Source organism: Gossypium hirsutum, chromosome D01 (genome assembly GCF_007990345.1).
Source record: "Gossypium hirsutum isolate 1008001.06 chromosome D01, Gossypium_hirsutum_v2.1, whole genome shotgun sequence".
Classification (NCBI taxonomy): domain Eukaryota; kingdom Viridiplantae; phylum Streptophyta; class Magnoliopsida; order Malvales; family Malvaceae; genus Gossypium; species Gossypium hirsutum.
Window position 1 is genome coordinate 13794779 of NC_053437.1, and position 141592 is coordinate 13936370.

At 33.6% G+C, this 141592-nt stretch overlaps 6 protein-coding genes, 2 long non-coding RNA genes, 1 other non-coding gene and 2 pseudogenes across 34 annotated transcripts in view; 3 read left to right on the forward strand and 8 right to left on the reverse strand.

The window, feature by feature from the left end:
- Positions 1–12441, reverse strand: part of LOC107921202 (uncharacterized) — a 13236-nt gene extending 795 nt beyond the window's left edge. The window contains exons 1-5 of one of the 4 annotated variants that reach the window (XR_005909330.1): positions 12249–12441; positions 11979–12104; positions 4957–5024; positions 1107–1326; positions 1–1015 (exon numbers count right to left, since the gene is read on the reverse strand). The exon at positions 1–1015 is cut by the window's left edge and continues 795 nt beyond it. This is a non-coding gene — a long non-coding RNA (uncharacterized lncRNA). Of the gene's footprint in view, positions 1016–1106; positions 1327–4281; positions 5025–8713; positions 9049–11978; positions 12105–12207 lie in introns of those variants that run through there. The other 3 variants (XR_005909329.1, XR_001690969.2, XR_001690970.2) reach the window with 3 other exon arrangements.
- Positions 12442–19002: 6561 nt separating this feature from the next.
- On the forward strand, positions 19003–19776 carry LOC121213857 (uncharacterized). Its single transcript, XR_005909331.1, has 2 exons — positions 19003–19122; positions 19419–19776. It is a non-coding gene; the product is annotated as an uncharacterized lncRNA (long non-coding RNA).
- A 5371-nt stretch (positions 19777–25147) lies between these two features.
- Positions 25148–29048, forward strand: LOC107922582 (golgin candidate 1). Of its 14 annotated transcripts, none has more exons than XM_041087091.1 (9): positions 25154–25368; positions 25432–25750; positions 25852–25950; positions 26234–26311; positions 26411–26479; positions 27687–27769; positions 27981–28086; positions 28483–28647; positions 28720–29048. In XM_041087091.1, exons 6-9 carry the CDS (start codon positions 27720–27722, stop codon positions 28801–28803), a joined length of 405 nt encoding a protein of 134 aa, XP_040943025.1. In that variant the 5' UTR covers positions 25154–25368; positions 25432–25750; positions 25852–25950; positions 26234–26311; positions 26411–26479; positions 27687–27719; the 3' UTR covers positions 28804–29048. The 14 variants fall into 14 exon arrangements, with proteins under 14 accessions (XP_016708170.1, XP_040943025.1, XP_040943026.1 ...); XM_041087092.1 differs by having other exon boundaries at positions 25438–25750; XM_041087087.1 differs by having other exon boundaries at positions 25464–25682.
- Positions 29049–32163: 3115 nt separating this feature from the next.
- LOC121213554 (phosphate transporter PHO1 homolog 7-like) lies at positions 32164–38517 on the reverse strand (annotated as a pseudogene).
- A 20447-nt stretch (positions 38518–58964) lies between these two features.
- LOC107921370 (serine/threonine protein phosphatase 2A 55 kDa regulatory subunit B beta isoform) lies at positions 58965–61624 on the reverse strand. Of its 8 annotated transcripts, none has more exons than XR_005909335.1 (5): positions 61295–61624; positions 60369–60454; positions 60095–60256; positions 59886–60000; positions 58965–59217 (listed from the first exon to the last, which is right to left on the reverse strand). XR_005909335.1 is itself a non-coding variant. In XM_041087097.1 (3 exons), exons 1-3 carry the CDS (start codon positions 61407–61409, stop codon positions 59209–59211), a joined length of 228 nt encoding a protein of 75 aa, XP_040943031.1. In that variant the 5' UTR covers positions 61410–61602; the 3' UTR covers positions 58965–59208. The 8 variants fall into 8 exon arrangements, 2 of the variants coding, with proteins under 2 accessions (XP_040943031.1, XP_040943030.1); XR_005909334.1 differs by having other exon boundaries at positions 60184–60256; positions 61295–61602; XR_005909332.1 differs by having other exon boundaries at positions 60184–60287; positions 61295–61602.
- A 5698-nt stretch (positions 61625–67322) lies between these two features.
- LOC107921994 (uncharacterized) lies at positions 67323–77893 on the reverse strand. 2 transcript variants are annotated; one of them, XM_016851802.2, is made up of 13 exons: positions 77719–77893; positions 77217–77502; positions 76043–77133; positions 75426–75433; positions 74493–74668; positions 74182–74242; positions 73970–74068; positions 72044–72138; positions 71794–71907; positions 71122–71189; positions 69456–69566; positions 68005–68236; positions 67323–67633 (listed from the first exon to the last, which is right to left on the reverse strand). In XM_016851802.2, exons 2-13 carry the CDS (start codon positions 77391–77393, stop codon positions 67523–67525), a joined length of 2343 nt encoding a protein of 780 aa, XP_016707291.1. In that variant the 5' UTR covers positions 77394–77502; positions 77719–77893; the 3' UTR covers positions 67323–67522. The 2 variants fall into 2 exon arrangements, with proteins under 2 accessions (XP_016707291.1, XP_016707290.1); XM_016851801.2 differs by having other exon boundaries at positions 76043–77502.
- Positions 77894–90748: 12855 nt separating this feature from the next.
- Positions 90749–91629, reverse strand: LOC107921740 (transcription factor bHLH53). The gene is made up of 2 exons (XM_041087098.1): positions 91028–91629; positions 90749–90949 (listed from the first exon to the last, which is right to left on the reverse strand). Exons 1-2 carry the CDS (start codon positions 91622–91624, stop codon positions 90764–90766), a joined length of 783 nt encoding a protein of 260 aa, XP_040943032.1. The 5' UTR covers positions 91625–91629; the 3' UTR covers positions 90749–90763.
- A 1046-nt stretch (positions 91630–92675) lies between these two features.
- TRNAR-CCG (transfer RNA arginine (anticodon CCG)) lies at positions 92676–92748 on the forward strand. Its single transcript has one exon. It is a non-coding gene; the product is annotated as a tRNA-Arg (tRNA).
- Positions 92749–93488: 740 nt separating this feature from the next.
- LOC121203301 (putative receptor protein kinase ZmPK1) lies at positions 93489–101377 on the reverse strand (annotated as a pseudogene).
- A 5646-nt stretch (positions 101378–107023) lies between these two features.
- On the reverse strand, positions 107024–109918 carry LOC107922096 (phosphoglycerate kinase, cytosolic). Of its 2 annotated transcripts, XM_016851935.2 has the most exons (6): positions 109785–109918; positions 109468–109705; positions 108399–108737; positions 107912–108229; positions 107570–107728; positions 107024–107455 (listed from the first exon to the last, which is right to left on the reverse strand). In XM_016851935.2, exons 2-6 carry the CDS (start codon positions 109660–109662, stop codon positions 107261–107263), a joined length of 1206 nt encoding a protein of 401 aa, XP_016707424.1. In that variant the 5' UTR covers positions 109663–109705; positions 109785–109918; the 3' UTR covers positions 107024–107260. The 2 variants fall into 2 exon arrangements, with proteins under 2 accessions (XP_016707424.1, XP_016707423.1); XM_016851934.2 differs by having other exon boundaries at positions 109468–109870.
- A 6864-nt stretch (positions 109919–116782) lies between these two features.
- On the reverse strand, positions 116783–120053 carry LOC107922181 (phosphoglycerate kinase, chloroplastic). Its single transcript, XM_016852075.2, has 6 exons — positions 119232–120053; positions 118802–118879; positions 118462–118722; positions 117925–118242; positions 117603–117761; positions 116783–117256 (listed from the first exon to the last, which is right to left on the reverse strand). The coding sequence occupies exons 1-6, from the start codon at positions 119670–119672 to the stop codon at positions 117047–117049; spliced, it is 1467 nt and encodes a 488-aa protein (XP_016707564.1). The 5' UTR covers positions 119673–120053; the 3' UTR covers positions 116783–117046.
- Between the last annotated feature and the right edge of the window lie 21539 nt (positions 120054–141592).

The window sequence follows — 141592 nt, forward strand, 5'->3', positions numbered from 1 at the left end:
TTTGAATCTCCAATCTCTTCCCAAATGAATCCCTAGATTTTACTCACCAAAATAGAAAGAATGTCCTTTTAAACAGGGTAAAGGGGTCGCTAGTCAACAGGGTTCATTGAGACAAGAATCTAAAGTGAAGCCAACTACTGTGAAACTCTAGTTCACACCAATTCCGATGTCGTATAAAAAGCTGTATCAAAATTTGTTTGATGCACACGTTGTCTCCTATTTTCATGTGAAACCTCTACAACATCCAAACCCCAACTGGTATGATGCGAACGTACAATGTGACTACCATGCGGGAATTACGGGGCACTCAATAGAGAATTGCACTGCCTTCAAAAAGCAAGTTGAAAGACTCATCAACATGGGTATTGTCAAGCTTGATCGCCCGTCTAATGCAGAAAGCCCGCTACCCAATCATGATTGATAATGGAGAGAATGAAGAGGTGTTGGGAAACGTTCACATGAATGACATATATGAAGACACAAATGAAAAAGGACCTTGTTAAATATTTACCCTTATAAATCTGGAGTGTTCTAAACAATTAGACTGCGGAAGAAATCCCTATAGTTTTTAAAGCTTATCTAGAGTAATGTTAAGAACATTTTTGTTATTTTTAGCCTAGAAATGATAGAAATTCCTTTGTGAAATAGGCTCATGTCTAAACGTTGTTATTTTAATGAAATACATCTTTGCAATTATTACTAAGCCAATATTTTCATTCTTTACAAACAATTCCAGATTCTTTCATTTTTTTGAATTTTCTTCTAAATTGTTATTCATTCATTCATAATCATATGGTACAAATAATTATTCATGAATTTATACATTCTTTTGTATATTCTTTGGTACTTATTATGGGTCCCTAGATATCAATTACATGAATGACGCTGCTACAGACTCAGATCTTCCTTTTGAGCGAGGCATGTGTTCAGAAGGATATCATGACTTTGAAAATGATATAGATCGTAGCTTATCTCTGTACTTGTTGATGATGGTTGAACAAGAGGATGGACGATCCTACCTCACAAGGAATCATTAGAAATTGTAAGCTTGGTGAATATTAGAATTGACCTGATTGCAAAGACGAAGCAAGACCTTGTTCAGTTACCTCTAGAGTTCAAAGATGTCTTTGTGTGGTCATACCAGGATGTACCCGGGTTAATCGCTGATAATGAAACCTGCACAACAGCACGATTTTTGCAGCAAGAACGATGCAATTCTTTACCGGGGCAATGCCTTTCTCGTTGAGTCAGCATAGCTTTGCCCATTTGAAGTCAAGTTTCCATCCCTTCAAGATGTTTTCTGTCGTAGTTGCGGCCCACAAGGCTCTATGAAAGAAATGAAGGTTTTACGCATACAAGATGAAAGTGAGAAATCTTATCTATAAAAACATTGATTCTGATCGAAAGGATTCAGATTCAATCAAAAAAATTTTAAAAAAATCAAAATCAAAAAGAAAAAAGAAAAAAGAAAAAATCAAAGTCAAATTCAAAGTCAAAAGCAAAAAAGAGAAATCAATTAAAGTCAAAATAAATATATGAAAAGGAGAAAAAGAAAAGAAAAGGAGGGGCCAAGGCGAAAACCCGCAAAGGGTGCTTTGTGACCAAATGTGGTTTTGAGTTGAAAACCCGAAAAGGGCGACTCAAATTTTAGGCAAATGGGGCATGACCGTCATCATCATCGAAGGTTTCTAACGAGCATTGCTTTATGTTTGAGATCATTAGTTACTTTGTCAAACGGGTAGAGGCTGCTTCATGCGTCAATATCATCATATGCCGGTATGGAATTACGGGGAAGAAGATATCATGATTGTTAGTATGATAGCTGAGGTCTGTGATCAATTCAAAATCAGATACCATAGTTCATCACTGCAATGAATTGCAAAAATGACTGAGACTTGCAAGGACTAGCATGAGAAATTACCATTTGCTCTTCTTGCTTGTCGAACATCTGTACTAGGGCAACATCATTCTCTTTGGTTGGAGGGATGGAGGTAATTTTACCCATTACAGAAAATCTTTTCTCTCCAGGTATTAGTTGAGCTAAGAGTTGGATGAGGCAGAATGAATCCAATCTGATCAGAAGGAAAAGGCTAAAAGATATGCAGCACAGTCAAATGTATCAAAGGCAAATGACGCAAGCCTACAACCAAAAGGTTCGTCTCAAAGAATTCTATAAGGGAAACCTAATGTTGAGAAAGATCCTTCTTACACAAAAGAATTTTAGAGGAAAATGGATGCCAAACGTCTTTTTTGGAGAAGCTCTGATCTTGAGTAGGATAGATGGTAAAACTAACCAAATCCTGTAAACTCAGATTCAGTCAAGAATTACCTCACCTGAAGGAGAAAGGACCAAGGTGAAAACCTGCAAAGGGTGTCTTGATTCCAAAAAAAAAGGTGAAAAATGAAAAAATGAAAATGAAAAAGTAAAAATGGAAAGGCTAAGGGGAAAACTCACAAAGGGCACCTTAGGCCAAAGAGAAATTGAGTTGAAAACCCGAAAGGGCGGCTCAAATATTGATTAAAATGAGGCATGAGGCGATCAGAGCAACTCGTATCTTGATCAGATTGGGGCATGTGGTAATCTTGTTATACCTGAATCAACAGGAAATGGTAAGCGACATCTTGGGGCATCGACAAAGCACTGTAGATCTCCTAAACACATGTCAAACTTAGAATGGTCTTCAGAAAGTTTGTACAGAGAAGTTCAAGCTGCGATATCCGAAGCATCCAATTCTCATATTATCTATATTAAATTTGTTGTTCTTGAAATACCTTTTTCTTTTCCAACATGTACATTCCCAATCAATTATCCTTCTTTACTATTTTTGATAATTTATTCATTTTGAACTATGCTTAAAACCAACTTTATTCTTATCCATTGTTATGACCCTTTTTGCTAGCATGTTGCATTGGAATAATGATCAATGGACTAATAAAATTTCACAAAGGAAGTTTTACATATTACTCTGAAAAGTTTCTAAATAATATAGAAGCCTGAAACAGGACTATTGTTTAGAACACACCAAATTTAAAGGTTGAAAATTTGAGAAGGAAGAGTCTAAATTTAGACTTTCTCTTTGGATTTTGTTGTCAATATGCCATAAACAAGCAAGCAATGATCACCAAGCAATAGGAAGAGGTTACCTCGGAAAAAAAAGCCTTCTTTTGCGCATAAGTCTTTGGTACGACACCCTGCGAATGGTGTAAGGGACCAAGCAGACTTAGATCTTGTATCCCTGAATTATGATAGAAAGATTGAAGAAAAGCCACATATTTCTACACTTGAATTACAGTAGGAGAATGATGGTATAAATTATGGGCCCTAATGGATTAAACTTTGAAGTTTACAGTGAGGGGCAATCTGACTAAGTGATTCTTTGAAGAAATCGGTCAAGCGAGAAGACGTTGTAGCACGTCAGTATCAAAGCCTTGATAAACTTCGAGTAATGACAACCTAAGCGGGATCATTCTCGAAAAAATAAAATTATGCATTCATGCAAACACCATTCACACGTCTAGTTAGGAGTATTTGATTCATTCTGATCATGACATCCTAATCATTAGGCATAATTAAGTTCATAAACAAATTATACAGGTCATGCTCCCTAGAGAACAGATCAATGAAATCACAAGTCATATGTCCCTGACCAGCAGTGGAATAGGTCAGAAATTGTAGATCTTATCTCCCTAAGCAATAGTGGAGTAGATCGAAGACGGCGAATCTTATCTTCCCCAGGAGTAGGGAAACAGATTTAAGCCACAAGTCCTATGTCCCTGACCAGCAGTGGAATAGGTTGGAAATTGCAGATCTTGTCTCCCTAAGCAGTAGCGGAGCAGATCGAAGACGGCGAATCTTATCTTCCCCAGGAGTAGGGAAACAGATTTAAGCCATAAGCCCTATGTCCCTGACCAGCAGTGGAATAGGTTGAAAATTGCAGATCTTATCGAAGACGACGAATCTTATCTTCAAGTGTAAGGATGCAGATTAAAGCCGATAATCCTATCTCCCTGAAGTTGTAGTGGAGCGGATTAAAGTAATAGATCTTATCTCTCTGAAGTTGCAGTAGAGTGGATCACATCAAGTCTTATCTCCCTGAGGTTGCAGTGGAGCTGACTGAGTAAGCAAGTCTTATCTCCCTGAGGTTGCAGTGGAGCAGATTGAAGTCGATAATATTATCCCCCCAACATTGCAGTTAAACAGATTAAAGTTACAGATCCTATCTCTCTGACGTTGCGGTGGAGTGGATCGAAACATTAGTTCCTATACCTCTGAAGATGCAGTAAGATGGAATGAGGTTTCTTGAAGAAAAAGAACTACCAAGGTCTAGCATGACCAGGCAAAATTGGCCCTTTTTAGTCTTTGCTCCATTCCCGTTACACAATAATGAGCAAAGAGGGGCAGCTGTAAGAGCCTATTTTTGCCCGGCCCGATTAATTTACCCAATCCCAAAACACATCAAACCACCTAACCCAACTAACTAAACCCAAACCCGTTACAAACCGAAGCCCAAAAGCAAAGAAAAAAACCTAAAACCCTAAACAATTTATGAAGCAAGCCGAGCGCCGCAACGGTAACCTCCAGTGCCGTTCTCCCACGCCACGCACGCCCCCGTGCAGCTGGCCCTCGTACGTGCTACGTCTCTGACACCGTACGTCGTACATGCACACAAGCAACAAACAAAAACCACGCAGCACAGAATAACAGCAAAAGAGGACAAAAATATTAAGAAAAATGTAGTTTTTTTATATTTTCTTTTATCATTTTTGGCTATAAAGGTCGATTTAGGAGATTGTAAAAAAAACACACTGTATCAGAAACAGAGAATATCAATAAAAAGAAAAAATTGAAAGAAAAATGTGATTGCAGTGTTCTTTCTCTGGTTTTTTTTTTTGCTTCTTTATTCATCTATTTCGTGCTCAAAAAGGAAAAAGAAGGGAGAAGAGTAAGGAACGTACCTGGTGACCGGCCTCGTGCTCGCTCCGTCGCAATCGGAGTCGTGCATGGGATTCGGAAAGCCCCTGTTCTGAGGCGATAAACAGCGCATGAGAAAAATGAGGAGTGCTTAGGTTTTGGTTTCAAAAGAGCAGATCGGGTTTAGTTTAGGGTTTTTTTATTTTTATCTTAATCATGGAAACAGCGTCGTTTTCACTGATCGGATTTGAGCATCCGAACATGTGTTTAATTTCTGTTTTAGTCCTCTTTGTTATTTTATTATGATTCTTACCCTCTTTTTCATTTTTGCTCCGCTTTAGTCCCAAATCTGTTAGATTTCACTTTATTTTTGCAATGTATTTATTTATTTTAAACTTTATATTATTTATTTTAAATCGTTATTATTTATTTTAAGTTTTTTATATATTATGTATTTTAAATTATGTTAATCAATTATTCATTTTAAATATATATATTATTTATGTTAAACTACATATTTATATTATTTATTTGGAATTGTTTTTATGCACATCATGCATTATCGTTTTAAAAAAAAAATTTGTTTGCATATTATTCATTTAAGATTCCTTCTGACATATTATTTATTTTAAACATTTTACATATTACTTTAAATTGTTTTCTATGTTATTTATTTTTAAAATTGCTTTGAAGATTATTCATTTTAACTTGTTTTACACATTATTTTAATATGTATGGAATTATTTTAATATATATATACGTGTATAAAATGTATTGTAACTGGTAATTTCTAAAATTTTATTCTACGTTTTAAAATTTTTATCATTTCGATTATGTTGATTGGTTTACTTGGGATTAAATTATTATTGCATCAATTATTCTCTTTTTGTTATTTCTAAGATCGATTATTAGTTTATTTGATTATTAATGTCGATGTATTATATATGTGGTTGCTCCAATTTGTAGAAGTAATTTGCTATTCATCATTCGCTCCGTATATTGTTATATTATTTGTAAGAATTGCATTCCATTAAAACATTATAATCGTTTTATTTCAAAACTCCTAAAAAAGGATTGGTGTTTAATAGTTCTCGAGAGAATTGTGCCCTAACTTACTGGGCTTCAACTCTCTTCGATGGATTTATATCATCAAGTTTCCATTTTATTTAAACCACACCATTATCAACATAAATTTTTTCAGGATTTCAAAATGTTGGACCCTAACTCACTGGATCCAATAATTTTGCTATTCAGAATTAAGGATTTTCTTTATAAAGGCAATATTCGATGTTTAGGAATTTCAGGAAATTAAACCCTAATTTACTAGGTCTTAATTTTTCGTTGGACCTAAATAATCAGATATCCTGCTCAAAATGCATAGGTTTTAAAAGTTATGAGATAAACTTAATTTTGATGATTGAAGTGTTACGCTCTAACTCACTGAGTATGGCAATTCATGAGTACATTTTACCTAAATTTTCTTTTCAAATGATCGTATTTTAAAATTTTTTTTTTAAAGTTTCGACACTAAGACATTAAAAAATCGATTCGGTACCAATTTTGGTCGTTACGAGGGTGTTAACCCTTCCTCGTGCGTAACCGACTCCTGGACCTATTTTCTCAAACTCGCAGACTTAAAATTTATTTTAATGATAAACCGATCACACCTTAATAAAATATCGGTGGCGACTCCATTCCCATTTTCAAAATCGATACCCATTTTTCAAATTTCAAAAAAGTGGTTTCGACAATGACAACATTAGGAAGTATATTATGACATATTAATTCAAGAAATGATTAAATCGCAAAAGTGAGAAAAATTTTATTATCCAAGAGTAAATACTCAAAATTTAAGGGGTTAAAGTATAAATATTAAAAAATTGAAGGACCAAAGGTGTAAATATTTTAAGGGTGGAATGACCTAGAAACTAAGGAAAATGGATAGATTAGGACCAAATTGAAAAAGGCGAAGAATTTTGAGGGACTAAATCATAATTTTACCAAATTAAGTGATGACTCAAGGATGGAATTTTAAAATATTATAAAGAGAAAAATGGTCAATTAAAGAGAGAGAACTCTAGAAGGTAATGATGATGTTGGTGATATTTTTATTAATTAATTAGATAAATGTTATTTATTTAATATTTTATTAAGATTTTTAGTATTATTTTATTATTAAATGATTAATATAAAAGGGAGGAAAGATGAAAAGAATTCATCATCTTTTCCATGCAACCAACGTGAGAAGAAAGAAAGAAAGAAAGCTTTGCTTTCTTTACAATTTGGTCCTCTCACCAAAAATTCACCATTTTCACTTAAAATTTAAAGAAATTTCCATAGCCACCAAGAGAGAAATTTGATAAGGAGACTATGGGGAGCTAGAATATCAAGTTAGATTCAAGAAATAAAGGCTCGAGGAGAGATAAAATCAAGTTAAAGATTGAAATCAATAGCACAAGGTAAGAACATCAAGATTTCAATATATTTTTGAGTTTGATATTATTGAAAAAGTATGAAATTGATGTTAATGTAGGGTTTTATTATATAAGGTTCTATGTTCTTGATATGTTAGTGAAGAAAAATAAGAGAAAGTGATGGGAAATACTATAGAGAAAGAGAATAAGGGTGTTATAAATTTAGTAATCAACATTTTGCACTAAAACAGTTTTTGACAGCAACAGTAGGTTAACTTTGAAAAATTACCATAAATCGTGGAAATTGAATTATAGGATGAAAAAAATATGAAATTAAAACTTATTAAGTCTAGTTTCTCATAGAAGAAATGGTGTAATCAATGGTATTATAAATTATGAGATATAACTTTTGTGAGACAATATCAGAATGAATTCGAGTTTCCCTGTTCTGACTTTGGAAAATCATTAAAAATTGTACAAAAATGATTATGAGTTATAATTCATATGTTTAGAATCCTTAATAAGTCTATTTTTAAAAAGAATAAACGAGAACATTATCCGAATCCTATACAATGAGATAATTAATTTTTAGTGAAGAAGAGTTGAAACTGTCAGACAGCAGAACATGGATGACTTTAAAGAATAAACTGTACTTATTGGATAAACCAAAAATTATGAAAATTTTATGGTAAGAATATATGAGCCTAGTTTCAGATAAAATTTACGAATTTCAATTCGAAGTCCTGTAGCTTAAGATATAATTAATTTAGTGACTATGACTCAAGTGAACAAGTTGTTATGAGTAAACAAGTAAATAGTGGCAATATATATATCAAGGATGTGAAATAGAGTGGAGGAGGAGGAAAAATAATATATGTGAATATTCAACTAATATGAGTTTAATTTAAGATAGCTAATTTACATGTTTTAGGTTCAGAGACTAAATTGAATAAAAGTAAAATTTTAAGGGTAATTTTGTAAAAATATAAAAAAAAAAACAAATTGCATGAAATGAATTGTTTTATCATTTAAATTAATAAATTGAATGAAATATTAATTTAGATCAAGATTTGGGTGGAAATTCGAGAAAAATAGAAAATTACCAAAATGTCCCTAAATTTTGATATTTCTACAATTTAACCCGGTAAGTTCGTGTAACTTGAATTATATTGTTAAATGCTTAAAATGTTTGTTATTGATGTGAATATGATTTGAATGTTCATTATATTAAAATTGATGAAACATTGATATATTTGATAAAAAGGGGAAGAAATCTCGGTTGAATGGAAGGAAAATTCAATGGATCTCTAAAAAGAAATTGACAGTAAAAAGGATCTATCCCAGATGGGTGATCCTATCTTGATATAGCCCTCCCGAAGAATATGTGTGAAAAAGATCTAGTCCGGATGGGTGATCTTGATATAGCCCTCCCGAAAAATATGTGAAAAATAGATTTAGCCCGGACGGGTAATCCAAATTAGGGTCTAAATTTAGCTTGAATTGGTAATTCAAATCCAAGCTCATTAGAGTAATTGTCATTACAGGGGATTTAGCCTGAACTGGTAATCCAGACAATACTCTATGGTTTATATTACAGGAGATTTAGCCTAAACTGGTAATCCCACTGTAAGAAATGAGGTTCGCGGGAGTGTACTCTCTTGGAAAATGTGCGCACATGAATATGAATTGACGGACCCGAATTAGTACACTAAAGTGTCCCCCCTGAAAATCCATCAAAATTTCGAGAAATTCAACGGGATAAAAATAGAAAAATGATAAGTACTTAAAATCATGAAATTAAACTTGAAATACATAGAAATGATAATTATTTGATATACTAAAATATGACATGGAAAATACATGTATGTGAAACTTGTCTGATAATTATGCATATTCAAGATTATGAACTGCTACTGGAATAAATATACATTGAAATCTAAAACAAATTATGGTACATGAAATATTGTCATAATGAATTGAATAATTTATATTTAAGAAGAAACAACAAGAAAATGATATGTATCATGACATGTAAATATGAGACTATCTTTGATACGTTGATACTAAGAAAAATTATGTGTATTAAGACGAGTAATAAATTTAAGTGAGACATGGCGAGAAAATAAGTTTGTCAATATTAAAGTACGCTAACCAATGTTGTTGCTTGAATTTTAGGCAAGTGCCAAATTACTATTGAATGATAATATGTTTAATTATAAGGTGCTTTGGAATGGTAAGTGCTTAGATGAAAATATAATTGAGCTTATGAAAGAGTGGAAAGGTTTCAGTTATGCAATTTCTTATGAAAAAATTTGTTATATGATACGCCCCGTATGAACCCTGCACCTAATTTGAAAATAAAAAAAAATTAAAATCTATATATATATATATTTAGGATTTTGCGAAAAATTTCCTATGATTCCGATTTAATCTCAGTAGGTTCCTAATAAATGTTTTTGGCTTCGAGAGCCCAATAGAGGGACGTTATGATTATTTTCAGAATATGAATAATAAATGGTTCAAAATTATTGAAAATGTTTAGTAAACTCCGGTAATGCCTCGTGCCCTATTTCGACAACGGATATGGGTAGGGGGTGTTACACTTCTTCCCATTTCGGTAAAAGCATTTCCACCAAGATTGCAATCATCGGATGCAACAAAGTCGGGTGAAAACAATTGCAAACCATGATTGTGCATATTAAATGCATCCCGCAACATACCTTCCATGTCATCTTTTCTAACAGACTGATGGTAATCACTATGAGGATAAGCCAGATTAATCGTCGAAGAGATTCTACTGGTGTGCACTCTCCATGGAAAATCCATTTTTTATACCCCCGAATAAACCCATCAACAATTAGATGTTCGTAGACAACTTTACGAAAATGCCAATTGGTGTTGCCACACTTTTTACACAGGCAAAGAATCATATTCTCTTGGCTTGCATTTTGAAATGCAAAATTTAGAAAAGTTTGTAGCCCATTTCGTAGTTCTTGAAGTCTAAAGTTGACAATAAATTACACGGGTAAGTTGTTTATTTATAAGTATAATTAAGTTATGTAAGTTATGATATGATATATATTTATGTATTATGTAAGTTATGATATGATATATATAAGTTATGTAAGTTATGATATGATATATATAAGTTATGTAAGTTATGTGAGTTATGTAAGTTATGATATGATATATATATATAAGTTATTATGTATGTATGTGAGTTATGTAAATTATGATATGATATATATAAGTTATTAAGTTAAGATCCCAAGTTTTTTTTCAATTCTTTAAAGTTAAGTAAATTATGTAAGTTATGTAAGTTTTGATATGATATATATTTATGTAAGTTATATAAATTATGCAAGTTATGTAAGTTATGATATATATTTTATAAGTTTTAAAAACATTTAAAAATATTAAATATTAAAATCAAACATTTTTAATATCAAAAAAATAGTAATTTGATTTTTATATTAAAATAAATTTAAATAATGATCAAAATTATTATATTGATAAAAAATATTTATAAGTTTTAAAAAAATTTAAAAATATTAAATATTAAAATCAAATATTAAGTTTTGATATGATATATATTTATGTAAGTTATGTAAATTATATAATATTTTAAAATAGAAACTTTAAAATATTATTTTAAGCGGATATTATTTATTTTAATTTTAAAGACAAAATCGTAAATGAATCTCTTTTTTTTTAAAAAAAAAAACTCTAATAAACCTGGAAGTTATATATAACGAAAGCTGTCATGAGTGTGAAAGGGGAAACTATAAGATTCAAAGTTGTAAATTTTAGAAACAAAAAAAAAAAAGTTAGGCAAATGTTCAATAATGATTTATGAATGAAATATTCAGATTATTAGTTTGAATTGATTGATTTAATTAGTGAAATAAGGTGATTCTAGAATTAATAATATCATTTTCATTATTATGATTGGTGGTCTGCAAATTATTCACTCTGACAATTAAATTATTTTGACAAAACTTACTATTTTCCTCTAAATCATGTATATTCATGAATCTTGATTTTGATCCCAGTGGGGGAAAATTTTCATTTTATGGCTATGAATTTGGAAGAGTTGAAGTTCATCTTCATCAAAGAGATGACAAAGCTATTACCTTGTCATATAGGAAGGTAGAGCAATTTACCGTGAAGAAATTTGTCAAAATTTAACTCAAGTTAATGGCTTAACAATTGAAGTAATGAATGATACAGAAGCAGAGACAAATGATGCAGAGGCAGAGACAAATTTCATGATTGAAGTAGAATGCTCAAGTTAGGTTTACGGGTTCAAAAATTACACTCTATCACATTCAACTATAGAACCAAAAGGGGGAAAGGGAAGAAAAACAAAAAGGCAGAAAATAAGGAATGAGAAATTGAACCAAAAGGCATAAGATATAGAAATAGAAGGAATACAATAAGAGATTCCAGCAAAAGAGAAAAACAGATTTGCAAAGAACTATTTGTTATTATAACGCAGGAATGCTCAAAGCAAATATGGAGAAAAACGTTGATTGATTAAGATATATATATATATATCTTAAACATTCAGCATTAAAAGAAAAGAAGATATTGGTGATTATGTATACAAAAATTTCGGGGGGTGGGGGGGAGAAGAAGAAAAGAGAGCTTACCGAGCTCGAAAACTTGAAGAATGGGAGGGAAACACTAATAAGGGATTTTGTTACGGAAAATCCTAATTTGTGAGATTGAAAGAGAAGCTTTTAATTTCGCACGAGCTTTAGAATCGGGGTTGTGCCCTACAGATAGCAATAGAAGCAATGAAGAAATTAAAGAGAAAGAAAAAACAAAGCAAGCATTAAAGAAAGAAAAAATCAAAGAGAAAAAGGAACAGCCATATACCCAGTCAACGGAGAAATTAGGTAAGGTGATGAGATTTTTACCAGTCAGCCCAAACGAGAAGCGATCTTGCAGCGAGCAGAAGGCCGGAAAACAACGTTGAAGGGGTGAAAGATCTAGGGATTTGCAGGAGAGGAGAAAGACGGAAGGAGAGTCGGGGGCTGAGATTTAGACTTAGAACAACAGACCACAAAAAAAAAAGATGCCATTTAAGTCAAACTGATATTGCAATATTTGCTGCGCTTATAAAAAAACGTGACTAATTGTATAACTTTTGTGGAATTAAATTCTTGTAGTGAAATGGCGTTGTTTTAAAAGATTTTAACACATACTAATGGCATTTTCTGTCTAAACACTACTAATGATTGATTTTTTTTACAATTTTATATTTAATTATTATATAATTCATATCAATTTTTGAAATTTTAATTAATATAAATTTTAAAATTTTTATATAATTTTTTAAAATTTAAACTATAATCATAATTTTAATATATTAAAATTAATATTATTTCATTTACAATTATATAAGAAATTATTTAATATATAAATTAAAAATACTAATTAATCTAAGCTCTAAATCCCTAACCCCTATCCCCTAAACCTTGAATCATAAAACATTAACTATAAATCCTAAACCCTAACCCTTAACCCCTAACACTTAACCCTTAAACCATAAACTATAAACCATAATCTCTAAATCTCTAACCCATATCCCCTAAACACTGAATCATAAAATATAAACCCCTAACACCTAAATCTTAAATCTCAACCCTTAAACCACAAACCATAATCCCTAAACCCCTAATTTTTATCCTCTAAACCCTAAATCATAAAACATAAATCTTAAACCCTTAACCCCTAACACCTAAACCTTAAACTCCAACCCATAATCCATAATCCATAATCCATAATCCCTAAACCCATAATTCATAAACATTAAATTAATAACTCTTAAGCCTTAAACCCTAAACTATATACCCTAAACCATAAACTCTAAACTATAATGATAATTAATACAATATTTTAAAATTAATACTATCTCTTTTACGATTATATAAGAAATTATTTAATATATAAATTAAAAAACAATCAGTCATGTACCCAAAAAACTTTCAAATTATTTTAAATAATAGTATTTTAATTTTTTTCAATTTTAACAAATATTTTTCTATGTTTTTCCTTTCAAATTTTTTCTACGTGTCATTATTTTTTATGAAGAATTTAAATATTAAATTAAAAAATAATTTATATTTTAATTAATATAAATAAATAGTTTGCGGCGTTTTCCAAAAAGCGCCACTAAAGCTTGACCTATAACGACGATTTTCAAAAACCCTAAACCATAGACATTAAACCTTAAATACTAACCCTTAAACCCTAAACCCTAAACCGTAAAGCTTAAAATAAAATGATTTTTTGCTGTTAGAAAGCGCTGCTAATGCCACTAAAGCTCAAAAAGAAAACGATGTCGTTTTGCTTAACTTCTTTGCGGCGTTTTCCAAAAAGCGCCGTTAATGCTTGATCTATAGCAGTGTTTATCAAAAGGCGCCGCTAATTCTCGATCTATTACGGCGTTTGTTAAAAATCGCCGCTAATGCTGCTAAAGCTCAAAAAAAGACGTCGTTTTGCTTAACTTTTTTGCGGCGTTTTTCAAAAAGCGCAACTAATGCTTAACCTATAGCGGCATTTTACAGAAAGCGCCGCTATTGCTCAATCTATTGCGGCGTTTGTTAAAAATCGCCGCTAATGCTCGATCTATTGCGATGTTTGTTAAAAATTTGTCGCTAATGCCTCCAAAGCTCAACAAAAAACGAAGTTGTTTTGCTTAACTTTTTGCGGTGTTTTCCAAAAAGCGCCGCTAATGCTTGACCTATAGTGGCGTTTTACAGAAAGCGCCGCTATTGCTCGATCTTTAGTGGCGTTTCTTAATAAGCGCCGCCAATGCCACTAAAGCTCAAAAAGAGGACGATGTCGTTTTGCTCAACTTTTTTGCGGCGTTTTCCAAAAAGCGCCACTCATGCTTGACATGTAGCGGTGTTTTACAAAAAGTGCCGCTATTGCTCAATCTTTAGCGGCGTTTTTCAAAAAGCGCCGCTAATTCTCGATTTATTGCGGTGTTTGTTAAAAAGTGCAGCTAATGCCACTAAAGCTCAAAAAGAAAACGAAATCGTTTTGCTCAACTTTTTTGCGGCGTTTTCCGAAAAGCGCCGCTAATGCTTGATCTATTGCGGCGATTTAGAGAAAGCGCTGCTATTGCTTACCTATTGTGGTGTTTGTTAAAAAGCGCCGCTAATTCTCGATTTATTGCGGCGTTTTTTTGTTCAAACGCCGCTAAAAACCTATGTTGCTGTAGTGCAAGGAAAGGCTTCCTTTTGTTCGAGATAGGCTAATTGAGTGTTACTTTTTGGGCAATGGGAATTTCTCCTCCGGGTCCCCAATTTTCCAAGTGTAGGAGGAATGTCACAAAATTTGGATCCCTAGCAACTCCATTAGATGGCATATTTGACACATATGGATTATTGGATGAGCTTGAGAAATACACAAATGCAGTAAATCGGTAATGTATATATAAAAATCTAAATATGTGTAATGACTAGTTGTGCTAAAAGTATTTTCCATATTGCAGATGGGATCTTAAGGCAATTGAGGAACTTCCAGAGTATATGAAATTTCTCTACGAAGCCATCTACAACCATGTTAGTGAAGTGGCTCGAGATGCTTTGCTAGATAACGGCATCGATATTCTACCCTACCTTAAAGAACAAGCACGACTCGGTTAAATGGCAAATCCTAATAATTTATGAAGTATATATATACATGTATCCGTCGCCCCACTTTTATGAAGTATATATACACACATATATATTAATTGTAACTTATATGAATTGATAATTTACAATAAACATTTTTCTCTTTTGTAGTGGCAGAATTATATTAGAGCATATCTTAATGAAGCTCGATGGCGTCACAATGGATACAATCCAAGTGCAGAAGAATATCTAAAGAACGCATGGATCTCCACTGGGATAGTTTTAGCCATGGTAGATGTCATTTTTGGAATGGTAGGACAATCCATAAATCAGTATTTGCCAGAATTTGTGGAGAACTGGTTTCATTCTGACTTGGTTTGTATCCCTGCTTACTTTGTTCGATTCCTTGATGACTTAGAAACTTCCAAGGTTTGTGCTATATTTTGCTCGAAACAATTGCTTCTTAGATTCTTTTAATTTCGTATTGAAAACTCTCGTACTTATTTTTTTAATTTATTATTTCATTAATACATGTCATTTTGCTATGGTGTAGATCAAACACAAGTTTTTTGGGTTTCGCTCCCCAAAAAAATTAATTAACCAAAATTCAACTATCCAAATATTGGACTTGAGTAGTTTGTAGAATTAATCAAAATTTTTTTATTTTAATTGGTTTTTGAAGTTAGCATTAAAAATTTTCAACTCAAATTCAAATTCGAAGTCAAACATATTTTATACCGAATAAAAAATACTAATCCAGCAATCTTAAACAAAACTATTTACACATCTAATTCAGCTTAACATTTAAAAGTGAAACGTAATCAAAGTTGAATACATCTTCAAATTCTAAAAAGTCAAGTTTGAGCTCAACCCCGGATTTCATTAATTATCTTCCTCATTAAATTTTAAAAACTTCGACAAAATTAGAATTTGATTGTTAATTCTTTAAACATTATAAAGTGTAATTTATGAAATTTAAACTTATTGCATATACTAAAAATGTGGCAGACCACCATGATACAAAGATATTGATTCTAGTCTCAAAATGACCGCAAAAATCACATCACAGCCTTTTCGTTAAGTTACTGATCTCTCCACTTTAAATCCATATTGTTACATAGATATGGCATGAATTTAATGTGGTGTGGTGATTATGTAGCAATTATGTTACGTTTTGGTATGGAAACAAGTTAATTGATAATTGGATAAATATGCACAAGTATAGGTGTTTTTGGTTGATGTTTTAGCCATTATGTTTTGACTTGTAAATTTGGTATTTTGAATGATTGAAATGGTTGATATGTGGATATATGTATGTTATTGATTAAATTTTCCATGATTGATGTTGTGAAGTAAATGAGTTCATATTTTTTATAGTTTTGAAATGTAAACTCCTGTAATGCTCCGTAACCCTATTTTGGCGATGGAGACGGGTTAGGGGTGTTACACGTTCGTAATTCAAAACCCCGGCAGCCTTGTGTTCTGTAGAACCCAACTCGAATTAATGGCCTCAACTGTAATGACCCAAAATTCACAGGCACCGGAAAAGTGAGTTATAGGGCCTCCGTCTTAGTAAACCGAGTTCGTAAATAATTCTTAGGAGTAATCATGAGTCGAGTGTTTAATTAGGTTTAAATTGGGTGAATTTAGCTTAGTTAATATATATTAGGAAAAAGGATTGAATTGAATAAGGTATGAAAGTCTAATTATAGATTAAAAGAAGATAAGGGGAACTAAATAGGCAATTAAGTCTATTCTAATGAACAAGGCCGCAAAGCATAAAATTTTTTTATTTTTATGATTGTTTAATTATAAAATATATTATTATTGTTATTATTTTATTATATTATAAATTAAATTGATTATATTATTATATTATGAAATAAATTAAGAAAAGAGAAGTGTAAGGTAAAAATAAAATACAAGTGTATTAATTTAAATGAGTACATTTGTATTATATATATAATTAGTAAAAAGATATTTTATTATTTATTATTAATTAGTAAAAGATTTTTATATGATAAATAAACTGAAATTATGACAAGTGGATGGTGATGATAAAATACAAATGTAAAATATATATGTGAACATTTGTAATATTTATATTTGTTATTAAATAGATATTTATTATTATAATAATTATTATTGTTATTATTATTTAATTGATATTATATTATTAGATCAATGAACAAATTAATAAGTTGACAAATATATGGTGATAGTAAAGTACAAGTGTAATAAATCATATACATACAATTGTAAAATACATTTGTCAAAACCATTTTTAAATTTCAAAAAAAAAAACAGGGATCGACTTTGAAAATAAAATGGGAGTCGCCACCGATCTTTTATTAAGGTGTAATCGGTTCACCATTAAAAATAAATTTTAGGTCTGCGAGATTTGAGAAAATAGGTCCGGGAGTCGGTTACGCACGAGGAAGGGTTAGCACCCTCGTGACGCCCAAAATTGGTACCGAATTGATTGTTTAATGTCTTAATGTCAAAATTTTGAAAAAATTTTAAAATACGACCTTTTAAAAAGAAAATTTGAATATGATAATGTACCCTTATCTTGCAGAAATAAATTGCCACACTCAGCGAGTTAGGGTGCAACAATTCGATCTTCAAAATTAGATTTGTTCCCTTTTTTAAGAAAATCATGTATTTGAAGGAGGATATTCGATTATTTAAGTCAGTCGGGAAATTCGAACCTAGTAAGTTAGGGATCAATTCTCTCGAAATTCTTAAACATCAAACATTGCCTTTTATTTTAAAATTGAGATAACAAAATGTCGTATCCAGTAAGTTAGGATCCAACATTTTGAAATCTTAAGAATTTTATTTTAATAATGTATGGTTTTACCAAAATGAATACTTGGTCATCTAAATTCATGGAGAAGATTTGAAGCCCAGTAAGTTAGGGCACAATTCCCTCGAGAACCTATGCACATCAAGTCTTTTTGGGAACTATGAAATACAACGATCGTACAATTCTTACAAACAACATAATTGAATAGCAATATACAAAATAAAAGATAAATGGCAAACTAAATTTACATTAAGGAACATCCAAGCATACAATACATCAAAATTAACAATCAATTTCCTAAAGATACTCAAGTAAAATAAAATGAAAATAATATGAAGATTTAAAAACAATTTGATAATAATGCTAAAAAAACAAAGAAAATGTTTAAATGAATCTTAGCGAAAGAATTGTAAAAGAAGAAAACTTAGAATTAATATATACATTTCGATTTATATAAGTAAATCCTAATGTAAATACTAATAGGTAGTAATAATATATAAAAGTTAGAATAAGTAAAATAAAATAACAAATTTAAAAGGAATAAGGCTTTTGAGTAAAAAACATTTTATCATTTGAAATTAATAATATTGTTATATATATACGTATGTATACTACTAAAATACTATGTATACATATGTATAAAAATATAAAGCATTATTATTAGAAATTTTGAAGTTTATTATATATATATATACACAAACGGAAACAAACAAAAAAAGTATGTATAAATTATATTAAGATAATATCTAAAAACATAAAAATATTTATAACACTAAGGAATGAATTCATGGAAGAATATTAAGAAAATATTAAGATGAACTAATAGGGATTAGATTAGAAATTAAACAGAATCAAAGGACAATATCAAAAATAGAGTGAACTGGCGGGTCAATGCGCGAAGTGCGGATGACATGGGGACCAAACAGGAAATAGTTCCCATACCCCAAAACGCAGCGTCTTTGCGGGGACCAAATCAGAATGAACACAAAAATGCATGGCCAAATCTAGATGAAATATAAAGATTTATTTGAAGGCATTACAAAAAAAGGGACTAAGTGCGCAAAAATCCCATCAGACCCAAAACGCCCGGATCCTTCCCCTGGGTCGAGTCACCGCGCGGGTCGAGGGCACTTAGACGACGCCATTTTGAAGCTATCACATTAGCTACAAACGGCGACGTTTCAAAACTCACCATTAAAACTAAAATAAACCTTAAAAAAAACCTAACATTTTCGTCAGAAATAAAAAAACCTAAAGCTTCCCCCCCGCCGCTCTACTCATCGATCCTTCAAACGGATCTCTGAACCCCTGCTCAGGCTCCGATGGCGACAGAGAGAGCAAGGATTCGACGGTGAGGTACTTTCTTTCCCCCCTTTTATGCTACTATTTATTTCTTTAATAAACGCCCAATGGAATCTCAAACGAAAAAAACTGCAAAAAAAAATAAAAAGGAAGAAGAAGAACCCAGAAATCACCTTTTGGTTTTTTTTTGTATTCTGAATGCGTGTGTGTGCTTTTTTATGTTTTTCTCTGTGTCCCCTTACAAAAGGCTCCTTATTTCTTTACATTTTTCTATTTTTCTGATTTGCTAGCGATTTCTCTTCTTTTTGCTTGCTTTCTCTGCCTTTTTCGTTTGTTTGTCCTTCTTGCAGGTATATGGAGGCCGTACGGTGACGTGGCGCGGCTCAGCGCAGCGCATGGAGGCATGGCAAGTAGCGGTGGCGCACGTACGAAGGCGCGCACGTGGGCAGAGGCTCGGCACGTGGGGACGAAGGCCTTGGTGGCTGCGGCGTTGGAAGCCGAATGCTGCTAGGGTTTCAGTCTCGGTTAGGCTAGGTGTTAGGCCATTAGGCCATTAGGTTTAGGTTAGTGGGCTAGGTGTATTGGACCTCTGTTTAGTGGTTTTTGGGTATGTAATTTTGGGTTTTCAAATTGGGTCAATGTAATGGACATTTGGACTTTGGTTTTTTTCTATTGGTTTTATTCATTTTTAGTGGGCTCGGGTCAAAATTGGGCATTACAACATATTTATTTACTTACTATTTAAGAAATAATAATAATTATTAAGTTGATATAATAATATAATAAACTAAAGTAAAATAAAAGATAAAGCAAACAAAATAAAGCATCAAAAGAAACAAAACCATTCGAAAACAGAGAAAGGAAAGAAGAAAATAAAGAAAATGGAGAAATAGGGTTTTTAAAGCTTGGGGTTTAATTTGGTAAGTCAATTTAGTCCATTTTCTTATAATTTTGATGTTTTTGGAATCCTAGAGTTGAATATTATTGAATTTAAGTTGAAATTTTGAAAATTAGTAGATTTTTTAGTAGGGTTCATGTTGAATAAATGATTGAATTAGGGGTTTATTTGATAGAATTATTGATTAGAATTGATTAAAGGATTAAATTGTAAACTAGGCTATAAGTTTTGTGTTGTAGGGACTAAATTGAAAGAAATTAAAAATTATGAAATTATGATGAAAATTTGATAGTTAAATTTAAGTTTATATGGTATTTGGATAGGAATAAGATATAAATTGTAATGCAAAAATAGATGAATTTAGTTAGGACTAAAATTGGAATTTAAGTGAAAGTTAAATAGAAAGTTAGTATTTAATGTAAATTAGTGATATATTAATGATTGTAAATTATTTTAATTTTTGTAGCTAGCAAAGAACCCGAGACATCAGCACCGAAAGGAAAGGAAAAAGTTATCAAGGAGTAATCGCGAAATTCGGGTTTGTATTACTATAATTCAAGTTATTCATTATCAAAAATTAATTTTAATTTATTTAATTTTTGGTAAGTAATATTGAGGTAAGTAACTTTATTGAATTGAATTTAGAAATTTGAATTGAATGAGAAATATGTGTTAGTATGGAATTGAATTTTGATTAATGAATGAAAAAAGAGTGAATTTGATATTGAAAGTAAATTTTGAAATGAAAGTGAGTTTGAATTGAGAATTGGAAACTCTATTAACTAGTCGGGCTGAGTCGGATATAGTTGGCATGTCATAGGATTGGAAGAGTTCAGGGATACTTCGATTACGAGTCGTTGAGACACTGGGTGTCACTATTTTACTTCAAATAAATTCGATGAGATACTGGGTATCACTTTACTTCGGTTAGACCAACGAGACACTGGGTGTCAACTTTGCTTCGAACTATCCGATGAGGCACTGGGTGCCAATCTGGTGTGTTTGGTTGGATCCGTGTGTCCGCCAAAGTCCAAGTCTGTTAATAGGGGTAATTAATTGAAAAGTTAAATCGAATGAAATGAATCAGTTGAGCCATTGAAAAGAAACGTGATTGTGGAATATAATTTGAAAATGTGAATTGAATATGAAAATGTGAATAGAAAGCATGAACTAGATATTCATGAGATAAATAATGGCTCAATGTGATAGTATTTGATATTAACTAATGAAAGCCTAATTGAATTGTAGATATTGAGAAATGAAAGTTAAATATGAATTAGTTTGGTATTTTTTTTTAAAATTAAATGATTTAATTTACTTGGTTATTATATTATAATTTGAATTATAATAATACCACTGAGATACTCAGCGTACGGTTGTTTCCATGCACAGGTTAGTAGAAATTAAGGTTCCAGCTCAGCATCCAGAGCGATCTCGACTCCAGTACAAAATTTGGTGATGTAATCTTTCTTTTGGTAAAGTGGCATGTACTTAGATGTTATATTGGTCACTTGAAAGTGTCTTATGCTTTTGGTTGAAAATGATACTAAAATGATATTTTGATACTTGGCGTAATGAAATGGAAATAGAATTATCATAACATATTTGGTATATTTGGTAACAAATTGAAATAGGATGAATGAAGTTTATTAATTTAAACAATAAAAAATGAAGTCAATTAGTAATAAAAATATTTATATGAAATTATGATTATATTATAATATGTTTGTTATTTGTTTAAGAATTTTTTGTAGATTGTCTGATATGTCCGGTAATGTCTCGTAACCCTGTTTCAGCGACGATTTAAGGTTGGGGGTGTTACATCAACCGCGTAATACGTTTAAATCCGATCACTATCTCCCTTGACGAAAATCCCAGTAGTATGACTCCACCAGGACACGCCAATTTGTTTACGGGAATCCGAATACACACGAACGACTCATCTTCCCAATTGTACGCCAAAATGACTCCAACCCAACGTGCACTTTATGTTGAAATCGAACTAACTTTAAGGGACAAATTTGTACTATCCCATATTCAAGAGAGATGATGAATACCGTTATGAAAAATTTTTAGTGCGGATTCATTTCTCACGATTCTTGATCGGAAAGAATACCAGCCTAAAACTAAGTTAGAAATTTAGTGAAGCATGAAATTAATCATGCTTGATTTTTGTATGGAAATGGTTTAAATGGAAATGGTAGAAAATAGAAAGGAAAAGGGACTTGGGAAGCAATTAAACCAAAATATTGAAATGGAAATAGAAGTTGGTAGAATGCTTGTACTTCAACTTCATGCGTGAAAAGAAATGAAAGTATTCAATGTGTGTCTTTCAAAGTCAACCATACAATTTATTTATACACAAATCATATATTAAAATTAGGCTAACCTACCTGCCCACTAATTACAAGAAATAAAATATCAGATTTTCTTTTCTAATATGGTTTTTACAAAGTCAAAAATCTGATCAGCCCTTAAATGTCTCCAAATATCCGATTCGGCCCCTCTTCTATTGCTCATGCTCCAATTTAATCTTTTTTGCTTGTCTTTGAATTAAAGCATCCAAATTTCGTTCTTGACAAAATTTAAACATAAAATCACCAATTTAGCAAGAATTATTTCAAGAATTAATTGATTTAAACACATAAAATATACAAAATAAACATACTATCACTTACTCCCAAACAACTAGAGGGACTTAGTAAAAGAGCGGCTATCTTGTTAAAAAAGGTGGTTGAAATGGTTAGTTCAACCTCACTACACCAAAACAGGCTTTTAGCGGCGTTTTTAGCGGCGTTTGGACAAAAAACGCCACTAAAAATCAAGTATTAGCGGCGCTTTTATAGAAACGCCGCTAAACGCCACTAAAAATAAGCATTAGCGGCGTTTTTCGAAAAGCGCCGCAAAAAGCCTAAGCCCAATGACACCGTTTTTTGAGTTTTTGGGGCATTTAGCGGCGTTTTAGAAAAAGCGCCGCTAATGCTAGGGCCTTTAGCGGCATTTTTGAGGAAGCGCCGCTAATGCTCGGGCCTTTAGCGGCGTTTGTGAAGAAGCGCCGCTAATGCTGGGGCCTTTAGCGGCATTTTTGAAGAAGCGCCGCTAATGCTCAGGCCTTTTAGCGGCGTTTCTGAGGAAGCGCCGCTAATTCTCGGGCCTTTAGCGACGTTTTTGACGAAGCGCCACTAATGCTCTGGCCTTTAGCGGCGTTTTTGAAAAAGCGCCGCTAATGCTCTGGTCTTTAGCAGCGTTTTTGAAGAAGCGCCGCTAATGCTCCGGTCTTTAGCGGCGTTTTTGAAAAAGCGCCGCTAATAATAATAAAATCTAAAACCATTTCAATTATCTCATTCTTTGATATATTCTCAAGTAATGTTTCAATTATATTTTTTTTTATTATAAGTTGAAAAAATTGATATTTCGTTGTATTTATTATATATGATAACAAATTTACATTTAAATGATAACAAATTATATTGTTTAATACAAAATATTTTTATTAAAGAGAAGTCCTAACTCCTAACTATTTATTATTATTTTTCAATAACAGTTTATTTAAACTACTTTACTAGAAAAATATATTAAATTATGAGTAAAATAAAATATCATAAAACTTAAATTGTTGTGTTGTAAAGAATAAAAAATAGAATAATTTTTTTAAGAATAATAAATTTTGATAGTTCGATTAGATAATTCAAATAAGGTAATATAAAACACCAAATATCGTGATAAATAATATTATATATTGATGATTTTATTACCAAAAATAATTTTATATTTAGTTAATCAAACATGAACACAACAATGACCTAATAGTACCTACTCAAGAGTAAGAACTGAAAATGAATGAAAAGGACAAATGAGGTTGTTACTTGGTCTAATACCCACTATAAATAATGAATAGGGTTTAGGGTCTAGATTAATTAATGTGTTAATTTATATATTAAATAAGGTTTAGGGGTTAGAGGTTAGGGTTGGGGTTATGGGTTTAGGGTTTAGGGTTTAGGGTCTAGGGTTTAGAGTTTTAAGGTTTAAGGTTAAGGGTTCAGGGTTTAGAATTTAAGGGTTAATGGTCGGATTAGAGTATAGTATTTGATTTAATTTTTGTTTTTTAAATTATAAATATTAAATAATAAGGATTAGTAGTTAGTGGTTAGTGGTTAATTGGGGTAATTAGGGTTATGAGTTTGGGATTAGAGGTTTAGAGTTAGAGATTTGGGGTCGAGTTAGGGTTTAAGGTTTAGGGTAATTAGTATTTTTTAATTTATATATTAAATAAGTTTTTATATAAGTGTAAAAGATATAAAAAAATTGTAAACATTATTAATTTTATATAAGTTTTTATACTAATTGAATATAAAAAATTGAGATTTGGCGGCGTTTTTAGCAAAAAACGCCGCTAATATACATTCGAATTTTTAAAAACGGTGCCGTTTCATTAGAAAAATTGAATTTTATAGTGGCGTTTAAGCCAAAAATCGCCACAAATTTATGTTCTAAATTTTCTATACGGTGCCGTTTAATTTGAGGAATAAAGATTTTATACTAGCGTTTTTCCATATGATTTTAAATATGTCAAAACGAAGCCGTTTTCGTAAAGAATGAAATATTATTGTGGCGTTTTACTGAAAGCGCCGCAAGTATAAAGAGCATTTTATCAATGCGGCGCCTTTTATGTCCTGGATTGAAATATTTTAGTGGCGTTTTGTAAGAAAACGCCGCATATACTTATTAAATTTTGCCAATGCCCAATTTAAGGTTTAGGGGTTAGGGGTTTAAGAGTTAAATGTTAGGGGTTAAGAGTTAGGAATTTAAAGTTTAGAGATTTAGGGGTCAGGTTAGGCTGTTGGGTTTAGATTAATTATTTTTTAATTTATATTTTAAATATGTTATTATATAATTATAAAAGAGATAATAATAAATTAAATATATTAAAATTATGAGTATAGTTTAAATTATTTAAGAAATATATATTAGATAGACTTTATATGTATTGGCATGTGGATTTAAAAATATATTGAAATTTTCAGCAGAGCCAAACGGCGTCATTTTATACAAAATAAAATAAATTTTTACGGCGTTTTTCTGAAAAACGCTGCCAAAAAAATTAAAATCCCGCCCACTCCCAAAAAATAATTTTTGACTACCCGCTCATTACTCCCTCTTTTTCTCATATCCATCGAGTGCCCTAAATGCCCCTAAATAAAAGTTTGTCCTTAATTCTTTTTCTCTTTCAATCTCAAAATTTGCCCCCAAATTTCCCATTTTCCCTTTCAATCAGATCTTCATGAATAAGAAGAAGAAAATTAGTACTTTCTTTCCATTGAAACTCTAGAAATGAAACAGGATTTCAAGGGAAAATGTCAAGAGAAAAACTAAGAAGAGCCGCACTTCCTCCTGTTCAAGAGGTGTTCTTATTTATTTCTATTGCTTTCAGTATATATTTCTTTGATTATTTCTGTTGATAATAGTTGTAGGAGTTTGAGTGGTGATTCTTTACAAGGTGTGGAGTTGTTGGTGCTACAGCGGAGGAGGAGAATGGAGTGACAGTTCTTGAGATGAGTGCTGGAAAGCGGAGACGAGGAAGACCGTCGAGGAATCAAGTGAGAACCACGTCGTCATCGGCGCCGCCGCCAGCGCCTCAAAGGAAGGATGAGGATGATGAAGAAGATGTTTGTTTTATATGCTTCGATGACGGCAGTCTCGTGCTTTGTGATCGACGGTGAGTTTGGAAATTTTTTAACATTCACAATGGAATGCTAAAACTTACAGAAGGTGGCACTTCTTGAGGTAAAACAAAATGATAACAGTGTTTTTTTAATGAAAGCTTGTCCTTCTGGCTGGGCTAAATATGAAGTGAAAAAGCTCTTAAAATTAACCTGATATATCAGGTTGAATGCACATCTTTAAATCAAGAATTGCAAGACATGGAAGCTCGTTTTCGTCGTGGACAAAAGAAGTCCCCAGAAGAAGCAAATCAAATGCTTCAGGTAAATATGATAAGGATGTAACTTTCTGAACTCTGTCTTGCAAATTATATTTTTTGGTCTATTTCCATCTAGCCAGTCTAGAAAATAAAATGCATCTTACCTATTTGATTTCAGTACCTCAAGTAATCTACTGGAATGTGGGTTTCTATATCATTAAGAACATTCTGAAGTTAACAGTTCAAAATGTAATTAATATCTAGTTATAGGCACAATCTGTGGCCATTAGCTGTTCCACCAACTGTAATTAATGTAAGAGGCAGTGGCTTAAAGATGGTGATGTTAGATGCAGGCATGGCAGGAGGAAGTGGAGCGTGCACGCCAAGGTCAAAGAGATGCTGAGAGCAAGCCCTCTTCATTAGAGGCAAGTATTATCATTGTACATTTATATCAAGATTATTTTGTTTTCTTTTGCTGGCTGATTTGTGGATTTATTTTCTCTGATCTATTTGTCTGGCTGCAGGCTGAAGTGCAGAAAATGAGGGTTGAAATGGCTGCCATGAAGAGGGACGCTGAGCATTATTCACGCCAGGTAACTGTTAAGATTGATTCACCTTTTAATTAGAAGTGTGGTTGTCAATTGTATTGATGATGTATAAACTGAAAGCGCTTATTATAGTAACTGTTGAACTTAGTGAAGCCTTAAATTTCATTGCTTATTTGATTTATGTAGTTGTATATCAACTATCAAGTTATATGGCACTGATTTACTGTTGTTGATATCTTATTTCTTAAATTTTCCATCTCATCTGAAACTGTGATGAAATTCAATTCATCAGTTGCTTTCCATATGCTAGTTTATAAAGTATATTTCAAACCAGGCATTATTTTATTTTCTAACCCTCATTTTTTAGCATACTTTTCTTAACATGGAAGAATAAGCTATGATTTTGACCTTGATGTTGATGGAAGTCGCATTATTTAACACCAAAACCCATATTTTACGGGTTTTTCAAAGAAGAAAATGCTGAGAATAGATGGTCTCTGCAAAAAGATGGGCTATAAGGACACCAAGTTACTGATGCTTTACGAGTATTAGATTTATCCTTTTTCATCTGTTTCTTGTGTGTTCCTAGCTTTCACTGTAAAATGGGATAGCTAAATTATATGGTTTCTGCATGCTCCAAATTCCTGAAAAAAGGTTGAGAACATTGGCAAGTAAATTTTTAGAGAAAGTTCTATGAAGTTTTTTATGGATTCTGTGGCGCAGACCCATATTTTTTATTTTGGCATATCATGTAATTGTTGTACAAGTAAAAAGTAGACTGAAGCAGTTTACTAAGAAGTTTTTAGAGAAAGTTCTATGAAGTTTTAATCTATGCTTGCTTTCCCATAGATTTCCATTCTAACTAGCTTCGATATGGATCTGCTGCTTTCAGTTTCACGTGATCTCCTCACTGTTAACTTGTAATTATCCTTTTTCCTCACTGTTGAAGTCAAGTTCGTTGTAAACCCCCACTTTTAAAAATATATATACATTTGTTTCAATTTATTCTGTTGAGTTTACTTGAAAATTTGTGGAATTATGTATTACTTGCTTTATTTTTTTAATAGCTTATACTGTTAGTGAATTAGATAGATTTACTCCCTGTTATACCTATATCTAAGTTGAAATTATATATATGCCTTTGCATTCCAAATATGAAAAATTGGAAATTAGGCATAGCCTATTGAAATTGGTGTTTTGATATGAATGTGTTATGCTTCTGTTTGTGCAAATCTGCATCGTACCATGGTAGGATATTCAACATTTGAGTTTGTGTTGAACAAATATGCAATGGAAGTGCTTTGTAGGATTATCAAAGGAATTCTCACCAATAAGGTTTGTTTTACATGATTTTTTTATGTGCAATTGTTTTTACTATCAAATTCTTGCTCATATTTTAGTTTAATAGCTTTTCATTTTTGAGATGGTTATAATGGGGGTTTTATTCTACCAATCAGTTGGTGGGTCTTTTTTTTGTCCTTTTTCATTTTCTGCTTTTTTTTCTGGTTTTGTAATGGTGAATGCAGTATGGTTGATGGTTTTGCAGGGGAAGAAGTTCTATTAATAGGTATTTACAATGGAAGAGTGGTAAGGTTTGGAGCAAGTCATTTTCAGCTGGGGATGATTCTTGTAATTCTTGTTCTGAATTGGAGGTAATTTGCAATAGCTAATTTTATTATGTTCCTTAAAATTTCCAGAATCCAAATTATTATGAGGGGAAATTGTTAATTTTACTAAGAGAGCAAGGGTTTTTATTATGAATTTATGATATATTTGATTAGGTTTGTTGAAAAGAGTTTTAGATTCTGAAATCATGTTGTTATACCAGGATGGTAAGTCCCATTAAAAGAGTTTTAAATTCTGAAATCATGTTTTTATACCAGCAAAGAAGCATCGGCATAATAATAGACTTTTAAGGGGAGACATATGAAAACATGAAACAATTGTTTACTCGTTGAGAATTTGCTAATGAATGACATGCCGTTATCATGATATACATGTTTTGATTTTCTTTTTTTTTCTTACCGGTAACAGCCAGCTTTGTGCAGGATTTATATCTCATTCTCATGCAACATGCTACCACTTGGGTGATACAGGTTAAAAAGTTGCAGCAGCAGTTGCAGAAAGAGACCGATTTGCACTTAGCTCTAGCAAGTGCTGTTGAACATTGTGGTTCACCTTCTTCTAGTTCTCCAGGCAAGCTTCCAGATAAGGTCAGTCTCCTTCTATGGGATTTCTGTTCTTTTTTTATGTTCTTTTCTCAATTTCTGAAACTTGGATTTCAGGCCCAGGAGCTTTTAGATAGCATAGCTGTTCTCGAGATTACCGTAGCAAAGTTACAGCAAGCATTACACCAGGGACCGTGTTAATTTTGTTGGCTGGAAGGTTTATGGGGAAGAGAGTTGTTTTCTTGAAGCAACTTACGTCTGGGCTCCTTTTGGTCACCGGTGGGCATTACATATTTTACTGCTATCCTTGTTTCGTCATTGATTTGCTTACTTCTTGAAAATATTGGATGTATGATATATGTTATTCAATTGCGAGCTGGATATATGAACATGTTTGTTAAAACCCTTGTTATTGATTTCTGCAGTATTACTTCCATAGTTTCTCACTTGGATTATTTTCTAGAAGCATTATGCTACTTTTTATCTTATAGATAAGATTTGATGGTAGCAAACCAATTTAACATTTAATATGCCCGAGATTGAGTGATGCTATCTTGAAATTTAATGCTTCAGAAAAGGATAAAGGTGAAAAATATTGATTCACTATAAAATTGATTTGATTAAAAGTATATTAATTTAAATAATATTTTTTATTTATCTTTAAAAGTATATTTAAAGTTTAAATTAAAAAAATAAAACATAATATAATATTTATCATAAAAATAAATATTATTTGATTAAAATAATTTTTTTTAAATGTTATGTTTTTAGTGGCGTTTTTGCAAGAAGCGTTGCTAAAGGTTTGTTCTATAGCAGCGTTTGTGGGAAAAGCGCCACTAAAGATCCTGATCTATAGCGGCGTTTGTTGGAAAAGCGCTGCTAAAGGTCATGATCTATAGCGGCGTTTGTAGCAAAAGCGTCGCTAAAAGTCATGGTCTTTAGCTGCGTTTGTAGGAAAGTGCCGCTAAAGCTCATGGTCTTTAGCGGCATTTATTGCTAAAAACGCCGCTAAAGTTAGCGATGCTGTCATTAGCGGCGTTTTTTGCGGCGCTTCGAAAAGCGCCGCAAATTGTTTTAGTGGCGCTAAAAAGCGCCGCTAAAGGCCTAAAAAAGCGCTGCTAAAAGCCTGTTTTGGTGTAGTGCCTTGGGCAATTGGTATTTGATGAAATTGTTAAGAATGCTAAGAAAGTTCATCCAAGATACATGTTAGTCGTTTCCCTCTCTCATTTTCCAAATCTTGCATAATCTTCGAATTGTTAGAGCTACAGAACAGTTCAAGAAACCAATGCCAAAATTAAAGTTTTCCCATAAATGGTTGGAAGGGAAACATGCTATCAACGACCAAGAGAAAGAAGCCACTGATTCTTATAGTGGTGGTGTAGAGAAGGAAGAAGCATCTCAGACTCAAAAAGTGCCCACTGCTTCAAGCCTCAAGGTTATTCCTACAAGCATTCGCCAAAGAATGATTGATGAACTCTCTTCCTACTTTGAGTTGAATGAGAGGCAAGTTGTCGGATTACAAGCAGAGACCAAGGTTGTCAAGAAGGTTATAGACAAGCAGAAGGCCCTGCGTGTTGATCTATTAGCTCTCCCTGATGAAGATTAGTTTGACAATTGTGTTGATCGAAAAGGGGGAGTAATGATGGTGGGTGTTGTTGTTGAAGGGGAGAGATTAAGATAAGGATGTTGCTGAAGGGGAGTAATTCTGATGATGATTTTTTATGATGATATGTTGATTTTTTAGAGGGGTTAGTTTAGATTATTGTAATCCTTAAGTCGCTACTTGTGATGCTGCTACTAATGAATTTTATTTTGATGAGTGCATGGTTATTACTATTTTTGCATTATCTTCCTTGTTTCATTGTTGATTATTGATATAAATTTCTATTGATGATTAATTTACTTAATTATTTTTTAAATTACATTTTAAAATTAAGGGCAATGTATTAAGGAGGAGTTAAAATTATTTGATGATATTGTTTCCTGTGTGTATGAGTTTTATTCAACAAATTACAAAAAAGAGATTGTTGAAAAATATGGAATGGCCGAAATGTGCTTGAGGAAGTGTACACTTCCTTACCCACTCTGGCAGATAAATTTAACGTTTCATATTTAAGTGATTGGAAATTTATTAAACTATATCTTTAGGTTGTGCTAAGATCATGAATTATATCTAGTCCATCAATGAAGATCATATTACTAAGAGAAATATATTTGGAGCATCTGATCAAGTCTATCTAATCCCTTGGATCGAGGAAGTTGGATCTAATTGGAACGTTGAATTCTTCACTACTAATAGTCGTGTTTACCTTGTTTGTTATTATTATATTATTTTTAGTTAGTTTAGCTATTGCTTACAGAGATTGTGGTAGATCGTTATTGTGTTAGCAAATCTCCAAATTTCTATGCAATTGAGAGACTTTTAAAGATTGATGTACTTAATTTGAGAGTACTTAACATGTTCAAGGGAGGAAATTATTTGTGTGAGTGTAGTTGGTTGTAAAACCTTTATTTCGTGGTTTTACAAGCTAAGTTTTCAATGGAAAATTTAATGGTGAGAGTTCTAGTCGTCAAAGGTTCAAGAGTGAGGAAATTGTCATTGGAGTCTGATAAATTTAGGTTAACTTGTTGTAAGTGTTTGAAGAAAATGGAAAATTCTCTTTGAGCCAAGCTTCCAAAAGTGTCAACTTTTTTGTCACTACTGCCAGCACTTTGCTTGTTATTTAGCAACTGCTTCAGCTCAACAAATTGAATCGAGTGAGATAAAATCCAAGTTGAGTTGAATAAATTTGTCCAAGTTAAATTTTAAAAATTAAACAAATTAAAATTAAAATCTTGTTCACAATATGAGTAAATTCCAAGCTAGATCATATAAATTTGAGGTCATGTATGGTTGAAAACTCTTTCGGCAAAAAATTCTTTCAAAGCAAAATAAGAAGGAAAAAAAAAGATAATTAGTATGATAAACTTAATTTGGTAATTTAATTGTTTAAGGCTTTAAATTTATGATTTTAGAATATTCAAAAAAGTATTATTTTAGATAATATTTTTAAAATTTTTTATAATTTAGGACTTATATATTTTTTAGAATTTCACATTATGTTTATTTTTTATAATTTTTTATAAATTATTTTTAAAATAGTTGAATTTTTGAAGTTTATTTTAAATTTCTGTAATTTTTCAATAGAAACAATTTGTAAACAAATGAGTTTTTTTTAAATGTCATTAAATCTGATTTTTAAAATATTAAAAATAAAATTCTAAGAACTTCCATTCAATCACTTTATTTTTTTAAGCAATCAACAACTGTTTGATTCAACAAAATTATACACAAATAGACAATTACGATTCAACAACACTCTTAACATACGTGATATAAAAAGAATGAAGCAATCTAATGAACTAATCCAAACTAGCAAAGAGTTTAAAAAATCTACAGTATAAAGCTAGATGAAATATACATCTATATGCTTATGATTCAATTTGGGTGCAAATGATTTCAGAACTTCCTCCACTCAACACCGAAACAATTGCATTGCTAGTTGTTTCTCTTACAATTTTTTTCCATCTTTGCTATCTGCTTCCAATATTTCGTATTTTTTGCAGCAGCCTAAACATCCCTATCTTCATCATCTTCATAGTTGAAAGGCAATGGTACTGATTTAAATGCACGGAACTTGCCAACATTGTTCAAATGTTCATTCTCCAACCTACTCATTTTCAATAGGAAATGGCTATCACAATGTTCAAAGGCTTCAAATTCTTATACAGAATCTTTATATTGGTCTGAAAACATAAATGGTTCTAATTGAATAAACACTAGGCTGATCTAAAGGTTAACCTGAAGAAATTCCAGATGCCGCGACGAATGATCTCTAGACTGGCAACAATAGCAGCTAATGTTTCTGTGTAAAGACACCTTAAAATTCAACACTTATTAGAATTGTGTGACCCAAATTCTAAGAGATTGCTTGCAAGTCAAGTTAAACAAAAATATATTTTCTTTCTAGAAGATTTAGTATTTATTAGTATAATATATTTAGCATTTATTAGTATAGTTTATTTGACTTACTAATTTAGCCTATAAATAGGCTCCTTTACAATCTTAGAATTAAGAGACACCCATTAGATTAGAACTCATAACACATTCAGAGAATTTTGTGTTTACGTTTGAGGGTTCTTTGTTTTTCGGGGTTTAGTTTTTATCTCCATCTTTTGTACTCTTCATTCTTTTGCCATTATAGTAAAATTATCTTTGCCCGTGGTTTTTTATCCTCTTTTGAGGGGTTTTTCCACGTTAAATTTGTGTGTTCATCTTCTCAATTTCTTCTACTATTTTTACTTGTTCGTTGCTTAATCGGGACGATCCTAACAAGTGGTATCAGAGCTAGTTTAACTTTCATAGATCAGCCCGGTCAGATATGGCAGCAACAAGGTTTGAAATTGAGAAGTTCGATGGTGAGACAAATTTCAATCTGTGGCAAGTTCGGATGATGGCAATTCTAGTTCAAAATGGCTTGAAAAAGGTTGTTACAGGGAAAAAGCCTGAGAATCTAAATCAAACAGAATGGGAAGAGCTTGATGAAAAGGCCTTGTCTGCAATCCAGTTGTGCCTCGCGAATACAGTATTGCAGGAGGTATTGATGGAGAAGACCTCATTCGCCTTGTGGAAAAGGTTAGAAACTCTTTATGCGACTAAGTCTCTGGCTAACCGTTTAGTGTTAAAACAACGTCTATTTACGTTTCGCATGAACGAAGGTGAGCTTCTTAAAGATCACATCAGTCAATTCATTACTCTTTTAAATGATTTAAAGAACGTTGAGGTTCATATTGACGATGAAGATCAAGCTATGCTATTATTGTGCTCTTTACCCTCTTCATACAAGTCTTTCAGGGAGACCCTGATTTATGGCAGAGACAAACTCTCGTTCGAAGATGTGAAGGGTCATTTGTTGAGTAGAGACAAACTCGACAATGAGTTTGATTTGAATAGCAAAGCAGATAGACAAGCTTCCGTTTTGGTAGCATCAAAGAAACGAGACAAAAGGTGTCGCTATTGCAAAAAGTTAGGTCACGTCAAAGCAGATTGTTATAAACTGCGAAATAAAAGAGCTGCTGAGAGTAACGAGGAAGATGTAGCTGGTGCTAATTTGGTCGATGAAGGCGGTGATGATTTCTTGTTAGTGTCAACGAGAGATAACTCCAAGCTTACGTCTGAGTGGATCCTAGATTCAGGATGTTCTTTCCACATGTGTCCCAATAGAGAATGGTTCTCCACATACAGTTCAGTTGAAGGTGGAGTTGTGCACATGGGAAACGATTCATCTAGTAAAATAATCGGTATTGGTACTGTTAATATTAGGATACACGATGGGACGATTAGGACACTCTCAGATGTCAGGTATGTACCTGATTTACGAAAGAATCTCATCTCCTTGAGTATTTTAGACTTGAAAGGATGCAGAATCAACATCGAGTCGAGCGACATTAAAGTATCTCGTGGAGCTCTCGTTTTGTTAAAAGGTAAAAGAACCGGCAGTCTTTATATTCTGGAAGGTTCTACAGTGACCGGTGAAATCGGACGTCCCTCGTCCGTTACGGAGTCAAAGTCAACTCATTTGAAGCGGAGGCAACTTGGTCATAGGAGGGAAAAAGGTATGACCGTTTCGTTGAAGAGAGGTTCTCTTTTGGATGCAGGTTTTGAAAAGTTAGGGCACTGTATTCGTGAAAATCAGACCCGGGTTAGTTTTGATTTGGCAGTGCACAAGTCGAACGCTAGAAGTCTTCCAGCTTCTAAGCATAGATTCGACTCAGTTAATTCCCTGCATAGTTCAAGATAGGCCCGTGGCGGGTTTTGGCAAAGATGGCATTGAAAGAATTTGTGTCAAGGTGGAGATTGTTAGAATTGTGTGACCCAAATTCTAAGAGATTGCTTGCAAGTCAAGTTAAACAAAAATATATTTTCTTTCTAGAAGATTTAGTATTTATTAGTATAATATATTTAGCATTTATTAGTATAGTTTATTTGACTTACTAATTTAGCCTATAAATAGGCTCCTTTACAATCTTAGAATTAAGAGACACCCATTAGATTAGAACTCATAACACATTCAGAGAATTTTGTGTTTACGTTTGAGGGTTCTTTGTTTTTCGGGTTTTCGGGGTTTAGTTTTTATCTCCATCTTTTGTACTCTTCATTCTTTTGCCATTATAGTAAAATTATCTTTACCCGTAGTTTTTTATCCTCTTTTGAGGGGTTTTTCCACGTTAAATTTGTGTGTTCATCTTCTCAATTTCTTCTACTATTTTTACTTGTTCGTTGCTTAATCGGGACGATCCTAACAACACTGTTTGCATCCATGCAAATCTCAGCAATATATTCAATGCCTGCATCCACCAATTTAATTACTTACTCAATGCTGCAAAGTCTCATTATCAATTAGAACTAGCACATGTTTTTCTTCTTATCATGGCCATACAACTTTGTAAGGGATAAGCAATTTATCTCTCAACCAACGGTTTTTAGAGCGGCGTTGAAGAAGCCCCCCGTCGATAACAAGGTCCCAATACGTACCATAGATAGCTGCTATGGCTGAACAGATCCAAGCTACAATTCTCCACCCAGTTCCTGCATGCAGGCTATAAGCAGTCCTTGTGCAAACAGCAATAATTGTCAAAAAGTACTTGAATCCGTTGTATGCTTACATTGGATCTTTCTCTTCATGTAGGCGTCTGAGGCACTGATATTACACAAGGAACTTAAGTTTTTAAGTCTCCAAGGCTGGTAAGAAGCTTAATAATTTTATCTAAGTTGGAAGAAATACCTGAAGTAAACGAGACCAATATGGAACTACTGCAACAACGAAGTAGAAAGTGTTGAAAGCATCGTTCATTTTGCAAATGTTCTGCCTATGTTTATAGTCTCCCCAACCAAATTGCAAATATAGAATCGCAGGCTTCTCAAGGCTTGCACCTAGTATAAAACAGTCAAACTACATTTTCTATAACCCTTTTTCCATCTAAAGATGGTAAGTTGTAATTGTAGAAGATTCATGCTTAGATCAGACCACACTCCTTTACCTGACTAGTTAACTGATCTGCCAAGAAGAAATCTTGGAATTTGACCTGCAACAAAGAGATATGCACCCATGAAAATGTATATTTGTTTGGTTCTTAAATTCCAGCCATTTCTTTGAGCTTTAGTGATTTGTCCTTCTAATTTACCTTGTAAAGAAGAGCACAAATACAGTGGAACAGAATTGTGAGAAAAAATAAGCGACTTGAACGGTATAGGATGTTGAATGGGAAGATTAATATAACAAGTGCAAGCTGCAGAGACAAAAAAAAGGAACATGCTGAGTTTCAAGAAAGGTTTAAAATAAGAAGATTGATCAAGGAATGTACATCAGTTTAGTTCAGTAAGTCTTACTGTGACCAAGATTAGGGGAAGCAGTTCAGTTAGTGCTTTGTAATCTCCTGTTTTAGGGTCCATTTCCATATCAAGATTTGAGATGACACTGGCCAGTGCTAAAGCTGCAAGACCGAAACTCAGGAGCAAAACTCCTCGATAACCAAGCTCGGTCCCTTGCTTGAAGTCAAATATGAAGGTGTAGTTAATTCGATACCGCCTCCAAAAGAATATGTTGGCAGCATTCATGTGCAAAACAATGAATGCAAACAAGCTGCAAGAAAAATGAAGTATCTTTTGTCAAATACATAGTAGTCCAATACATTGAATGAACAGTTATGATTATTTTCTCACAAAATAGTAAAAACTTCAGAGCAATATGAATTCAAATTCATCCAAAAACATGGAAAGAACGTTAAATCGAAGAAGGTTATGTACCAACAGTGAATTCAAGATATAAGGCATTACTAACTAGGTAGATGGTTTAAAATTTAAATCATTAGGTACCAAGGCTGACAGAATATGCATTAGACTTTGAAGTACACTAATGAAACAATTTCATGGTCTGATATAATTGTTGACGTTAATTCAGTTATTATTACCTATAAAGGGGAAACATGTTTTCCATGTACTGAGCTTTTCCTTGCTTACCGAGGATATTCAGCGCATGTATGATCAATATAAGAACAAGTATCAGAGCTGCTGTGCAACCAACAAAGAGGCCTGCAAATTCATGTTTGTTCGTTCAACACAACCAACCTCAATGAATTCTCTACTTGTAAGATCTCAAGTGAGCTTCTTTACCTGTACAAAACGATATTCTATGCCTTTCTTTCTTAGTTTTCGGCCTTAGCTTATTCATTCCTTTACAGTGGTTCAAATTCGAGAAATGCTTGATGAATTTTCCTTCAACCCTCTCCATTAGCTTGGTTACCTTCAATTCAAAACAAGTAATACAGATGAGGACTCAAAGAAGTTACCTGAACCATTTTAAGTGAAAAAATTATGTAGAAAACTGCATATTTGATTTTTTATTACTAAAAGTTCACAATTTTGTACTATATATGAGGTTGCCATTCTTGTACATTATATTTTATCAGTGAGGCACTTACTTCATCGGAACTGCCAAGATAAGAATTATCCACTATTCTCATATAATTTCTTGATGCCCTTCTTGAACTGATCTGTAACAATCATAAAAATGAAAATTGAGTTGGATATCTTGCTTTCATGTAGTCTTTGATCAATTATCTTGGTCAACAAAATGAAGCAAATGGAAAAAATATATCTTTGTACCTTAACATATTTCTTCATGATTTTAGAGAACGCCAAAATATTCATGAAGCTGTTTTCAAAGACAAAGAAACCAAAAACAAGAATAACTTTTTTGTCAGATCCAAGAGTGAATTTCATATATGAACCTAAATCTATAATGTTCAATTTAATCCAAGTTTTTTCATATATTTGGAAGATGATACTAACAGTTATGTTTGTCAGATATAAACGTGGATTACTTTAGAAAAAAAATGAAAAGTTTGAATAAGATAGACCAAAACTGTGGCGGTAATTGCCAATGGTCACCTGTATTTCTTGAGAAGCCTAAGCTTGTGGTAAAATTCAATAAACGCCTGCTTAAGTTGTTTTTTGATTCTCTTCAAGTTTTCTTTACTAAAGTTGAGCTCTGTTTGTTTAGTAGTTGGAAAATGTGTCTGAATGGCTTCATTCAACTTCACATGGTTCAGTATGTTTAATGAAGCAATGTCACTACTCATCATATGCTTGGAATTTTCTTCTTCAACTAATTGTTGAAGTTGGCTTACATGCAGAACATAAAGCAAACCAAGCTGCCCGAGCCATGCAAATTGCTGCTGAAGATCATGCTTATGTTTTGTTACTTGAAATGAATGTCTTGTTACTTAGTAAAATATGAACTAAGTTGTTAGTATACATGATGTAATTAGGCGCTAATGGATTGATAAATCAGCTTTACCAAGTGTACAAATTATGTTTATCAATTTTCTATGCAACTTAGTGGAGTTAGGTACATGTTTAGGTAATTTCTCATCTTTTGACCAGCTGAAATGCTTGGTATATGTAATGGCTTTGTGCCTTTATTCATTGTAATGAAATATTTCAAACTTTTCTTCATTTTTGGTTTCAATTAAGCAATTCTTTTGTTCACAAAACTCAAGCCGATTTTCTTATTTAATCAGCAAGATATTTAAACTTGTTGCTTAAGTTTCTGTCAAAGTTTCACATTCTGATTTCTTAGTTCCAACAATTGGTATCAAGAGCTCATTTTTTAGTGGAGCTATCATTGTTTTTCAATCCTCAAAACCATGTCTTCATCTGGTTTCTCTCCAACTCCACCACCTGTGTTCAATGGTGAAGGCTACCACATTTGGATAGTGAAAATGAATACCTACCTGCAGGCATTTGACTTGTGGCAGATTGTCAACTCGGATGTTGAACCACCACCTTTGAGAGTCAACCCCACTGTGGCTCATTTCAGTTAGCATTCTGATGATAGAGCCAAGAGATACAAAGTAATGTCATGCATCCAAAACAGTGTGTCAGAATTGATCTTCACAAGGATCATGGCTTGTGAGTCTCCAAAACAGGCTTGGGATAAGCTCAAGAAGAAGTTTCAAGGGACTGAAAGAACGAGACAACAACAACTCTTGAATTTTAGAAAGGACTTTGAAAATTTGAAGATGAAGGAAGAAGAAACAATGAAGCAATACTCAGACAGGAGTTTTGTTATGGATTGGAACAAAATTTTAGAGAGTGCTTACACAACTGTCTTAGATGAGTCTAAGTTGTGGCACAAGAGATTAGGTCATGCCTACTACAAGTCACTGGTTCAGTTGACCAAAAGGACTTGGTTAAAAACTTCACAAAATTAGTTGAGAAAGAGGATGTTTTTGAAGTGTGTCAGCTAGGAAAGCAAACTAGACAGTCATTTTCTTTGAACAAGGCCTAGAGAACCTTAGAAAAGCTGCAACTAGTCCACACTGATGTGTGTGGCCTATGAAGACACAGTCTTTGAATGGTAGCAAGTATTTCATCCTCTATATTAATGATTATTCGAGGTTTTGCTGGGTTTACTTTTTAAAGCACAAGTCAGAAGTGACCTCAGTATTTTAGAAATTCAAAGTTGTAGCAGAAACAGAATCAGGGTGCAAGCTGAAGACATTAAGGTCAGATAATGGCACAAAGTACACTTCAACAATGTTTCAGGGCTTTTGTGATGAAGCAGACATCAAGCACCAGCTCACCAACACCTACACACCTCACCGAAATGGTGTCAATGAGAGGAAGAATAGAAATTTGATTGATATGGCTCGATGGTTAATGTTTGAAAGGAATTTGCCTAAGAATTTTTCGGCTAAGGCAGTTAACACTGCAGTTTACCTTCAAAATAGGCTGCCAACCAAGTCTTTGTTTCAAAAAACTCCATTTGAAGCCTGGTTTGGTTTCAATCCATCAGTTGGTCCTCTATAAATCTTTGGCTGCATTTTCTATGCACATATTCCTGCAGTCAAGAGAGATAAGCTGGCAAAGAAGGCTTACCCTGGCATCTTAGTAGGCTACAACAATGTGAAGAAAGGCTATAGGATTTTAGATCCTACTTCCAATTGAGTTTTTATGAGTAGAGATGTAGTGTTTGATTAGAGATCGAACTGGAACTGGGATAAGAATGAGCCTGAAAGTACTGTTGAAGACATGATGATAGATCAGACTAAAGCTGATCACAATGATCCTGAAATGGACATTGACCATGAGCCAGTCAGGGGAACCAGACCTTTGAGTGAGATATAGGAGAAGGCTGAAGTGGAACCAACTTGCTTTGAAGAGACTGAAGCTCAACAAGGATGGAAGCAAGCCATGCTCGATGAAATGAGCATGATTAGCAAGAACCAGACTTGGGAGTAAGTTGCAAGGCCAATTAATAGGAAGATCATAGGAGTAAAATGGGTGTTTCGAGCCAAACATAATGCTGATGAAAGCTTGAACAAACTAAAAGCAAAGCTGGTTGTGAAGGGATTCAATCAGAAATATGGAATTGACTACCTTGAAACATTTGCACCAGTGGCAATGCTTGATACAATCAGACTGCTAATTGCATTGATTGCACAAAGGTAGTGGAAAATATATCAACTTGATGTAAAATTTGCCTTCCTCAATGGATTTTTTGATGAGGAGATCTATGTTGAACAACCTGAAGGTTTCAGAGTTCCAGGCAAAGAAGATAGTGTGTACAAGCTGAGAAAAGACTTGTATGGCTTAAAACATGCACCAAGGGTCTAGTATGACAAAATAGACAGATATCTGACAAACTTGGGGTTCGAGAGAAGTATCAGTGAGCCAACTTTGTATCACTACAGTAAAATAGACTTTTAGCGGCGTTTTTTTAGGCCTTTAGCGGCGCTTTTTAGCGCCACTAAAAGTATTAGCAGCACTTTCACAAGCGCCGCAAAAAGTGTCGTTATTTTAACGGCGTTTATGTGAAAAACGCCGCTAAAGATCATGACCTTTAGCGGCGCTTTTATCACAAACGCCGCTAAAGACCATAACCTTTTAACGGCGCTTTTGTCACAAACGCCGCTAAAGACCATGACCTTTAGCAGCGTTTTTGTCACAAATGCCACTAAAGAATATGACCTTTAGCGGCACTTTTTATCACAAACGCCGCTATAGAACAAACCTTTAATGACTCTTTTCACAGAAACGTCACTAAAAACATAACATTTAAAAAAAATTATTTTAATCAAATAATATTTATTTTTATGATAAATATTATATTATGTTTTATTTTTTAAATTTGAACTTTAAATATACTTTTAAGGATAAATAAAAAATATTATTTAAATTAAATTTTGTATGAAAATTTTAACTTTAAAACTAAATATAAAAATTAATGAATTTAGTTTTAGAATTTAAAATAATAAATTAATAACACAATTAAAATCCAAAAGTTAGAACTCAAGTTGTCATAAATATTAAAGTAAAAATAAAAATTTAGAATCAAAACTAAAATAAATAATACATATGAGAAACAGACTGACTGGTTGAACCTGCCTATGACTATACTCATTGCAATGTAATAAAAAATACAATGCATTTTCTTAATCAAGTAAATCTTGGTAATAAAAGATATAATACATTTACTTAATCAAGGAAATCTTGTAATGAACTCAAAGCAATGAGCCTTAGAGAAAAACTTTTGAGCATGGCTTCGAATTTGAACTGCAGAGTGCCTACATGCTCTTTATTATTGGTAGACCCCATTCTCTTTACATAACTACAGCAACTGTAATGGCAAAAACAAAAAAATTGAGCACAGATAGAAGGAACTCAACTTCCCTGTAAACCTACGAGTGATTAATTTTAAGAGTAAAAACAATTGAGCATGTCAACTCTGATAAGAGTGGAATGATCGGGATTAATAAATTAGAATCAAAATTTGCATTCAACCTATGGCTCATGCAAACACCTTCAAGACATGGCATCTAGGATTCAAATCCCAACATCATAACCATTTTAATATATCTAATGTTATATAAAATGGGGTACAACAAAGGATGAGAAAACTTACTCGTTATTATTAACAAGCCCCATTCTCTTTACCGTTTATGGAATTGCCATAATGAAATGATGAATCCAAGCATCCGGTAGCACATCATAACCATTTTAGTATATCTAATGTTATAAAATGGGGTACAACAAAGGATGAGAAAACTTACTCGTTATTATTGGCAGGCCCCATTCTCTTTACCGTTTATGGAATTGTCATAATGACATGATGAATCCAAGCATCCGATAGCCTTTGCTTTTTCAACATATGCTAGAAATTGTTTTCAGGCATCAGGCACATTAAGAGCCAAGTCATTAAGTGATTCTTCTACCCTTGAGAAACCCTTTGTCATCTGGTTCATGGTTTTATATATGTTAATGGTATGGTTTCAAATCTCAACATTTATAATTTAAAATGAAAAAAGACAAAAGAATTCTTGTAAGAATATAAGTTATTTCTCTAACCGACTCAATGTACAATTGACACTAATTCAGTGAGGTGAAACATTTGCTGTAGTGGTAAACCTACGATTTTATATATGCTAATGTCATGAGTTCAAATATCAACATATATAAAATAAAATAAAAATGGTTTTATTTGAAATGTAAAAAGAAAAAAACTATCTTGTATGAATGTAAAATATATAAAAGAATGAAGTAAAACCTGGGCTGCATCATGTGCCATGGGATAAATTGATGATTGAGCATGGACGGAAGAAGGCCAAGAACCAGGTCCAGATTGGCAGACTAGATCTTCAAAGCTAAAAACATGAAAAAATTGATAAAAGAAGGTAAATAAAGGAAGCTTAAATAATAATAAAAATTAATAAAAGTGAGAAAACGTAAATAATTAATTAAAATTAAAAATTATAAACCTTGAAATTTAGGTAAAATCAACGCCAATGCAATGCAAGCCATTGTTGAGTCTAATACAAGTGAAGAAACTAAGATCCTAAGAAGAGAATCCTATTTTACTAATAGCAGTAAATGCATCTGACAAGAAAACAACAAAATAAAGCCTAATATCATTGTTGTTTGCTAATACTTTCAAATTCATTATACACTATTAGTTGGAACTTGTTATATTTATTTATTTAATTTCGTTTTTTTTTATGTTCAAATTCTATTTAAACTCTATTTTTTGATGTTTCATTATAATTATTGTATCATTCTTAAAATTGTTTTATCATATTTAAATTCATATTCAAAAAATATTTTTAAGCAAATTAATTCTCATTTTAATCTATTTTTTTAACATTATTTGGATATTTAGCTTAATATTGTTTTCAAACTTTTATTAGCACAATTTTTAGAAAATAATACACCAATCCTTTCAAATTATTATTTTGAAAATATTAAGTTTATTAAACATTATTTCAAAATTTCTATTGTATACTTTATTTTCAAATTTAATACTATAATTGGTTCCATAGTTTTTAATATATCTATTAGCTACTTTATCTCTTTAAATGAAGTATTTTAGAATAACTTAAATCTTATTTTCATTACAAAATTATATGATTCTTTTGTGTATATATATATAATTTATATGCAAACATTTTTAGTATTCATATATATATACGAAAACGTGGTATTAACTTTGAACCTTTTTCTTTTACGTAGTTTTAAACATAAACATTTAGTCGTTTAAACACTTTTTGTTTTATTGGATTTATTGGTCGCATATTTATTAGTATTTAAGTTTGTATGATGTGGTTAAATTCAATGTTGGTATTTGCATAACACTTACTTAATTGTTTTTAGTTTAAACGTAGATTGTATTTCTTCTTTTACATCATATGTATTGTTATCCAATCATGTTCTTTTTGCGAGAATTGTATTCCATTAAAATATTATAATCGTTTCATTTCAAAATTCAAAAAAGGGTTTGGCGTTAAATAATTCTCGAGAGAATTGTGCCTTAACTTACTAGGCTTCAATTCTTCTCGATGAATTTATATCATCAAGTATCTATTTTTAAGACGTACATTTTTAAAATAAAATTCTTTAGATTTCAAAATGTTGGATCCTAACTTACTGGATATGACATTTTGTTATCTCATTTTTAAAATAAAGGTAATATTTGGTGTTTAGGAATTTTAAGAAAATTGAACCCTAACTTACTGGATTTTGATTTCTCGAATGATCTAAATAACCAAATATCTTTCTCAAAATGTATGAATTTTTTTTAAAATTTAGAAAGGACGAATCTAACTTCGAAGATTGAATCGTTGCACTCTAACTCACTGAGTGTGACGATTCATTTCTTTAAAGTGGGTAAGTATTATTTTCCAATTCGATTATTAATTTTCTTTTCAAATGATCGTATTCTAAATTTATTTTAAATTCTCGATACTAAGACATTAAACAATTGATTCGGTACCAATTTTGGGCGTCACGAGGGTGCTAACATTTCCCCGTGCGTAAACGACTCCCGAACTTGTTTTCTCAAATTCGTAGACCAAAATCATTTTAATGGTGAACCGATCACACCTTAATAAAAGATTGGTGGCGACTCCCATTTCCATTTTCAAAATCGATACCCATTTTCAAACTTACAAAAAAAATGGTTTCGACAACTTGGCGACTCCACTGGGGACCTTTAGAGAGTCAAGTCGTAAAATTGATTGTTTTCTGTCTTATTGTCAAAAATTGAAAATTTGATTTGAAAAATTACGATCTTTTCTTTGCACTTGCTTGCATGATTATTATAAATTGAGTTGTATATTTTGGCATCATATTGCATAAGACTGTTTAGTCTTGTCCTTTTAAGTGGGAGTGAGAAGCTACTCATTCGTGAGGTTTTCACCTCCGTGCAAGATAGTGAATCACTTTCGAGATACATCTGTACCTATGTCTTCGTGAGATTTTCATCTCCGTGCAGCCATAGGGAAATGTATTCCCCTGAACCGAACTCGGTCTATATGAGCCTATAATGGGTAAGGATCGAGGAATCTGCTGGTTTGTGTACCTTGACTCTAGAACCAAACCTCATATAGCTGACTTAAGAGACCAACCTGGTTAGAGTTATTCCAACCTCTAGCGATTACCCGGATAGGTGCTTGGTTTTCTTATACTTGCTTTGAATTGTTGTGGTGTTATACTGACTTGTTTGTGTTTTGTTGATATGTTGCATGTCATTGCATATTTCAAGAAGTGTCGATTCAAGTTCAGTTACCAAATTAGAAAATTGTCATGGCAAATGATTTTCTTGATAAAGTGGAAGACAATGCCATTGTTCGTATAAGGTCAGAGAAAGTGCAATTGGACAAGGGAGACATTCTAGCTAAGGATTATGTGTCAGAGCTTTGGGACTACACTCGTATTAGTGTGACGCAAAATAGCCTTCAGGAGTTAAGTGAGATTTGGGATCGGTGGGATGATGAAACCAAGCAATTGTTCTATTCTAATTATGGGGACTTGCCGTACTTACTTAACATCAAGGTGGATGAACGACTGTTTCACGCTCTCGCTCAATATTGAATCCTGCATATAGCTGTTTTACTTTTGGCAAGGTAGATCTGGTGCCTACGGTGGAGGAATATATGGCTTTACTACATTGTCCAAGGCTTCAGATGGATAAAGCATATTCCAAAGCCGCATATGTCCCGCATTTTGGAAGAAATTAATGAGTATTACGGGAATGAGCGAACAATGGATCACGGCCAGGATTAAACAGAAGGGCGGGTGTAAATGTATTCCATGGAGGAATTTGCAAGACTTGATCCTAGCACATCCTGATGGAAAAAAGAAGGTTGATGTGTTTGCTTTGAGTATCTAAGGATTAGTGATTTTCCCTAGGGCACTGGGGCATGTTGACGAAGCTGTTTCAGATCTTTTTGATCAGTTGGGTAAAGGGGTCACACTTGTTTCCACGATTTTGGCTGAAACGTTTAGATCTTTGAATGCGTGTAGGCGAGCTGGTGAAGGCAAATTTATAGGTTGTGCGCAACTGTTGATAGCTTGGTTCCATAGTCATTTTTGGAAGGTTGACAAAGTTTCGTATCGGGTTTTCTCTGAGCATTACTGCCCGTTAAAGGAGATAGTGGCTACCCCCAGAAGGGACGATATATCAGAAGAAAGTTGGATAGCAATTCTAATAAATATTCAAGAGGATGATATGGAATGAGAGCTCCTTGGTTGATTCCTGATGGAATTCTCTACCGTTGTGGAAGCTTTGACTGGGTTCCATTGCTTGGGATTTTGGGAGCCGTCGGATATGCACCTTTGATGGTCCTAAGGTAATACAATTCAAGACAGTTTGTACCGGCAACGTATGGTTTAGCTCAATGTGATTTCTCGTATCGAGGAGATAATTACAAGAAAAAGGTGAAGAAAATTTCTTAGGCTTGGAATCAGGTTCACAGGATGAAAAGGCTAGCCGTGGGTTCAATGACAACTCCATAGTACAGTGAGTGGCGACTTAAAAAGATTAATGATAACATCCCGGAGTTAAACCTGGAGAGTGTTCGACCAATGGAAGAGTATCTACAAGTGATCCCATCAGAGTTGGAGATTATAAAACAAGATTTTGAAAAGAGGAATTTAGAGCTTGAAAAGAAAATAGAGCGGTTGGAAGAAGAGAAGATGCATTTGAGGCTAGACGTCGATGTCCAAAAATTAGAAGCTGAAAAATTAAAGAAGGGGAAGAATAAAGTAGAGAAGGATCTCGATAGCTTAAAGACGAACTACAAGAGGTTACGAGTATCAATGAGAACTGCCGGGCTGGGAAAGACTTCAGAGCAGTGGCGACAGGAGATCCAGGAAGAAAGAAGCAAATCTGATCGGTGGGAAAGAAAGTCCCGGGAGACTCAAGTTCAGAAAGAGACCTTAGAGCGGCAGGTGTTAGAAACCCAAAACTATCAAGCGGACTTGAAAGCTAGAAGAGCGAAACTCGAGAAATCACTTGCTGCGTATAGAAGTCGTAATTCTGTAATGGAATTAAGGACAAGTCTGTGCAAGATTGAAGAATTGAAAAAGAGGATAGAAGAATTGGAGTACACATTACAAGGTTGTAGGCAACGGATCGAATTCTTGGAAGGAAACGAAGAGCGTTGGAAGGAGCAACTTTATCATTTGCAGAATCAAATTTAGAACAAGGATTACATTATGGGCAGAGCTATTGCTCAGGTTCGGGAGGTAGCTGATCATTTGCAAACAATGGCGATTCAGGCTGATGTTTTAAGTGTAAAGTATGAACTAGAATTGGATCGGGGTCAGGAGTTAGCTTCATTGTTGAAAGAAGTTAGAGCTCTGGCATTAGGGCAAAGCGATATCTGTAATCCATTTTATGTAAAGAATTTTGTTTATCAATAAAGTTTTCTAAAAAGAAATTGAATCAGAATTGACGCTCCTTTTTGTATTCATTTCATGCATCTGCAATACATGTCATCATATGCATTTAAATATTATTAAAAGGGGTTTTAATTGGTTAAAATTGTGCTTCAGTTAATCTGGAAACCGAAAAAACTCATCAACCAAACACTGTTACGGTACCCGTGCAAAATCAGAAATTATGGATCAACGATTGGAAAAGTTGGAGCGACTTAAAAAGGAAATGCAAGATCAGTTACAGATATAAATGAAGGAACAATTGGAAAAAATTCAACAGGACATGACAGAAAAGATACTGGAGTATCAAAAAGACATGATGACCGAGCTAACGCAAATATTAAAATGATTAAATAAGGGGAAGGACCCTATGATCAATGATGATGAAGAAGACAAGACTGGACCCACCTATCCTCCAGGCTTTACGCCTCCGCATGCGCAGGTTTAGACTGAGGTGCCGTCGCGTAGATCCTCTGTTTCAATAAGGCTTCAGCGTTTTCAAGCGGATACTCCAATACTGATGAACTCCCAAGCTAGATCAGGTTCTAAACCCGGTGAAAACCCAGTTAATCTTACTATCTCGGACTTCGATTACGTAGCTGAAAAGGAAAAGAAAAGTAAGAATTACCAAAACAGTTTGAGGAGAAATGGAAATAGATTGAAGAGAAGTTTAAGGCGATAGAAAACATTGAAAGTTATCGTGGAATAGATGCAAAAGATCTGAGTCTGGTTCCGGATTTGGTAGTTCCTTACAAGTTTAAGATGCCGGAATTTGAGAAATATAGTGGGATCAGTTGCCCTGAAGCCTATATTACAATGTTCTGTAGGAGAATGACTGGGTACATTAACAATGATCAACTGTTAATACATTGTTTTTAGGATAGCCTTATTGGGGCGGCGTCTAAATGGTATAATCAGTTGACCCGGGACAAAATCAACACTTAGAGGGATTTGGCAAGGCTTTTATGAGACAATACAGTCAAGTATCTGAAATAATGCCTGAAAAAATTACTTTGCAGAACTTGGAAAAGAAATCAAACGAAAGTTTTAGACAGTATGCACAGAGGTGGAGAGAGATTACAGTTCAAGTTCAGCCACCACTTTGGAAAAAGAAATGACGATGCTTTTCATCAACACATTGAAGGTGTCGTTTATCACGCACATGTTAGGAAGTACCTCAAAGAGTTTCGCGGATATAATCATGAATGGCGAAATGATTGAACATGCTATTAAAAGTGGAAAAATAGATGGTGGGGAGAATAATCGAAGGTCAGCTTCAAAGAAAAGAGAAGGTGAAGTAAACAATGTGAAGCCCCAGGGAAGATGGTCGCTAATCAACAAGGCTCAACGAAACAAGAATCGAGAATGAGGCAAAATACTAAGAAGCCCCAGTTCACTCCCATTCCAATGACATATAAAGAGCTGTATCAGAAGTTATTTAATGCACATGTTGTTGCCCCTCGTTACCTAAGTCCTCTACAACCCCCGTATCCAAAATGGTATAACACGAACGCGCAATGTGATTACCATGCACAGATTTCAAGACACTCAATAGAAAATTGTACCGCTTTCAAGAAGGTTGTAGAAGGACTTATAAAATTGGGTGTTGTCAAATTTGATGACTCACCCAGCACAGAAGGTCCATTGCCCAATCATGATGATAAGGGAGTGAATATGTTGAGCGAAGGTACGGGGGAAGAAGTCAAGACTGACATCGCTTAAGTAAGAACTCCATTGAAACGGGTTTGGAGAGAAATGGCAAAAAGAGGGTTAGTTATTTCAGATTTGGAGGAAGGGTATGAGATGGAAAATTATTGTGAATTCCACCATAAAACAGGGCACGAAATCCAAGAATGTGAAAGATTCAGGGCTTTGGTTCAAAGCATGATGGACAACAAGGAGATGAGGTTCTATGAAGATGCGGAAGAAGGGAGGAGCATATGCGCGACAGAGTCAGGAACAGGGACCTCGAAAGTAAATCATCCTGTAGTCATTATCTCACGCCCTAAGAGTAACGAGGCTAGGGCTCAGGTAACACCAAAAATTGTAATCATGAAACCGTCAAGTTTCACATATAAGGATGACAAAATGGTCCCGTGGAATTACGGATGCAATGTGACAATTCCAGGAAAAAAAGTTGAGGGCAATATGGTAAAAGAATACCAAGAAAGGGGTTCCTATACACGTAATGGGAAACGTTATGACACTCGAGCAGAATTGCCAAGAGAAATGACTCTGAAGGTGGAACAGAGGAAAAGGAAGGCGGTGGAATTTGAGCCATTGGTAAATGAACCAATAAAAAAAGAGGAAGCAAAGGAGTTTTTGAAGTTTTTAAAGCACAGAGAATACAATGTTGTGGAGCAACTGCACAAACAACCGGCCCGTATTTCTGTATTAGCTTTGCTCCTAAGTTCGGAAGCACATCGAAATGCATTGATGAAAGTACTAAACGAAACATACGTGGCCGAGGACATCTCAGTCAATAAATTGGATCGCTTGGTCAACAATATAAGTGCTAACAATTTTATCTTCTTCAATGATTATGAAATACCGTCTGGAGGTAGGGGTTCTACTAAAGCTCTACACATTACTACCTGATGTCAGGGGGACACATTACTGGGGTTTTGATCGATAATGGATCTGCATTGAACGTATTACCTTTGTCTACCCTTAATCGATTACCTATGGATAGTTTACATATGAAACCCTGCCAGAATATAGTAAGGGCATTTGATGGAACAGAAAGAAGGGTCATAAGAAGAATTGAAATACCATTAAGAATTGGCCCAATTACTTATGAGGTGGACTTTTTAGTAATGGATATTAAGCCTTCCTACAATTGTTTATTGGGGAGACCGTGGATACACTCAACAGGGGCAGTGCCTTCATCGTTACATCAGAAGGTGAAGCTAATATCAGAGGGCCGATTGGTAACAATAAGTGCTGAGGAGGATATTATCGCGATGGTAACGGGTGATGCACCTTATGTAGAGACCAATGATGAGGCAGTGGAATGTTCTTTTCGGTCATTGGATTTTTTGAACGCAACATTTATTGCTGAAGGAAACAGAATCCCGGTACCGAAAATATCCAAGACTACTGAGATGGGTCTACAGTTGATGGTAGGAAGAGAAGCTTCGCCAGGAAAAGGGCTTGGAAAGTACCTTCAAGGAAGGGTTGAAGCACCCATGCTGAAGGGAAATTTTGATCGTCTTGGCTTAGGTTACAAGTCAGATATGAAACAAAGGAGGAAAGAAGTAGAAAAAAGGCAGGAGAGAAGAAGGGCACGTTTAAGCGGAGAGGGAGTCAAGTGGAAGCCTTTGACCTTCCCTCACATATCTAAATCCTTTGTGTCAGGTGGGTTTATTTACCCTGAGTGAGGGGTGTCCAGAAGGGAAGGCATTGAAGAGATGTTGGAAAAAGTTCATATTAATGCTATAGAGACAGTTGAAAGAAGGTCTTTACTGGAGATTGACTCTTACGAACCTAGGAGTGAGCTAAACAATTGGAAGTCTTTAGAGCTTATTCAGAGTAATGTTCAAAGCATTATTGTTGTTTTTAGCCTAAGAATGATAAGAAATCCTTTGTGAAGTAGGCTTAAGTCTGAATATCTTTATCCTAATAAAATACATCTTTGCATTCATTTCGAGCAATTATTCTTTTATTCTTTCCAAGCGAGTAAATATTTTCCATTTGATTAATTGTTTTCCAAATATTTTTTTCATTTATAACCTAATCATGCTAATAATTATTCATAAATTTATACTTTGTATATTCTTTGGTGTATCCCCATGAGTGATGTTGTTTCAAACACGGAGTCTCTTTTTGAGTAAGACATGTGTTTAGAAGGATCTCATGACTTTGAAAATGACGAAGACTATGGTGTATCTCCGGACTTGTTGAGAATGGTGGAGCAAGAGGATAAATAAATCCTACCTCATAATGAATCATTAGAAATTGTGAGCCTAGAGGAAGGAAAAGAGGTGAAAATCGGAATTGATATCACCGCAAAGACAAAATATAACCTCATTGAGTTACTCCGAGAGTTCAAAGATGTTTTCGCATGGTCCTACCAGGATATGCCAAGGCTAAATACTAGCATTGTGGTGCATCGTTTACCGATAAAAGAGGATTGCAAACTAGTTCAGCAAAAGCTTAGAAGAATGAGACCTGATATTGTGTTGAAAATAAAAGAGGAGGCCAAAAAGCAGTTCGATGCTAGGTTCTTACAGGAGGTTAAGTACTCAGAATGGGTAGCAAACATCGTCCCTGTTCCCAAAAAGGATGGAAAGGTACGAATGTGCATGGATTATAGGGACCTGAATAAGGCTAGTCCAAAAGACAATTTTCCGCTGCCGCACATTGACACTTTGGTAGATAACAAAGCTGCCTACTCATTATTTTCTTTCATGGACGGCTTTTCTGGATACAATTAAATAAAGATGCATCCTGAGGACATGAGAAAAACCACATTCATTACCCTATGGGGAACATTTTGTTACAAAGTAATGCCTTTTAGATTGAAGAATCCAGGAGCAACGTATCAAAGGGCAATGGTCACCCTGTTTCATGACATGATGTACAAAGAAATTGAGATCTATGTTGATGATATGATTGCAAGATCTAGAACTGAAGAGGATCACCTCCAAGTCTTGAGGAAATTGTTCTTAAGATTAAGAAAATTTCAGCTCAAGCTCAACCCAGCAAAATGCATATTTGGAGCCAGATCAGGAAAGTTGTTAGGCTTCATAGTCAGTAGGAAGGGAATTGAGATTGACCCGGATAAAGTTAAAGCAATACGAGATCTGCCCCCTCCAAGCACACAGAAAGAGGTCCGAGGTTTCCTAGGAAGGTTGAACTACATTGCTCGGTTCATTTCACAATTGACTGAGAAATGCGATCCAGTGTTTCGCCTTCTAAAGAAACATAATCTGGGGGAATAGGATGAGGAATGTAAGAAAGCTTTCGACAAGATAAAACAATACTTGGCTAATGCTCCAATACTATCACCGCCTAGTCCAGATAGGCCATTAGTATTGTATCTAATGGTGTTTGATAGTTCCATGGGATGCGTCTTGGGCCAACATGACGAAATAAGAAAGAAAGAAAGAGCAATATACTATCTCAGCAAGAAATTCACTGATTGTGAAATGAGGTACTCGTCCATTGAAAAGTTGTGTTGTACTTTAATTTGGACAACCCGAAGACTAAAGCAATACATGTTGTATCATACGACTTGGCTGATCTCAAAGTTTGATCCTTTAAAGTACATGATGGAATCAACTCCTTTAAATAGGAGAATGGCTTGATGGCAAATTCTGCTCTCTGAATTTGACATAGTATACGTAAGTCAGAAGGCTATAAAAGGAAGTGCAATAGCTGATTTTCTAGCCAGCAGAGCCTTGGAAGACTATGAGCCTTTGAACTTTGATTTTCCAAATTAGGACTTATTGTATGTGGAAAACACTGAAGAAAACCCTCGAATAGACCACATCTGGAAGTTAAATTTTGATGGAGCTTCAAATGCTATAGGTAACGGAATTGGGGCAGTCTTGGTATCCCCAAGTGGAGATCATTATCCTGTCGCTAGCAAGTTGGACTTCGATTGCACAAATAACATGACAGAATATGAAGCATGTATTATGGGTATTCGTGCGGCCATTGAACGTAAAATCAAAGTGCTTAAAGTGTATGGAGATTCCGCATCGGTGATATACCAACTCTAAGGAGAATGGGAAACCAGAGACCCTAAGTTGATCAGTTATAAAGAACTGGTTCTTGAATTGATTGACGAGTTTGACGACATCACTTTCTGTTATCTCCCACGAGAGGAAAACCAGATGGCTGACGTACTGGCTACTCTAGCCTCGATGATTAAGGTGAACAAGTTAGAAATCATGAAACCTATTCAGATGAGCATATATGAAGTTCCGGCTCATTGCTACAGTATTGAAGAAGAGGGAAAAGATGATCACCCTTGGTATCAGAGTATACTACAATATGTGAAAAATCGAAAATACCCTGATCAAGCGACAGAAAACGACAAGAGAACGCTGAGAAGAATAGTCATTGAGTATGTCTTAGATGGGGAAGTGTTGTACAAAAGAGGGAAAGATCAAGTGTTGTTAAGATGTGTAGATGCCATGGAGGCTAGGAAGATCCTGGAGGAAGTTCATGAGGGCATTTGCGGAACCCATGCAAATGGTTTTACAATGGCCAGACAGATCATGAGATTTGGATACTATTAGTCTACTATGGAAGGAGACTGCATTAGCTATGCCAAGAAGTGTCATAAATGTCAGATTTATGGAGATAAGATACATGTACCTCCCTCACCTCTGCACGCTATGACTGCTCCGTGGCCGTTCTTCATGTGGGGCATGGATGTTATTGGACCGATATCACCAAAGGCTTCGAATGGGCATTGTTTCATTTTTGTGGTCATTGATTACTTTACCAAATGGGTGGAAGCTGCTTCATATGCAAATGTCATGAAATCGGCAGTTAGTAAATTCTTGAAAAAAGAGATCATTTGTCAATATGGAATGCCTGGAAGAATCATATCCGACAATGCGTTGAATTTGAATAATAACACAATAGCGGAGGTTTGTAGTCAGTTCAAGATCAGTCGCCATAACTCGTCCCCATCTAGCCCAAAAATGAATGGTGCAGTGGAGGCGGCCAATAAGAATATTAAGAGAATTATGGGAAAAATGATGGAAACCTACAAGGATTAGCATGAAAAGCTATCATTTGCTCTCTTAGCTTACCGAACATCTGTTAGGACCTCTACTGGGGCAACACCCTTTTCTCTAGTTTATGGGATGGAAGCTGTTTTACCCATTGAAGTGGATATTCCTTCTCTTCGGGTATTAGCCGAATTGAAATTGGATGAGGCAGAATGGGTTCAGTCTAGATATGACTAGTTGAACTTAATAGAAGGGAAAAGGTTGAGAGCCATCCAACATGGTCATATGTATCAAAAACGGATGATGCGAGCCTATAACAAAAGGTTCATCCCAGAGAATTCCACGAAGGGGATCTGGTGTTGAAGAAAATTCTCTCTATACAAAAAGACTTTAGAGGAAAATGAATGCCAAATTGGGAGGGTCCTTATGTCGTAAAGAAGGCCTTTTCTGGTGGAGCTTTGTTTCTAAGTGAGATGGATGGAAAAAACTTGTTGAATCCTGTAAACTCAGACTCAGTCAAGAAATACTTCACTTGAAGGAGGGGGATCAAAGTGAAAACCCGCAAAGGGCGCTTTGATTCCTAAAAAAAAGTTGATGATGAAAAAGTAAAAATGGAGAGGCTAAGGGGAAAACCCGTAAAGGGCACTTTAGGCCAAAGGGGATTTGAGTTGAAAACCCGAAAAGTGCGGCTTAAATATTGATCAAAATAGGGCATGAAGTGATCAGAGCAACTCGTATCTTGATCAGATCGGGGCGTGTGCCAATCTTGCTATGCCTGAATCAACAGGAAAGGATAGGTGACGTCTTAGGGCATCAACAAAGCACTGAAGATCTCCTAAACACATGTCAAACTCAGAATGGCCTTTAGAAAGTTTTTACAGAGAAGTTCAAGCCGCGATATCTGGGGGACCCAATTCTCCTAATATTTATATTGAACTTGTTGATTCTTGGAATTTTTTTTCTTCTTTCTATTCCAAGATATACATTCCCAATCAATTTCTTTATTATCCTTATTTACTATTTGTGATAATTTATTCATTTTGAGCTATGCCCAGAACCAACTTTATTCTTATCCATTGTTATGACCATTTTTGTAAGCATGTTGTATTGGAATAATGATTAATGGACTAATAGAACTTTCACAAAGGAAGTTTTGAATATTACTTTGAAAAGTTTCTAAATAATATAGGAACCTGAAACAGGACTATTGTTTAGAACACACCAAATTTAAAGGTTGGAAATTTGAGAAGGAATGGTCTAAATTTGGACTTTCTCTTTGGATTTTGTTGTCAAATGCATTGATTGAACAAAATAACAAGATGTCATGTTAATGATAAAGCTTAAATAAACGAGTAAACAATGATCATCAGGCAATGGGAAGAGGTTACCTTGGAGAAGAGAGCCCTCATTGGCGCATGAGTCTTTGGTACTACACCCTGGGAATGGTGTGAGGGACCAGAAGGATTTACATCTTGTATCCTTGAATTGTGCTAGAAAAGGATTGAGGAAAAGCCATATATTTCTACCCTTAGATTACAGTGGGAGAGTGGTGGTACAAATTTTGAGGGCCCCAATTGATTAAACTTTAAGGTTTACAGTGGGGGCAATTTGACTAAGTGGTGCTTTGAAAGAAGTCGGTCAAACGAGAATGCGTTGTAGCACGTCGATGTTAATGCCTTGATAAATTTCGAGTAATGACAACCTAAGCGGAATCATTTTCGAAAAAAATAAAACTTTGCATTCATGCAAACACTATTCACATGTCTAGTTATGAGCATTTGATTCATTTTGATCATGCCATCCTAATCATTAGGCATAATTAGGTTCATTATACAGGCCATGTTCCCCAGAGAACAGATCTGGGAAATTACAGATCTTGTTTCCCTAAGCAATAGCGGAGCAAATCGAAGACGGCAAATCTCATCTTCAAGTGTAAGGAAGCAGATTGAAGCCAGAAATCTTATCTCTCTGAGATTACAGCAGAGCAGATTGAAGCTAGTAATCCTATCTCCCTGAGATTACTGTGGAGCGGATTAAAATAAAGGATCTTATCTCTCTGAAGTTACAGTAGAATAGATCGCATCAGATTGAAGCCAGAAATCTTATCTCTTTGAGATTACAGTGAAGCAGATTGAAGCTAGTAATCCTATCTCCCTGAGATTACAGTGGAGTAGATTAAAATAAAGGATCTTATCTCTCTGAAGTTACAGTAGAGTAGATCGCATCAGATTGAAGCCAGAAATCTTATCTCTCTGAGATTACAGCGAAGCAGATTGAAGCTAGTGATCCTATCTCCCTGAGATTACAGTGGAGCGGATTAAGAGACCGATCTTATCTCTCTGAAGTTGCAGTAGAGCAGATCGCATCAAGTCTTGCCAACCGGAGATAGCAAATGGTATTCTTTTAGAAGTTACAAGCTACGAATCCTATCTCCCTGACATTGCGGTGGAGTGGATCCAGGCACCAATTCCTATACCTCTAAAGATGCAGTAGGTTGGAATGAAACTACCAAGTTCCAGCTCGACCGGACAAATTGGCCATTCTTAGTCTTTACTTCATTCATGTTACATGACAATGAGCAAAGAGGGTCAGCTGTAATAAGCCCAATTTGCCCGGGCCCAAAATCACAAACAAAATTAAACTAAATAAAAAATTATTAAAAGTTCAAAAATAGCACAGTCCATTTCTTTACAACAACAGGGCCAAATTCGAGTAGGCCCAACTAGCCTAAAATTTCAAGACACCCTAAGCCCAGACACTACAAACCCAATTTAGCCCGGATACCCCTGGCCCAAATCACCTAAGCCCTAAAGACCAAAATCAGAAAACCCTAGCCTTCAGCAGCATTGGCTCCCAGCGCCGCAGCGGCCAAGCCTTCCCCCGCGCATGCTGTGCTACCACGCGCATGTGCGTCTCCTAGCTGGCCTCCGTACATGCCACGTTCAGCCCCCGTACGATCGCACCTGCAAACAGAATGAAAACAACACAGCAAAGAGGAACCAATGGGGGGTTTTCTATTTTATTTTTTATTTCAATTGTATTCGATTATTTTCGGCTTCTTGGTCAAAAAAAGAGAATATAAGAACCGAAAGAATTATTGTACTGCTACTTACGCAAAAAAATACAAAGAAATCAAAATTCAAAAAAGAGGTGATTTTCTGGGTTTTCATTTCTTTTTACTTTGCTGGTTATTTGATTTTTTTCTTGGCTTTTCTGTTTCTAGTTTGCATGTTCATCAATCGTTGTTTAAGAGAAATATTAGAAAAAGGAGTAAGGGACATACCTGGTAGGACGGTCTTGGCCCTCTCTTCGTCGTCATCGGAATACGGGCTAGGATCGGAGATGGTTCGGATACTCAGTAAACAGAGTGGCGCAGATTTTTTTTTCTTTTCTTTCGTTTTTAGCCTAGGTTTGTTTCAGCAATGGTGATAGGTTTAGTTTAGGGTTTATTTTAGTTTAAAAGAAGGGTCATCAAAACACCGTCGTTTAGAGTCAATCCAATGACTCCGAAACAGCACCGTTCTGAATACCCGATCCAACGGTGACCCGGTCCAGGAAGGATCCGCGCTTCATAGGTCGTTTGGTTTGTTTATTCAACAAGTCCCTCTGCGTTTACTGCAATTGTAATTTGATTTCTTTAATTATTTGTAATTGGTACCATATATTTGTTTATGTGTTCATTTAGGTCCAGATTTGAACAGTACCGTTTTGTGGATGATTGAGACTATTTCGATACTTGTGTTTAATTGCCTGATTAGTCCCTTAATTCTAAAATAGATTTCAATTTAATACAAATCAAACTTTCTTTTTCAACTTCAACAAAAAAAAAATTTAAAATTAGAATCAGTTTGACTTTCATTTATTATAAAATTTAACATATGTTTTGATATTTAATTTTTAATAATATTTTAAATTCATTGTTGCCATAGTTTTAAAATTTATTAAATTATTATTTTGATTTATTATTAATACTTTCAAATTCATTATACACTATTAGTTGGAACTTGTTATATTTATTTATTTAATTTCGTTTTTTGTATGTTCAAATTCTATTTAAACTCTATTTTTTGATGTTTTATTATAATTATTGTATCATTCTTAAATTGTTTTATCATATTTAAATTCATATTCAAAAAATATTTTTAAGCAAATTAATTCTCATTTTAATCTATTTTTTTAACATTATTTGGATATTTAGCTTAATATTGTTTTCAAACTTTTATTAGCACAATTTTTAGAAAATAATACACCAATCCTTTCAAATTATTATTTTGAAAATATTAAGTTTACTAAACATTATTTCAAAATTTCTATTGTATACTTTATTTTCAAATTTAATACTATAATTGGTTCCATAGTTTTTAATATATCTATTAGCTACTTTATCTCTTTAAATGAAGTATTTTAGAATAACTTAAATCTTATTTTCATTACAAAATTATATGATTCTTTTGTATATATATATAATTTATATGCAAACATTTTTAGTATTCATATATATATATACGAAAACGTGGTATTAACTTTGAACCTTTTTCTTTTACGTAGTTTTAAACATAAACATTTAGTCGTTTAAACACTTTTTATTTTATTGAATTTATTGGTCGCATATTTATTAGTATTTAAGTTTGTATGATGTGGTTAAATTCAATGTTGGTATTTGCATAACACTTAATTGTTTTTAGTTTAAACGTAGATTGTATTTTTTCTTTTACGTCATATGTATTGTTATCCAATCATGTTCTTTTTGCGAGAATTGCATTCCATTAAAATATTATAATCGTTTCATTTCAAAATTCAAAAAAGGGTTTGGCGTTAAAATGTTAAATCCTAACTTACTGAATGTGACATTTTATTATCTCATTTTTAAAATAAAGGTAATATTTGGTGTTTAAAAATTTTAAAAAAATTAAACCCTAACTTACTAAATTTTGATTTCTCGAATGATCTAAATAACCAAATATCCTTCTCAAAATGTATGAATTTTTTTTAAAAATTTAAAAAAGACGAATCTAACTTCGAAGATTGAATCATTGCACTTTAACTCACTGAATGTGACAATTCATTTCTTTAAAGTGGGTAAGTATTATTTTCCAATTCGATTATTAATTTTCTTTTCAAATAATCGTATTCTAAATTTATTTTAAATTCTCGATACTAAGACATTAAACAATTGATTCGATACCAATTTTAGGCGTCACGAGGGTGCTAACCATTTCTCGTGCGTAAACGACTCCCGAACTTGTTTTCTCAAATTCGTAGACCAAAATCATTTTAATGGTGAACCGATCACAACTTAATTAAAGATCGGTGGCGACTCCCATTTCTATTTTTAAAATCAATACCCATTTTCAAACTTACAAAAAAAATAGTTTCGACAAATTTTATAGTGAATCGATATTTTTCACCGCGTTTATCTTTTCTGAAGCATGTGATATATTCATCATCCCATATAAAAACATAGATAAATAGTTGAAAGATCATAAAAGTTATATGAAGGGGGAAAGTATATCTTTTGCCGATGATAGAGATTGAATCAATTCATCTACTTGCCGTGCAAACATGCAAACTACATCTGCTACATTCCTGGTTATCCAATCTTCATGTAACCTGCAGAATTGGGAAAATAATTATAGTGCATTAAAACAAAAATTGATATTGACAAGTTAAATATGAATGGGAAATAACATGAATGCAAAAATTAATACTCGAGGAAATTGACAACTTAGCTATCTCAACCATGAAAATGAATTAGATATTGAATAAGAGAGATTACAGCAATGAAACCACTGAATTCTTCCAGGTGTCCAAATGAATTTTTTTTACTGAATCTTGCAAAAGCTGACAATCCAATTCTAACAGCAATTTCTGTTCTATCCTTCAAGCATGTGAGTTTTATAAGTGCCAAGTCAGGCATATTACTCATTTATAACTATCATTCAAGAGTATCAATGTGCTTTGGCTTTGCGTTTCTTTCTTGTTTCAATTTCCTAGTTTACATGTGTATGTGCCACTGGACTTGTTAAGTGAAGAATGAGAACCAAATTTTTGTTAAGTACTACTATAATAACTGTTGTATCATATCAAAGGGTTGATTGTTTATTATTCCTAATATGTATAGTAACAAATCAAAATACTAAGAAGCAATTAGCTATTTGCCCATATTGACATAAGAACATTACAATAGCTACTCATCCAATTTATGATTTGAGACCAAGGCTAAATTCTTATGCGGTCATACATCATCTTATGGGCTTACCACATATCCATGTACGTACCTTGCATGAAATAGCCTTCAAAATAAGGACATTAATGAAATCCACAACATAGAAACAGTGTTCTTCAGAGCCATATGAATGGGTATAGCATAAATGCTTGACGATGGACTAGGATCTAATACATTAATACCAACGACATATTTTTAGTGATATATAATGAACCAAAATTGATATTGTGTGAAAAAATCAAAGATAATGCACATACATACCATCTGAACACTGGAGCAACACAGTGAGTGAAACAAACAACACAGCTTCAGAAATATAAAAGAAAAGAAGGAAACAGTCAGCAACATACATCTTGAGTGTCTGTCCTTTCAAACAAAACCACCCGACCTCCTCGATCTCTGGTAGCAAGGTGATCTCCAGTTCTATTAAATTCAATAGCGGAGATGATATTAACTGAAAAAAAAAAAGCGCCATGTAATGAAGCGAGCAGAGGAATCAGAAATGCAGGACAAGCAAGTACCAAGTACATCATACCTGTAACTGTTTACTTCACACAAGCAGAATCACCAAGCAAAGAGCATCAGGGAGAATTATATCACCAAATATCAATTTAATCCCTCCTAGCATTGTGAACGATGAAAGGAAGGTGTCATAAAGAGCAAACTTAATAACAGCGCAGCTGAAAATGCTTCACACAAAGAAACTATATGTTTCCCACAGGACAAAAACGATAGTAATTCATGGACCTAGTCACTTGCATGGAAAGATTCTAAGTCGGACAATTTGATTAGTTCACTTGGACCTTTTTCCATTTTCTACAACTCCTCCGAAATGAGAGACATGATGCAATAAACGCTAGTATACTTTGACAATGACCATGTTAGTCCAGAAATCACAACCTAAAGTCAAGTGCATCAATCATGCAAGCAAACTCAGTCACTTACCACCAAAGGCTTGTTAAATACCTTTTTTTCCCTTTCTTTTTTTGTGCACCAAACTCCAAGACCCTAGTAATTAGAACAACTTATGGAAAACAACGGCCAAGCATATATGAAATAACATTATATTGATTAACTAATTCAATCATTTAGTCAATAACAACTAACCTCAGCTGAAACTCAATGAACAAAAAAAAAAACACCTCAGCAGAAACTCAAGCAATAATTATAAAACAGGAACAAATTGATAAACCACAACTTACACACCGTTGTTTCATATCACACTTTGAAACAGTTGTGAAGCTAGACCTAGATCCTAACATTATAATGCAATCCAGCCGAATGTTATATCAAATTGAAGTCACGTATTACCAATATAAACAATCGAGAAAATAAATAACAATGAGGAAAAAACGGCTAAATAATAAAACTTGTAGCTATTTGGATTAAAAAAATGAAACTCTAAAATCAATAATGAATAGCTCTAAGAGAAACCGAATCGAATAAATCCAAATATTGTACCATCATGTATTTCCTCTCCGGCAGTTCGCTCTCCGAACACCTGCGAGAATTTCCACTCCAGCGGTTGTGGCCCTCCCACTGGAGCCACGGCTGCTTCAGCGCCGCCGTTGTTCATCGTTGTCTCAAAAAAAAAAAAACTTTATCTGCTTTAGTAGTTTGGAAATATTTTGTGGTTTTTCCCCGCAAATACCGAACAGAACATAAGTCTTTTTTGACAAAGAGAAAGCACAAAAGGAATTCCAAAAACCTTATCTGCTTTAGTAGCGGAGATCCTTTTGGAGATTTCAGGCGGGAAAATTTGGGGAAAACAGTGCCATTTTTTTTTAAAGTAAAATGATTTTTGCCACATTTTGAACAAAATAATATCATTTTACTCTGCTAAAAATATTTTATTTGGCTACTAAAAATTATTAATTATGTGATTTTATAAAATATTTATTATTAATATTTTTTATAAATTGGATTTTTATAAAAAAAACTAAGTATTCTCAAAATAAATACCATATATTTTAATAAAATTTCATCATTTAACAAATATCAACTAAACCTTAAATTCTAAACCATTTAATATATATAAAGTTTATCTATTATCTCTTAAATAATTTAAATTATAATCATAATTTTAATATATTAAAATTAATATTATATCTTTTACAATTATATAAGAAATTATTTAATATATAAATTAAAAAAATAATAATTAATTTAAATCTTAAACCCCTAAACCCTGAATCATAAAACATAAACCTTAACCCCTAAACCTTAAATCCCAACTCTTAAACAATAAACCATAAACCGTAATCCCTAAACCCATAATCCATAAACTTTAAAATAGTAACTCTTAAACTTTAAACCCTACACCATATACCTTAAACCATAAACCCTAAACTATAATCATAATTAATTCAATATTTTAAAATTAATACTATCTCTTTTACAATTATATAACAACATATTTAAAATATAAATTAAAAAAACTAATTAATCAAAACCCAAAACCCTAACTCAACCCCTAAATCCTTAAACCCTAAACCCCTAACTCTTAACCCCATAATGTCTAACCCCTAAACTCCTAATGCCTAAATCTTAAATCCCAACCCTTAAATCATAATCCCTAAATCCATACTCTCTAAACCTTAAAATAGTAACTCCTAAACCGGCCTTAAATCTTAAATTAATCATATACCTTAAACCAAAAACCTAAACTATAGTGATAATTAATTCAATATTTTAAAATTAATACTATCTCTTTTACGATTATATAAGAAATTTTTTAATAAATAAATTAAAAAACAATCAGTAATCATGTACCCAAAAAACTTTAAAATTATTTTAAATAATAGTATTTTAATTTTTCCATGTGTTTTATTTCAAATTATTTCTACGTGTCATTATTTTTTTTGAAGATTTTAAATATTCAGTTAGAAATAAATTGAATATTTAAATAATTAATATAAATAAACCAATTAAGATAAAATGCTTTTCGCGGCGCTTTTTCAAATACGTCGCTAAATCTGAGCATTAACAGTGCTTTTTTAGAAATGCCGCTAAAGCCCCTAGCATTAGCGACGCTTTTACAAAAATGCCGCTAAAGCCCCTATAATTAGCGACGCTTTTTCAAAAACGCTGCTAAAGCCCCTAGCATTAGTGGCGCTCTTTCAAAAATGCCGCTAAAGCCCCTATCATTAGCGGCGCTTTTTCAAAAATGCCGCCAAAAGCCCTGAGCATTAGCGACGCTTTTTTAAAAACGCCGATAAAGCCCCGAAATGTCAGAAAACGACGCCGTTGTGCTTAGGTTTTTTGTGACGTTTTTCAGAAAAACGCCGCTAATGCTCAATCTTTAGTGTCGATTTCCATAAAGCGCCGCTAATGCTCAATTTTTACTGGTTTTTTTGTCCAAACGCCGCTAAAAGTGCCCCTAAGAGCTTGTTTTTGTGTAGTGTATGTGAAGAAGGAAAGTGATGAAACACAGCTCATTATCTCCTTGTATGTGGATGACCTGCTGGTGACAGGAGAAAACAAGGCTATGCTGACTGACTTTAAAAGAAAAATGCAAAGTACGTTTGAAATGTCATATTTGGGAGAAATGTCCTACTTTCTTGGCATGGAAGTGTCCTAGACTCAGCAATGAATTTTCTTGAGTCAAAAGGCATTTGCCTTGAAGATTCTGAACAAGTTCTCTATGCAAAATTGCAAGGCAACTAGCACTCCAGTTGCTGTTGGAGAAAAATTATCAAGCCATGGTGATTTCGAGAAGGTGTCTGAGACAACCTATAGAAGCTTAGTGGGATGCCTGTTGTATTTGATAGCCACAAGACCAGACATAATGTATGTTGTTAGTCTCCTATCCAGGTTCATGCATTGCTACAATGTAAACCATTTTCAAGCTGCAAAGAGAGTTCTAAGGTACATTAAAGGCACTCAAAGCTTTGGGATGAGATTTACCAAGGTTGATAGCATGAAACTGCTTAGTTTTTCTGATAGTGACTGGGCTGGATCAATTAACGACATGAAAAGCACCTCGGAGTATCTGTTTACCCTTGGTTTAGCCATTTTTTGTTGGAGCTAAAAAAAGTAAACTTTTGTTGCCCAATCAACAGCTAAGGCAAAGTATGTAGCAGCTGCTAGAGCTGTTAACCAAGCAATTTGGTTAAGAAAGATCATGGCTGACCTGAATTTACACCAAAAGGAAGCAACAAAGATTAAATGTGACAACCAATCTGCTGTTGCAATTGCAAAGAATTCAGTGTTTCATGGGAAGACAAAACATTTTAAGGTCAAGTTTCATTTTGTTAGGGAAATGGAACAATCTCAAAAAGTTAAACTGATTCATTGTAGTTCTGAAGATCAGCTTGTTGATATCTTGACAAAGCCTCTTTGTGTGTTAAGATTCAATGATTTGAGAGCCAAATTGGGAGTTTGCAGCATGCAAGCCAAGGAAAAGTGTTGAAGTTGGCTTACATGCAAAACATGAAGTAGACCAAGTTGCCCAAGCCATGCAAGTTGCTGCTGAAGATCATGCTTACGTTTTGTTACTTGAAATGAATGTTTTGTTACTTAGTTAAATATGAACTAAGTTGTTAGTATACAAGATGTAATTAGGTGTTGATGGATTGATAAATCAATTTTACCAAGTGTACAAGTTATGTTTATCAATTTTCTATGCAACTTAGTGGAGTTAGGTACATGTTTATGTAATTTCACATCTTTTGACCAGCTGAAATGCTTGGTATATATGTAAGGGATTTGTGCCTTTATTCATTGTAATGAAATCTTTCAAACTTCTTCATTCTTGGTTTCAATTAAGCAATTCTTTTGTTCACAAAACTCAAGCCGATTTTCTTATTTGATCAGCAAGATATTTAAGCTTGTTGCTTAAGTTTCTGTCAAAGTTTCACATTCTGATTTCTTAGTTCCAACACTAATGTAGTTCTCATTATCTTCGATCAAATCATTCGATTGCGCTTCGCCATTAAATACATTCATAGCAACCATTCCTGCACATAGTGTAAAGATTTCTTTCAATTATCCAAAAAACAAAAAAAAAATTCGAACAGATTGTGAAAATTTTTATAGCAAATTTGCTTACTAGGAGATGGATGAATATGATCAAATTTTGCAGCTACTTTATCAACTTTTATTCTAAAAGCAATGAAAGCATCCGTTTGTTTGCTCAATGTATGAGCTTCATCCATCACTTCTTTCACTTTAGACCTATAAAACTTGTCAACTTTATTCAACTCATTATCAATCCTTCTAAAGAATTGCTGCTCACATTCCTCTCCTTCTTCTGCAGCCATTAGAAAGGTTGTCTCATACTTGCCAGACCCTTTTCTTCCATTGCAAAATTCACAAGAATGGGTTGGTTTTCAGTGTCTTCACCATTGAAAGAGTTTAGACGTTGATTTTGTCTCTATATTAAACCACTAAATGCTCTATAAAGCAGGGATTTAAATAGCGGTCCGTTACCGAAATAGCGGCCGTTATATAGCGGTAGCGGCGCCGTCCGAAACCGCTACTGCCGAAACCCGCTATACCCACAATACATAATAAGTAGTGTTAAATTCACGACCGCGATACCCGCAATGACCGCAATAGCATCCGTTATGTCTGCAACCGCGATAAACGCAATGTAACCGAAAACGCGACCGCGACCGCAATTTAAATCCCTGCTATAAAGAGTTAAGGCTCGTGGAAGAGGAGGTGGAGTATCAGGTTGGGTGGTCTTTTGCTTCCAATGTTGGATTTGCTTCAAAAGGATCTTCAAACAAGCGTAATCCATGTAAGCTGCCTGCCATTCAGGCACCATTTGAGAAGCAAATTCCTTGCCAAACTTCATCTCCCGACAATGGCCACTAAAGCAGATATGGATGAGAAAGATGGAACAGATAGTAATTTGGGGTGAAGCAAAGGAAAGGCAAGGACTCAAGTATAAAAAGGAATGAGGATTACTCCTTTTGACATTCCAAGTTGATGTCTAAGTGAGGAATCAAATATAAAACAGACCTTCCAGCCTGTTTCTTTGTGACATTAGTATATGTTGATTAAGTGTCTTAATCCCCTTCTTTTCATAATATAATAATTCTATTGCCTAAATTAGGGGGGAATAAAGCAAACCCACTACCCCACCTTTAGATTTGAAATATAGTAATAGGATAGCCATCTTTAGTTGAATTCTAGCATCTGTGTGGTAGTTTAAACTAATGGTATCTGAATCAAGGATGGGTCCGTCCGTACATCCTTTTCAACCTCCTGCTGACTGACCCACAAGAAGTTATAGTTGCATTTGCTGATCCCCCAACATCATAAGAAACCCAAACCAGCATGTCAAAAGGAAAGCAAACCAATAGCTGCACGCATCACTTATCCTATTAAAAAAGTGAACAAGGCTCTAAGGGCTACATTATCCCAATTCAAATCAATGTTTTTGAAACCAAATCAGTAGACTATCGATTTTTAGTTCGATTAGTCCAGATGATTTAAAACACATAAATTATTTTAAAAAACTATAAAAATTGCTTCAACCACTCGTTCAACTACTTTTTAACCCGAATTAACAGATTTTTACCAGTTCACAAGTCACCAATTTTTTACCTTTGATTGAACCAATCTGACCGATTAGTTTAAACAATCCTGGTTCAAATATGAGAGACTTCGGCTCAAAAAATTTGAAATTAGACAAAGATAAGGCCATTAAACTATGGGTATATTACATAAAAATATGTAATAAGATATTTATGTTTGAAATTTTAACGGAAGGAAAAATTAAGGGTAGTAAAATATGTCTATACTTATCTGAATAATATATATAATTACTCAATATATAATAAAAAAATTTATAGATGAGCCTAAATAAGTGTCATTTACAAACATTGATTGGTTTAAGCAAAAATTGAAACATCAAATTTGGGCAAATATGTATGGTACCCATACCATGAGTCCAAAAAAAATCTAACTCTTAACACATCAATACCTAATTTTAATTTTTAAAATAGTTTCTTCCTAAATAATTTGTTGAAGTGGCAAATGATTTGAGTGAAAATTTAGAGAAAATGAAGTTTTAAATTAACGCCAAGCTTGTTTATAGAGAAAATCAAGTCTTAAGTTCAGTACAAAATTTGTTTATAGAGGGGAGAGGGCTAAAAATTTGACATTAATTTCAACATTAATTGGCTTAATAAAGATGCATCGATATTAATGAATTAAAATGTATTAAATTATTGATTTCAATTTTTTTTAGATAATTTATATCAGACCCATCTTAATTTCACCTTTTTTACAATCGGCTTTGACCAAGTTTCTGGTCAAACTTACGTTTCGGTATGGACCCAATTCTTTTGGAATAAAATTGATCTTTATGCAAAAAATAAAATAAATTTTTGAAAAAATTGGTGGCCAAGTCCAAAATAAAAATAAACGAAATAATTCTTTTTTCAAAAACACATGAAGCAATGGGATATAGATTCTGTCGTGCGTGCATTAGACAATCTGACATTATTTATATGCATTAATTTAGACTAATTATGGATGACAACAAATTAATATCTATTGATGGGTACCCCAAAAGAGTAACTTGGGTTTCACTAAATTGTAGTAAACACTAAAACACTAGTATGTAGTATTCAACACTTCAAAATATATTATTTCATAACACTGACTTTTTACTCCTCCATAAGAACATGACAAAGGGTCTGTGCATGTGAAGATACCAAACTCGAAAAATAACAGCTAATTTGGAGATAGAAAATGCACTCGAGCAAGTGTGTACTCTTTTCCAGCTATCCAAACCCCTGTTTGCGACCACTGCACATCTTCCCAGTCAACATTCTCCACCAATACCTGTTTCATCACAACAATCTCCGTCACTAAATTTTCATGCCTTTACTTACATTTGATGGACCAATCTGGCAGACTGAAAAGGAGAATAAACAGATTATTTATGCCTTAACACTATCTGATGTAGGAGAACTAAGAATATGTGATCTGGGAGTTGCCTAAGCTTTCAATATCCGTCATTTAAAACGTACTGATGGTCTTCCGAGCTTATTCTATCATATTATCATGTGCTTCTACTGCAAATTCGAGCATTTTATTCCTATTGGCTTTATGGTATTATCTCAAAGGATAATTTACAATGGAAGATGCTAAAACGGGAAATGCTGCAAAGAAACATGAGTTGCCAAGGAAGTAAATTCTGAAACGGGAGGTACCTCTACGTGCTCGAGTGGCAAGGGAATTCCAATTGAACGCATGACTTTCTGGGAAAGGGGCTTCTTACACCGAGACCATCTGAAAACATCTATCAGGGTGTTCTCAGAGTCGTTCTTTTCACCATTTGAGGAATGTGAGTGGTGATTTTGAGACTTCTCTGTATCTGCTTCATGTGCTTGAGACGCTACTGTAGCTTTCACCATTTTCTCTCCAGTAAAACATAGCTCATACCTTCACAGTAATTTAAAATATTTAAGAAAAAAAAAGGAAAAGAAAATGCCCATAGTTAGCACATCAACTATTATGAGTTTGTAGGCGCTCAGCTCTTCCAAATAGGTTAGAAAACTCTTAAACCAGAACAATTTAGCTATAATGATCAAATCACTGAGAAAACCAATTAATATTATAATCCATCAGTTCATTAACTCAGTTTGTCCACGGGATTTTCATAATAATGTGAGACAATTCCTGAAAGAATTGAACTGTTTTCAGAATCAATCAAACGAATAACTGATAAAGCATTTAAATTGTTTGGTTAATTTGGTTATTTTGAACTTAAATAATTTGCAAACAATCCAAGTAATAGTGTATGGTAATTGAGGAACAAAAATAAAAAATATTAGCAGATACGCAACATCAAAAATGGTTTTTGGCAAATCACTGAAAATTTTAATGCAGAATATCAAGCACTGGTAGAAATAAGGAAAGGGGACGAGAAGAGAAGCAACTAATCCAACTTGGCAAAACCACTAGTCAGCCTTTTTCATCAAAAATCAGTCGTTGAATAGTATTAGTAGTAGAAAGAACTTAAGAAACTTGTGTCTATGCCATACCAAGCAAAGGTAAAGGCAGGGCCAAGAGAAAAGAGTAAGTGGAGGTAGAACATCTTGCTCTCAACTTTGTTACCCTTCCATTCAACAGTCAGATAGCATCCAAAGCTTGTAACCTATCTGATATTTTAAGACTACTTTTTAATTGGAATGTTCTTAGGTGATATTCAATTACATTTGTAATATTTCAATATTTGAATTATCAGTTTGAATGCATAAACATCCCATCAAATATTTACAAGCTAACAGAGTGAGTGTTTATTCAATAACTGCTCAGAGAGCTTTGCTCACGAATATAAATGAGCAAAGAAAATAATCAGCCAAGCAGCACCAAGCTCAAGCTCAACTAATTGTTAGAATCCGAGTAGCTCATAACAGGCCCACAAGTGGATAAATTAACTTCATCACTAACCACGAGAGAGACTTGATATGATATTAGGTTCTTTCCATGCTTCTTGTCAATGTTATATACTAGTTAAATCAAATTAGATTTAAGAAATTAAGCTAGCAGCAATTAGAAAATGTAATTAATAAATTAAAAAGGGAAGAAGAAAAGCCAAAATAAGTAATGCAGCCGTCAATCTTGTTGCATAAACGACAGTTTATACAAATAATAATACCTGCACGAATGTGTCTCCAAGTACAGAACTTCACCCTTCTTCAAACGAGCAGATGTATAAAGGGGTTTCTTCAGACCCTTGTCAGCAACTATACTGATACTATACTTAATCCTGTGGAATTGGCAACAACATTCATGGAAGAACGAAAGTTAAGGTTCAGCATAACAAGCAATTAAACAAAAGACAATTATGACATTCCATACTCAATGTCCTTAAAACTTCAGGTTCTGTAACAGAGATAGATACAAAAAACCGGATACTGAAATCCAACAAATCAGAATGGATATACTTTTTTGCACCATTAAGAATTTCTTTTATTAATATTTCAACTGCTGAACTAGTACTAGACTTAAGTATTGAAAAAAAAAAGAAAAAGAATTAAGATTATAGTTCTGACCACCCCCTATTGCACCATCGTTTCTTTAATTCTTGATTTACTCCCACCTTCATCTTTTCTTTTCTTTTTTTCATCTCTATTCAATGTCACTTCACACCTATTTACTCAGATTTGTGTGAGAGTGCCGGATAATGGTATGTCTTGGACATAGGCATGTCCAAGTTTTTCCATGCATTGGGAGAGTCTTGGAGGGTCATATCTCTATGCTTATGTCCGCAGATGCATTGGACGCGAATACTTAAAGAAAAATAAAGAGAGAAAGCAAAATTGTTTCACTCTATATTCTCAACTCTTTCCTTCGTGTATCATATCATATGATCTTAAAATGATTACATGATACTAATGTGACAAGAACATTTTCTAGTTTGGCCCAGCTTCTAGAGTCTGTACATCAAAAAGCTCAACTAACACAAAGATGGGGTTGGATCCTACAGGAGGGAAAGAAAAAGAAGAGCCATTGAGCTTCTGTAAAAGCTAAAAATTGGCTTTCCAAGCATAAAAGCAGAAACTTGAAATCAAAATGTCTGAAAAATGCTGAACACTTTTTTGAAACTCTATTTCTAAGTACTATTGATCCATCCTTTTCAAATAGTTCTGTAAATGACTAATTAATTAAATATATCATCAAAGTGCCTATTCTTTTTACTGCAATAAATTGAGCTCCTTAACAGTTATTTATATCCAATTAAAGCCCTTAGCTGGATGAAAAATGCCATGTGGTTTAACACTTTGCATCTCTTTACCAACTAAGATAAGATGGTACATAGAACTGATGGAGTGGGATAACATAGCATTAGTAGATGTGAAAAATATTTAAAACATATATTTTATTCCTTATTTTTCTTTTTCATTAACACCATATGCCAAAAATTAAGTGTATGAAATTATTTTGTAATGTTCCCCAAAACAAAATAAAATCTAGGTGGTGTAGAACTCAACCTAGCTAACCTAACTCCCTAAATAAAAAGGCAATGTAAAATAAATTCAGAGGCTTCTAGAAGATCATAACTGAATCTGCAGATTAACTTAAAATAATTTGTCACCTCATTACCAAACATACTGAAATATAATGTTCAAATCCTACACAAGGTTTCTGGAAGAATCAGTAACTTGTACAACTACAGAAAATTAAGAATCTTAAATTTAAATCTAAAATTTCAATTCTAAAATATGATGGAATTTGTGCATTAAAAATCTCCATATATCTATAATCAAAATGCAAATTTGAAAAACTCAAAACAGGAAATCATAAATAAGTCTTGAAGGTACCAAGGCTCATTGCATAGGTTGTACTGTATAGTAACTTCCCGTACAAATCTTTGCTGTCGTAAGGCATTCTGAGAAGTGAAAAGCATTACGTGAGCTTATTTCTATTTAATAAACAGAAAAATAACATATTAGATGATACTAATAGCAATAAAAGAAAGATTTCAAGAACACAAAGTATGAAGCTTTGCATTTCTTAACTATATATGAATCATTACTCTTAACAAACTGCTGTCAGAATAATACGCAGATACCATGTAAACCAATACCAAACTTAAGAAGAAAAAGGCAACATATCCAACTTATGGGGCAAATGATTCCGCCTTTGCCTCATACTTGTAGCATACAGTTTTTTTGCAACACCCTGCATTCTGCACAATAATTTATTCCTGACTAAAAAAGACTCGCATGAATACACATGCTTGGTTCGAACTGTATGACATTGTAAATGGTCATGTTTCCAAACAGTTGTAAACCTATTTCCCAATTCTGACCAGGGTTACAAGCTATTGATGCCAAAAGATATGAGATATAATAGTCTACCAAGGCAAAAGCATTGCATGTCACATAAAGCAATACAAACAACAATTTAAAACAACAGCTCCTTTAGAAAACACAAGATGAACTAAAAGTAGAACTTCAAAAAATTAGATGAACAAAGGAGGCAGGAAATACAGAAGCTGCTGCCCTAGTAGTAATTGTCCGTTCTACAGCAACTGGAGCAAGGGTGGGCTCCACTGTTGATGAATGTGTAAGGCATGGCTCCAAATCAATGGTTCCGCCTCCTTTCTGAAATAAAATATAGCAAGAAAACACAATATTTAAGAAACAAAAGATATTATAATAATTTATTTTAAATATCAGCTTTCCACAACCTTATTAAAAACTAATGGAATAAAGGGAAAAAAGACCAGAAACTTGTAACCTTAACAATGCAGCATCGTTCAACACGATAACTACAACTGATTCCAGCTCCCCAAGCACGGGAACGAACATTGTTCCTAAGTTTAGAGGTGTAGCCTAGCAAATATCGGTCCTATAATGTCAGAATGTTGCATAAAAACATAATTCCAACAAATAATAGAAATAAATAGAGTACCTGAGATAAAGAATATCAAAGAGCTAATCAAACAAAACCACCAAAGAAACCAAAAAATAAAATCAAACCATGACAATGGTTCAGCTCAAGTCAACTTTGGTCCATCTCATTATTTTGGGTTGAGCTAATAGAAAACGTAATTATTACGTAATAAACTTCACTACTTTTTAATCAATTTTAAATGCTTATCTATCTTTAAATGTTTCCTTAACAAGCAGGGTTTTAAAATGCGGTTGTGGTTGCATTTTCGGTAGCATCGCATTTATCGTGATTGTGGATGTAACGGGGGTTATTGCAGACATTGCAGTCATCACGGTCGTGAATTTTTTTTTGTTTCGCACAATTTATTTTTATAATATAGCTATTATAAGTCTAATCATATAATCTTATTTTAAATAATTTTTAAAGCATTTTATTGCAATTTATAATTTTTATGTACAAAAATAAAGTAAAATTTGTACTCTATAAAGTATTATAGCAAACTATTAAATATTCATGGGAAATTCTAGCATGAGCTCCACTAAAAATGGCTTAGAAAAAGCTTTTACTAATATTTCTAACGATTTACCAATATTGGCTTTACCAATATTTCTAAGGATTTACCAATATCGTAAGATATTTTGGTAAAAGCTTTTCATAAGCTTTTTTCAGTGAAGCTCATGTTAGAAGTGCCCCATATTCATAACATCAAAATAAATTTATAATTTTAAGTATATATTATAATACTTCTTTAGTTATTAAAAGTTAAAATCTAATTAAAATATTTAGTTTTTAATTTTAAGAATGGTTCTAAGTTTAAGATTTTTAATTTTAAGAATAGTAAATTATGAAATATTTAACTTTCTTTTAACTTTTACTATCATAAATTAATATTAGTTTATAATAAACTAGATGCCATTTTAATTATTATTTAAATAAATAATAAAACAAAACAACTTTAGATGCTTCTCGAACAAGCTTCGTTCATTTGGACCGTTATAATTAAATTAAAGTTTAGTATATAACATTTATTATTCTCTCGTGTGAAATAATATTAATGACTTTCCTCTTTCCAAAATAAGAACAGAACAATTCAAATATAAACTATCAAACTAATTTAATTTATGAAACCCATTTCTTTCTCTACTCTTTGGCCTCTGCTTTAATTTTCGTCCCTTCTCATCTCTCTCTATCTACTGTCTTAGAGTTTAGTAAAAAAATCTGAACTTTCTGCTCTCAACTCTCTTCTCAAGAACTAACTCTTATAAAACACAACCCTCATCTATTTTTGTCTTCAACCCATTCTCACCCATACCTGACATGTTACGAAAATAAGAAAAAAAACCCTGTGCTGTGTGAACTGATGAGTGAATGTTCGTTTATTAGTTTTAAAAACTATTTCCAGTGGTTTTCACTCTCTCTTTCTCTGTAGTTTTCATTTTTCTCCTAAGGTATGGCAAGTTAGCACAAATAGCACCCTGTTTTTCCTTGCTATCCTGCTTTTTTGCAGCCACTATTGGTCAATAATAGTGTGAAATATTTTCACACCGCGATTGAAGAGATTAGTGGTGGTGGTAGGCGGCACTACCACGAAATAACGGCCACTATACCGCTATTGCGCCGCTTTTTGAAACCCAGGCATTGATGCACAAAGTAGAGCACATATGGTGCTTTATTTTTAGTGACAATGCTTAATGTTAATGGAGTTAAGCTGCTGAGGCATATGTTACGGTAATTATTGGAAAAATAAAATACAGCTGAATTTGGACTTACAATCTTGTGGTGGCAGCACACGGATAGTAGCACGTAGCTCTTGGATAGCTGGTGGAGGTGGAGAAGCAGTTGGACGGCAGTAACCAGTATGCATAAGAACTATAAAGAATCATCACAACATCAATGCAGAAAATGTGTTAAAGGATAACAGTTCTATGATCTACATGCCAACAAAAGGTTAGTACAGATTTCATGTTGCCATTACAACATACCAGCAACAAGGTCAGAGTCATCTGTGTATATATCAGTCCCCCATAGCTGGCCACCCCTGACCTGCACAGAATGCACTTATTTATTTTTTATTTTTTTCAAAAAAAAAACAGATAATGTCTTTGACAACTTTCATCCAATTTCAAGACCATCAAGTTCGCATTATAAGGATCTCTCAAGGTAAAAAAAAAAAAAAAAGCAATCAAAACAATGAGAAAATATCACGATTAATAAAAGTTTTCAGCTTTTGCAAATTGCACAAGTAAAAGATCAAAATCCTCAAAAGAAAGAAAAAATATCTCTTGGGTCTTACCTGACGATTTGTGGCAGTAACATGCTCAGCAGGGATTTGAATTTCAAGAGTAGGGCCATTTTGAGAGCTTTCACCATTTTTATCAGCTTGAGAAGCTTCATATTCTTCCCACAACTTAATCAGCTCTTGCATGCATTCACCAACTTTATAAACAACAGTAGACACTTCAGGTTTACCTGAAACACAAAAAACATTAGTAGATTACAAAGAGAATGTAACCCCCAGTGAAATGCCTAAAACCTTTCAGTTCAATCAATGACCACAAACAACCCACTTCACAGTTGCACTGAACAAGCAACATATAATAGGTAGGAAAAAGAAGAAGCGACAATAATTATTCATCACTCACAAGACCTACTTAGGTAACCATGTTATAAACAAGACAACGCTTATAACAACTGTAACACAATTCCCTCCACTCATGAGGCTCTAATACATTGGAGCTTCCGTCATCTCTAACTCACCCAACTTCCTTCTAAGCATCCATGAATCCTAAAAGTAATTATAACCTTTAGTATTTAGAAACTTGACTATAGAAATAATCATCTATCTTGATATCACTGATTTAACTATTCACTAGCCTTGTCCCTTCTAAGTTAAAGGCTTGAGTGAATTACTGTGGAACGACCTAATATACATCCTAATACAGCCTGCAAATCAAATATAGAGAAAATTTCATCAGTTCCAGTCTTCATCTACCAAATCAACGTGCAAGGTCAAGCCTAAACTACCACCATAAATGACACTTCAAACATACAAAATGTAAATGTCCACATGTTAAGCACAGGCCGAGAGAAGCTTTGCAACTAGGATAGGTTCTTTCAGATCAGTCTAACTTCACTTCACCAGATCATAATGTCCCCTTCAATCAAATATGAAAACAAAATTGCAGCTAAAATGTTGAAATCCAGAATGCACTAAACCACATCTCACCCTGAGATCTGCAATGTAAAAAAAAAACTATTATTAGAATAACAAGGGCAAAATACCAAAGTAAAACTTGTTGAAAATGAAAATGTAGCTACCAAAGCTTCAACCAATAGAACTTTTAAACTCACTTAAAAAGAACTTGTATAATAGCTAATTTATATGAATTTCACTTTGTGTAATGACTGAAAGACAGGAAATACCCTCAGAACAAAAAAAAAAATTGTAATTAGTTAGGCATCAATTACATTGCATAGAAACTGAGAAAGTACGATGCCTTAGAACAAATATCAGCAACATTATTTTTTAACAATAAGACCAATAGCATCACGAATACTTCTAAATACTTTCAAAACATCTCTGAAAATAGCCAATACAAATAGGAAACCCAATTAATTTGCAAACAATGGTAAAACCAATGCCAATCAGAAGGCTGGAACAAGGATTATATAGAAAGTGGCTGCATATTGAAGGAGTTGCAGGCAAAAGGAAAGTATTAGAGAGAGGGAATGCATATTACAAAGGCTAGAATGCATGGAGATTTTAAAGAGATAATTTCATATAACATGTAAGCTGCAGTAAGGTAAATATTAAAACAAACACTACAAAATAGGAAGACACACCCTTCGTTGTCTTGAGGTCGGGGTCTAAAAGAAGGCTCACGGCTTGCCACTTGAGGGCTGCCTCTTGGACGAAGCATCCTTTTACGCTGCTGGACTCCAGAATTAAAACCTTCCTTTTCCCTTTCCGTAGCCCCTTCACCATCTGCACACCCATCATCAGATTCTTTGTCAGAGCACTTGCTGCGCTTCTCAGGTCTGTCTCCTTCTGTGTCACCATCTCTTTCTCTTCTCCTATCTCTAGCTTCTCTATCAACATTTTTCCAGCTATCCAACTCTTTTTGTTTTTTCTGCTCAGATGCCTGATTTTCCTGCTCTTGTATTCTAACAGATCCATCTCCTAATTCCTTCTCATTGTTTAATCCTTCTTTCTCTGCTCCATTCAGTGGCTCTCTCTTGATATGATCCTTCTCCCTCTCTTTTGGCCTTTCTTTTTCCTTCAAATCCTTCCTTTCTCTTTCCCATCTCTCTGCTTCTCTCTCCTCTCTTGCAGATTCTTTTACCTCTCCGCTACTATTACCAACATGTGTGTTGTTCCTACGATCACTTCTTTCCTTATCTCTATCTCCCCAATCCCGGTGTTTCCCATCTCTTCTTTTTCTATCCTTGTCTTTAAACCTATCATCACCTTTTGAATCAAACTTGTTCTCACCAACAGCCTCGTGACCTTCAGCATAATCTCTTTCTTCAGTAGCAGGACCTTCCTTTACAACTTCAACTGTTCCTTGTGAATTAGCACGTTGGATATGCCATGGATCTATGTTTCCACCTGGGGGCTCTGAATACCTTTTTCCTCTAAGGTAATCCCTTGGATCCTTCCAACTCGAATGAATACTAGCCCCACCATAGAGATCCTTTTCCACCTTCAAATCACCCTTCGGACCACTATAATTCTCTCTATCATGTTTCAATTCTTTACTCTCATCCCCCCTACTCTCAAATCTACCATCCTTTTCACCTTTCCCACTTTGATACTCCCTCTTTGCAGCCTCAGCATAGAACTCCCTTGGTTCCACTCTCTGTTCTCGACTCTCAACCCTAACCTCTCGGTTGTCCTTGGCCTCCCGCAACTCCATCCTACTCTCAGAACAACCCTGATGAGAATCCATATGTGAATCATTCAAAGCAATAGACGAAGGCATTCTATATATGGAGTGCTGTAGAGGTGACCTTCTACCTGAATCACGAAGCTCGGTTCTAGGAATCCTAGGCATTCTAGCATCTTGCCCCATGTCATAAGGGGCAGGATGATGGTACTCAGTGGGTACAGAAGACGAAGGCATTTTAGGATAATTAGCAGTATCCTCATGAGGGTATTTGGGGGCAGAAGAAGATTGAGCACCACCTTCTTCATGAGATCTCTTTGGAGCACCACTCATATTTTCAAATCCCTTCAAAACAATCACTTAATACCTAGATGAATTAAAGCAAAGCAAAGCAAAAAAAAAAAGTTTATTGTTTTCCTGCAAAAGGAAAAGAAAGAAACCCAAATGTTATATTCAAATAAAAAACCGAAATCAGAAGGAGAGAAAAGAATGTTGTAAGAGAAAAGGCATAACGCAAAAACCTAGTAACATGTGTTTGAGTAGCAGAAGAAAATATATCAAGAAAAAGATATAGGAGTGAATAAGAAGAAGAGAAAGAAAATGGAGAAAATGTGAGGAGAAAAGAGAGCTCACCTTGGATTTTGGGAGTGAATTGATGAAAAGGTAGGGATCGAAGACGAAGATGATGTGTTGTGGTTCGGGAGGTTTTTCTATTTCAGTTTTAATAGAAAGGCAAATTGCTGAATGTTGGAATTGGATGCACCGAACCCAAACCCAAACCCAAACCCTGTCTTACAATGGGTAGGGTACATCAAATATCCAATCCACCATGTGAATAAATAAATATATTAAAATTATCTATTAAATAATATTATTTCACATTATTTTAGTTTTCTTTTGTTTTTATTTTTATTTTTTTAAAACTAAAACATCATTAATTTATAATCCGAGCCAACACGTTTATCTTGTACACCCTAACTTAAGACTCTTGGAGGACAAGAAACAAAATAAGAACTACATGCAGTAGACAAAATTACCCAGCACCTTATTTGCAATTCGACGCGTCCACTAGAAACACAAATGTTGGAATTGAAGCCCCAACAAATAATAATAGTATAAAATCAGGCCAAGACAAAACCTCGCGGATGGACATAGCCTCCGCAACTTGTGGCTCCAACGGCAGAGAAATATGTGTAAAAGTTCGAATGAAACAGCCATCCGCGTCTCGAATAAGTGCAACTAAACTAGTCAGGGGCAAAGTTAAAAAAATAATCAGGTCCAAATTAAATTATAATTTTTATAATAGTAGAAATATAATTTTACTATTTTAATAGCCCACACCTTTATAATTTTTAAATGATTGAATCAAATTTTTATCATTTTTAGAGGACAAAACATAATTTTACTTTTTTTAATAAAAATTTTAAATGACCTAAATAAAAAACTTTCCATTTTAAGATGGTTAGGCCCCTAGCAGCACCTAGCTACGACTACGCCCCTGAAACTAGTCAAGTTTGAAGACAAAAAACAAGGCGTCGACATTAAGGGCACGTTTGGTTCGCTGTATTGGATTAGAGGTGTAATAGCAAATCAACTGTTTGGTTAAATGTAATGGAATAGAGGCGTAATAGTAATCTTGTGTTTGGTTGAATGGAATAGAAGTGTAATAGTATAATGGAAAAAAACTAAAATGACTAGAATACCCTTAGTATAAATTTATTTTGGTAAATGATTATTGTTATTGTTATTTAAATTTTAATAAGATTATTATTATCAATAATAAATAATTTAATCATATTTAAACATAATTATTATTAAATATATTAAATATATTATAATTAAAATATATAACTTAATAAAATTCTTAATAATCAATATTCTTATATGAATTTACTAAAATCATAATATATGATACTATAAAATATAATTTGAAATAATTAATATTAAATATATTTTAATTAAAATATATGATTTAATAAAATTTAAAATAATTATACCTAATAAATTTTCTTATATGAATTTGTATAATTTAAAATAATTATTATTAAATATAATTTAATAATAATATATAATTTCATAAAATTCTTGATAATAAATTTTCTTCTATGAATTTATATAATTTAAAATAATTAATATTAAATATAATTTAATAATGATATATAATTTCATAAAATTCTTGATAATAAATTTTCTTATATGAATTTATATAATTTAAAATATTAATATTAAATATAATTTAATAATGATATATAATTTATACATTTAACCAGTGCCAAGCATTATGACCTTTAAGCAATGTTGAACTTGATCACCCAAATTTTCACAAATACTGCTAATTACTTAATTCAAACTGCTTCAGCTTTAGGTGTTTCAGTCAAGGAGATAGAGCAATCATGTCAACAAAATTTTCTCATTAGAAATGCATTGTACAAAATGCCGGTCAGATCATTTCAACCTTCCAGCTACCAACTAATATGTTTTCCAATTTTCTAGCCCACCCAAACTTTACAAAATGCTAGATAGCATATTAGTCACAATCATATTCACATCACTAACTATATCCGAAAATGAATGACCCTGAGAAAAATTACAAATATTACATGGATTTCATTCAATCAATGTTGATGTAGAAGCATCCTTGCCCTCTGTTGAAGTTGAGTTAATGACCTAATACAAGTGCCCTCCTCGCATGTCTTTAAGCGTGTAAGGCTGATTAGTTCCCGAATAAAAACTACAAGACTACTTTGCATTGGCAACTACCGACACAAAAGGTGCTATAACATGAAGGTAGCACACAAAAGTTCACTTTACATACCCCATAGGCTAGGGACCATAAATTGACCATGTGTGGACACCAGACACACTACTTGAGGGTGCACCTAAGGTTAGCATCAAGTCAGGGCCTAATAATTAATTGCCCAAAGCATTATGATAAGATGTCATAGTGCCCATTTGGTTTCTATCTAACTCACATAGTCAAGATGAAATATAGATATATATATAGGAGAAAACTGGTAAAATATGAGAAAAAAACACAGTGCCTCATGGGGGCTTTTACTAAATTATTTATCTAACAATTAAAGACCTAAAATGCCTAAAGTCATTTCATCATTGATTAAAGAAAAAAGATTTCTTAGATCTAGAAAGTTGGTTCTGCATAATTATTAGACACATATTGATGGGGACTTTAAACAAAGAAAATAAAGTAAAATGTGATATGGGACCAATCCACCTAACCATATTGAAATGGGAACAAAATATCTTCATCTTAAGCTGATTGATTAATGGATCATATCAGGAGTCTACATTGGCCAACAAGATATAAATCAAGTGGCCCAGGTTTCCCTACATCTCCTAATCGTCCATCCTTATCACATTTAAATCTGTGGTGTTGTCTTACACCGACATATTGCCCTATAATGATTCAACATTATGCAGCATATGGCTTATTTAATGCAACATTTATCATCAAAATCTAACCTTTTTCCATATACAAAAAGGGAATATTAATCGTATCATAAAAGATTGTTTTTGAGTCAATTCCACTAGATTTGGCTTGAGACTTTTTTTCTATTAAACCCAACACAATTTCCACAGTGAAGAACATAAACAAATACTTAAAACAAAATAGGAAAACATTAAACCTAATGCAATGCAAGTGAGAAAATGAAAAGCATACCTAGAGACCAATAAGGCATGGGAGCAGGCCTGCCGATAAAAGAGGTGTACTGATCAACAACGTCAAGGGGAGTAGGGCCAGAAAAGAAGTAAAAGTCAAAAACACCACCAATAATCTTATACGTCAATGAATTCCCTTTGTAAAACACATCCATGCCATTGCTGTTCAACAAGAGAACAGCATGTGCAAATGGCTCACCACCCACATTCCTCAAATCCATATATACCGCCTCTTGTCTGTGTCACTCCACCTTCATCTGCATGAACCTTGATCCCTTCTACTTACATCATTAAGTAAAAGGAACATTGATAATTGAGCAGACCATAATCCAAAGACTAAAACCAGCAAGATGGGTTAGTAGAAAAATTATGCAGCCAAAATCTAATGGTCACATTAAAGACATGTTTAAACCCTTCATATGACATGTGATAAAGGAAAGGGCTTTCTTACATGACCACAGGTAAGTTTGCAGGCAATTGCATGACTTGCTTCATGCAAGAATACTGTAATGAGCTTAAAAGGCAGCAACAGCACTGTTCTCCATAGCTACAACAATCAGGGGGAAACATTAGGTCAATCTATTTAAGCAAACAGAGGCAACCAGTTCAAATTCCAAAGAATGCTGTATCTTTTAACAGAAAGTCAACTGCAGTGAATCCTCCTAGAAAACTCCTAAAACCTTGGCATCCTCATCCTTATGAACAACTTATGAAAATTGTTGTAAATGCCATAGCATTTATGAGTTCCTTATGAACAGATTTACAACAAGTATTACAAAAGTAAATCACAAATGCTCCCAGAAAAGAACCCAATTTCCTTCAACGTGCAAACCAAGAAACTATTTAAACTGTTAATCTATTTCATAATTCAAATTACCATCAATTCGATGGTTTCTCCAAAACAAGAAACTTATTAAATTTTAAACTAAAACTAACAATCATGGCTTAGTCAACTAAACCGTAGATATATCATCCTTCAAACAAACATAACCAAGGAGCTCTTACCAAAATTACCCCATTGTTTTTACCGTGTTTATATTGTTTCCTTACAACAACCAAAAGCATAGCAGAGAAAAAGATGATCTTCGTTATAAACAAGAGAAAAAAAATTCAAGAAAGAAGCTTACAACAAGAATGACAACAGTGAAGACACCAATTGTAACCAGAAAGGTAACTTGGCCATTATTGCAGCAACTGTTTAGCTCCCAGTTCACCATTTTTCTGCCTTTATTTCAAAATCTAAAAAGAACCCTTTTTTTTTCCAGGGGTCTTTTGTTTGGGATTTGAGAAAGTTAGATGAAAAAACAATATATGTTCCAATATCCAAAACATTGAACTTCAAATAAATAGAAAAAAATATCTCAAAAAGTTTATAATAAAGGCTTCCTAAATTACCAAGCATCAAAAACCCAGAAATTTTCATCCTTTTCATTCACAGACCAAATAAAGAACTATGAAAACACACTAAAAGGGAAAAAAAATCTCGATAAGAAGAACACACCCACAAATGGTACGCCAGAGGATGTTAGAGGAGTAGAACACACTGGATGTTAGAGGAGAAGACGGTGAGGAGAGTGGAGAAGAAAGGTAGAAGGAAGAAACAGAACGTGGATTTTGGGTAAAACAGAAGCGTGAATCGGGAGGGTAAAACAGGGACCAAAACTGAAGCAGCGCCTAATCTGAGCTCAAAGAAGGGATTAGAAAACGGTGGATTTTGGGGATTAAATCAGTAATGTATTAGACCCGTAATAGCAATACACTGAACCAAACAAAGTATTAGAGGGGGATTAAGTGGGGCTCACCGAGTAGGGGTGTATTGGATATACCAAACATGGTGTAAATTTCAACATATCATGCGATGGCTTGGCCTACAAATGCACACTCAACATCTCTGCCGTCTCTCGAATGTGTATAGCCTCAAACACACATTTGGCATAATCCCAAACATACAATAAATTATCAACAGAGGCTACAACCTGTGCTGTTGTTAACAATTTCAACTGCCAGCAGCAGAGATTTTGGGCAAACCAGAGACACTAAAAAATGACCAACATTCTTTCGATGTAACTAGGATTGTGTGTGTATATATATTCAATATATATTTTCAAGAGCATTGAATTGTTTCATATATTAAGAAAATAAAATTATAAGTAATCTTGCATTAGAATTAGAGTTGTACACGAGTCGGGCCCTAATAAAATTTTAAGCTCGATTGATAGGCCCGACCCAACTCAGCTTGAAAAATGGGTTTAAATTTTTGCTCAAATCCGACCCGAATAAAAAATGTTAAAACTTAGGTCCGATTCGACCGTATTAATTTTTTAAAATTAATTTTTATATAAAAAATTAAAATATATAATACTTCAAAAACACTAAAAATATTAAAATAAATGTTTCCCAACAAATTGAAAATAAATTTAAAAAATTCCTTATATTTAAATAACACTAAGATAGGTGCAGTTTAACAAGCAAATGCCTCTAAAATAGTAGCAAAATTAACAATAAAACAAAAGTTATACAATATCCAAATAATAACAACAAAATAGTGGCAATATAATAGTGAAATGACAGCAAAACAGTGAAAAATAGTAGCAAAACTACATCTTTTTTTGCAATTTCGAGCCGAGTTAGGGCAAAAAAATCTTACTTAAGGCTCGGCCCATTTAGAAAATAGGCCTTTTTTTTGCCCAAACTCATTTTTTGACCTATATTTTTACCCAAATCCTTCTACTTTTCAAACGGTCAGATGACATGTCTCATGGACATATTATAAAGAGATTAAAATTGCAAAACTTTTGAATAATGTAGAATAAATTAAAATTAGTTGGGTATTATAATAATTTGTAAATATTTAAATTCCATAAACGGAATAATTAAAAGAAAAATTGAATACACAAAAAGTTACCAGCAATTATTTCTAAAATTACAAAGAACTAATATGAAAGAAAAATTAAAAGATTATAAACTATTCCCTTGCAATTCTTTGGTGCAAAACTTTGTTTAGTAAACTGATATTTTGTGTTTCAGGAAGCCGAGATATTTATAGGAGAATAAAAGTTGGTGTAATTGGAAGGGTCAAAGCTTAGAATATTTTATTTAATGTAATCAATTTAATGATATTTAATTTTAAACATTCTCAAATTAAGGCAATAATTTTATTTTGCAGTATATGTTGTTTGTAACTACATATCTTTAAATGCTAATTATTGCAATTACAATAATTTTTTTATTAGTATTCGTTGGTATATGTTGTAATTTATTTGATTAATTGTTTTTAATTGAAGTTAAATGTTTTGTTTTGCTTGGTAGCACCTTGTAATCTTAATTTGGTAAAGGAGAAAGGTTAGGGGTGTTGCAACAAATGACACTTCACATCCTCAAACGAGAGTTTATCTCTATCATAAATCAGGGTTTCATTAAAAGACTTGTATGATAAGGGTAAAGAGTACAATAATAACATAGTCTGATCTTAATCATCAATCTTAACCTCAACATTCTTTAAATCAATTAAAAGAGTAATAAATTGACTAATGTGATCTCTAAGAAACTCACATTTGTTCATGTGGAACGTAAATAGACATTGTTTCAACACTAAATGGTTAGCTAAAGACTTAGTCGCATAAAGAGTTTCTAACTTTTTACACAAGACAGATGAGGTTTTTTCCATCAATACCTTCTGCAATACCATATTCACAAGGCACAACTGGATTGCAGACAGGGCATTTTCATCAAACTTTTCCCATTCTATCTGATCTAGATTCTTAGGCTTTTTCCTGATAACGACATTTTTCAGGCCGGTCTGAACTAAAATTGTCATTATTTGAACTTACCACATATTGAAATTTGTGACACCATTGAACTTCTCAATGTCAAACATTGTTACTGCCATCTCTGAACATGCTGGTCTACGAAAATTGGACTAACTCTGATACCACTTGTTGGAGATCAACCCGATTAAGCAACAAACAAGTAAAAATAGCGGAAGAAATTGAGAAATTGATCACACAAATTTAACGTAGAAAAACCCCTCCAAAGAGGATAAAAAACCACGGAAAAAGATAATTTTACTATAATGATAAATTTGTGTGTTCAATTTCTCAATTTCTTCCGCTATTTTTTACTTGTTCGTTGCTTAATTGAGTCGATCCCCAACATTTATCATATATTTCATATTTTTATGATTAAATATTTGATGCTAATACTTTATGTATATAACATTTCTAACTAATAATAAAACAAAATAATACAACATATCAAGAATTAATAAAGTAAGACCATACAAACTTACCTAACCAAACCAGCAACAAATACGACACCGAGGACTATTTTACAATTTTTCCTTTTTTCTGTAGCTATGTTTTGATTGGTTCAATCCTTGATCTATATGATAATTAAGTTTAATTTATCAATTCAAATACTTTACAACACTCAAATACATGCATACGATTTATTAATTTCATTTTACAATTTTTTCCTAAACTTTTATATTTTATTCAACTTAGTCCATAAAACTGAAATAACTACATCTTTAAATTTTAAGCTTCATTTTTCAATACACTTTCAATTTCATCCCTGTATAGCCCTCTAAATTTAAAAATTACAAAAATTTCATGTTAATTTCAAAATATTTTCATTTTAGTTCCTAAGTTCAAAATTAACAAAATTTACTTTACAATTTAGTCCATAATCAAATCTAAGCTTATAACCAAGCTATTTAATAGCAAAAACATCAAAAACCATAAAATGGCAACATTTCAAAACTTTAACAGTTTTACGATTTAGTACCCGGACTATCTAAATTAAGCTACAACGATATCAAAAACATAAAAATTACAAAAAATAGACTAGAATAACATACCCATGCAAAGCTTGGAAGCTTGACCGAATGGTTGAAGGTTAACCATGGCTTCCTAATTCTCTTTGGCACCCACACTTGAAGAAGAAAGAAATAATAATGGTGTCCACTTTTGTTTGTTTAAATTGTAACATATAATTTAAAATTTTAATTATAATATTAACATATTTTAACTTTAAACATAGCACTAACCATCCAACTCACTTAATTTTTGGCTAAATTGTCACTTAAATCCCTTTAGATCCATTAATCGGTAAAATTGTTAATCCAAAATTCAATTTGCGTCTACAATAACTTTGTAAATATTTAATAAAAATATTTACGGACTCAATTTACAGAAACGAGGTCCCGATACTTTAATTTCAGTGGTTAAGTGGTTCAGTGGTTAAGTGTCTGGTTGTGTGCTTAAAGTCTTGTGTTCAATTCCCTTTCTTTAAAAATTTTTATTAGTATTTTGATCCCATATTTGGTTTGGAACGTTTAGGTTGTCTCTAATTTTTGTATGTTTATCAACAAGAATGAGTCTACTGGTTTAATGGTTAAGCATTCTCTTTCCCTTTGCAACTCAAGTTCAAATTTTGTTGTGCTTAAAGTGGAAATTATTTTTGCTCCTATCTTGCTTTATAATTTCGCTCCTATCTTGCTTTGCCGCCCATGCTGTTAGAAAGTGGGTTAAATTTAAATTCTTAGCAATCTGATTATAAGATAATAACTAATCAAATTATTTGGGATATACTCTAATATTATTTTTTAAAATATTGAGAATTATCCTTCAATGATCTCTTAGTGTTGTCCCTTTCTCCCCCATTCCTTCTACATTTCTGTTTTCGTCACACTTTTGATTCTGAACTTTTTTTTCTGTCATTTTTTCCTTTTTCTACTCTTATTATTCTTTTTTTTTCCGTATTTTCTTACTTAGCAAACCCCTTTCCTTTCTTATTTTTCCTTTTGTCGCCCCTTTATCTTCTGTTTTGTTGTTATTTTGACCAGTGTTGTCACCTTTTCTGGATTCATTGTTGGCCGTGCGTGATAGGGGAATTTTGGTGAAGATTGTATGGCACATACTCCTCCTACGAGTTGAGTTCAACAATTTTCTCTTTAAGGAACGCGAGTTGCTGTTGTAGTGTCGATATCCCAAAAAAAATCAGGTGTGTGTCTCTAACTCAAAAGCCTATAGATTTGTGAAAAACTGAAAGTGGCAATCAACGGCACATGGGCATGTGCCTGGCCATGTGAGCCACACGGGTTGGCCAGGTAAGGTGTGTGGGCCACACGAGCGTGTGGGCCCATTTCAAACAGTTTAGTAAGGTCGTATCAATATTGTAGTATCTGCTATGTGATTATATACAATGTTCGATAAACACTATCTGTTATATAAGTTGTATGTAATTTTCTGAAAGCATGTTGAGTCATGCAAAATCATATATTCGATTGTATGTTGTCGTGTATGAGCATGACTATATTCAATAACTTCGAGTAAATTTTTATGCATGCTGTTGATCTGGTAATTTGTATGCTCTATTGGCATGTTTCTGATATGTTATGTTCGTAAATGAGCATGATTAGTTTGAGTACATCTGAACATGCATTAAATTGTTTGCATGTGCATTGGGGTGGGTTATGAATATGATATAGAGGAAGTTTTGATAGACTATGTTTTGTGATTCTGGCAGTTTACTCGCAAAATCTGTTTTTGGCAGTTTAACTGCAATATTCATTTTTGGCAATTTTTTGCATTATATCTAGAAGCTCGACTGCATGATTTTCAGTGGTACATGACCACTAATTTGGTGTGTTTGTTGGATGGGTACTTAAAAACCCTAATTGGTGTGTTGGCTGAGTTAAGATGGTGTGTAGCGGTCGGGGGTAGAAATTATTCTGTATGACATTGCAATGCTAAGTATGCCTTGTATTCGATTTTCTGCTCTGAGATGTATGGTCCGTGCATCATTTGATTGTCTGTTATGTTTTGGGTCATGACACACGCTGGGTTTTAGCTCACTCAATTATTTTATCTTCACATGTAATCCCTAGGACTAGGATTGGGCGATGTTCGAAAACTTTGATTCAGATTCTCATAAATAAACTGGGTTTCAAAGGTTTAGATTCTCATAAACAAACTGGGTTTCAAAGGTTTATTTTGATTTTAAATCATGAACTTTTTTTTTTCACTGGTGATAATATTTGGGACTTCACTTTTGGTTTTGAGCTTTTGTAGGGCTTTGGTAAGGTAGTTCAATTAAACTGCAAGTTTTCTCTCTAATAACTAAATTGGTTGCACCTTTGTTTTCAAAATTGAGTAATTATGAATTTTTACTGTTGCAAACCAAGATAAGTTAACGATTTTTCTGTTGGATGACTAAGTTAATAAGGTAATAATTGTTAAATAACAAATGTGTGGAGAAAGGTTCGCATAACAACTGTAAAGATTTCTGAAAGTAAATAAATCGGGTTTTTATAAAATTATTTCTACAAGATCAACATTGTTTAATAAGGCAAGTTATTTTATTTTATTTGAGTTGTGTGTGGTCTATTTAACCTCCAAGATTCGGCCGAAACATCTAGGCCAAGTTTAAGGTGTAACACTAATTTTCTATATAGCTAAAAATATTAGACAAAAATTCAATATAATAATGTAATGACCTCGTAATTATTAATAAATAATATTTATTAACTCGATTATCGAAAAATAAAATTCCAAAACTACCATTATCAGTACCGCTAAAAATTGAATTGTTACAACTAATAAAATTAAGAAAAACATATATATATATTGATATTAGTGAATAGCTAGTCTCTTCAAATTACCCTAATAAGTTTATTTAATGATTTATAACTTGTTAAAGATATCAAGGCTATGTACTCATAATGGAATATGATATTAAAAAAAAAAGTGAAACAATCAATTGTTGAAATTGTTACTTACATCAGTTTAGTCTATTAGAATCCATTCTCAGCTCAAGTTTTATTAGTGTAACATATATATTAATGTTTTAACACATACCAAAATTACCTTTTTTACTCAATTTTCTTTTCCAACCAGAAAACCAAGTATCCAATCAACTTTTATCCCAAAAAATTTAAAAATAAAATAAACATTATCTTGAGGTTTAATATGTCAAATTTGAGTGGCTTGATTAAGATGAACAAAAGCAAGTTTAATGAATGTACCTTAGAAAATAAATCAAATAATTGTAAAATTAATTAATAAGATAAACAATGTAATAAAATAAATGAATGAGAGAAAGAAAAAAAAACAGCTTCTTTTTAGAATAAAAATTTATAAATAAAAATATTTAAAAGAAAAGAAAAGAAAAGAAAAGAAAGAGATGATATGCTTAAGGTCTAGAAAGAGTAGAGGTGACTCTACAAACCTAATTTTTCTTTTACAAATAATAGAGGCATTTATGTAAAATTTAAAGTTGCATTTATGTAAAAAATAAGCGTTGAATATATATTAATATAGACAATATTTTAGATCAATGTAATAGAGATATCAGATATTGATATAAAAATTTATATGCATAACAAATAAAAATATATTGATAAATTCAACAGTTAAATTATTAAATATTAATCGTATAAATAAACATGATAAAACATATTACAAGTGTTTAAACAAAATTTAATTGGATATAAAGGATAAAATAGAAAAAAAAATTTAACCTAATAAATTTATTAATTATCATTTGTCCATTAAAGCCTAATATAAAATTATTATTGTAAACACTGAAATATTTAATTGAAAGTAAAAGAAGATAATTACTATATCGAATAAAAAGAATAAAATAAAAAGACAATTTGGATCCTCATCCTATGTACTTATAGTTAATTTTACGCTATTTACTTCTATACGACTTGCTTATCGACAAATATATACTGTATTTCTTTAATACCAATTTAGATCCGCATAATTCCTTTTTGAAAATTAAGAATAAAATTTAAATCTTTTTATCCGAACACGGTGGAGGTCTACCCAAAAAGTAGGAGGGTTTGGATAAAAATATAGTTTTAAATATGGGTTTTGGTAAAAAATAAAACCTATTTTCTAAACGAGTCGAGCTTCGGATAAGCTTTTTTTGACCCAACCTCGGCTCAACTTGGCCCGAATTTACAAAAAAAAAAAACTGTTGTTGTTTCCACTGTTTTGTTGCCATCTTGTTATTATATTCCTTCTATTTTGTTGTTATTATTTGGATATTGTAAAACTCTTGTTTTACTACTATTTTAGAAGCATTTACTTGCTAAGTTGCAATTATCTTTAGTGTTATTTAAGCATAAATATTAAATACTATTTTTAATTTATTTTTAGTTGGTTGGAAAACATCTATTTTAATGTTTGATGTATTATATTTTTTAAATTTGTTTTTATATAAAAATAATAATATAAAAAATTTTAATACAAACATGCCAGACGCGAATTTCAACATTTTTATTCAAGTCGAATTTGGATAAAGTTTTAAGCCCATTTTTTTATGCCGAATCTAAAAAAATAAACCTAAAATATTCAAATTTAAATTAGGGATTAATTTTTTTAATAAAAGCTTATTCTACTAGTTTCGCGTGGGGTGTGTACTCATTCAGTACCACTGGTTGGTTGATGATCTTGGTATTTCGATGGTTTTAGTCTATAAGATTAAATAGCTAGAAATTTTTTATCTCTCGAGTTTAAGTTCATGAGTTTTTTTCGTATATATTATTTTAGTTTAAATCTAAATTTTTTCATTAATAATCCAATAAATGATTTTTTTAAGTTTATTAATTAAAATTAAAATTGTATTTGTATTTGTTTGAAAAATACAGTAAATGTTAATTTGTAAAGGTAAAAGATCTCAAGTGTGGTGCACCTTGAAAGCATATTCTGTTGCGGGTGCGCTTCTTTTACCTTAACAAATTAATCTCTACCGTCGAGTACTTGTCTCTTATCTTTTGCTTAATTTGCTGGTTGAGGAAAAGGTAATTTTCAGAACTGAAGAAGAGAGATTGCTGAATAGATTAATGGCATTTTGAAAATGAAATGAAGTACAAAATGCAATACAAACACATCCATCAAAGCATGAATATTTGATACAATATACATGTTAAAACAAAATAAACAAAAGCTCAACTACAGACACTACAGATAAAAAAACTAAAAGAGTTATTTCAGTCATTGGAAGGTAAAGATAAAAGGCGAGTGAGTTCATGAGAGAGTGGAGGTTTAAAAAGGGTTGTCAAAGAGAGAACCGCATCCTTTGCTACCAAGCACTTATCTTCCATGTAAAGCTTCTCCTGTACCTTGGGACTTGTTACCATTTCCATTTTCCCATCCCAACTCCTCTTCTCATTTTCCTGCATTTGTTTTCAACTTTAAATTAACCCCACTGCTTACCAACATTTTCATTGACTTATCAAAAGAAGAAGTATTACCGGAAAGGAGTCCATAACTTGAAGAGTTCCAACTTGGGCTTGCAAATACTTGATATATTTGAATGCAGATTGAAGCATTTCAGCAGTGTTCATCTTACTCCCCCCAGGCACAAGCTTCCCTAGCTCTTGAGTCTTTTTAGTAATCTTCCTCCTCCTCTCTCTTGCTGCAATGCTTTGCACTGACACACACTTTTCCTCGCTAATCTTGTTGCAGTTTCCCACTGTTTTCATTCCTTCCAAGTTAATCTGATGATCTTCAAGCAGTGGACATGGACTTACAGCAACCCCATCAAAGACACCAGGCATCAAGTCTGAGCAGTAATGGTCTTCAATGAGTTTATGACGTTTGGGGCATGGGTAGGAGCTCAAAGTTTCATATGGGATGACTTCAGGTGGAATGGAATATAATGGCAGTAACGAAGTGTAGTTTTGAGGGTCAAGGTAAGAAGCAGGAAAAGTATAAGGCAGCTCAAATGCATTCCAGTAGCATTCAAGACCATCTGGAGCAGCAAGCTGAGTCTCACTCTCAGCTTCAACTGTTTTTATTTCATACATTGGCACATCAGTTTGGCAGTCGAAATATGAACTCAAAACCATGGTACGTAGCCGTTGAAAATGCTGCAAAAAAGAAAAGAAAAGAAAAAGAAATTTATATTACAGGAGACCCAATGTAGCAAAAGATTACGGAAAAAAAAGGGTAAAAGAGAAGCTTAACATACCTGAAATAGAAGAAGAAAACTGTTAAAAATCAGTTTTGGTGCTGATTGACTACCTGTTGAGTTTGAGACAGGAAAGATTTTTAGAAGACCAAACTTTATACAAAAAAGAAACTAAAAAAAGGAAAAACTGAATCCGAGAAGAGAGTGGTGGGTTGCGATAAAATAGGGAAGACTGGATAAGAAACGGTTAGAGGTAGTTACATGCGGCAACCCAATTCCCGCTATCACCTCTATTGCAGGTGTCTAATATATGACTCTATGCCTTACAACTGATATCTGTTTGGATCTTAGGACGTCTATTACAACTGTCAATGTTGGATGGCAGTCAAGGATGGATCGTTTTTCGCTAACTTATGCCACAGTTTTGGTGTAAAAATTATATAAAAAGCTAATAAAATTTTAGCTAAAATTAAAACATCAATATTTTAATATTTTAGATTCAAGTATATAGTTTCTTTTTGTAAATTTATTCAGGTTGTGTTTTTTTTTGAATTTTAAATTTAAAGGTAACATAAAAATATGAAAAAATAAAAATAAAAATATCAATTATCAGAGGTATATTAATTTGTTCTGCTACCAATTAACACAAAATGGGTAAAGCAGTATAGATATTACTAAATTTGAAGGAAAAATTGATGCCTACATCTAAATAAATATTTACTTCTAAATTCAAAAGCCCAAAAAAAACATCAAATGAGTAAAGACTATAAACAGATATTTGGGGACAAAAAAGTTGAAAGTGTAGTAGTAAGGATTGGATAGTGAGGAACAGGAGGTTTTGTTAGGTAGCTGCCCAACATATGTTTCAAGATTTACTTAATTCATTATTATTCAGCTATATCAGGATACGAATTGCCAACCAATCAGGAGTGTTCATAAAGGAATAATACAATGTTTAAATATATTTTATTTAATTGCTTAACGAAAGGGATTGCGTGGCCTAATGGATAAGGCGCTCGCCTCCGGAGCGGGAGATTGTGGGTTCGAGTCCCATCGCGATCGTTTTTGCATTTATTTTACAAATTTGAAATTTAGCTATTCTATTTTCAATTCTTGAAATTTAGTCCCTCAATTATTATTATTATTATTATTGTGAATATACCTCTTAAAACAAGAAAAATATATCTTAAATCTCAACTCTCCTTTCAAACCAGTGAAGAACCCCAAAAACCATTTGTCTAAATATGTGAATTTAATTAAACCAACTTTTCTAAATAAATTGTTTACAAATATATGAATTTAAACTATTTTTTTACATATTATTTTTTTGTATGAGATTAATGTTAAGGGTATATAATTTTTGTTTGAAGTTGATAAGGGTTTGTAATTGATAAAATTTCATCACTAATTTTTGTACTGCTAAGTGCTAACTTGATATTTTCTTTATTCAATTAAAATAAATAAATCTATGATTATTGTAATTTCTAGAAGTAATCACAAATTGTCACACAAGTGAAGTCTTTTTTTTCTTTCTATTTTTTTAAAAATATTTATTCATTGACTTGCAAGTAATCAAGAAAATTTCCAACTTCAATTTATACAGTTATTCACAAAAGGCAAGACTTTGGGGTTTTTTCCTTAATAAAAAAAATTACATCATCCAATTCAATGGAAATCGTTCGATGATGTTATGCATTAGATCTCGATTTTTAAATAAAATAAAATAGAAAGCTAAATTCTTGAAATTAAAAGTTGAAGGATTAAAATTTAAATATGCTAAAAGTGCACATTTATGCAGCTACCTGATACAAAGATTTGTCGCAAAGAAAAGAAAAATAGTAAAAACATAGTGGTTACAAAGCATGAGTCAAACTTCTAGCAATTGAAAGTGCCTTAGCAGCAAAATTATTTTCACAGCACACAAGCATTTCAACTACTTGTCCCATGGTGGGTCTATCATCTTTGTCTTCTTGCACACATTTCAGGGCTATGGTTACCAAAATTAACATCTCATCAATGTCACATTTTCCGTCCAATGCAGGGTCTAACATATCTTTGCACCCCGTCCATGTCTCAGCCTCCGTTGATCTTTTCATCTGCTCTTTCACCCAGTTCACCAATGATGTCTGGTCTTCTCCCCCTTCACCATCTTCACTTGAGTGAGCTCCCATTCCAGGGTTTCTTCCTGTTACCAACACCAACACAACAATTCCGTAGCTGTAAACATCCACCTTGGAGGTGATGGGATGATTTGAAACCCACTCCGGTGCCATGTAACCTCTGGTTCCTCGTATCCTTGAGAATCCTGAGTACTTAACATCACCCTTGTTTAGAAGCCATGAAAGGCAAAATCTGACACTCTGGGTTGGTAACTGGAGTCTAAGAGGATGTTTTCACGCTTTATATCGCAATGAAGAACCCACTCTAGACATTCTTCATGCAAATAAGCTAGTCCTTTCGCTGTTCCTATAGCAATTTCGAATCTGTTTCTCCAATCAATTGATTGAAATGATAAGCTTTTTGCTAACGATCCGTGTTCCATGTACTCGTAAATCAAAAGCCGGTGCTTTCCTTCCATACATTATCCCCACATCTCTATCACATTCATTTGATGAAACCTTCCTATGGTGTCCACTTCAACTAAAAACTCAGCTTCCCCTTGGTGATTGGCATCGATGAGTCGCTTGATTGCGGCAGTTCGACCATCGGACAACTTGCCTTGGTATACAACTCCTCCTGCACCTCTCCCTATCTCTTCTGTGAAACTTTTTGTAACCTTTTTTAGCTCTGCATAAGTGAACCTTCTGATGCTTGATGTAGCTAAAAAGTAGCCTTGCACCGGACCCGAATTCTGGCGAGTTCTTATCAAGAGCCACAGCACAAAGAAAAATGCTTAATACCTCGACGATTCCGATAGCTCCTGCAGATCAAAGAGCAAGCTTCAAAGACTCACTTTCATGGCTTTTTGGATATTCTCGACCCAGTTCCTCAAATTTCGTGAAGCAGTCTAGCTTGTAATCTTGATCACTCGCCTTGTTGGAGGAGGAGAGGCTAACCTTTGGCAGTTTCAAGTACATATCGCCTTCGAAATTGTCGGAACGACTCCATTAATCAGTAACTGTGCCTTGGGATAACAGTATATGCCATCCGAACGGTGCACTTCAAAGTGTTTGAATTGAAACCCTTTGCAGTCACACATGCTCAAGCACAAGTTCTCACACATCTTTATGGTATAATTAGGGTACAAACCATAATCATAGCCATAAAGTTCAACATGACTGAGTTTCAAGAAGCCAAATTCATCAGCTTGGTTACATGGAAGATCAAATTTTGGTTCACATCCAAAGGTCCAATCTGTAGGATTCATCATCTTATATCCTGGAATGCAAGAACATTGTCTACCAAGATTAGGAACATAACTACATACACTGTTTGGTCCACAACTTCCATGAATCCGGCATGGTTGCGAGAAGGCTTGCCGTGATACAACCCAATTTTCTTCTCCTTTTCGACTATACAATCGAAGATTTCCATCAAAATCAAGCTTCAAAATTCTTTGAATCATCGAGCCGAAATCGGTTGGGAAGAAATTAATACCGTCGGCCGAACTAAAATCGCCAAACGAACTTAGAACCGCGATTCCACTAGTGTTGTACATGGATCTTCCAGCTTCCCAACTCAATAGCGAGGGGTCTGGCCAATAAACACTTGAAACCTCTGGACTTTGGTATACAAGGTTAAGGACGTTGTTAGGATCAAAATAAAGAGTAAAGAAACCTGAAGAAAAGTTGCTTTTGCTTCTAGACTGTTGTTCCAATAGGGTCGGAAGCGTGTAAATTATTGTACTAAAAAATCACACAAAGTTCAATTCCCAGGGAAGAGAGGTGGATCACAAAGATCTCTTAAATACCAAGTCTTTCCTTAGTCAGAATATTCCTTCTAACGTAATTTAATAGCACAATTAAATACTACTATTATACCCTCAAATATTGAAAGAAAAATAGGACAAAAAGAACACAAGAGTTTTAACGAGGTTCGGTAAATTATACCTACGTCCTCGGGCACTAACACCAGATGATAACTTTACTATCTCCAAAATATTACAAACAAATAGAATTCCTTAAGAATTCTCAAATGGGAGAAGAGAGAAAACTAAGAGAGAAAGATTGGTTGGGATGGTTGAAATGAGAAATGGTTAGGCCTATTTATAGTTGAAGTCCAGGGACTAACTTGCAAATGGCCTAAAAAATTAGGGACCAAAATTGCAATTATCCCTTTCAACTTTAAACAACTTGCCAACTATTTTTTTTCTTTCGGTGCCAATTGCACCTCCCACCATTTTTGACTTTTCAACCCCTTTTTAATTTAACTTATCAACAATCTCCACCTTGAAGATTTGATTAGGATAATCACATCTTCACACACTTCCTTCAACTCCCCAAATTCGATAAAACTATCTTTTGTAGTGCCTCCAAATGCGCTCTCGAGCGCCATACACCTAAAGGTGCTCAAATTCTCAGGATGTTAATCAAGTTCAAACAATGATTAAACTTGATTGTTGTTACCACCTTGGTCATCATATCTGCGGGATTATCTGTTGTCGGAATCTTCTCAAGTAGAATTTTTCCTTTTTCAAAGACTTCCCGCACAAAGTGATATCTTACGTCGATATGCTTGGTTCTTGAATGATAGACTTGATTTTTCGCTAAATGAATAGCGCTCTGACTGTCACAATATAAACTTATGTGACTTTGAACAACTCCTAAGTCTTTCAACAATCCATTAAGCCAAATAGCCTCCTTAACAGCTTCTGTAACTGCCATATATTCTGCCTCTGTAGTAGACACAGCTACTGTAGACTGTAAGGTAGACTTCCAACTCACTGGAGCTTTCGCAAGAGTAAACAGATACCCCGTAGTTGAACGACGTTTATCTAAATCACCAGCAAAGTCGGAATCAACATATCCAACTACAAACTGACCAAGTGATTCATCCTGTTCAAAAATTAAACCAACATCTACGGTTTTTCGAAGATACCGTAGAATCCATTTCACAGCTTGCCAATGTCCTTTTCCAGGATCATGCATATACCTGCTCACAACTCCAACAGCTTGTGAAATGTCAGGCCTCGTACACACCATCGCATACATCAAACTCCCAACTGCATTAGCATATGGGACTTTCGCCATATATTCTCTTTCATCTTCAGTCTTCGGAGATAATTGAGCACTAAGTTTCAAATGAGAAGCAAGTGGGGTACTTACATGTTTTGTGTTTTCATTTACACCAAAACATTGTAATACCTTTTTCAGATATTGCTTCTGATTCAAACAAAGCTTGCCTCTCTGTCTATCTCTACTTATCTCCATGCCGAGAATCTTCTTGGCCTCACCTAGATCTTTCATCTCGAACTCTTGATTCAACTGAGCCTTCAGCTTATCTATCTCATTTTGGCTCTTCGAAGCGATTAACATATCATCAACATACAAGAGTAGATAAATGAAAGATCCGTCATGTAGCTTCTGCAAATATACACAATTGTCATATTTGCTTCTTGTGTACTTCTGCCTTATCATAAAGCTATCAAATCGCTTGTACCACTGCCTCGGGGATTGCTTCAATCCATATAGCGATTTGTTAAGCTTACAAACCCAATTTCTACCACCAGCATCTGTGTATCCTTCTGGCTGAGTCATATAGATCTCCTCTTCTAACTCACCATGCAAGAAAGTCGTCTTAACATCAAGTTGAGTTTGTTCCAAATTCAACTGTGCTACCAAGGCCAACAAAATTCTAATGGAGGAATGCTTCACAACAGGGGAAAATACATCATTGTAGTCAATTCCCTCCTTCTGAGCGTAGCCTTTAGCTACCAATCTTGCCTTGTAGCGAATATCCTTCTTGCTAGGAGATCCATCTTTCTTTGCGAATACCCACTTGCATCCGATTGCCCTTTTACCTTTCGGTAATTGCGCCAACTCCCAAGTATTGTTCTTCCGGAGAGACTGTATTTCTTCATCCATGGCGCTTTTCCATTTATCACTTTCTAAGCTTTGCATTGCTTCTTGATAAGTGATAGGAATATCATCAACAACGGGAAGGGCGTAGGCCACCATATCAGTAAATCGAGCAGGTTTACGAATTTCTCTCCGTGGCCTTGCAACTGCAACTGGTTCTGGTGTACTTAGTGGTTCTTGGGTCAGAACCTCTTCAACCTCTAATTCCTCCATTGTGGCTCGAGAATTAGACTTATTAACTGGGCAAATCCCCATCTGCTCAAACTCCACCTGTTTTGGAGTACACTCCACCTGCTGTGGAGTATTGCTCATCTGAATATCTTTATCTGCTACCTTTTTCAATGTGGCAGATTCATCAAAGGTAACATCTCTGCTACAGATCATTTTCTTTGTGCTTAAGCACCAAAGACGAAATCCCTTCACTCCAGAAGTGATTCCCATAAAGAGAGCTTTCTTTGCCCTCGGATCTAACTTTGACTCCTTCACATGGTAATATGCAGTGGATCCAAACACATGTAAGGAATCATAATCTGTAGCCGGTTTTCCAGACCATACCTCCATAGGAGTTTTTCTTTCTAATGCAGATGATGGCAAACGATTAACAAGATGGCCAGCGTATGTCACAGCCTCAGCCCAAAATTGCTTGCCCAACCCAGCATTGGACAACATACATCGAACTTTCTCCAGCAATGTTCGATTCATACGCTCTGCCACTCCATTCTGTTGTGGTGTATCCCTAACTGTGAAGTGTCGAACAATACCATACTCTTGGCACACATCGAAGAACGGATCACTTTTATATTCCCCTCCATTGTCCGTCCTAAGCCGCTTGATTTTCTTGCCAGTCTGGTTTTCGATCATAGTTTTCCATTTAAGAAAAACTCCAAGCACTTCATCTTTAGTTTTCATGGTATACACCCAAACTCTTCTGGAAAAGTCATCAACAAAAGTAACAAAGTAATGTTTTCCTCCCAACGAAGGTGTTTTGGAAGGCCCCCACACATCTGAGTGAATATATTCCAAAATACCTTTTGTATTATGGATAGCAGTGCCGAATTTCACTCTCTTTTGCTTTCCCAGAACACAGTGCTCACAAAATTTTAATTTGCAAGCCTTTGCACCTTTCAACAATCCTTGCTTTGCCAGAATTTGCAAGGATTTTTCGCTGGCATGTCCCAACTTCATATGCCACAACTGCATTGAGTCCAAGTCTTTGTTACCGGAAGCTGCAGCGACTGCTCCAATAACTGTACTACCTTGGTAGTAATACAAGTTATTTTTCCTGATGCCCTTCAATATCACAAGTGCGCCAGATGTCACTTTCAAAACCCCATCTCTCATAGTAACAACTGAACCATTGGATTCCAAGGCTCCCAATGAGATGAGATTTTTCTTCAAACTGGGCACGTACCGAACATCAGTCAGAACTCTGGTTGATCCATCTTGATTCTTTAATTGGATTGAACCTATCCCAACAGTTTTACAGGCATTGTCATTGCCCATATAAACAACTCCTCCATTTAGTTCTACTAAATCAGAGAACCACTCCCGGTTAGGGGACATATGATAGGTACAACTCGAATCCAATATCCACTCATCTGAGTGGAACGACGATGATGATGCAACTAGTGATAGTTCAGAGTCACTGGTATCATGCTTTGCAACACAAGCATCTACAGCAGCTTTTCCCTTACTCTTCAGCTTTGGACAATTTTTCTTCCAGTGGCCTTTCTCATGACAAAAGGCACATTCATCTTTCTCGAGTCTGGACTTTGACTTTGATCTCCCCTTTTGAGTTTTCTTCCGAGTGTATGAACGACCTCGGACTACTAAAGCTTCTGTATCTCTGATTGAGTTTTTCTGTTTGTCCTTCTTTCTCTGTTCATAACTGTATAAGGCCGCACAGACTTCGCTCAGAGATATATCACTCTTGCCATGAAGTAGAGTAGTTTCTAGGAACTCAAACTCCTCAGGAAGTGACCCCAACAGCATCAAAGCCAAATCTTCATCTTTGAATGTCTCATCCATATTCAGCAAATCAGTGACTAACTGATTAAATTTGGTGATGTGATCATTCATGGTGGTACTTGGGACGTATGTGAAGCGAAACAGTCTTTTCTTCAAGTGGAGCTTATTTTGACTGTTTTTCTTCAAAAAATTTTCTTCAAGTGCCACCCACAACTTATTTGCAGAAGTCTCCTTTGAAAAAGCATACCTCTGCTCTCGAGAAAGGCACGATCGAATTGTGCCACATGCCAACCGATTGATCGCCTTCCAATCTTTCTCCTGTACATCATCTGGTTTCTCTTCATCAATGGCAATGTCTAGACCCTGCTGAAAAAGGTCATCTAGAACCTCACTTTGCCACATACCAAAATGGCCCGTGCCATCAAAGATCTCCACGGCCAATCTTGCATTTGCAATTGTCGGTCTTGTCCACATGGACGATGTTGAAGCTCCTACACCGACCGTTTTCTCCATAATCTTTCAATATACCTAAGGAAATCTTTTCTGATGTGGAAGATCAGTTTAAACTGCAACCACAGAGCATACTACGATTAACCTTCGGCTCTTGATACCACTTGTTGTTCCAATAGGGTCGGAAGCGTGTAAATTATTGTACTAAAAAATCACACAAAGTTCAATTCCCAGGGAAGAGAGGTGGATCACAAGGATCTCTTAAATACCAAGTCTTTCCTTAGTCAGAATATTCCTTCTAACGTAATTTAATAGCACAATTAAATACTACTATTATACCCTCAAATATTGAAAGAAAAATAGGACAAAAAGAACACAAGAGTTTTAACGAGGTTCGGTAAATTATACCTACGTCCTCGGGCACTAACACCAGATGATAACTTTACTATCTCCAAAATATTACAAACAAATAGAATTCCTTAAGAATTCTCAAATGGGAGAAGAGAGAAAACTAAGAGAGAAAGATTGGTTGGGATGGTTGAAATGAGAAATGGTTAGGCCTATTTATAGTTGAAGTCCAGGGACTAACTTGCAAATGGCCTAAAAAATTAGGGACCAAAATTGCAATTATCCCTTTCAACTTTAAACAACTTGCCAACTATTTTTTTTTCTTTCGGTGCCAATTGCACCTCCCACCATTTTTGACTTTTCAACCCCTTTTTAATTTAACTTATCAACATAGACGACACAAGCTTTGTGTTTTTGTTGAGAGGCTGAAGAGGAAGAAGGGTATCAGTACGTGAATCAAAGCTTTGCCAAATCTTACTACCATCCGAATCATGCAACACGAGATTCCCACTATCATATAGTTCTAAATACAAAGACGACGTCAGGTTCGAAACAGTATCAGCCTTCCATACAATTACATGTCCGGCATCTTTTAGAACAAGATTACCAGATCTCAAAAGGGTGAGCTTTGAGTGTTTGCTATTGACAGGGAAGTCACGGTTCGCCATCCATACAATGGTGCAATTATGAGTGGTGCAAGGAGGTTTGTTGAACCATATTGCGAAGCAATAAGCATTGTTTCCAACAGGGTGAAAACCAGCACTGAAAGTGCCATCGGCTGAAGTCAAAACATCATTTGCTTGCTCTACTGAGATCGATGAACCCTCTTTTAAACCACGAGGAAGTGAAGATACAGCGGATGAACAGCTTAAAAGCAAAGAAAAGATCAAGATATGTGGTGAGGCCATGAATGAAATTTTTGGAAGATTTGAGTTTTCAAGTTGAGCAGAAATTAGGGTAAAATGTAAATAAAACTGTAAATAGTGGAGAGTAAGGACTAAGTTCAACAGTTGCTTCCATTAATGCACGTTGCTTTCTTAAACCTAAACCCGACTTTTTTTGACATTTCGTGGTATTTAAGATTTAGGGTCAATCAACATTTGATTTTAATATAATTTTTTTTGTCACTATACTACAAACTCGTCGATTATATTATATAATTTTTTTATTAATTTGTTAATATTTATAGGGCAGTTGATTCACTTACATGGTGATTTTAACAATTCGTTGAATTTATTAAGAATTTGTAATGGTCATACATAAAAAATTTTGAACCGATCTGATATCTCTATCATATTGATTTAAAATATTGTCTATATTAATAAAAATTTAATGGTTAAAAGTTTTTTTTACATAGATGAATAGTTAGAAATTTTAATTTTATACCAAACTTGATATGCATGATCTATATGAACGAAGCATCAAATAGGACAGATAAATTATTAAAGTATTGGTATAAAAAGTTCCGGAAAGGTATAAATCAGTTAAGTTTTATATAGGCGTAAATGAATCATCATCGGTGTAAGTGAATCCTCCCATATTGATAAAGTTTAAGTACAATAAACCCTTTCTATAATAGCCACCTGCTATAACAACATTTCACTATAACAGTCAAGTTTCTAGAAGAAGCGATTTTTGATGTTTTATTTTAACCCTGTATAATAGCTTTTCACTTATAACAACACATATTATGAAGTATCCTCTTTATTAAATTAATTTAAATATAATAAAGCATAATTACATAAAAGTATAAAATAATGTTAAGTTACAAAGACATTTCTTATGAAGATTATTTTAATTGTTCAAGGATATTAATATTAAAAATATAAAACACTTCGTATATAAATAATTGATAAATATTAAAGATAGTAATTGCTTTAAAAATAACATAAAAATTAAAAATCTATTACAAATACTTAATATGTTTTAAGTAAACTCTTTAAAGCTAACTTAATTGTATTCTTCTCCATGCCTTGCTCTTAATTTCCATCTATTTGTTGATCAGTGTCTTAATTAGGTGGGATTCACATGTACCCGACCTCCTTAAAATGGCATTTAAATTTTATGCAAATTTCTTTTTCGAGCTCCACTCGATGTGAAAGATGTAAATTTTCAGTTGAAATAATCTATTTTCCGCATTTACTTCTTTACTTTTATTGTTGCCTAAAGTACTCTCCATTTTGGTAGAATCGAACCAACATCCAACGAAAAAACTTAAGTTTATTAATGTTAATTAGTATAAAAAAGAACAGTTCACGTAGTAGTAATAATATTGATGGACTATTAATAGGATATAAGTTGCGGATGGATAGATAGAAATCATGGGAATATGCTTAGTTTAATTGGTATGGATGGTGTTCCTAATGTAGGAGGATGTGGGTTTGAGTGCGCTGAAATGCAATGGATATAAATTTAATAAATAATTTTAATGGTGTTAACAACTCTTAAAAATTACATGGTCATTTTAATCAAAATAAAGATTAAATATCAAATATGAGCATAGTAGAGAAATCAAAACTACAATTTTACCATTATCTTATAATAACTAAAAAAGAGGAAAAATCATGTCATTAGCTAGTCTAAATAATTAACATTGTTAACAATTTTAGTAGCTAATGTGGATTTTTAAAAAAGTCTTATTTCAACTCATCATGCCAATTTTTTTTTGTTAGAATAATATTTTTTTTTCAAAAAGTTCTCATCAACAAATTTATCAGAGTAATCAACAATATTAAGTATTTGGACTAAACATTATAAAAAAAAATAGAGACCAAGTTATTGTAGAAATTCAAGTATAAAGATGAAATCTTAATTTTAGGCATAGTAGAGGGACCAAAAGTGATATTTGACCAATTTTCTATCAAATGCAAAAAAAAAATAGAAAGACTGAACATGTGTCAAGTAAAGGGACCAAATGTGATATTTGACCAATTTTATATAAAGTGCAAAAATAAAAAAAATAAAAATATTGAACACATGCCGAGTAAGAAGATAAAGATTAAATCTTAATTTTAGGCTTAGGCTTAGGGACAAAAAGTGATATTTGACCATTTTCTATTAAATGTAAAACAATAGCATGTGTCAAGTAGGGGAGCAAAAGTGATATTTAACCAATTTTCAATACAATGAAAAAAAAAGAAAAAAAAGAAGAAGAAAAATACCGAGTGACTCGTGAAACCCATAGAGAAGCCCATCTACTTGAAGATATACATCACTTGTTGCATTTACTTGTCTCTGTTACCCAGATTGCATAGCCATTTCTCCCCCAAAGTCCAATGCACAACCCACTTCTCTCTTAGGCTATAACCCTACTGATAACTCAATAGGGTTCATATTAATTTGTTGCCCCTCTAGCATTTCTAAGGGGGTCTTCGTAGCACTACTTCAATCTACCGAGTCAATATTTTTTCTCTTATGAACATTCTCAACTAAATGGATTGCCAACAGTACCTTCATTTCGCCCTCATGTCTTGTCTCGCCGGCACAACACATTGTTATTGTCAAGTATCCAAGATGCATATACAATCGGCAAAAGGAACCAACATAGCATTAATCTTGTCAAGGAAGTTTAAGCCAAGAACAAAGTCATAATCATTCAAGTGAATTACCTCAAAGTCTTCCCTGCCTTTCCATTAACCAATTTATAGCTCAACTCCTTGTGTTACTTACATCCACAGTTGAGACCTCTTTAGAATTAAAAATCTTGATCTTCTTAGTTGATTCACGAACCAAGACACCAAGTTTACACATCACATTTTCTGATATGAACAAGTTTGAAGCCCCCGTATTAATAAGAACACTCTTCTTTTGATCTGCGATGTTGATGTCTATATACATCAACCTTTTCTACTTGTTGTACCTCTTTGTTTTCATAGAATTGAGTATCATTAACCCAAGCTTCAGTACCTTACTCTCAATAGGCTCCCCTTATTCTTTATTGGTTGTGGATATCTTGGATCGTTCTAGATAGTCCTATATCCTATGAGGACCATAACACAAGAAACACTCCATTGGATTTTTCTCATTCTCTTGGCATCGACAAAACGCACAATCAAACCAAGTCTCACCGATTCTCTATATTGCTCATCATCCCTTCGATAGCAGATAACATGGATTATTTCGAATAGCCCTTCACAATATATGGACCTTCGCAAAGAAAACACCTCATTGGCCCATTTGGTTTTTTGTTGGGCTTCTACTTCCCATTTGCTCGTTTCCCATTACCACCATTGTCAATATTATTCTCGACTGGTCCTTCTTCATCTCTGCCACCATTGCCCTCTTCTCTGGGCTCGAAAGACTCGAACTTGTTTCTCCTTGAAATAAACTCAAATAAGGACTCCACTACAGTCATAACTTTGGAAAGTTCTTAGACCCCTCGACGTTGCAAATCTTGCTTCACCCATGGCTTTAGCCCATTAATGAAGGAGAAAAATGCCTCATTCTCACCCAAATCGGAAATTTGGAGCATGAGTTCACTAAAATCTCGCACATACTCCCTCACTTTGCGCTGTTGTGTAAGCTGACGCAACTTAACCCGAGCCTCATACTTGGCATACTCTAGGTAAAATTGTACCTTGAATTCTCTGTGGAACTCCTCCCAAGTCCTAATAGTGGTACCACCTCGCCTCTCATCTATGGACCTATGATGCCACCATAACAAAGTAGCATCAGTAAAATACATGGCAATAATATTTACCTTGGTAGCATCGTCCATGATGCCTTTAGCATAGAAGTATTACTCCATTCCCCAGAAAGAAGTTGTCTACATCCTTTGCGAACATCGTCCCATTGAACTATTTCAACTTCGAGACATCTTCGTCCCATTGAACTATTTCAACTTTGAGACATCTACTTTAGGCATAGGTGCCGCAACCAACACTCTATTTCACAAAGCAGCTTTACAGATATTGATCTCCCCATTGAGCTCCTCAATATGTTCCTTCAAAGTCGACACTATAGCATCGGGAGCATCCTCCTTTTCAATCAGCTCACCCATAGCGGTGTTAAGGACCCCTTGCATCACATCCATATTTTCACTTAGGGCCTCAACCATTTGGTCTTTAAGCTGATCGTGCCTCAATTCCAACTCTCTGGTACGCCCATCAACTTCTTTGAGGGTCTCCTTCACATCACCTATGGGACCCTCAAGTTTGGCCACCCTGCCATCTAAAGCTGACAGCATATCCTTTGACCGACTTGCTTTCTTGGCCCTCCCACTAGTCTCCATTGCCTCAACTTGCTCGTCTACTTCTTTTAACATCTCAACTGACACCTTCGAAACCTGAACTCTAATACCAATTGTCATGGGGCTAGAATTTTAGTCTAGAAAAACATGTGACCTTAGGCGGTTACTTTGCTTCAAATCTGCCTAAGTTAACCTAAAACTCAGAGTGTGAATTCTTCCAAAAATACTTTAAGGCACTGAGAAATATAACGAAAGCAATTTGAAATGAAAAGAGCAACGAGAAAACTGAAAAGCCATAGGAAAGTGATGCACACAAGATATTTGAGTAAATGCTCTCAATATATTCTTTAACTTAGAAAAATGAAGTACAATAGGATGATACAAATGAAGGGAGAGGCCTCTATTTTTAGTTGAACTCCCCCAAAACTAACGTTAAGTTACATCGACGGTCAAGATTAGAGTCTATCTATAATTGAGAGTCTTGAGGGAGCCACCAAGGTTTAAAGTATATGGGTTTCTCCATGGGTTTCACAGGTCAGACCAGTTCAAGTGAGTCAAATGAACTCCATTTAATAAGTCTAAAAACTACATTGACCATGCACTAAATATTTTCCCAAAATCAAATTATACGAGTGTAATATATGTATGGTGTAATTACCTATAGAACTCTTTAAAAATAAAATAAATTATTACCATCAAAACAAAACAAAGCCAAGCCATAGTAATTGATAAAAGCTTTCACTATGAAATTGATCCCCATAAACTAACCTCAATTTTAGCAGCAATCCTAATCTTCATACGTCTCATGCAAGTGAAAATTTCAATTTATTCCAAAAGAATCAAATTGTATGAAAAATTTAAAAGCAAAAACTACAAATATTTACCCTTTAATTGATGAAAGATAGAAACAAAAATTGAAAAAGAGAAGCGAAAAGCAAAATAAAAGTTTTAGATGAAACTGGGAAGTCAAAGGGGAGAAGTTTTAATAAAAGGTGTTACTGTAAGATAATTAGTTTTACATAAGAACATATAGTTAATAAATCAAGCAAACAATTCATTACAAATAAATAAAGCATATATAACTATTTATTTCTTTGAAATAACAAAACTTTGAGTCGATTGGCATTCTTCCAAAAGCATTTTTTTCAATTTTAGCCAAAACAACGAGTAGAAAAAAAGAACTTGGAAAGTCGTGCAGCTGACAACAGGATCTTTAAAAAACTTCTCAGAAATTTTTGATAATTTTCACATAAATTGAGTAACTAATTTATAGTGAGTGTAGTTCACCCAATCTTCCAGCTAACATTGATAGAAAAGCAGTGAATTCAATCATCTTCAACCTCAAATTCTCAATCCAGGAGGGATATAATAGAACAAGCACTACTGCAATTTTATCATTAACAATCAGGATAACAAAAAAGACATCCAATCCAAATGCATCTCTGATGGATGATGAGGAGAAACCAATTTATTTATAACAAGTCCACCCTATCAGCCTCTACAACCTCAGCTCTACTAAAATTCACTCTTGGATAAAAATACTAGCCACCATTACAGCAGTGAACAATGTTCAAAAAAAGCAAAGAGGTGCAAAATTAAAAGTTTAAGCGTCGTTAAGAGCAAGGACCCCTGGAAGTTGTTTGCCCTCAAGAAGCTCCAAGCTGGCACCACCACCAGTAGAGATGTGGCTCATCTTGTCAGCAAGCCCAGCTTTTTCCACAGCTGCAACAGAGTCACCTCCTCCGATAATTGTTGTCACTCCCTTCCCACTGAGTTCCGCAAGCTTCTTGGCAACCGCCTGCATCGTAACAAGTATTAAAATCCATTTTTAAGTATGACCAAATTAAAAGACCTGATACCACATCATGACCACCTAATTCATGAAAGCAGTAAATCACACACTTCACCGTACCTCAGTGCCGGCAGCAAACTTCTCAAACTCAAACACACCCATTGGTCCATTCCAGATAATGGTCTGGGTAGTGTCCAAAGACTCACTAAAGGTTTTGATGGAGTCAGGTCCAATATCCAAGCCCATCCAACCATCTGGGATCCCTGACGCTGGCACCACCTGCAAAAACATTACAAAATTCAAACACCATCAAAACAAAATCCGCTGAAGCAGCGATTCTCCATATCCACTTGGAGATTAGGTACATATGTACACTCTGCTTCCGTACAGGATATTGCTGTAAGATGTATTGCGATATAGTACACTCAGCACACTCATAGGATAAGCATAATCAGCACATACCTTGCTGTTAGCATCAGCAGCAAACTTGTCAGCAACAACCACATCAGTGGGGAGCAAGAGAGAGACTCCTTTTGCCTTGGCCTTCTCAAGGAGTGATGTTGCTAGATCAAGTTTGTCTTCTTCCACAAGTGAAGATCCAACCGCATATCCTTGGGCCTTGTAGAAGGTAAACATCATTCCTCCACCCAGTATGAGAATATCAACCTTGGCCAAGAGTGATTCAATCACTCCAATCTTGGTTGATACCTTAGAACCACCGACAATTGCAGCAAATGGCTTCTTGGGATTTGCCACAGCTCCAACAAGATAATCGAGTTCCTAAAAAGAAAAAAGAACTTTGCATGTCAAAGAAACCCAACAGAGCTCTCCACTATTACATGTTATCTAAATGCTTGAAAAAACGAGCAGACTGGTTAAGTGGTTTCTATCAGACCAATCCGCTGGATCATTAGATGCTTCATTTTCAAACTTAGGATATTCATAATACCTTCTGCATAAGAAAACCAGCAACAGAAGGCTTTAAGTACTTAGCCACTCCCTCTGTGGAAGCATGGGCTCTGTGCGCAGTGCCAAATGCATCATTAACATAGAGATCAGCGAGAGAAGCTAGCTTCTTTGCGAATTCAGGATCATTCTTCTCTTCCTCCTTGTAGAACCTCACATTCTCAAGCAGCAATACACCGCCATCTGGTAATGCAGCCACCATTTTCTCAACTTCTTCACCAATACAGTCATTTGCCATTTTAACCTCGACTCCAAGGAGTTCAGATAACCTTGGCACAAGAGGCTTCAAACTGTACTTGGGAGTGACACCCTTTGGGCGTCCCTGAAAAAGCAATTTGAAATATATCATGAAATCTTCAACTAGAGAAAAGGTCGACATATAAAAGGAATTTTCATACGATTTGCATGTATCCTATTGCTAAAACTAAAACGATTCAAAATAATCATTATTCTTTTATATTGAAAAACACAAACCTTACTCATCCCGTGCCCCAGATATTCTTTAAGAGCTTAGACTATCATTTAATGGAACAAGGAGAAGAATCATCCTACCTTAACATTCGCCAAAGCAATTATATAGTTTTAGATGAACTATTGCTGCCAAAATTGTGCAAATAATAAACCAAGCTCACAATCAGAACCAAGAGAAAACAAAGGCGAACCAATTTACGAGTTAAAAACAGACAGCAACTATGAAAATATCAGCCACAGAACATGCTTGTTAGATATATCAAAAATCAATAAATACTATCTCCGTGCAGTGATTTTAGAATTTAAAAGAAAATGAGATCGAACATAAAAGATATAAACAAAAAACTGAGATGATGCAGCCTCCATCCCATTCAGACAGATCTAGCTCAGTCAATCAAAAATAAATCTCAAAACCACAAATACCCATAATAAAAAAACAGTAATCAGATCTTAATGAACACCAGATCAAAACATGCAGATAAATCACAAGGCAAACAGAAACCCAAAAACCCAGTATGGGATCAAAAGAAAATTTTTATTAAAGAAATCATATCTAAAGAAAAGGAATAAAAGAAAGGTACCAAATGACTAGAGAGGATGACTTTAGAGCCATGACCCATCAAATACTTGATGGTGGGAACAGCGGCACGGATCCTTGTGTCATCAGTTATGTTGAAGTTATCATCCAATGGAACGTTCAGATCGACTCTAACAAACACTTTCTTTCCCTTCAAATCAGCTTCCTTCAAGTCCCCAACGCTCTTCTTTGTAGCCATGGTAGTAGCACTTCTTCAACAACAACCAAACGTATAAACAACGCTACACCCGAAAAAAGGATTAGAGAACCGATCTGCAAAATCAATAAGAAAATGGGAGTATTCAAAGTGAGAGTACTTACGAAGATGAGAGAGGCGGATATATCTAGACAGTCAAAAGAAACGAAGGATCGAGAAGGTTTTAATACAAGCGAAGCGCACGCAGGTTTTTTTCCTGGGTAAACTACACCCATGGTCATTCTAAAGTAGTCTCTCTACTATTTTGGTCACTCCAATTTTTTTTCAATTTAGTCACTTTAAATAAAATAATTATGTAAATTAGTCACTATCTTTAAAATTTCTATTAGCCTTTAACGGATTGCTGACATGGCATATTACCTTATTGAGTGACTAACATGTGGCGCTTTTTTTACATTTGACTACAGCTTAGAGACCTCTTTATAAAGTTTAGGAGGAAAAGGTTTTGGACTAATTATAGGGAGGACCCTAGACTTTAGTCAAAAGTTAAAAAAATGCCACGTGCCACTCAATATGCTAATGTGCCATATTAGTTATCCGTTAAAAGAAAACAGAAATTTTAATGGCAGTAATTAATTCGCACAATTATCTTATTTAGAGTGACTAAATTGAGAAAAAAAAATTAAAGTGATTAAAATAGGTTAGACCTTATTTTAGAGTGACCATGGGTATAGTTTAACTTTTTTTTTTTTACTTTAGCCCCATGATTCAAGCGAAGCGGCACATAGGTTTTCCTTTTCTATTTTAAGCTTAAGTTCTGGCTCCAAACTTTTTCAAATAATCAATTTAGTCCCTATAAAATTGCGCATTTATGTAATTTTGTATCAATTAACGGTGCGTTTATTCCACAAAAAATGACTTACAATTTTTTTTTCATTTTCCTATGTAAATTTCATGAAAAATAGCTAAATCAATGGAAAATGATTTATGGATTAGTGGGAAATAAGTCATTTTTCATGTAAATTGACTTACTCTTTAAAAAAATATAAATCATTTCTTCCGAAAGAGTTTATTTATGAGTAATTTTATTTTTATATAAAGTTTAACTTCAATAAAGCTTATTATCATATTAATAATATTTTTTATTTAAATTTTAAATTATTAAAAATAAATTTTATAAAGTACAATATTATTAAATATATTTAATAATATAATAAAAATTATTAATATATTTAATATAATTTATTATTTTAATAATTTTTTGATATTATAATTTTTTAATAATAATTTTTAACAATAATAATTTTAAATTTAAACAATATTCTTAATACATTAATAAAAAATATTTATATCAATATTTTTGTAACACCCCAATACATGACTCGATCGCCAAGTCCGAGATTCAAGGCGTCACATTCGTTGCCAGAGCAACTACGATCAATTACATTCAATTTATACTATTAAATGATCAATTTTCAACTCAATCATGCATACAATACAATATACAACAGTTTCTTGGTCTTATACGAGCTTACGAAAGCTCTAAAACTAACCTGAGGTCGAAATATAACCAAATTGTAAGAACTTCAAATTATTGGGTTGACACTGCGACGTTAAGGGGTTATTCGTCGTGACACAACATACTGAGTAGGTCTCATCGCAGTGACCCCAGCCCAACGTCACGTCGTGGCATGGCAACCTAGTCTCGTCGCAACGATAGACACTCAACGTTGCGACGTGACATACTAACTTCAAATGGTCGAGTTTTGGTAGCTATTTACATTCACGTATAAAACTTCAAATCATTTGCAATACAATTTAAAAATTCAAAACGCATATCCAATGAATTTTATCATAGTTAATATACTATTCATACATATAGAGTTCAAAAATACAAGTTGATATATCACATTTATACCATTCTTAGGATTTACCAAATCCACCTATTCATTCATATGTATAGATAACAAAAATGGCTATAATTGAGCTTATTTCATTATATACCAATTCTTGCCATAAGGATTCAAGCTATTAATCATGTCAAGTTACCATTTAAAAATTAAATGTTTTCATTTTAAACCAAAACCGACTCTATCTAGGTACATGCCATATAACGAACCAAAAAGAGACTTTACAAACATTGATGAGTCGGGAATCTCAGGTTGGATGCTGGATTCAATGCTCGGGACCTCGAGATATACCTAAACCTGTGCACAGGAAAATAAACCGTACGCTGAATGATAAAGCTCAGTGGTATGTTCATGATTCAAGTCAAAATAATATGAGTTTCTATCAATTGTATACATTCAACTTCATATCCTAATAACAATCAATTCATATACAATTCATGCTCATTCTCAATCACATATCAACATATATCTATATATGCCACAATTTGCACCAATTATATCAAATAATATTTGCACTTCTACTCAATTCTCAATATTTATTTCATTTTTTATCTTACCATATTGGCCCTCAGGCTTGTTAATCGATCCGCATGGTCTTTCACATGCTATGAATCAATATTGTTTTATAAATATCTGTAATTTAACTTTATAACATTTAATCGTTTTCCAAATATTAATCAACCAAATTCACCATTTATATTTCTTATTAACACAATTCGGACTTGTACCAATACATGTATCCCAACCAACACACCAATTTTGCACCCAGTGCCTCATTGGAATGTCCGAAGTATATAAATTGCATCTAACACTCATCTGTATAACTGAAATAAAAATTGCATCCAGCGCTAATCAGTATAACCGAAGTAAAACTTGTGCCCTACATTCATCGAAACGTTTGAAGGAAAATGTGACTAGCACTCATCGACATATAGCCAAAGTAAGTCATACTCAATCTATCCTATGGCATGCCAACTCTATTTGACTCTGCTCGAACAGTTAATAGAGTAACCAATTATCCAATTTATCATATAACTCAGTTTACATTTTATTATTTCATTACATAACATAATATGATTCAACCTAATTCAAAGCCAATTTCATATTTTCATTAAGTTACACTATTTTCAACTCTGTTCAATTTAGTCATCTATTTTGATAACCAATCTCAATAATAACAACTCAATTAAAATAATAATTTTCAAATCACCTCAATATCATACTATGCAAAAAAAATATAAATATGCAACAATTATAATGATTCGAATCATAGAAATACAAACCGAAGACTCGAGTTATTCGTCGTCGACTCTCGCCTTTCCTTTCCCTTTCGATAACCCTGTGTTGTCTTTAGCTACGAATAATAACCCAACAATAAACAAAATCTCATTCCAGATCAATTCACATTCAATTACAAAGTTACACATATTTTATAATTTATTCAATTTAGTCCCAAAATCCTAGACGAGCATAACTTTCGATCTAAACCTTCGGATTAAAATCTGATTTCACATATATTCATTAGGGACCTTTTATTTTCTATTCCTACCAAAATTTAATAACAATTTTACATTTCATTCAAGTTGGTCCTAAATGTATGAAACTAACATCTAAGCTTTACAATTTAGTCCTTTTGTTAAACTAAGCTTAATTTCTCTTAAGCTCAACAATGGTGGTCAGTTTAGGTGAAGAAGAAAGGTGATATTCTTTTCTAACTAAGATTTAATTTAGCTTAACTAATTGCATTTAACTATTACTAATCATGCTTACTAACTTAACATCACCATCCACTAAGTCTTATTTGAACATGATTTAATTGCTATTTTGGACCTTTAGTGAATTGCAATTTAAGTCCTCAAGCCATTTACTAATTAAAAATCCATAGCGATTGGGCTTTTACAATTTAGTCCATGGGCCTTAATTAAGCATAATTTATGCTAAATCACTTAGCCAATTTTCAATTCAACAATATATGAACTCTGTAAACAATCCTATTTAAAATTAATAGGCTTGATCCAAAATCGTATTTTTCGATAGCACTGGAAATCGGGTCATTACAATTTTAATAATAAATATATATTATTAGGGTTTTGTAACCAGAATCCCATTTAATCCGGCCTGAAAAGTTTGAGGTGCAACTCACTTGTTAAATAAATAAAATAGAGAGGCAAAATTGGGGATTTATAGGGGCGAAGGTCCGAGCCTTGTCGCACAAGTTGAATTCGTATAGGACTGTACTTCTTCTATTAGACATTGATTGAAAAAAAAAAAGATTGTTTAACCCTTAAAAACTGTGCATAGTCGAAAACCTCTTGTATTCTTGTTTTTCAACATTAGTGAATTTCTCCTCCTCTGCCCATAGTTTTTCTCGATAATATTTTCCACATAAAATTTGCGTGTTCTTATTTTTCTTTCTTATTGCTTTGTGATCATTCCTACTGTCATTATCGACGTATAGTATAACATATATTGCAATTTATAAATAATTACACTTCCAAAGAAACTCCCAACCCCTAAGACAAAGAGTTACATGAACAACATCTACATCTAATTGATTAATTGACCTGTAATGGATCTTCCATAGGAACTGAGCAAGGCAAGAGCTAGAAGTCTCATTGGAAATGAAAGGAATGAATCATTGGTTCATTTCAACACATACCTCATGTAATAAGTGTATAGGTTGAATTACGGGCACTTAGAGATATACTTCAACTCGCAAATAACATTAATGCTCATAAGCTAGAAAATGAACTGAATATCATTGTTATCAAATTGATTCACAATAACGACATCCCTAGCAAAAAGAAAAAAAAAGGTCTTGTTTGTGATTGCAAGACACTTTTAATTGATCTTAATTAAAAAGTAATCAATCACAAGTCAAAAAGAGGAAAATAAATAAATAAAATTTTGGTTTAGGTTCTAAGAAATTTTTGATATTTTATTAGGAATTTTAGTATTGAGATAACAAACCAAAATTTTATTACATACTAACAAATTTTGTTAAACATATAATAAAAAAAATAACATTTATTCATATGGTGATTTCTTATTCATGCGAATAAATTTAAAATATAGAAACTAAAATTAATTTGAGAATAACCCAAAATTTTCAACTAATTCTTTTTTATTTTATTAAAAATTTTGATATGTTAAAACATTGCAGGCTAAGTTTTATAAAATGGTTAGAAATTTTATTAAAAGCTTATGGCGAACTTACGGCATCATAACCCCGCTGTATTTGGGGCAGATGCTATGAGCAGGACCATGTATGGGTGCTTCACGAATCACTTTCCGACCAAAAAAAAGACTGATTCTCGATGATAGCGATTGAATGTGGGATATTCTAATTCCAAAAATAGATTCCGTTTTGAGTCAACTCAATTATAAACGGACTTGCATTTACATTAATGCATGTATTTTTTTCTTTTTTTTTTCCTCTTAAAAATGGGTTTCAAATCTTATCATCTGATTATTAAAATTTATAATTCATGTATTTACGTCACATTCTTATATTTTTATATATTATGATTATGATTATGATTAAAAATTTTATGTTATATAAATTGTATATGATAGAGAAACGGACAAAGAACAATATAGAAGTGCCCTTACCCACGTCGATTACATAGAAAAGTTTTTCCAGCTTTATAATAACATGTTTTAGATTCCTGTTTTAGATTCCTCTTGTAACGAAGTGAATGGGTCATGACCATAGCTTCGGACCCAGGAAAGTCCCCGAGCCGCTATCTGCAGAGATGCAGGCTCGGAAATGAGTATTAATCTTTGAGTGGAGGTGGTCTGTCGCAAAACAGGGCTGAGACAAGTGTGGAGCCGATGACCTCTTCGCCAAAGCAAGTTAGCCGAATCTCACAGTTATTCACTTGGTTCTTCACAGGACTAACCGAACGGGGCTTATAATCTCGTAGTTTACCCTTTTTGGTTGTTTTTTTAACCAGATGATAGAAACAATTCATCCCAGCTTTAATCCCTATCCTGTGTATATGTTTTTGGATTTTCTAAAAAGCTAGGTAAAGTAAACCTCGGAAACTCTCGATTTTCCAAATCCCAGACTTGTTATTTTATTTGCTATGAAAATTAACTCTACACTCTCTCAACATTAGGCAAAAGCATTGATAGCCATTTTGGCTAAATATGGTCAGACATTGTAGGGTACAAATTAAATGAAAATGAGGGTATATATTGATATCTTTAACACAAAATAAGAGTTTTAAGCAATGTTGAAATTTGAACTTGGGCGCTTTGAGAAGACAAAGAGAATGCCAATTAGTTCTAAAAAGTTTACTTGGGTCATGTTTTGATTATTAGGTGTTATAAGTTGAACCCACATTAATTGGCTTGCCAAGTCTTTTCATAAAATAATAATGCAAAAATCTTTATATTTGAATAATACCCACAACTTGAAATGAATGGATGCTTTGGTGGAAAATGATATATGGCTACAATGATGGCCACAAACACACATTTCAGGGGTGGGCTTCCCATGATCTCTGCAGGACATATTACTTGACCAGAACAAAAAGTTGATGCGTACAAGTAGTAAAGGCCTCTCATTTTTATGTGGCTTTCGCTATTGTTGACAGATTTCTGATCAGATTTTGGCCTTTCTATCTCTTTCTACAGTTGAAATGATAACTGCCATCTCAGGAACGTTAAGAGTCAATTTGCACTTGATGATATCAAACTTACGCAAGGTCTTTTATGTTGCCTTTTGCTCTTCGATTTCACTACTTTTATTTGGTGTTCTTTTATCTTCTAATTGTAAAAAAAAAAAAAAAAAAAAACACCAAAACTAGTGCCATGGAACCAAAGTACTGCTAAGCTTAAACCTGATAAAGGCATAGCAAAATCTCTTGATGGAATAATTTCTACACCCACAGGAGACCAGTTAAGTTAAACCACTGTTCATTTGTATTCATATGCTTAGAGCAATTTTTCATGCTTACAATAGTAAATATCTGGTTCTGGTAACAATTTCAGCATAAATCTCTACTTGATCGAAAGTTTGGGGTTAATTTACACCAACAGCTCAAAATAGAAGTAATAAGAAGGTATCATATCCCTGTCTTCTTCAAGTTTCACAGTTTGGCACTACAATGATATCAAATTCAAATTGTGAGTTTGCAAGATGGAATTCTCATTAGCTTCATAGAGTTCAACAAGCAGAAGCACGAATCATGCTTTTATGTGGTTTTGACTTTGTAATACAAAGAATATAAAATGCAACTTAAAGGGAAGAACAAAAGGGGCATATTACAATACTTGCAGAAGAGAACCATACAGGACGGCTACGAGAAATATCATAATGCAAGAAAAGGTTTGGATAAAAATAAAGCAATTTATTTAAGCAACACTCTTCTGACAACCATTTAGGAAGGAGCAAGAAAGGAAGAGGCAGAAAAGGGCTCTACTAGTGATTTAATGTTGTACATTTACAAAAAGATCTCTTTCATCATAAAGCATTTCATTTGTGAGGATGTGGAAAATTTGATTCGATCTTACACAGCAACCGGAACAGCCTCATCCAGGGCAATCACACCTGGAAGCTCCTTCCCTTCCAACAATTCTAAACTGGCACCACCACCAGTTGATATGTGGCTCATGACATCAGCAACTCCGACCTTTTCTACAGCAGCAACAGAGTCTCCACCTCCAATGATTGTTGTCACTCCCTTGCCACTAAGTTCAGCTAGCTTCTTTGCAATAGCCTACAAGCAGAAAGCAATCTTAATTCCCACTCACTTACACAAAAATTAAAAATAAAAGCAGTCATCTCGAAACCTTATAAGCATACATCCTAACTTATTATTAGTTAAAGGTAGGCAACTTAAAAGCATACATCCTAACTTATTATTTCTATTAGGGCTAATAAATGAATTTTAATAATTTATAGAAGTAATTGGAGGAAGGCTTGCTTCAGCTCGTTTGGACTGGAAAGTAAGTGGTTATGAACTTAAAAGTATATCCAACTAGTAGAAAAGGGATACCTTTAACTCTACGTATGCAGGAATATCATCAAGAGCTAAAGTGCACAGTTAAGAAATTCAAGCATACCTCAGTTCCAACTGCAAATTTGTCGAATTCAAACACTCCCATTGGTCCATTCCAGATGATGGTTTGGGTAGTATCCAAAGCTTCATTGAATGTCTTAACAGAATCAGGTCCTATATCCAATCCCATCCAGCCATCTGGGATAGCAGATGCCGGCACAATCTGCAAGTAGCAAACTTTGTTTTTATTCTTGCTAAGACAAGAGAATAAAGGTTAACAAGAACAGTTTATTTCCACTTATAGCTCCGGTCACTGTGATTACTAGCGATTTCTTTTACATAGATTGCTCTGCAAACTTCAAGGGGGGTAGAAAGTAGAAACAAACCTTGCTGTTTGCGTCAGGGGCAAACTTGTCAGCGATAACCACATCAGTGGGTAACAAAAGAGACACTCCTTTTGCCTTGGCCTTTACAAGAAGTGATGTTGCAAGTTCAAGCTTATCCTCCTCTACCAGGGATGAACCGACTGATAGGCCTTGTGCCTTGTAAAATGTGAAAATCATACCACCACCAAGAAGGAGAATGTCACATTTCTCAAGGAGTGATTCAATGACTCCAATCTTGGAAGAGACCTTTGAGCCACCCACAATGGCAGCAAAAGGCCTTTTGGGGCTTGAAACAGCACCAACAAGGTAGTCTAGTTCCTGTAACAAGATAGGAATAGCAAATGAATATAAGGGTAACCTAAAACGTTAAAATGTAACAACAATAATAATACATAAACAAAAAAAAAAGAAGCCATAGTAGTTTAAATGTAATGTCAGAGTTAAACAATGATAACTTCACTTTAAAACATGTCTATTTGAACACAGATATTGAAAACAAACCAAGTTTCTTCAAGAACTTAGAATGCCATATCCTACCTTCTGTAAAAGGAAACCAGCAACTGATGGCTTCAAGAATTTTGTGACACCCTCTGTTGAAGCATGTGCTCGATGTGCAGTCCCAAATGCATCATTGACAAAGAGATCAGCTAAGGAAGCAAGCTTCTTTGCAAATTCAGGTTCATTCTTTTCCTCTTCCTTGTAAAATCTAACATTTTCAAGAAGAAGAACACCACCTTCAGGAAGTGCAGCAACTAACTTTTCTACTTCTGGACCAATGCAATCATCAGCCTTGACAACCTGCTTAGTTAATGAGTGTTACTGTCATACAATGGATGAACATCTTATAACTGGAAAATTTTCAGCTTTCGTTAATTACCTGAATGCCAAGTAATTCAGAAAGCCTGGGTACAAGAGGAGCCAAGCTGAATTTTGGAGTAACACCCTTTGGCCGCCCCTGAAAATTCAATGAACCATTGCTTCAATTCTTACAGCTCAAGCCCAAATGGTTAAGAACCCACTATTCTATGTAGAAGGCTTAAATGGCTACGTATTTATCTGAAAATTTAAAATACATCCATTTACAGTATTATGGTATACACACATTATCAAACAACAATTTATCTGCTCATCGACATATGTACTTGGGACCATTGAACTTGTATTTGGTTAAATCAAACCTAGAAACTTTTATTTCCATCAAACTACATTATTCAGCTTTGAAAATTGATTCAATAAGTCAATTAACCATTAAAGGCCATAAATCTCAAGATACAAGAACTAAGTAGAATCAAGAGAAATGAACTCACCAAGTGGCTAGAGAGAATGACTTTAGCTCCATTCTGAATCAAATGCTTGATGGTGGGAATAGCAGCACGAATCCTGGTGTCATCAGTGATGTTCTGGCTATCATCCAATGGAACATTCAAGTCAGCCCTCACAAACACTTTCTTCCCTTTCAAATCAGCGGCAGTCAAGTCCCCAACACTCTTCTTGGCCATTGAAACAACCCCTCTTGACCCTTTTCCCTTGAAAGATCGAACTTTGGAGGAGACATGGAGGGAAAGCAGAGAGTCCCCAGAAGCAGCGGAGGAGAAGCCTAGGCTGTGGATGAGAGGAGAGGACTTGAGGTGGCGGCGCGTGGAAGGAAGGCGGATGAGGGATGCAGAAGAGCGGGAGGCGGAGGAAGAGGTGGTGGAGGCGGTGGTTTTGAGGAGGGAAAGAGTGGTGGAAGTGGTGGCAGAAGCCATTTGGAGGCGAAGAGAGAAAGAGAGAGGAGAGGCTGAGTTGTAAGTTGTGAAGGCAAAGAGACAAGGAAACTGTGAGAGAGGGGGGGAAAAGGAGTTTATGTAACGGTGGATGGGAATGGCGAAAATGTGGACGTGAAGCGCAAAGGGAGAAATGATTGGATGTGAGGAGGAGGAAATCAGATACCTCTTGTTTTTCTTATCGTTGAGGAGAGGCTGAAGATGTTCGATGCTTTTCTTGATTTGCCCACAGTCCCTCACTATTTCTCTTTGTCCTCTAATAAAGGTCGCAACCGATAGGATCTGAATATCAACATTGGGCTGAGATCCCTAATCATATGTTACAACTTTTGACTCACTCAACAAATTACACTAATCCTAATTAGCTCAGCAACCCAGCTTATCAATGATATGCTATAAGTTGACTGGTATTTTTTTACCTAACCACATTAAGTGTACTTTTGTTGCTAAAATCATGTTATCAAATTTCTTGTTTGCAGCAATAGTTAAAGCTTCTATTCGACACTAAATTGATAGAGGTCCACACTTTGTCATCCCCTCCCAATGTTATAATGATAAAAAAGAAAAATTCTCGCATAAAAAAATTACCAAGTGACTCAATAAGCCCCCAACCTAATGAACATCGAGTTACCTTGTTATGGAAATATAAGGCTCTTGGCTACCACAATATTGTACTATGTTTGTTAAAGCTATATTTTTCCATCTTTGGGAACATTCTAGTGTGTAGATTTACCTTGTTATCTTAAGTATTTATTTGGAAAGTTGATTTACTTTGTAAGTGAAGATATTCAAGCATAATGTTTGCAAACAATTGTATAATAATGAGGCTTCTATTAACCTTGTTAGAATCAGATAGATATGGATTAAATTATTTGTTATATCCAGAAATTATTAGTTTATTAATTCTAAAAGAAAGGTTTCATAGAGATAAGATTGTTAATATGATCTTCATAAACAATCTTTGTTTCCTATTACTCTTTTGTGTTTCTATTCTACTTTCAAATATTGCTTTGTCAAAACCATTCTTACAACATCAATTGCAATAGAAAAGTTTGATAGCTTTAAACCAATGTGCTTTCATTGGTATTGGAGCTTAATTTTAGGCATAATTGAAGGAGATCCCGAGTCTGGTTTACATCTATGTAAGCCATGAAGAAAGGTGGTTCCATCTCACTCCACTTTTGTTGATTGGAGAGGAAATCATACCTATTGGAAAGCAAAAATAAGGGATTTTATTAAGTTCATTGATGAAAGCACATCAAGAGTTGTTGAAGATGGTTGGATTTAATAAGGTAAATATACCGTTGAAGAATAAAGGTAATTCACATTTTTAGTGGACTAGTTATGGAAAAATTTAAGAAAATATCCATGTGTGAATTCGCCAAAGATGCTTGGACAATTCTCCAAAATCAACATGAAGGAAATATATTAGTCCACATGTTTAAACTTTAGATCCTTACTTTTATGTTTAAAAATGTAAGAATTGATGAAAAAGAAACTATTTCTTATTATTATGTTCATTTATATGGGATTTATTATGAATCTTTTGTTTTCATGTATGTTTTTCTGAGGCAAAATTGGTTTGAAAGATGATTTGGCTATTGTCGGAAAGGTTTTCCATAAAAGTTGCTACAGTTGAGAAAGCCAAATACATAACTACTTTGAGTCTAGATGAACTTGTAAGTTTACTAAGAACATTTGACTTGAACTTAGAATAGGCCAAAATGTCAACGTAAAACCTAAAAGTAAGTATTGCCTTCAATGTCAAATCAAGTATTTCAATTGTTATTCTAACAACTACCTCTATAGCAGGATTGTAAGAAAAGGTGGCACATTTAGCTAAGAATTTAGTGAAGGCTTCATAAAAGGATGATATTTTTGCATAAAAGAAGTGAAGGTGAGTATTGTTGAAAAGTGTCTAATGCTGCTATAGATATTCTCAAAAAGCTTGAGACTTGTAGTGAGAAACTTGACGAGGCATTTGTTGTTGGACGAGTAGAACCTAAACACAAAGACCTAGGTTATATTGACATTGGTCACAAATCTACATGTCCTACTATTTTTTAAGGTTAAATAGTATTTTTTTCCTCCCATTGAGATAGGTAAAACGGAGAATAAAAAATATGTTTGTCACCACTATGGAAAGGGTAGGGGTGGGCATTAGACTTTATTGCTTCAACTTGATGGATGATAAAAAATAGAGAAAAATTGAATTTCCTTCATCTAATGTTGCTGTAATGCCTTTAATCAGACTCGACACACCAGGTCTGGATCTTGAGTGTTACTAAACAATACAGAACATTTAACAAAAACAGTTAACATTTTCTCATTTATTTTAAACCTAGTATTTGAAGTTCCAAAAGAAAAACTTAACATTTGGAAATTTAGATTAAATATATGATAAATAACTTATTACATCAGATTTGATATAGATCTTTACAAATTAGAAACTATTTCAAGACAAACACAAAGGCGTAATCAAGACTGCGCCACATATCCCCTGTATGCATAACAACCCACTCTGTCACCAACTTGGCGTACTTCTGGCATTGTCCCTCCAAGCAAAGTCTCTTCTCAATTCCTGAAAAAAAATAGCAAATCTTGTAAGTACAAGAGAACTTAGTAAGCTCATGAACCATACATTGATGGATGCTTTGTAATCTTATGGGAATATCTATGATTCAACTACTACTCTGTATCATTTACTACGGCTGATACCATATGATCTTATCACTCTCGTATACGTCAATTATCATACCCTTGTTATACTTAATCTTTCATATCTAATTAACTGGAGAATACTCCCCATTGTTTCATAATTCTCTTGTCCCATAATACTTTCTTAATAGAATATACCTTTAGAAACCACTTCTAACAATCCATACCTTAAACCCATGCTCTTTTCTTAAACAATTGCTCACTGACATTGTAACACCCCTTACCCGTATTCAATACCGGAATAGGGTACGAGGCATTACCAAAACACATGCACTTGTAAACATATTTAACCGAGTTATAAAATTTCATTTAAATTAAACCTTTCAAAATAATTAACATGCTTCTATAACTTTTCACAGTATATCCTCAAAATGTTATAATCATAATAATTAGGGCTTACGAGACCCGATACATACTCATGCAATTCAATGCTTCATTCCCATTTCTCTCAATTCGCAATTTCTCATGCTCACGATTTAGATCATATCACTAGCAATTTCCATTTAATTCACGTACAATTCAATGACATCAAGTTCAACACTAATACGTATTTACCATTTAACTCAATGTTTATTGATTATACCATTCAATAACACATTTATGAAATTCTCAATTTTTGCAACGAAAATATCATTTTAGCTTGAATAACAACATCGTCCTGATATAAATACACTACCACTTATCCATTTACTTTAATTCTTTTGGGCCCATTTGTCACTTACCATCCTTAATCAAATTAGGGAACGGTTACGGAAAATTGAGTACTTCACTTTCACTTTGCCATAGTATAACTATGGTCTTACATATGATCACTTATCACTTGTCCCTGATCAGATAAGTGTAGCTAGGCTCCCACTTATCACTTTGTCACTTGATCAGATAAGAGTAGCTAAGGCTACCACTTATCACTTTCTCACTTGATCAGATAAGTGTAGCTAATGCTACCACTTATCACTTTATCACTTGATCAGAAGTACTCAAATCCAGCGTTCCACTCAATTTGATCATTTATTCATATATCAGGCTTACCAACATGTGTTAATTCATAAACCATTCATGACATTATTTCATGCCACATCATATATTGAATATACCATACACACATACTATGAAACTTTATTTTCACACATGAGTTTAAACCATGACCAATAATGCACAAATATAAGTATAATTCATATTTCATCATTTATCAATTAAAATCAAGCATATGACCAATTATACACAAATCATTCATATATTTTCCAATTTTCCTCCTCCTCCTCTCCATTCCACATCCTTAATGTGTATAACACACTTAAACAACATTAGCTATAATTTCACTATTCACTCACATGTATATTCAAAACTGTTTATCCGAGTCAGAGTCACTAAATTATTTTTATCTGGAGATACAAAGCTCCAAATTAAGATCCGTTAATTTTTCCTGAAACTAGACTCACATATCTTCATATCATAAAATTTTCAGAATTTTTGGTTCAGCCAAATGGTACAGTTTATTCTTTAAATTTTCCCCTGTTTCGCTGTCTGACAGTTCCAACCACTCTTCACTAAAAATTAATTATCTCATTGTAAAGAATTTGGATGATGTTTTCATTTGTTTTTTTTATAAAAATAGACTCATTAAGGATTCTAACCATATAAATTATAACTCATAATAATTTTTGTACGATTTTTAATGATTTTCCAAAGTCAGAACAGGGGAACCCGAATTCATTCTGACCTTGTCTCACAAAATCTATTATATCTCATTATTTACAATTCCATTGCTCACACCATTTCTTTTATAAGAAACTAGACTCAATAAGCTTTAGTTTCATATTTTATTCATCCTCTAATTCAATCTCTACAATTTTTGGTGATTTTTCAAAGTTACACTACTGCTGCTGTCCAAAACTGCTTTAGTGCAAAATGTTGATTTCCATTTTGCCCCAAATTTCACAGTTTATACAATTCGGTCCTTTCTCAATTAACCCCTCAATTAATCTAATTTTCTCAATTAATACTTTACCTAGACACTATAAGTTGTTACTCAACTATTGAAATCCAGAATTTCCACATATAACTCTATCTTCAAACTCTTTTACTATTAGGTCCCAAACATTCACTTTCTATTCAATTCTTTCAATAAAATCAGCATATGAACAATTTAAAGCTCTAATTTCATGATAAATCATCATATAATTCCAGCACATATTCATATCAACTTTCAACTTCTTTCATAAAATCAAAAACTAATGAATTTAACAAGTGGGCCTAGTTGTAAAAGTCATAAAAATACAAAAATTTCAAGAAATAGTCAAGAATTGAACTTACTTGAAATAAAAATATGAAGAACCAGCTTGAAGAAGCCCTTCCATGGTGTTTTAGCTGATGAGAATTCAAAAAAATGAAGAGAAATCTAGATAATTCCTCTTTGGTCCTAACTTTATTAAGCAAATTTTGCAATATTCCAATTTTTCCCTTAATTCTTCTCACTTTCTTGCTGATTTCATGCCTTTGCTGTCCAGCCCAAATAGACCTTGGGTCTATTTGCCTTTTAAGCCCTCTTCCTTTTATCATTTAAGCTATTTAATCATTTCCCAAAATTTTGCATTTGTTACAATTTAGTCCTTTTTACTCAATTAATTATAGGAACTTTAAAATTTCTTAACGAAACTTTAATACTAACTTTTTAACACTCCATAAATATTTATAAAAATATTTATGGCTCGGTTTAAAATCCCCGAGGTCTTGATACCTCATTTCGATTCTAATTATTTTAATATTTATTTCTAGTGCACTATTCACTATTTCAAAAATTTTCCTAACTTCACATTTAACTTATACTTACTAAATTAATAATATTTTCTACCCATTTGTCGAATTTAGTGATCTCGAATAACCGTTTCGACACCTCTGAAAATTCAGGCCATTACATTTTTTTTCTTGTCGGATTTGTAGTCCCGAAACCACTGTTCCGACTAGGCCTAAAATCGGGCTATTACAGACATTATCTCGGGTAGATACATACATATGGAGGATACTTATACAGAATTTCATACTACTGATTCACACTTAGACATACCCTAATATAGTTTTGTACACATATCCATACTGATAATTCACTGTGTATAACATTGTAACACCTCTAACCCATCTTCGTCGTCAGATTAGGGTTACGGAGCATTACCGTACAACCGAAAGCATTTAAACATTATAACATTCAATAATTTAAATATATCATAAATCATTAATTCTCATAAATTTCGCCCCTAAATCAATCTCTTGAGACCCTAAAAATAGCTTAGAAGCAATTCGGGACCAATTTGAAATAATTTAGAAAGTTTAGGAAAAAGTTGCAAAAATTGAAAACAGGGGTCACACGATCGTGTGGAATCACCCAGACTGTGTAACATTTGAACAAAGGACACACGACCATGTCCTCACCCGTGTAACTCACTGAGTAGGGTCACATGGCCATGTTACACGACTGTGTGCCAAGCTGTGTAACTCTCTGAGCCTAATTCAAACACCTACCAAATCATATCACATTTACCACTTTCAAGCCATTACAAGCATGCTAAAATACCATGCATTTCAATTACCCTAAAGTAGTCATCAAGACCTTACTTAACAAGCTTTATAAATTCATCAACTAAACATAAACTTCAAAGACATAAGTATTCTAAATCAACCATTATATACAACCATAAACCATAAACCATCAACACACAAGACCTATACATGCCATTATTAACCTTATCCAAAATGCTTAAAAACTATAAAAATAATTGCTGGATAGTGTGATAGGTCTCCAACCTTCCAACCAAATTGAGCTTCCGATGATTTACAAAATAAAGAAAAGAAACTACGTAAGCAACGGGTGCTTAGTAAGCTCGTATAAACCTTAAACATAACTTACCATTTCAATAATACAATACATAGATTAAACCTAATTCAACACCAATTCCATAAGCTTAGCAAAGCCTAATTAACATCACCAACTCACAAGTTAGTATATCTATCCATAACGTAATTGTAATCAACAATAAGATATGTAAATTTCCATATGCACAACATTATTTAGTTCATAAATCCTTTCACCAAATCATGATTCAATCCATTTGCATACTTACTATTTCGTTCCCTTTTCTTACCCGTTGAACATCTAGAATTACATCAGATACTCGGGAAAGCTCACACGAAGTGTGCCTTTACATATAACTGTAACTTTTCCTTTACATCATTGCTCACACGAGCTGTGGGTCAGAATGTAAGCTATACGATGCTGCTTATACGAGTTGTGGAGAATCCGCAACAAATGCAGGACCTCAACCATCAGTAGGACATTTAAGACCAGCACTTGAAACATAAAATCCCTAATGACATGTCATTTGTATCCTAAGAATTCCTAAGGTTCAACTGGGACTCGATATCCGTCAATTCATCATATCATTGATACATTTATATATATTTAAGTTTGTTTATATCAAACCAATATAATGAACATTCAATTTAACTAGCATAAAAATGGTTACAATTCTTACGAACTTACCTCGATGACTAGGGGCGTAGAAGTTAGATTGAACTAATTTGAAGATTTAGCTTTTCCTCGATCTAAGTCCGAACATGGTTTATCTTGATCTAAATAGGTAATTTCAATCAATTAAATACTTCTAGTACTCAATTTAATTCACATTTCATATTTATGCAAAATTTCCAATTTGCCCCTAATGTTTTAACTTTTCACAATTTAGTCCTTAAACTTATAACTTAAAATCTAACCATTTTAATCAAAATCCATGCTAATCAAATATGAAAAGGACATTGAAACAACTCATATTTATCATCATTTCACAATAAAACCCTAGAACTTATACCTTTAACAAATTAATCCCTATTTCTAAAATTCATCAAAAATCACTTAACAGAACTTGTTTATTTTTCAACAAAGATTCATAATCTATCAATTAACATAAAAAATCATTCAAAAAAATTCATGGTAAGCCTTTAACAGTTTTGCAAATTAACCCCCAGGCTAGCTAGATTAAGCTAAAACGATTTCAAACACATAAAAATAATTAAAAACGGGATGAAAAACACATACCATGCAATATAGTGAACCTAGCCGAACCAAGCACTCATCCATAGAGGTTTTCTTCCTCTTAAAATGGGTTAAGGGTGAACATAAAAGACGATACCTAATTTCTATTCTTCCATAAAGATAAACATTGAGTTTCATTACTTACTAGATATTCTTGACAGTTCACGCCATATAGACTTAGCAGAACACCATACAGACATTTAGATAGAGTACGACATTAAGGTGATCCATTCAGTGTTCACCACAAAAGCATTCCTTTTAGAGTTCGCCACAAAGGAATTCCTTTTAAAGTTCGCCACAAAGGCTATTATTTAAGAGTTCACCACAAAGGTTATTCTTAGTTGTCGTGTTTACAAAACAGATTTGCCTAAACTCACATTACATGAAGTTTTCCCATCATCGTCCTGGGACACGTAAAAAACCCCATTGGGTAATCACCATTCCTTAATTCTTTTTCAGAGGGTGCCATGGCCATGGACTTTCCTTCAGAATTCCTATTTTCAGTCCTGACAGACTCCATCAAACACCACCGTAGTGAACAGACATAGACTCTGTTGACAAGCTCTGCATGCATTGACACAATCTAAATTCAACGTTTTACTTCACTAATATACACCCAAACAGAACACACATATCATAACTTACATTTCAAGCATATACATACTCAGCCATACTTCAATGTTTCAATACTCGTACACCAATCATAACATGTTATACAATTCATGACTTTGGATCCATCGTTCAATCAATTTTTTAAACATGACTCACAATATGAATACTATACATGTAGGAGTCAGTATAGGCTCACTTGAATCTCACCTACTGCAATTCAAAGCTCCAGACCCAAATATCCACCACGAACCAGCAACAACCATTTCTTAAAAGCATACTTTCACCATTAATACTCTTGTACATACAAATTACTTATAATTTCAATCATTAACAATCCCATGTAGAAATCTTATACTTACAATCTCGCTATTCAATTACCAAATATAGATTTACTCATTCAAAAATTAACATGCAAAACTGAAATACTTACCCTGATGCAAAGTAACTACTAATCATAAAAGAACCTTAGCCTCTAGATCATCGATGTAGGATACAATCAGATTTAAGGAAGGTTTCAGTATATACCACTTAAGGAAGAGGAAGGAAAAGAAAGAAGAACCTCTTTTAAAACACATTTTCACATATAAATATGACTTATCTTGCTTAGTGAAATTTAACAAGTGTCATACATATAGAAACTTGCCTTCTTATTGGCTTGCAATTTTTGAGAAAAGTATAAATAAGTTCCTTTCATCAAACTTATCAGGCTGAACCATATAGTTGATTTCTAACCTGATTACTTAAAGTCTAACTAGCATAGTATTCTATACAAACCATGCGTAACTATACATTTGGTGAATACTCATCCCATATTTCTCTTTTATCCATTAACACGAACGTCTCTTTAATATAGCAGAATCTCAAGAAATCAAATTCTTACTAACTTTAGTGGTGGTTACTATACGCCCACATATATGTGCCAAATCAATCTTTTAGGCGGATAACACGACACCAGACAGACTGTTTACTACTATACGCCTAAAACTTTAGATCCGTCAGAACTAGGTGTTACAATTGCAAGATCTCAAAGAATATTTCAGTAATAACATATATGCAACAAGAAAAAAGACAAACATGTTAAATGATTTGAGATGAGGTAATTCCAAAAGTGTTACTCATACTATTACAACACCATAATAAAAAAGCAATAAAAAATAAAAATATATTTGAATGAGAAAAGATCAACCGCATTTTATGTAACACCCTATACCCGATCCGATCACCAGGTTTGAGCTAGAGGATGTCACATTCATTGTTTGAGCAACTACAATTAATTACAATTCATTTTAATAGTTAATACATATTATTAAGTTCAAAACATTATTAAGTCATATTATATAATCATATACGAGCTTTCAAAAGCTCTTTAGATAATATGAGGTCGAATAAAGATCAAATTGTAAAATTTTCAGACTATCGATTTGACATCTCGACTTTGGGAGCTCTAGGTTGTGATATAACTCACTGACTATCCCTCGTTATGACATTGAAGGCCTGACTTCCTGACGTCACTCGTTATTTTCAAAAGGTCTTTTATACCTAAAAAAAAGATCAAAAAGACTAGTGAGGTATGCATGTTAAATATTTTGGTACACTATGGTATTATAATCTGACACCCTATTGGCTTGCTGACGAATTAGAGTATTGACGCATACTGGCATAAAATATCCACCTGTTGACGATGCCTAAGGATTTAATTACAGGGTATCTTCAAGTGAAGAAAGAATACGCTTAAGAAATAGTACGCCATAAAGTTTTGGCTGAGCACAAAGAGCCTACCAAGTGCGTGAGAAAGTTGTAGGAGACTTAACTATCTTTAAGGCCACGCTGTATGCGAGTCACCGCCAAGGTATAGTACGCTCGGTTTGCATGAGTACTGTTCAAATTGGTTCTTGTAACAGAATTAGCTAGAAATTAATTGGACTGATTTGACCTTCCCCATGACTGATCAAATAGTAACGTAGGTCTTTACCGAATTTTATTTTACCTATGCTTGATTTTGGTAGAGAAATCAGGGGGACCAGGAGTTTATATAAGGAGATAGGTGAGGGGGATTTAGGAGATGGTTTTTCTTTCTACTTGTTGTTCTAGTCTTTCTTTCTAACCTAAATGTTATATTCTTCTTCGCTAATCTAGAGCTAAGGTTTCGTTTAATTAGTGGATGATTCAACCTTCTAGCAAGTCTTATAGTTCTATATGTTACGATTGTTAAACAGTAAGGATGTTAAAAGATGTAAGAACAATAGGGTGTGAGAAGAAGGCCCTACATGGGGGTCGCATATAGTTGAAACATCAGTAAACTATCTGTAATGAGGATTCTAATGGAAATCCTATAATCTGTTAAGCAATTGCTGCTGCTGGTTTGAGAAGGACAACCGAAACAGAAGTTTAGACCGGAGGTAAAGGTGGGTCTCTGGTGAGTCTCTAGACACGACTCCTGTGTGATATTTTATGATAATTCTTTGTATGGTTGATGTTATTGTATTTGTGCTTGAGGAGTTGTTGTATGTATGTGTGTGCGACTTTTCTGTGAAGCATCTGCAAGTATGTAAATGAAATGTATAATATGTTGCTTGAATATGACAATGTGTGGTAAGCACGCATAAGAAGTTATGTGTTAGAAAATAGGACTCTATTATGGGTATGAGAGAAATATATGTAAATGTGTCGATTATGTTAATTGAGTGATGCATGAAAAAGTATGGTTACCGATAAAGGGGTTCGAGCTGAGTGTTAGAAAAATATGTGATATGATAATAGACCTCTCGGTGATGCTTTGATGACATCTGACGGTACAGTAAGCACGAAAAAAAAGACAGTATGGCAGATATGTAGAAAGACTATGACCATGACTATGGCACATTTTGGAAATGACGGATGAGCTGTATTTATCTACTAGGGTTTCTATGTATCTCGGGGGCGATTATGGGCAAACCTTAGGTAATGCTGAGTTTAAGCAAATCCATATTGTCAAACATGATAGTTTATGTGGTGCCTTGGTGGCAAACCAAATAAGGCCTATGTGACATATTATTTGGAAAGCCTTTATAGCGAGTTACCTGAAAGGCCTATGTGGCATATTATTTGGGAAGCCTTAGTGGCGAAGTTATCTGGAAAGGCTTTGACACAAGTTATCTGGAAAGCCTGTATGGCAAATTCTGTAATGCTTAAGTGACGAGTTTTTAGCCTGCCTTTATGGTGAGATCTAGGTATGCCTTTGAAGCATTTTTTGAAAGAGTTTTCAATAGGGTAACCGACTAATAAATCTGCCATGGTAACCTGCTAGGACAAAGAGTTGGCATATCTGTAATTACGTGTGGTGTAAATGTCCGCTAAACCTAGAAGTTTTCACATTATGTATCAAAGTCATTTGAGTTTCTATTGGATGATCTAAAATATTGCATTCATCAAACTAATTTCATTGTTTGGATTAATTTGAAGATGCTGTGTGACTAGAGTTTTGACAGCTTGCCGAGCCAGTATAAGAATCCGCTAAGAGTAGTATCTGTATGTATATCATTTTAAGGAATCTATCCAACTTATATCTTCAAAGAGATAATGTAATTAGGATCCACAATAAGGTGCGAAGTCTAGGATTTGTCAATCGAGCGATATGTGCAGAAAGGGGCTCAAGTGTAGAAATTGGCGTATTGTTATCCACCATGAATCAGAAAAGTGTTTGCCAAAGTCTTAAAGGAAGTCCATAATCTTTATGTCGAGGAATCAAACAACAACGTTTAAAGGTAATATTGGTTGAGACTCACTAAGTTCTATTGAACTCACAAGTATCTATTTGTAATGTAGATTTTTGGAATTGAACTAGTGCACCAGAAGGGACCAAGCCAAGAATGCTCCAATGTGGCAGTTTGAAGTACGATATTATGCATACAGAGGGGCGTTTTTAGATATATGATGAATAGTACTCTATGCCATGATTAAGCCTATTTTACCAAATATTTAAGTGTAATGTCTTATATTGCTTTTGGGAACATGTTGTATTTAATTACGTTTCCTTCAAAATCTTTTGACTTAGATAAGAAAATAAATAAATAAGAAATATGTTCAGTGTGGATTTCGCTAGTTGTAAATTTTTTGTTAAGTATTGCGGCATCCTATATTTGGGTCCGGTAAATTGGGTTGGGTATAGGGTAGAGGTGATCATGGGCAAGGTGGCCCGGCCCATCCCGACGGCCCGCTCGAAATATGGGAGGGTTTGGGTAAAAATATAGGCCTGAAATATAGGTTTGGGTAAAAAAACGAGGCTTGTTTAGAAAACGTGCTGGGCCTCAAGTACCACTTTTTTGGCCCAAGCTCGGCTCGGCCCGAATATATAATAAATATATAATTTTTATTTTTAATTTTAAAATATTTTTGAAATACTTTTTTTATTTTCTTATTTTTAAAACAAAGTTTTGGTGTTTATTAAAAAAATAGGTCGGACCGGGCCGGGCTCGGGCTTAGGAATTTTTTCCCGGGCTAGGCTTGGACAAAATTTCAGGCCATATTTCGGGCCGGGCAGGGCCTAGGCCTAGGACGCGAGCTGAAATTTTTTTCTGGACCCAGCCCATGATCACCTCTAGTATAGGGTGTTACAAGGTCTATATGGTACCTATTCAGACCACTTAAAATAATCCATCAAATGCCTCAATTCAACTATTTCAGCATATATCATTCTTATATGCTTATTTCTAACCTTTAGTATCACATGTATATATATAAAAATTACACAAAATCATTATCTCAACCTCAAATCATATAACAATTTCTACAAGCTAACCATTTAAACCACTTAGCTACTACTTATGCCAATATCAAATATGCATCAAACAAGTTATGAATATTAAACTTGTAATAACCCAGAAGTTAGTGGTGTTGGAAAGGTGGTTTTGGAACCTCGTTTTTCGTTGATCGAGTTTGTAAATGTTATTAATTAATATTACGATTCAATTATAGTATTATATTGAATTTTAGTTTGACGAATTTGGTAATAGGATAGTTAGTTAATGTATAAATATTTCGACCCTAAAGTTAGTAAAATTGGAAAATGAGGTATCAGGATTTTTTTTCGTAAATCGAGATCGTAAATATTTTTATTAAATATTTATAGATTTATTATATAGGTGAATTGAATTTTGGATAGGTAGTTTCGTTGAATTAGTGACTAATTAAGGTATGAGGACTAAATCGTAGAAGTTATAAAAGTTAATCTCTTTGGATTTTTAAAGGTTTAAGGATTTAATTAGTAATTAAACCAAGGCCTAAAATGGGAAATAATCCATTTTAGAACTTGGTGGACGGTTTGGTGAGTGATATTGATAAAATATATGTTTAAAAGTATAATTATAATATTATAATATGTATATAAGTAAAAATAGAAGAAACAAAACACCATTTAGTTCACATTCTTTCTTTACAAACCAAAATAGCAAATAAAAACATCAAGAAGCTATAGTCAAATGCTCCAAACAATCGACACTTGCATGGTAAGTCAAATTGAGCTCGTTGTTCGTAAATTTTACATTTTTGTGATTGTTGTAGCTTGATTTAACTAACCTGCATGTCATTTTTCAAAATTCTTATAGTTCCTAAAAATTTAAATTGTTGAATTCTTGATGAAGTTGATGTTAAATGGTTAGATTTTAAGCTTAGATATGAAAATGGACTAATTTGTAAAGTGGAAATTGTTAATTTTGAACTTAGGGACTAAAGTGTAATATTTTGAAATTGGCATGAAATTTATGCAATTATATATAATAAAGGGTTGTAGAAGGGTGAAATTGAGATTGATTTAGAAATCAAAACTTAATTTTGAAAGTTTTGGTAATTTCAATTTTAGGGACTAAATTGAATAAAATAAAAATTTTAGGGGCATTAGAATAATGAAATTGAGCTGAAAAATGCTTATAGTAGGATGAAATAAGAGAGTTGGAATTGATAAATTGAATTGAATTATTGAATAGACAAAAAATTGGACCAAATCGAAATAATCAGGGAAATGAAAAAAATTTGTTGATTAATCCTTATAGAGTTGTTTGTTGCTATTTTGACCAGGTAAGTTCATAACATATGTTTGTGTTAAATTTTTATGTGTTTACAATTATAAATTTAAATATTTTTAATTAAAAGTTGGGTTGTTTATGATTTGGTACAAAAAGGTGAGATATGGACTAAATCATAAAGAATTGACTGATAAATTTGAATATAATGAATTGCAATATAAGATTGATTAGTTGAATTGAATCAAATTGATATGATTATGTTTGATTTTTGAGATAAATGACTAAATTGAATATATTTAAAAATATTGTATATTGTTGTAATTGCAAAATTGGCTTTAGATGAGTTATAATATTACGCATATAAATTGATAATTGGATGATTAAATGACAACATTGAATTGAGAAATTGGGTTATAAATGAAATTTAGTAAATTGCTACCTTATTATCTGTTCGGACAAAGTCAGATATAGTTGGCATGCTATAAGATAGGAAGAGTTTAGGGTTACTTCTACTACGTGTCGATGAGGCATTGGGTGCCAAATCATTTCGATTATACCAGTGAGCACAGGGCGCAATGCATATACTTTGGATTTGTTCGATGATGCACTGAGTGCCAAATTAGTGTGATTGGTTGGATCTGTGTATTCGTCCAAGTTCAAGTCAAGTTAATAGGGATACAAAATGTAAATTGGATAAATGATATTCGAATTGAATTGATATTATGATTTGATGTTTTATAGACACATTGTGATATACAGATATCGATAACATGTAAAAGATCATACGGACCGATTATACGAGCCTGGATGGTCGATGTGGAAGTGTGATGAATCAATCAATTTGATTCGGAATTCGAATAATGAAATGAAATAAGGATTGACATTAAATTCAAATTGGATGTATAGTTGATAAATAAATAAAATGATATGATATTATGAGAATGATGTTCATATGGTTAAATGTTGAATTGGTTTTGGGAATGATATTGAAATGTGATTCTAAGTGATTTGGCTTATTTCATATTTGAATTGTTATATGATGAGGTTAAATGTTAATTCACCTTTTTTATATTTGATTTACCATGTTAGGAAAGCTTTACCAAGCTAAGTAACATGTAGTGTTTAATTATAAACTGAGGTAAGTTACTTGGTTTAATGCCTATGAGTTTACTAAGCATTCGGTATGTTTACCTCGTCGTTTTCTTTTCCCCGTAGATTTCCAACTTGCAGAATGTGTCTAGCGGATTGCTGAGGATGTCACACTATCTTGTTATTGATTTGGTAATCTTTCTATCATTTAAATCTCGGTTTTGTGGCTTGTACATAGGTTTTATGTAATAGTAATGTTGAATTGATTGTTGGTTAACCTAGTATGTATGGAATTACGGAACTTAACATTCATATGCATAGATGTATGAATCAGAAACTTGCATTATGTTGTGTATGGCATCTAATTGCCATAATTGAACTCGATTTGGTATGGTTAAACTTGGTTTGAATAGCTTACAAGCATGAAATGTATAAATTGATGTTTGATTGGGATGGATTGGTATGAAATTGTGCCAAATTGAAGCATATTGGTTTGTTTGGTTTAGAAAGGGATATATTAATGCATTGGCATGGTGCAGAAAATTAAGGTGAAGTTATGCACCAAATGGGTTAATGGTATAGTTGGCTTGGAATAGGTACCAAATGACTTGATTTTTGCCAAAAACAGTCATTGTCTTGATGACCACAATTCCTTATCGCAACCTTGGTCGAATAATAGGTGACGTTGGGTGGCTTGACGTCGTGACGTGACAAACTGTGTGGTGACATCACGAGGTGGAGGAGGTGAAGTCCCGACTTTGGCCCTGGATTTCCAAAACTTTACAATTTGGTCCTATTTCACTCTCGGGTCAACAAAAAAGCTTTCATAAGCTCGATTAAAACTTGGATTCAACTGTGTATCATAATATCTATGTGTTTATGATATGATTGAATATTTGAAATATTTATTTATAAAATATTTGATCTGAAATTTTAAGAGTGTTGCAAAAATGTCCTTATTTGATCTCGAGTTGACTTTAAAGCATCTGTATGCTTGCATAAGACCCAGAAAAGAATTTTCATGTTATTCTGTAACACCTCTAACCCATCTTCTTCGCCGAATTAGGGTTACAGATCATTACTGATCAATTGAAATTCATTTAACATTGTATCATTAAGTATATTAACATTATTAAAAACCAACCAATCATATGCATTTTGTCCTTAAATCAAGCCTTCGAGGTCCTAAAAATAGCTTATAAGTGATTCGGGACTAAATCGAAACAAATAAGAGATTTTAAGAAAAAGTTGAAAAATTTCCAAAATAGGGGACACACGGGCGTGTGGAATGCCCCAAGCTGTGTAACTTTTGAAATAAGGACACACGGCTATGTCTCAGCCCTTGTCCCTGCCCGTGTAACTCACTGAGCTGGACCACACAACCGTGTCACAGGCTGTAGGCCAGACTGTGTAACTTTCTAACTTGAGACACATGATTGTGTGCTAGGCCATGTAACACATTAAATTAAAACACACGGTTGTGCCTCAAATTGTATGTGGCACACGACCAAGTGACACGGGCGTGTCCCAAGCTGTGTGCACCTAAATGAACCTTAACAGGCAAGTTTACCATTTCAAGCTTACTTGGACCCTAAGTAATCCATTTACTAACCATTAAACGTATTCAAATTGACATTATACAATCTTAAAACATGCTAAACCAACCATCCTAAGTGCCTAACCAATGTACCATCATTGGTACCACAAGTATATACAATTGTACAACAAAATGAATTATCAACCAAAACATGTTAATTCACACAACTTAGGCCCAACCAATATGCCTATCATAGGCACCTCAAAACTTGTACTAAAAACATCTTCCTTCATTCACAGATATCATAATAAGTAAACTACTTGCACTTAAGATCATATATTAAAAATTTACATATAAAAAAAAAACAATGACAAGCAAGCCTATTACATGCCATATAATCCAAAATAACATTCTAAAAACTACCGAAAATGGATGGATAGTGTGATTTGAGTGTTGATTCGACAGTCCAACCTTCAAAACTATCTATAATAACGAAAAATAACACAAGTAAGCTTATTAAAGCTTAGTAAGTTCGACGTACAAAAATAATAAATCTTACCAAAGTAAATATAACAATTCAATAAAAAATGATCCAATAACACATGCTTTTTGTCATCTACAACTACATAACGGTGAAATGCATCTCTCCATTCAAAGCTTAACCAAAGTTCTCCGAGAATAATATACATATCCACAAAATAATCAATTCTAGATATCAAATACATGTCATGCCATTCAAATTCATTATATAAGTATAATACAATAATTTACGATTTGATGAACGACTTACAGATACGAGCATAGTAATCCATATGAAAACACGCCAAATGCTCATAAGAGCTAATCCATCCGATAACACACCAAAACATGGAGTATAACACAAGAGTTCTCAACAAATGTTGAACCTCGGCCTACTCGGGAAAAATATATATATCACATCACATCAATCTCCAGTCCAATCCCCACATAACACTCCGTCAATCAAATGTACTCTATCTCGCATTCATCCGACCAAGTATTGAAATTCATTAATATTTTTCAAACAAATTTACATCAACAATAAAAAAATATGTCTATTATATCATATTATATCATCAAACATTTCATATAGATATTAAATATAAACCGTACGAACTTACCTGGACTAAGTTGTAATAGTTGCAGAAGTTCAGGGACTATTCCATAATTTTTCCTTTTCCGTGTAAATCAACAGGGTCTTGATCTAAAATGTAAAATTTCCAATTATTAGATTACATTCCATATTTTAATTTAATTTACATGTTATACCCTTTTATTTTTTAAAATTACACAATTGCTCTTAACTTTTACAATTTAATTCTTTAACCTGAAAATCATTAAATTGACCATTTTATAGAAATCAAATCAAAACCAAATATTCTAGGCCGTTAAAAAGTCCCTATTATACCTCAATTTCACCATCAAACCTTAAAATTTTGACATTTTAACAATTTAATCCTTAAATCAAAATCTAACAAAAATCACTTCACAAAACAACCAAATACCACAATCAAAGCTTCCAACACATAGTTATCATAAAAAAAATTTAATATTCATCAATGAAAAATTCTAAATTTTTAACAGATTCAAAAACGAATGTATGGGCTAGCTGGACTTAGTTGCAACGATTACAAAAACATAAAAATTACAAGAAACAGACATCGATTTCACTTACATGCAAAGTATTAGACTTGGCCAATTCTTCAAGCTACTCTTTCATGGCTTTTCGGCAATGATGAAGAAACAAATGAAGAAGAAATGCTTATTTCTTTTAATTTGTTTAATTTACCTTTGATTTATTTACAATTTTGCCATTAAACATATAATATTCAATTCATTTTCATTCAACATGTCGTCCAACATTAATAATTAGGGACTAATTGCTACATAGGTACTTCCTCATTTAGCAATTAAGCTATTTGATCACTTAAATGTAATAATCACTAAATTTGACACATTTTTTAATTTAGTCCTTTTTCTTAAATTAACTACCTAAATAATAAAATTTCCTAACCAAATTTTAATACGACTCTAATGACTCCGTAAATATTCTATAAATAATATTTACAAGTCGACACGACAGAAATTTGTGGTCCTAAAACCATTATTTCGTTAACACTGAAAAACGAGTTGTTACATATTCTATGTTGTATTATTGACTGATTGCATGATTGATGAAGTGAAATGATGTTTTTACTATGAATTTGCCAGTAATTACTCCGTTAATGAATGTGACACTTTATTGCTCGGGCCCGTCGATCGAGTCAGATAAAGGATGTTACAAGACTTAAAAATTTACAAAAGGAACTTAACGATTCCCTTATCAAGCTCACGATAATAAAGGAGAATAAGAAGAAATTTTTTCCATTCTCTTCTATGATGTTGGTGGAAGGAAGAGAAGTATGAATGGCTAAATGTTTTTCTCTCACCCTAACTCTCAATATCATGTTTATCCTATAATTAATTACTCTTAATTTAATAATTTAATCAAATGGATGACAAGTGAGCTCCTAAATAAAATTCTTATTTTAGCTTGACTTAGAAGATTCAATCTCGAAACCAGCTTTTTTGACACTAACAAAAATCGTTGTCGTTACACAATAATTTATTCAATTGGTCACATAAAATTTTTTTCCAACAAATTCGATAATTACGAATCTTATTGACTCACCAATGGTGTGTCATCATACATTGAATCAAGGGGACTCCTTCTCAATTTGATGCTAAAACAATATTGTTTGATTATTGAGTCAACCTTCTAAACCGAAGAATTAATGAATATTGATGTGGAGAGTATAAATGCAATGCATAAATTGTATAAAATTGAAAACTTAAATAAAAATTAAAAATTCTAAATAATATAAAAAAATTATCCAAAATATTGGAAAATTACAAAATTTACAAAGAAATTAGAAATTCAAGAAAATATATAAAAATTTAAAAGTAATTATAAACAAATTTCAATAATTTATAAAATTTTATAAAATATTTATGTAATTTTATCAAAATTTAGGCTATTTTACCAAAAAAAGCCCTTTTTAAAAAAAATTTACCGAAATGGGCCGACTTTTTGATTATTTACCGGAATAGGCCATTTTTCCGCAAAATCGCGTCCACGTCAGCGCAATGTCAGGGTACGTGTCAGACATCGCATCCACGTCAGCGCGATTTGCTGACGTGGAAGGAAATCGCTCCCCCTAGGACGCGATTTGCTGACGTGGCATGAACAATGTGTTTTTAGCTTGGAAAACTTTGAAAGGCCATAACTTTTGGCTCGGTTGTCCGATTGAGACGAATTTTTTTTGATTTCGAATAAATTTTCGAAATCTACGCGCTGGAAAACTGTTTAGAGATGAATAGGGACTAATTTGTAAAGTATAATTTGTTAGTTACGAGTAAAGTGTAATTATTTCAAAATTAGCATGAAATTTTTGTATTTAAGAATATTTGAATGTTATGGAAGGATGAAATTGAATTTTAATTGAAAAACAAAGCTTAGATTTGAAAATATGACTATTTAGGTTATAGGGACTAAATTGAATAAAATAGAAAATTTTAGGAAACTTCTCAAAAGTGGAATGAGCTGACTTATACCTATAACAGGATGATATAAGACAATTTTGCAAAAAAATATCCAGTGTTTACTTCAAATAAATGAGGAAAATAACGATTTGAATGTTTCAAAATTCAATTTTAAACCGAAAAAATCAAAATTTAGGGGCAAAAAAGGATCTTTTTCGATGAAAACTTCGGCAAACTGCCTTTTGCCAGCACGTAGATCTCGAAAAGTTATTCGAAATAAAAAAAATTCGTCTCAATCGGACAACCGAGCCAAAAGTTATGGCCTTTCAAAGTTTTCCAAGCTAAAAACACACTGTTCATGCCACGTCAGCAAATCGCGTCCTAGGGGGTGCGATTTCCTTCCACGTCAGCAAATCGCGCTGACGTGGACGCGATGTCTGACACGTACCCTGACATCGCGCTGACGTGGACGCGATTTCGCGGAAAATGGCCTATTCCGGTAAATAATCAAAAAGTCGGCCCATTTCGGTAAATTTTTAAAAAAAAAGGCTTTTATTAGTGATTTCCCCCAAAATTTAAATAATATTTCAAAATTTTAATTCTTTTCAATTATTACTTTTGAATATTTTAAATTCTATAAATTGTAAATAAATTTTTATTTTTATGAAAGAAATTTTTGATTTATCATAATTTTTGTAACTTTTTGATTTTTTAATATGTTTATTGATATGATAGATACAATAAACAAATGACGTGGCATGTTTGCCACATGTAACAAGGTTAACCTCATTTAATGAAACGACCTATCTCAAATCTTATCAAACAATTGTGTATATATATGTAAAAGCAAGTAAAGTCTGAAGATCTGAGAGCAAACAATGAAGACGATGCTAATTAAAATTAAAGGAAGATGAATGGTAAAAAGGAGTTTAATTGCTTTCTCTTCACCAAGAACTTATCACATTTTTCTGCACTGCAATGAAAAACTTGGTTATGGAGGATGTTTAGTAGCATCTGTAAAAATGGGTTTCAAGATCACAATACATCAAACAAAAATTTTAGTTATCTCTTTTGATTGAAATTGAACAAATGAATTAAAGGTCTCAGACTAGTACTATATAGTTTTAAAGGTAAAAAGCTACAGCAAAAAAACAAAAGGATGTTCAGTCGACTAAGCAGGAAACTTTAATGTCAAACTTTTATCAGATGATTAAGCTGGAGAAAACAAAAGTTCTATCACACATTAAACCTTGAGAATTTTACATATCACTAATTTTATTTGTCTGAAAAATAATAAACCAAACAACCCATCACTAATGGAAAA

Excerpts from the sequence above, each read along its gene's own strand:
- LOC107922582 (XM_041087086.1), top strand. The coding sequence starts at position 27,720 with ATGCAATGGAAGTGCTTTGTAGGATTATCAAAGGAATTCTCACCAATA. Across the intron at positions 27,770-27,980 it reads AAGGAATTCTCACCAATAAG|GGGAAGAAGTTCTATTAATA; the intron begins GTTTGTTTTACA and ends ATGGTTTTGCAG. Across the intron at positions 28,087-28,482 it reads ATTCTTGTTCTGAATTGGAG|GATTTATATCTCATTCTCAT; the intron begins GTAATTTGCAAT and ends AGCTTTGTGCAG.
- LOC107921370 (XM_041087096.1), bottom strand. The coding sequence starts at position 61,409 with ATGAACAACGGCGGCGCTGAAGCAGCCGTGGCTCCAGTGGGAGGGCCA. Across the intron at positions 60,288-61,294 it reads CGGAGAGGAAATACATGATG|TTAATATCATCTCCGCTATT; the intron begins GTACAATATTTG and ends TTTTTTTTTCAG. Across the intron at positions 60,001-60,183 it reads AAAGGACAGACACTCAAGAT|ATCCTAGTCCATCGTCAAGC; the intron begins GTATGTTGCTGA and ends TTAATGTATTAG.
- LOC107921994 (XM_016851801.2), bottom strand. The coding sequence starts at position 77,418 with ATGAGTGGTGCTCCAAAGAGATCTCATGAAGAAGGTGGTGCTCAATCT. Across the intron at positions 72,139-73,969 it reads TGTGCTGCCACCACAAGATT|GCTACACCTCTAAACTTAGG; the intron begins GTAAGTCCAAAT and ends GATATTTGCTAG. Across the intron at positions 68,237-69,455 it reads TTGGAGACACATTCGTGCAG|GTATGAGCTATGTTTTACTG; the intron begins GTATTATTATTT and ends ATTACTGTGAAG.
- LOC107921740 (XM_041087098.1), bottom strand. The coding sequence starts at position 91,624 with ATGGTTTTGAGTTCATATTTCGACTGCCAAACTGATGTGCCAATGTAT. Across the intron at positions 90,950-91,027 it reads AAGTTATGGACTCCTTTCCG|GAAAATGAGAAGAGGAGTTG; the intron begins GTAATACTTCTT and ends AAACAAATGCAG.
- LOC107922096 (XM_016851935.2), bottom strand. The coding sequence starts at position 109,662 with ATGGCTACAAAGAAGAGCGTTGGGGACTTGAAGGAAGCTGATTTGAAG. Across the intron at positions 108,230-108,398 it reads CTGGTTTTCTTATGCAGAAG|GAACTCGATTATCTTGTTGG; the intron begins GTATTATGAATA and ends TTTTCTTTTTAG. Across the intron at positions 107,729-107,911 it reads CTGCTGATGCTAACAGCAAG|GTGGTGCCAGCGTCAGGGAT; the intron begins GTATGTGCTGAT and ends ATGTTTTTGCAG.
- LOC107922181 (XM_016852075.2), bottom strand. The coding sequence starts at position 119,672 with ATGGCTTCTGCCACCACTTCCACCACTCTTTCCCTCCTCAAAACCACC. Across the intron at positions 118,723-118,801 it reads CTGAATTACTTGGCATTCAG|GTTGTCAAGGCTGATGATTG; the intron begins GTAATTAACGAA and ends TTAACTAAGCAG. Across the intron at positions 118,243-118,461 it reads CTGGTTTCCTTTTACAGAAG|GAACTAGACTACCTTGTTGG; the intron begins GTAGGATATGGC and ends ATCTTGTTACAG.